Here is a 144,179-nt window from a genome sequence, read left to right as displayed (position 1 = left end):
TTTCTTGAGCTGCTCTCTCAAAACCACTCTTTCTTAAATCGCTTTCAAATAAACAGACCTCTACATCATTCTCTTGATATAGAGGGCTGCATTTTGAAGACAGGAAAATGGCAGTGATATTGATTTGTTGATGCACTGGAACTTTGCTACCACATACTCAGTATTCTTAGACTTCTGGACCATGATGGATTCCAGAATTATTGATACTTTTCATTTTATTTTAGCTATTCAAAATATAGCAACCACAGGAAGCCTACAGTAGCACAGGGTAACGTTAGAGATGGAACCTCTGAAATCATGCACTCTAATCCCTCAGTTCTGCAGTTGAAGAAATGGATCAAGAACATTAGTCATATCCTCAAAGATGCATGTCTGCAAAGCAGCAATAGCAATAGCTCAGGATTCATGTCCTCTAAGCAGCAATAAATGCATTTGAAACTTCTTGTTATGAATTCTTCTCCAGGGAGGAATGCAAAGGGTGGCCTTTGCTGACCCAAGATAAGCTTATGTTTATAATCTATTTTAAACCCTTAATAAAGGTTAATCATTCATGTGTTTTAAAATAATTCTCACGTTATAAAATTTAGAATCCATATAGGAGAGTGTAGAGAAAATAAAATATTTGCATTTCGATTAGCATTTACAAAAGCAGTGATTTGAAGGCTCAGAACACAAAAATATTATGTTCGTCAAGTTCTGTGTAGTTTTTCTCCTGCACACAAAAATCGTCACTGCTTATAGAAATCATCCTTGTTAGGCAGATATGTGTATTGTGTCTATTTTATGTATGTGCAAATGGAGGTTCAGAAATGTTAACTGGTTTGCCCAAGATTATACAACTGGTAGAATCATGTAACCACTCAGAGGCAGAGTTTAGGTTATTCTGTGTCTTAGCCTTTATCATGATCTCAACTTTGGCCTCTTGTAAAGAGAGAATTATTCAAAGAAATTATTGCCATTGAATTACTTGTATAATATGGCCACTGTGCTATTGTCAGTGCTGTGGTCTCAGTTAGATATTTGAAGGACTGTGCCCAGTTGAACACTGTCATGCATGGGCAGCTCCCATAGCCAAGTCATGGAGAACATCTCAAACCATACCTCATAGTGTTATGAACATCAGAAAACCTATATGGGGGCTTAGACATAGAAAATTCTATGGGATTCTCTTTTTCCGTTTATAATAGAGAAGTTGTAAGCAGCCCATTTCAAACTATGAAGAGTTCCCTTTTTAAAGAAACCAAGAGAGTACAATCAATTTTCTGGAAAGTAGGTGGTAAGGAGGACACCTGTTCTTCCCCCTGCTAAAGAAACATGTCTACATTTTCCACAAGGGAAATTTAGATTAGTGTAGGACTCACCATTTGTGTTTTGACTGCCATGAAGACGAATTTACAGAATCTGGCAGCACCACGGCTAGTGCATCAGCAGACTAAACTTGTCCTTAATGTTATTTTAATTCTTTGTCTGCAGTTCTGGGTGTCACCAGTGTTCCATTGAATGCACTGCCCTACCACCCTGGTATGAGTTTCTGTTGTACTCATAGACGTACAAAGCACAGATTTGTGTACAAAAGTAATGTGCAAAACTTCAACCCTACATCTCAACAACCACACTGTGTAAATCTCATACCCATTGCTAAGTGTATCCTCTCCCATGCTGATCCTTGAAATATTAGACATCTTACTCCCCTGGCTATATGTCCTTTTTGTCTTGGAAGCCTTTACCCAGTGTTCCTAACAGACCATATGAGAATATGATATAGCATACACAGAGTTAATAAAATTAGAAACCTTGGTCTTTTTATTCTCCCAAATACATAATCTCATTAGTTGAGTCTGATACTTTCCAGATGGCTAGCAAAAGAGCTGCACAAAAGATTATATAAAGTGATAGTGAATAAGGTTTTTACGGAGAGTGCTAGTCATCCTAGTAAAGTTGAAATAAATACTGATTAATAACTGAATGTAGGAGAAAACCTCACATTTGCCTTACAGTGCTAATATAAGGGAAATTGCTAATGTTTTCCACTTAAAATACCAGTTTGTATGTATTAATAAACGTATCGAGGAACTTTCCACTTAAATCGATGTAACTATGCTCTGTGTTTGGGGGGATAGCTCATAGTTTATCACTTTGTCATCATCCTCCAGGAACATTTAAGTTTTGAGAAAGTTGTTCATGTTTTAAAAAGACAATTTAGAAGTTGAAGATTTAGCTCAGTGGTAGAGCACTTGGCTCCAAGGGCAAGGCTCCAGGTTCTATTCCTATAACTGAATTTAAAGAGAGAGAGAAAGAGAAAGAGAGAGAGAAGGGAGAGAGAGAGAGAGAGACAGAGAGAGACAGAGAGAGACAGAGACACAGAGAATATCACACAAAAATATGTAAAGGATCTGAATATGGTAATGTGATTCAATAGCCTGAATATGCATGTATAAATCTGCCCCCCACACACACACATATACACACACACACACAAAAAAAAAAAAAAACCCAGTTTCTTTTCAAGCAGATAGGGCATTTTGATAAAAATTAACATGTGCTAGGGATACATAGTAAATTTTGATAAAATACAAAGAAATATTTGGATAAAATTAAAATAAATATGGGCCTGTGGTCTAGTTGTCCACTGTCTATTTTTTTTTTATAAATGAAACTTTATTAGAATAAAGCCATGAACTTCAATTTAACATTATGCATGGCTAATTTTGTACCACAACAGTGGGGCTGAATAGTTGAACAGAGATTGCAGGGCTTCCAAAGATGACAATGCTAACCACCTGGTACCTCCAGGAATGAAAGTTCATCTGAAAGTTATAACTGGAAAGTTTTACATTAAAGAAAGCATTCAAATAAAAACTAGTTTAAAAATTATAATAGAGATTGGCAAAAGTTGACAGCCAAGCCACAAGAAAATCCTATGGACTAGTGGTTATATATTGATATATTTCTAAGCTTTACTTGAAAGACTAATGTTAAATGATCTTGTTACAGATAATAAATAGATAAAAGAGGAAGGGAGGAACTTTCATGGACTTCAAGAGCTATTATAGTTTTTCCAGATAGAAATTTTGCAACGTGTTTAAAGAAGAAGATCCTGAAGAATGACGGTGAGTGGAGTAGATGAAAGACTGCTTCTTAAATGTTCTAAGTAACTAAAATGTATAAAATTGTTTATAAGTTTTAGGATTTTGAATAATTTTTAAGATGTACACACATAGTTTGAATTGAAGTGGCATAGATACAATTAAAAGTGATGTAATCATCAACATTATGAAGTGTCTATATTTTTTTGTGTAATAAATTTTGCAAAAGCCACAAGCCTGATAAAAATGCTTGCCAGGGTATTAGATTAAAAGATTGAGACATTGCAGATATAGCAAATTCAAATTGTGTAAAACGGAGACAATGTGAGGGGGACAAAATAGCAGGCCCAGAAAACTGAACTAAAGTGAAGATCAATCACATTAGTACCAAAGTCAACTGTAATTCAAAGTTTTTTACCAAAAATACAGACATTGCATAATGGTGATGATTATTGCGTCAAATATGAGACATAATCACTGAGAGTACTAAACAATTCACCATGTACATGGATTCAAACTAAAGTTTCAAAATAAATGAAGTAAAACAGATAGAGCTAGCATTAATAGGCCAACCAACAGTTCTAACCGGAGGCTTTTCATGCCTGTGAAATGACTGATAGAACGTGTGCATCCCTAACCCACAAACTGTCTTCAGCTGATAACCACTTGCAAGTGAAAACTTAGTTGTCTACAATGGAGTCTTACTGAGTTACAAACCACTCGTACGGAAAGGTCCCATGCCCAGCAGAAGGCGGCCAACACAAAACAAATTCAGTGGCATTTTTTGGAGGTTCTTTAACTCATAACACTTTGTTGGGAATTTTATTTATTTATTTGTTGTGGTAATATTGTGTTCCCCAATATATTGTGTACCCTAATAAACTTATCTGGGGTCAGAGAACAGAACAGCCACTAGATATAGAGGCCAGAAAATGGTGGCACACACACCTTTAATCTAGTTAATCTGTCTGGATCTCTGTGAGTTCAAAGCCACACTGGAAACAGCCAGGCATGGTGACTCACGCCTTTAATCCCAGGAAGTGATGGCAAGAAGGAGAAAGGTATATAAGGCGTGAAAACCAGGAACTAGGCTGGTTAAGCATTCAGGCTTTTGAGCAGCAGTTCAGCTGAGATCCATTTGGATAAGGACACAGAGGCTTCCAGTCTGAGGAAACAGGATCAGCTGAGGAATTGGCAAGGTGAGGTTAGCTGTGGCTGGTTCTGTTTCTCTGATCTTTCAGTGTTCACCCCAATACCTGGCTCCAGGTTTGTTATTATTTATAAGACCTTTTAAGATTCGTGCTACAATTTGTTTATTTATTTTTACCTTACAGATTCTCTGCGTATGTATATTTTGGTTTCTGATTTTGTTTTTTAACGGGCATTCTGTTTGCCAATATGAGTGTCTCTGTGTAGGTTGAATTTTTTCTTTGGATCTTTTCCTTCTATTTGTTTGTTTTATCCTATCAATGTTTTGTTGTTTTTATTTTATCTAATTTTATTTTTATTATTATTTTTGTATAGCTCTGTATATCCTAATGAGAGAGAAGAAGAAAGGGTGTGGATTCGGGTAGGTGGTGAAGTGAGGAGGATCTGGGAGGAGTTTAGGGAGGGGAACCAAAATCTGAATATACTGTATTTTAAAAATCCATTTTCAATAAGAAATAAAATAACTTTTGAAAGAATGTTAACATTAGAATAAAAAATTAATTTACTTATTAAAAAAAAAAAGTCAGCAACAAACCAGAAGAAATTAATGGCTCTATCAATGACAGGTAAGAATACAGCAACCCAACTATGCATGAGTATTTTCCAAGATAGAAGACACTGGACAAACAACAACATACTTCAAATAATGAAAAACAAACAGGTATGTTATTTGATTAGTCAAAAGGTATTTGTGAGAATGAAGATGTAGCTTAGTCGATAGAGTCCACTGAGCATGCCCAGAGGTCTAGGTTTGATTCCCATCTCCACATAAACCAGGAATAGGTAAATACTGTAATCCCAGCACTCAGAAGTCAGAGTCAGGAGAATCAGAAGTCCTAAGTCATCATTGGATGCACAGCAAGTTCAAAGCCAGTCTGGAAAACATGAGACTCTATCTTGAAAATAAATCTTAAATTCCACAACAATTGAAAATTAGATAACATTTAAGTAACCCATAGTTCAAGAAAATCACAATGAAAGTTATAAAATAGAATTGAATGAAAATGAAAGTATCATATAAAAATGTTGGCTATACCGAAAGAAAGTCTTTCAGGTAAATTTACAGGATCAAATATTTAATGAAGAGACCTTCACATCAATGTTTTAAGGTTGCATCACAAGGAAATAGGAAGGAAACAACCACTTAAACCTAAAATGTTACCTATAAAGGAAACTCATCTTAAATATCTATATATGGGAAATGGTCCAGAAGTTGAGAGCACTGACTTATCTTACAGAGGACCCAGGTTCAATTCCCAGGCCTACATGGTGAGTCACAACCAGCTGTAACTCCAGTCTCAGGGGATCCAATGCCTTCTTCTGACCTCCACAGGCACCGGGAATACATGTAGTACACAGACATACATGCAAGCAAAACACTCATACACATAAAAATAAATATTCCTAAAATCTCAAACTTTAAAAAACTCTATTTATTTACTTATTTGTCTTAGGTGGAGTCTTACTCTTTAGAACAGATAGAACTCATTGTATAGCTTCATATGAAACAGAAGACTACATGGACTATTCTGTTTAGAGAACATGGTGCTGGTGTAGATACAGTATGAATTAGCTAAAATATGGCTGACACTGGATGTTTGGAGAACCTCACAGCAAATAGTGATATAGTCTGTAACATAACTATTCTGGCCTAATTTCACCTGTATGTGGGTTTCTATGAATCTGGTCTTGAGTGAGGACAGCTCATCTTCTCCAGGCTGCCTGTGTGATCTGTCTTTAAGTGTGTAAGTCCTTCCATGCAATCTGTGTACCAAAACACATGAATGCTTATGTTCACCTGTGTGTGGTCCATGTATGCCAATGTGTATTTGGGTACTTCTTCCAGGGTCTCCCTGCCTGGTGGTTCATGTGGTAATGGATAGAGTATATCTTGTCTGCTCATGGTTCTCAAAATTTCTTCCACTTTCCTGCACCTCATCACCTCCTCCATCCCTAGCATCAGTTTGAATCCCACAAGGCTAGGTACCTGGCCTCAAGCTCTTGATCATCCTCCTGCTTCAGTCTCCCAAGTTCTGGGAACATGAGCATCAATTACTATATGATGAGAGTTTAGCTCAAGCAGTCAGTTAAGAAATTAATTTATATAATAAAATGAAATCAATGTATGCAAAGTAAATAATTAAAATGATTAAAGAAGCTTCCTTTTGTTTTTAAACAGTTGGACAAAAAAAGCATGTCATAGAGAAAAGTCAATTATAACACATCTTGTTTTATGTATTATTTAAAAACAAGGTCTATTTTTTCCAGTCATAAAGTGAGATCAGGACTAGGGGGAATCAAGAGTAACCTTATCCAGTCATGAAATTAAGCATAAAGTACGGAATGGAGAAAGATAGCATCTATGACAGGGTGGACACAATGAAAATCCATCTGTTTGAATTAATCACCCAACTCGTGGGAAAAAAATTTCTACAGAGTTAAATATGAATGAAGTACGTTGTGAGCAGCTATGATCTGACTGACTTGAACATACAAGCCAAGTGGAACCCCTAGCCATACGCTAAAGTCAGTGAGGTGTGTGATTTTAGCTCTTTAGCAGACATAAAGCTCCTGAGTTCTGCTTCTGTCCTCTGAACAGGAGATGTCTGCTACCTGGAATCTCACTACAAAGGGCAATGTGTAGGGTGCTGCCTGATAACAATACTCACTGGGGTGCTTCTACCTTAATGTACTGACACTGACACAGAAAGCAAGCACACCCTGAAGATAAGCTGACATCTACTTTTGAACATCATAATAGAACAATAAAAACTCCAGTTTGTAAAGAGGGAAAACTGCCACTGACTTAATGGTAGAAAAAAATAAACATATCTGGGAATGGAGAGAAGGGCTTAGTGGTTAAAAGAGTGTACTGATATTGCAGAGGACCCAAGTTCAATTCCAAACATCCATGTCACATAGCTCACAGCCACTTCTAACACCAGGCACTCTAACACCACTGGCCTCTGAGGGCAACGTACTGGTGTACACAGATCCCCACATAGACACAACAGACATATGCATAATTAAAAATAAAATATTTTACAAAACATAGCCAAGAGTTATGAGGCTAAGAGGATAAGAAATTGCAGGAGGTTAGAGAGGGAATGTCACTTTCATACAATATATGAGAATTATAGTCACTTAATTTGAAAATGAAACATAATGAGACTTTAAACCCAAAGGCAGTTATGACAAGATAAACCAATTATAGTCACTTGATCTTCCTGCAGTCCATGTGACCTCCACATTAATCTTATGCAACCTCTGGGATAAAAATGGGTTAGATTAGAGTGGGTTAAAATCTTTAATCATGGGACACTGATGTATGGCTGCTGGTCTCTCGCCAGTGCCTGGTGAAATCCAATTTCTTGTGAGTAGCAGGGGCTGAGGTGTGTTTCTCAGAACCAAGCGACATTGTGTGTACTGAGTCCCTAACATAGCCTTTCCTTCAGTTTTTATGCAAGTCACTAACGTAGCCTTTCCTTCGGTGTCTATGTAAGTTTCTAGTTCTGCAGTCATGCAGGACATTGACCAAACATAAAGCATGTCAGGCTCTCTGCAGTGTGGTGACCGGAAGCCAACAAGCGCATCAACTCAAAAGTTGACTGAAATGCTCTTAAGGAATAATACTCACTAACATATGCACTAGACATCCACCTAGAGGTGTCAGCTGTTGTGCTTCTGTTGGTAGCTTTGGGGTAGACTCCATAAAAAAAAATATCAAATAAAACAAACTTGTTCCTTTTCTCTCTTCTCTACCAGCTGTTAGTTAGATAATCCTTCAAAGTCAAGTCAATGATTTTCTCAACTCTCTTCAGAATTGTGCGTACCTAAGCAAGATATAGTCTGTCATGATGGGAAATCATGGTGGCAAGAACTTGAGTCATTAGCTGGTCACATTTGTCTGTAGTCAGGAAACAGAGAGCAAGCTGTTTTCTTGGCTAGCTAGCTTTCTTGTTTTTTATGCAGTTTTGGGACTTTAACCCCGGGAATAGTGCCACCACATTATGGGTGTACTTTCCCACCTCAGTGAACCTAATCTAAATGATCACTTACAGACATGGTCAGAGACTTGTTTCCTAGGTAATACTAGATCTTGTAAATGTGAAAATATTAACCATCACTGGACAAATACCATGTTCATGGACCTGTCTTTAAGCTCTTTTCAACACATTCTTCATGTTTGCTCTGTGTGAAATCTGGCTCTCCTTCCCAGTGTACTGAGCTACTTTCTCCTACACATGCATCATTTGCCTCTAGAACAGGATGTATCTTTGAATAATTCTATTTCTGTGTCATTTCAGATGATTCTTCTTTCCTCATGGAAAATAAAGGTATGAATTTCAAAATATTGAATCCACTATGTAAGCCAGGTCCCAATCATCTGTAAATGCCCCCATGGGTGACTAACTATTCTTTCAATATTTTAACTCCTGGCTCAGCATTATTTTCTTTAACATTGCTTATGTCTTGGTATAAGAAAACTTAAGAATAGGTACATAAGGAACTCTATATTCATTGACATATCTCTCCAGCTACCTTGACTGCAGCACAATTTTAGTGAGTCATTCATGGCCTTTCAATAAATCCCAATTAAAGCACTCCATTTCTCAGGCTTTATCATTTATATTTTGGGCTTCTTTATTATATGGACTATAACAATCCCAAAGGGGAAAAATATTCAAGAACTCTCTACAGTTGACATCATAAAAATTAAATAGATGATATTTCTAATGCAAAAGAGTTGTTTTGATATAAATATAAGGAAGAACACTTGTAAAAATATAAAATATGCAATATGCAGCTTTCAAATTCAATGGAATGGCAACAGAAACTCTAAAATAAACAAGACTTATAAAGACACTTCTTTACCCCATTTACTTGTAATTAATGATGGATAATATAACAGAAAAATAACTTGATAACATATAAAAGAAAAAAAAACACTAGTTCTGGGAAATAGGGTTTCAAAACATAGTTTCCAAAAGAGTTTCTGTAAGGTGAATATTAAGAGAGAGCATTCTAGAACATAGGGGGACATGTTAGACTTTCTAGGATACCCTCCATAGAAAAAAAAGGACAAAAACAAAAATGGAATTATAGATTGCTTGTGTATTTGCGGAAATACATGAAACTTATGCTATTAATCTGAACTACACAGATACACAAAATAAGGAACTTTAAAAGGGAATTATTAACTTGGTAGCTCTGCAGATTAGTAAAAATTATGCTGAAAAAAATAATCACAGCAACATGAGGCTACATGTCTGTTCAACAGATAATATTCACACTGATACAATGCAGTGTGCACATCCTGCTGTAGTCATCAACTTGGTACTAAGATTACTCTTAGAAAGATAAGCATACACTGACCAGGGAAGCAGACAGGCTGCCTATCTTCACCTCTCCATATTCTACTCCAAATTCAACCCCAGTCTCATCCCCAACTCTGTAGCAGACTACCTGCTGCAGCCTCCCCTTTCACCCTGCCCCCATCCCAAGGATCACACAGATGCTCACTTCCAACCACTCATCTCTTTAACACAGTCCCCAACTCCAGTAGGCATTCTCTGGGAACTGGCTATCCAAGTCTGCCAGAGAAGCAAGTAAGCTAGGTAGGTGAGCTTCAGATTTTCACCTTCCCTTCTCTCCTCCATATCCAACACCCCCACCCATTTAATTTCAGCTCTGTATCATACTATATGTGTGGCCTCTCCTCAGTCTCTGCCCTCATTTTCAGAGGATTAAGCAGATCCTGGTGGAACACCTTGCTCTCTTATCTCCTGTGGACCACCTCACAATCCCCCAAATCATCCCCATTCTAAGTGTCAGCTCCCAATACTTAGAAATACATTTTACCCAGAACTCCCAGTGGCCATACCTAACAGAATCACAGAAGAATTCCCTACAAGGAAACACACAGGCACCACACTATTCTAAGTTGGAGGAAGGAGAACAGGAATCAAGGAACAAAACAGCCAGCCACCAAAGACGAGAACAGATGTCAGTACCTAATATTATAACCATTTCAACCCCAGATGCTAGACACGAGTGTAAAAACAAAACCAACAACAGCCAGGACAATTTGCTCCCGCTAGAGTCCAGCAACCTTATCACAGTAGGCCCTGAGTATTGCAACATACCTGGAGCACAAGATAAAGACCTCAAAAAAAATCCTTTATGGATATGATAGAAGTTCTTAAAGAGGAAAGAAATCCTTTAAAGAAATCTTTGAAAACACAAACAAACAAGGGAAGGAAATGAATAAAAGAATGCAAGACCTGAAAGTGAAAATAGAATCAATGAAGAAAACCAAACTGAGGAAAATTTGGAAATGAAAAACTTAGAAATTCAAACAGGAACCTCAAAGGCATGCCTCACCAGCAGAAAATAAGAGATGAAAAGGGGAATCCCAGGCATTGAAGACAAGATAGAAGAATTTAATACCACTGTCAAAGAAAATGTTAAATTAAAAAAAAAATCCTGGTATTAAACATCCAGGAAATCTGGGACATTATGAAAAGAATAAATATAAGAATAATAAGAATAGAAGGAGACGAAATCAAGGATAAAAGCTCAGGAAATGCTTTCAACAAAATCATGGAAGTAAATGTCTCTCACCTATATAAGGAGATGCTTATCAAAGTACAAGAAACATACAGAACACCAAACAGACAAGGCCAGAAAAGAAATTCCACTCAGTACATAATAAACAAAACACTAAACATACAGAATAAAGGAAGAATAAGAAAAGTTTCAAGGGAAAAAGATCAAGTAATAAATAAAGGCAGACCTTTTAGAGTAGCACCTAATTTCTCAATAGAGACTCTAAAGCCAGAAGGGCATGGACAGCTGTTCACAAACTCTAAGACAGCACACATGCCAACCCAGACTACTATATCTAACAAAACTTCCAATCACAGTAGATGAGGGAAATAAGACATTAATAAAAAATATTTGAACAATATATCTACAAATACAGCCCTACAGAAGGCACCAGAAGGAAAACTCCAACTTAAAGAGGTTAACTACACCCAAGGAGGGGGACAAAGAATAAATAATTATAGGCCAGTAGATCAAAAGACAAGACAGGCAGACAGACAGACAGACACACACAAAAAAAAAATCAAATAATCAGAATAAACGAACACTATTCATTGACACATCTCAACATCAACTGACTCAGCTGACCAATAAAGAGACACAGCCTAACAGAATGGATGTGAAAACAGAATCCATCCTTCTGCTGCATCCAAGAAACATACTCTGACACCAAGGATAAATATCACCTCAGAATAAAAGTATGGAAAAGGATGTTCCAAGCAAATGGACCTAAGAATCATGCTGGTGTAGCCATTTTAATATCTGACACAATAGATCTTAAACCAAAACTAATCAGAAGAGATACAGCAGGACACTACACACCAATGTTGCTCAAATTTTTCCACCAAACACAAAGGAAAATTGCCCAAGTCATTTTACAAGGTCACAGTTACCCTGATACCCAAACCACATAAAGATCCAAAAAAAGAAAGAGAATTGCAGACCAATGTCCCTTGTTGCAAAAATTCTCAATAAACTGGTGTGATAGTGGCATAAACTTGTGGGAGTGATCAATCAATATCTAATTTGACTTAAACCCCACTCCACAAGATGGAACCCATATGAACACTTCTTGGGTAACAAAGAACTTGAGATTCAATAGCCCTTGGGCCTAGAGTGAAAGAAAATACTACTGTTCTACTGAAAGAACATAGCAATAAAATGACTCTTAATGACATTGAGCTATACTCATAAATCAGTGCCTTGCTCAGCCATCATCAGAGAAGCTTCCCCCTACAGCAAATGGGAAAGAGACCCACAATCAGACAATAGGCAGAGAGTGAGAGATACTAGAACACTCAGCCCTAAATGTGATGTCTCCATCAACTTTCTTCCCTTAGGGCTCAGGAAACAGTGTGGAAGAGGAAGCAGAAAGAGTGCAAAAGCCATAGGTGTGGAAGATACCAAAAACATCAAGGCCCTCTAAATAAGCATGATTGATGCACATGAACTCACAGAGACTGAGGCAGCACACAAAAGGGCTGCTTGGGATTGTACCACTGGGGACCGAGAGCAAAGAGGAGAAGTGGATGTATGTCCCCAACTTTAATCCACAATTATCGCCAATTGATAACCTCTTGCAAATGAAGATGCAGGTTTTGTCTGAGAGAGTCTCAATGGGGAAACAAACTACTCTTAAGGGTAGGTTGCATCCCCAACAGTAGGTGGCCAATAGAAAATGAGCTCAATGGCATCTTTGGAAGTTCCTTTCCTCATAATGTAGTGTCAGTATTTTTTTTTAATTTTCTTAATTTTTATTTTTATTTTATTGTATGCATATATTTTCCCTCTCTTTTTACCCTACAGTTCCTTTTGTATATATTATGGCTTTTAGTTTAATGTTTTTGTGGGATTCCTGAGTATGCAAATGAGTGGATCTCTGTGTCTATATCTGTTTCTTGTGCCTTTTCTTGGGCTCTTTTACTTCTGTTTATTTATTTATTTTTTCTCCTGTTTGGATGTATTTGGTTTTGTTTTGTCTCATCTTATTATATTAATTATATTATATTATGATGCCTTAGAAGCCTGTTTCTTTTCTAATGAGAGATAGAACCATGCTAGATTCACGGAGGAGGGTAGGAGGAGGAACTGGTACAAGTAGAGGGGAGGGAAGTGTAATCAGGACATACCATGTAAGAACAAAATCTATTTTCAATAAAAGAAAGAGAAAAAGCATCAAAGAGAAATAAGAGAACTAATAAATGAAATTAATAACACCTTTGAAAGATTAATTCAAGGAATAGCAAGGTACATTATTTACAAATAACAGGAAGAATCATGACTTCTGGAGAGGACTGAAGAGGGCCATGCTTTGGTGTGGGTCCTTTAGTGCTAATCTAACTTTGATAACTTTAATAAAAATGCACACTTATTGTAAAATACGTATATACACATCGTCATTACAAGCCACTTCAAATTCTTTTGAGCATCAGTACAATTATAAATAAACAAGGTGCTTTGCACATTCTTCCACCCACCATCAGTCATTGATTTGCTAGATAATGGTCCCAATTGTCTTGAAATGCATTTCTATAATGCTCTATCAGAGGGTTATCCAAAGCTTCTGGCTTATCTGATTCAGCATCAAGTCTTTCATAATAGAAACTGACCAACTGTGACAGCTTCCAAGCTAGGCTGGGTAGTAGCTCCCTCCATTTCAGTCCAATGGGTAATGTTATCATTCCGAGAGTTGGTTATATGTTTTCATTCTACTTCGCTAAAGCAGGTGTCACCCTTTGTCTTGACAGAATGGTCCATTTCTGCAAGATGGAGCATCCTGGAAACCGTCGTGATGGCTGGCCGAGAGTGGAGTCCATTGTCTTTTGCACCTAGTTTTTTCCCTTCAACTTTAGAAGCAAACCTCACTGAGGCACTGCCTTCCCAGTGGGCTGCTGATTCATTGCTGTGTTCCTGATGCTGACAGGCTCCTCCACGCAAACTTTGCCCCTTCAACACACCTCCCTTTTCTTCTTCCAGTTAGAGTATGAGTAAAATCACCATTTCTGGGAATCTGAGATGGCACCATACCAGCATGTAGAAACTAGATGACTCACATTAAAGACAAAACATGAAGTGGAAAACTGATCTCCTTTAGTCTGATGGCAGAATGGAGAAGTAGTTGTAGAAATTGTGTGGCCCACAAAGTTCAAAATCTTCTCTGGCCCTTTCAGAGCAGAATGTGTTGATGTGTGCTTGGTGCAATAGTAGGAGCCATCACAGTGTCTTCCTTTCTCCTGTTCACTCACAACCATAAACTGTACTCAGTTCAAGGCCAAGTTGTGTACTTGTCCCTGATACCTATTCCGTTACTTAAAAGATAAAAACACCTCCCACTGTATCTTCACTGAACAGATGTTGGAATTATCTTCATCTTGGTTATTTTTTCCATCATGCTGTGAAGTTTATCTACCCTGTTTGCATCTTGCTGTAAAGTTCACCTACCCCATTGATGCTTCTGACAATTTTTGTTGACATCAGAGCCCAGTTCCTTTGAATTCCCAACATGGACTGAAGACCAGTGACTCCACAGGAATCCTCCAAACCCTCAAGACCAGGCTGGAAGTGCTGAGCCTGATGGACTGAGCAGCTACCCATTTCTCTGCCTCTCCAGTCTGAAAACAGGCATCACTGAATTAACCAGTCAGTATTGTGTAAATCATCCTAATAAGTTTATATACATATATATGTGTGTGTGTGTGTGTGTGTGTGTGTGTGTGTGTGTGTGTGTATGTATTAGTCTATACATGTACATTGTATCAGTTTTATTTCTCTAGAGAATCCTGATTAATATATTGTAGATAAATTTCTAAATGGTCTTATTAAATAAAAAACATGGAGCCAAATATAAGAGTGAGAGCCTTCGAGAGATCAGGGAAATAGGGGAAGCCACCAGCCAACCTTACCTCACCAACTCTGCAGCTTCCAAATGCAAGTTACTTCCTGTGTACCCATGTGCATATGCCTTGCTGTTCTGCCATCTGATTTGCTCTTTCTGCCCAGTTACATCACTTCCTCCTCCTGTCCAGCTCTGTCACTTTCTGTCTGTCTGTACAGACCTACAGACCTCCATTGTTAACTAGTGTTGGAATTAAGGTGTGTGCCACCACACCTGGCTCTGTTTCCAGTGTGGCCTTGAACACACAGAGATCCTGCCTGCTGAGTGTTAGGATTAAAGGCATGTGCTTCCGTTCCTTGACTTCTTTGTTTACTTAAAATGGCTTGCTATTTCCTCTGATCTCCAGGCAAGCTTTATTCATTAAAGCACAAATAAAATATCACCACATTTCAGCACAAATAAAATATCACGACAATATATTATCATACTACGCTATTCCATTCCTTCTTGGTTGAGTTTCATTTTTTTTTTCTATTTTTTTTTTAACTTTCAAGGAAAGAGTTGTTTTTTTTTCTCTTCTAATATAACTGTTTAGTGATGTCATTTTCTCCTAGGCACTGGATTTGGCTCATCCCACTAACTTTGTATAATATGTTATTTATTGACTTTTAGTCAGATACAAAATTAAACCTGATTTCTCTTACAATTTTGTGTTTGAGAAGTCATTTAGGTGGGTGCTATATAGTTTGTATGATGGTTAACTTTCCATGTTTGTTTGGGTACAGTTTTATAAGGCATTGTCTGGTCAAACACTGATATATGTGTGGCTACACTGATGTTTTCGCATACAGTTACATGAAAGAAAACAAAATCCTTGCATAATATGAATGAACTTTACCCAGTTAGGTGAAATCTCCCAAATATCTCTGCTTCCAGATTTCACAGAGCGCTTCTGGTGGAATTTCATCCTTCAGATTCAAAACTGATATCACCTACATACCACCCATCATCATTCTGTCTCACATTGATTCTTTTCCTCTAGGGAATCTTGACTAAAACTGTGTTTAGAGGCTGGAAAGATGGACATGGTGGCACACACCTGTAATCCCAGTGATGGGTGGACAGATGCGGATGGATTCCCAGTTAGAGTCTGGGAAGTTGGACATGATGGCACATACCTGTTATCCTCGTGATGGGTGGGCAGATGCAGTTGTTTCCCAGGGCTCACTGCTCAGCCATAGAAGCCTTCTCAGAGCTCCAGAATAGTAAGATTTGGTCTTAGAAAATAAAATAGACAGTTCTTTAGAAATGACACCTGAAGTCTGACCTCCACACCAAATACATACATGTGTGCATGTTCTTCCTCATACATGAACAACCCACATATACAAAGATAAACAAATGAAAGAGAAAAAGTTTTCAAATATTTGCAAATAGTTAAAAGATCTTGCTATTTTGTGATATAACTAATTTGGTGTATTCAAGCAACATATTTTATGTGATTTGATTCCTTTTAAATTTAGTGAGCATTATTTCATTGCCAAGAATGACCTATGGGAATAAATGTTAAATGTGCAGTTAAAAATAGTGTATTCTACTATTTGGGGGTAGAATGTTCCAGAAATGCAACTTAGGTCAGTTGTTTGAAGTGTGTGGTTCAACTTTACTTATTTAGTACTCCTTTGATAAGTGCTGGGATTGCATCCATGGCTCTGAGCATGCCAGGCAGACACTGCACTGAGCCACATGTCAAGCCAGTCATATAAAATAGATAGGATGACCAGAGAGGCACAGGGATTTGTCCAACCTTCTCAGCCCTGGGATTTCAAGAGCTCAACACTATGACCCATGGAGCAGAGTCATCATCGTCTACTGACTGGGCTAACACTTCAACCCTTTGTGTTTGGTGGTTGTGAATTTGAACTGTCCACTTAGCCCTGATGGAATATACTTGTTTGTCACAGCTTCATTGTGGTAGTATTAAATCCATCATAACTTGGACATGAGTTCCTCACATCAGTTTCCTTTCATTTTCTTCTTCCAGCATTTGTATTGGCCAAAATTTACCTCTGCCTGCTGTAAGCTCCCACACACGAAGAACTCATATCCTCAGTAGGCTATGCTTTGTTCTGGAACAGAGTTTCATGGCAAGATAATGTACTGATGGTCAAACTGACTTGGTTTTCTGTTTGTTTTTGTTTTTGTTTTTCCCCTTTTAATAGGAAAAAAAGACTTTTCCCTACCTATACCTAAATAAACCCATCCAATAGAAGAGACAAACTGAGGTCCCTAATGCTTTTAGTAAACTATCGTCCACTTGAACATAGCTGTTAGGTTAATGACTAGTAGAGTTTGATCTGTTTTTACAAGCTCTTTTACAAGTTTAACTGACAAGTTTTCTTTTTACCTTTGGATGATACTAATCAACACTCATGCTTACCTATAGTGACCTTGTACTTTATTTGACATTTTGTGTGTTATCACAAATAATTAGTAGATGATCATTATGAGCATGCAACCTTTGTCATTTAATATTAAAACGTCTACATTCTGGAGTACTTAACATGTCACCTCTTTTGCATCTTAATGCAATCCACATGATGGTTATGGAAATCTTGGTTCAGACACTTGATAAATTAAATCATGTCCTCTGAAAAATGGATATAATCACTGGCAAGTACATGGCATATTTCAAGTAATGAATCATTGGACTCATTAATTATTATATGAAAAGACAATGAACTACATGAGTAAGTGAATAAATCATTTCAGCATCTTAGTAAATTAAGATGTAACTGAATGGCATATGTTGTATACTGGAGGCGATTCTAAGAAGGAAAATGTAACTTACTGTAGAAAAACATAAAATTTCATTGAAAGATGTACACTATGACCTGAATAAATGTTGAAACGCCCCATGTTTGGGTTTTACTTGACCCAATATCCTTAGACTATCAATCTTTTACCAACTTATATATTTCTTTATACACTGATATAGATAATGGAATCAAATTGCATGGGATGTATTTTGTGAGATAATTTTTTAATTGCACAAAACCAGAGAAACTACAGAGGAAAGAATAAATCCACAACAATTTTTAAGGAATTGGCTTATTAAGAAGAATTAACTAGATCTAGATAACAATTTGGAAAGACAAACAAGATGTATCTGACTGAGCACTTTATATTCACACCTATATATTCATACACCAATAATAGCACATTCCTCATTGAAAATGGATATGCATTTGGCTGCATCTGTTTATACTAGAGAAAACTTGGAAAGGTTATAGATCAAATTATCTTCAGCAATACATACTGATGATCTATATGGCAAGACTTGGTGAGATATTTAAATCACTACTTTATTAAATCCTTGGAAACATTTGCTGGCATTGCAGTGAGTGGCTGTTCCTATGATCTGGGATCAACTCGTGCCATAAAGGATGAAACAGCAAGCAAAGATACTTTCAAAATAACTTTCTTCCTTATTTGCCTTTCTTGAAAACTGTGAAGGGGAAATGTAGCTCAAAATCACACCCCCTATAATCCCGTATGCTCCACTTCCTCACACACAGACTATTCCTACAGCACTCCCTTCCTTGAACCTCTGCCAAACCCAAGCCCAAATGCACAAATCTTGGCCTTTTACTCATACTGACTACTCACACCATTCTGTATCACTCAAACCCAAAGAACCAATACTCCAAAAGTGTTTGAACCAAATGTAATACACTTGGGCCCATTTCCCCACTCAACAGTTTCATAGGAGATATATATTTCTCTCCCTTATTGAAGTTATGCTTCTCGAGTGATACTTGATGACCAGTGAGAATGTGCCTTCTACACATTGCATGTTTCAATGGCAATGTAAATGAGAGACAGTTTTAAAACATAATAGGCCACCTACCACTATGTTTTAACAATGCTTTGGGGGTCAAAGCGATGGCCACCTGCCCAGGGGTGACACCACCCACAATAGGCAGGGCCTTTCCACATCAATCGTTAATAAAGAATATGCCCCACAGATGTGTCTGCAGGCCAATGTAACGAAGCCCATTTTTCAAATGGGAATTATTCTTCCCATGTGATTCTAGTTACTGTCAAGCTAGCAAAATAAATAAATAAATAAATAACTAGCACAGGACTCTTCTCAGAAAATGCAAAATATCAGTTGTTTAAATATTTTAAAATTCTTTTATTACTTACAAAGAAATAGAAAACAAAACCAGTGCCGCCACTTCACCTATTACTTCAGGGAATGAAAAAAAAAATGTTTGAAAAACCATGTTGCCGGAGAAAGGTTGTACTTGACCATTGCCGGGGGACTGTCAATTGACATAAATATTTTGAAAACGATTTTAACACAAATTTCTCTACAGAAGGCAGAACCCCACACTGTCACCTTCAGCAGTCTGAACGCGTACTCCACAGGGACATCTACTCAGGGGAAGTCGGGATTCACAAGTTAGCCATAGTAAAGGAGTTCAGGATGAGCCAGTGTAAAGCAGGTTTGGAGTTTCTTAACAGAAGATCTTTACACAGGTTTAAGTATGACAGTTAGTAGAGAGGTAAGCACCCAGGAATGAGATATAGACTTCTCAAGAGAGAGACAGTACCAGATGCCATAGCAACAACTTCTGTGGCTTCTCAAGTTATGTACCAAAGGTTTGGAAACAGGGTTTTTAAAATCCACACCCCCTTTTATTTGGAAAAAAAAAAGAGATCAAAGGGCGATTCAGGAAGGGCCCTAGATAGAATTACAATCTAAGAAGGTGAAACTTTTGGTCCTAAAAGTTGCACAGGGAATGAAAACATGGCTTTTCTATAAATAGTTAAGATGTGACTTCTCTTTGGCATTGAGATTCCTAGAGAATGTAAGCCTCTAGCCAGGAAAGCACAGGGGCCATATACCTTCCCCCTGAGACTTCAAAGTCTAAATCTTCGATATCCTTTATCTTTTCTTACTTGACTTTCAGCTTTTCTTCTGAATTTGTGTCTTATTTGTCATTATTTCTGTGTGTCAGTCCTTCCTGCTAAAACATCACATCCTTTCCACTGTTCCACTGCCCTGTCAATTTCATCTGATCACTTGAGATCATGCATAGGTTTGTTTATACTGCCTATTGTTTTCATATTGCTTTCAATAGCCAGTACTTTTTATAGATATTATTTTAGTGTCAGAGAATGTTTAAAAACATTGACGGTAATAAGAGATCAAGGATGATGTCAACTTCTCCCAGAGATTTACATTTGTTCATCTGTCAGTCTGTTTGGGAGTTAGGTGTCTTTACTCCCCTTTGGAGTGAGGTTGGAAACTCATTTTCAGTTTTGGGGAGCAGTAACCAGCTGTCTGTTTTTTCTTGTTCCTTGTAATCCCTACTGAATGTCTGAGAGAAACTTCAAAGTCCTGCATCCTTTGCAAATTTTAATTAATCTTTATCTCTCTCCCTCCATAAGGTTGTTGGAAGTTCTACAAGGTTCCTCAGGCCCTCAGCTGGTTCACTATATGTGTGTGTGTATGTGTGTATACATATACATATACATATATATACATATATACATACACACACATATATGGAGAGAGGGAGAGGGGAGAGAGAGAGAGAGAGAGAGAGAGAGAGAGAGAGAGAGAGAGAGAGAGAGAGAGAGAGAGAGAGAGTTTTTAGTCAGGGCACATGTAACACAGGCTGGCCTCAAACTCACAATATAACCAAGAATTACCTCAAACTCCTTACAGGCATACACCATCACATTTAGTTTCTACGGTACTAGGGACTGAATCTAGTATCTCTTTCATACTAGAAAAGTATTCTACCAACTTTACCACATCTTCAGTCCCCAAAATACATATTTCCTAGGTACATGTTCTTATAATTATCCTCATATAATAGAAATAAATTCAGTGTCTCACTTATATGTGCTATAAAACTCATCTAAAAGTTCTACATATCAGAGGGCAAGGATTTCATACAGAATTAAAGTCAAGAGAATACAGAGCAATGAAAATTAGGAGACAAGTGTTATTCAAGAATATAGATTGAAAAAATACAGATGAGACTTATTTGTTGACAGATTCTGAGAAATTAGGTATGGAAAAGAAGCTGACAGTCAGTGGTGACTGTGGTTACTGAAATATTATTTATTGAGCCATTTCTATTTATTGCAAGTATGACAGCAATATGAAATTTGTAAGATAAATAAAACAGAAAGCCCATACCTAGACATGCAATCTATACAAATACAAGTTTCATTGCTTTATTATAAATGAGGTGGCATGAGTCGTTGAAGACATGAATTAAATAATTTAATCAAATAATGACCAATGATTAATTAATTTATTATTCATTAAATATCACTGCACCTCCTTTCTCCACCTTCTAAAAACTCTCTGATATTTCAAGAACCAGGTGGTCCCTCAGCTCTTCTCCAGTATCATTAAGGGAGACTGTTGATCAAAGCATTACAAAAAAGGATGGCAGGTACAGGACTCTATGATGGGAAAGGAAGGTGTTAGCAAAGTTTATTCTCCATAGAACACGGAAGTGCAAAGCTTAGTATTGACAAAACAATATTGATAACCCAAGTTTGCATAATATTGTCAACATATATATCTTCCCAAATGGAGAGTGATTTATTTGAAATTTTCGAGTTCATTTTTTTATTTTTATGCTAATACACAATCCATTTGGAAGTGATGAAGAGAATCCATTTTCCAAACATAAGCCAATTTTGTTTAATAAACATTTAATGACTCTACATACATTCAAATTTCAAATAGGTATAAGTATTAGCTAAACAATAGGGGTTGGGGTAACTCAGGGAAGAGAATGTGAAGAGTAGATGACAAAGGGTTCACCTGAAGTGTGTATTACGTGAGGGCTGGCTCTTAAGATGAGAAGGCTACCTAGCACTCAAGAGATCTTCCAGCTCTGGCATCAAAGTGCATCCCAATTACACTTCCATTTAGGAGATGAAACAGCTCTGTTTTATCTCTAATGAAAAACCTGCAGCCATTTTTCTAAGTGGACAATCCAAACCAAATTGCTTTTCTGCAGGTCGCAATTATGCTTCTTTTGTTTTGTCTACCGCCCCTCTGATAATAATTGAAGGTAAAAATCAGACTTTCAAAATCTGAGAACAGAAGTGCTCAACCATGAGTCCTCGGAACAGTTGAAGGAGCTTGTGGGTCTATTATGAGAGGGGAATTTTGAAGTCCTTGTTAATTTTTATGCTAATATTATTTAATCAGAAAAACTTTTAGATTTACCTTTCCAATTTATTTTAGACTTTCAGACTAAATACTTTAATATTAGTTTATCTACAGTCAATCAAATGTACATCAAAAATACTGAGCACATTTTTATTGATATTTAGAATTTCTGCTTTTACAGTTGAAGCAGATACACAGAATATATTTGTATATGTATATATATATATATATATATATATATATTTCATTTATATAACTAAAGACATGTTTTCCTACTCCTGTTTCCATTCTTAAATATCTCACAGTTTTAGCACTGTGCTAGATTATCTACAGATGCAAATTCGTGGTTTGAAGATGTTCTTCAAATTTCATGTCTTCAAGACTTAGCCTCAAAATCATTTTACTAGCCTTTGGATGTGAGGGGTCTGGGTGGTATCTATAGGAGTGTCTACATGATAGAATTAAAAGCTTTACCTAACATTCCAGGCAATGCTGATGTGAAGTGAATAAAGCCAATGTAAAAATGTCATCATACTTTCAAGGTTTGAAATTGTTATGTGCATTGCACTTTAGAATTAGCAATTTAGCACATTATTTTATTTCCAACCCATCTGACTAATTCAATAAAAGTTATGTTTTGTTTTTAGCAGCAGTTGCTGAATTTCTTATGTGGAATTGAAGTTGTGTTATTTTGATCTATTTTTCCCCTGATAGCAGCATGAATAAACCCTAATGCAGTACCCATAAGTCTTGGATTTGCTTTTAATGAAAAGAAAGGCAAATGTTCTAATTATTACCCAAATTTCAATTTGAGAAAATTTTAACAATACAGCATCAAAATTCTATCAAGAATTAAATTAATTATTAGAAATTAAAATAAGAAATCCCAAGTATTTTACAAATGCATATGAAACTAGATTAAGTGGAAACACAAATCTAAAACTTCTGGTTATTCTACTCAAGAGTTAGAATTCAAACATTGAGTAGAAACTGCTTTTCATTCATTAATGTAAAAACAACATAATAGCAGGGGGTTTTGTTGGTTTGTTTATGCTTTTGTTGTTTTAGTGCCTGGGTGACTACTTAGCTCCAAGCAAGCAATTTACAACATCCCTTCCAAGGTTCAGGGGACATTTCGGAAGAGTGGTCAGAAAGAATGTAAGAGCCAGAATATAGAGAGAAGGGCAGGTATAGGATATCTACTGGGCATTACAGAGTCAAAGCAATCACGAACTCTTAACAACTATGGGTGACTGTGTTGGGTCTGCACAAGAATGGGCCTTACTACATTCAAGCATGGATGAAGAGGGCTCCATGGGTGCTACCTCTCACTACTGGACTGTTGAATACTGAAAGACTATGGGAGATCACAGGGGTGTTGCCCTTTAGCTGTGTAACTACTGGTGAAGTAAGAGGCTCCATGGTTACGTAGATAGCTCCAACGAAACTCAGTTTTTCACCTAACAGATGGACAAGAAGATGAGGAAAGAACTTGTAGGGAGAAGGTAGAGCTGATAGGGAGAGAGGGAGGGAAAAGTGAAAGTAGACAGAATGTACTGTGTGTATGTTTGTGTGTGCGTGTGTGCATGTGTGTGTGTGTGTGTGTGTGTGTGTGTGTGTGTGTGTGAGAGAGAGAGAGAGAGAGAGAGAGAGAGAGAGAGAGAGAAAGACAGAGACAGAGAGAGAGAGAGAGAGAGAGAGAGAGAGCATGCTAAAATTTAATTCATAAAACATTCCTCAAACCGTTAGCTGCACTAATTCATCCCACAGACATGTTTGTATATCCCCAAATAACAAGGCGCTGTATCAGGTAAAGCAAATGAGATGTGATCGTTTTCCTGTGGGCTGCTTTCTGGATTCAGGGATGGGACACAGCAAGCTAGCACATACTAAGGCTACATAATCACACAGTTGTGATGAGAGCTAAGCAGAAAAGAAGCAACTCAGATAAGATGTTCAGGGTTACTTTCACTCAAACCAGGACTGTGCTTAATCACCAGGAAGTCAAGACCACTGTGGGCAGAGCAGACGGGCAAGGTAGGAGGTCAACTGAGATAATGCAGAAGACTCGCCAGGTTCTAATCACTTCGGAATTCCCTGAGTAGGCCCAGGGAAGCAGTTCGGACATTACTAGACATGCCCCCAAAGCAGTCTCTTCAGTTCTTTCCCTGGGTCCTCCCTAGTTCAACTTCCCTTTCACTGTTTTGTCCTGTAATCTATTCTGCTGGCAACCATCAAAGCCGATTTAGATTTCTATATTTGATCCTCTTTTTCCTTGTTGAAAAATCCCAGGCATGAATTCATGATCCTTCTGCCTCTGCCTCCTTCTATGAGTTCTATGAGCATGTGCCGCCACAACCAAAACGACACATTATCAGCGTCTTGCTCAAGTTATCTTCAGAGAAAGTTCTTCCTGCAGTGCTGTGGGATGGTCTGTATGTCAAATGTGTTGATGATTGGTCAATAAATAAATCACTGATTGGCAAGTGGTCAGGCAGGAAGTGTAGGCAGGACTAACAGAGGAGAACTGAGAGAACTGGAAGCTGGGTGAGAGAGACACTGCCAGCCGCCACCATGACAAGCCGCATGTGAAGATCCTGGTAAGCCACAAGCCACGTGGCAAGGTATAGATTTATAGAAATGGATTAATTTAAGCTGTAAGAACAGTTAGCAAGAAGCCTGCCACGGCCATACAGTTCGTAACCAATATAAGTCTCTGTGTTTACTTGGTTGGGTCTGAGTGGCTGTGGGACTGGCGGGTGAGAGAGATTTGCCCTGACTGTGGGACAGGCAGGAAAACTCTAGCTACAAATGGCGTCCAACGTGGTGGCAAGAGTTTCCACCTAAAAACTGAGAAAAAAAGATTCTAAAACGGAGCTAAAAACAGCTCCTAGTTGTCTCTTTCAAGCTAGCGGCAGCCTGCATGTTTGAGCTACTATGGCGGGTTCCTGGCATGTGTGCTCGACCTGCAGTATGGCGGGAATGAGGCCTCTGCAAGTGGCACATTAAGCTGTGTGGTGGATTTAGCCTTTGCTAGTACAAAACAAAACAAAACAAAAAAGAGGTTTCTGGGCTACACGCTGCTTTGATAGAAGCATAGACCCACTATTTCTGAGAGTTGATGGCTCCCAGAGCTGGCGGAAAACATACTACCGCCATGTTGGGAAGCTGAAGTGGGTGGAGCCAGCAGCCACAGCGCCAGAGCCATTTCAGGCTTAAAAGGCTGCAGTTTAAAGCAATAGGCTCAAGCTAATATAAAAAAATAAGCCACGTAAAGATGGCTACCACACAGAGAATCTGGATTATGTTCTCTTTGATATTCATAACTGAAGAAAAACATTTGATTACAAAAGCTGTTGAGTTATGCCAAAATGTATATTTTAAAGGTACCTTGACTTCAAAATTTGGATGTAAAGATATGTTGCTTTGGAAAGGAGGCTCTGCTTTTGTTTCCACAGAAAGCCAGAGGCTATGGATTTGTTCCAGATTAAGATACATCAGGTTTGACCAGCCAAGACCCCCTGAAAGGTCTCTGATGACACCATGGCCCAGATGATCCAATATCCAGAACCATTTCAAAGCAACTGGCTCAGACGATACACCCTCATGGACTACTCCATAATCCTAAAATATTCTTTGTGTCCCCATAAGATACAGCGCCCCCTTCCAGCAGGAAGTAGTAAGAGAAGCTACACCCAAATTCCCAAATATACCAAGCTGACTTTGGAGATGTGTAAAGGTTAAAACCTTCCTTTTTAAGAAAAGAAAAGGGAAGAGCTGTGGGATGGTCTGTATGTCAAATGTGTTGCTGATTGGTCAATAAATAAATCACTGATTGGCCAGTGGCCAGGCAGGAAGTATAGGTGGGACTAACAGAGGAGAACTGAGAGAACTGGAAGCTGGGTGAGAGAGACACTGCCAGCTGCCACCATGACAAGCCGCATGTGAAGATCCTGGTAAGCCACAAGCCACGTGGCAAGGTATAGATTTATAGAAATGGATTAATTTAAACTGTAAGAACAGTTAGCAAGAAGCCTGCCACGGCCATACAGTTTGTAACCAATATAAGTCTCTGTGTTTATTTGGTTGGGTCTAAGCGGCTGTGGGACTGGCGGGTGAGAGAGATTTGCCCTGACCGTGGGCCAGACAGGAAAACTCTAGCTACACTGCAGTAGATGGGAACAAATACAAATTCCCACCTCCACGACTGCATAACGCACAGAGAGTGAGTGACCTTACAATATCCAGTCCTAACTGAGATGTCTCCACCAAACTTCTCCCCTCAGGGCTCAGGGATAGGGCCTTCCAGGCACAGCAGGACTGACATATGAAGTCACAGACTGTGGTCACGTGCAAAGGGCCTGCACATGTCCAAGCCAGATGATGTCCCAGCACTGAGAGGGGGAAGCAGACACAAGCCCCCATCCCTAACCAAGAAGCTGTCTCCAACTGACAACCACTCACAAGGAACAATTAGTTTTTGTTTTTGTTTTCCCTATGGAGTCTCACTGGGCATACCAACCATACTCCACAGTAAACTGCCCTGCAGTAGACAACTAACTCAAAATGAATTCATGGTTATTTTTGTCTCATATTGCTTTGCTTGTCATTAAAAACAACAACAACAACAAAACATTACTGGTGTTTTGCTTATATATTATGTTTTTCGATTTTGTGTTCTTATGGATTTTCTTTATGTCTCTGCACGTGTTTGTGTTTCTGCCTTTTCTTTGTTTTTCTTTTTCTCTGTTTGTTTTGTTCTATTCTAGTTTGTTTTTCATTTGCCTGTTTGTTTACTAAAGAAAGATAGAAAGAAGGTACAGAGTCGAAAGTGTGAGTGAGTGGGGAGGATCTGGGAGGAGAAGAGGGAGGGGCATAGTGCTCAGAAAGTACTGCATGGAAAAAAAATCTATTTTCAAAACGAAACAATAAATTATTTTTAAAAATCCAAAGAGCATGAAACTGTCTAAACAGATAAAGTAGGTCAGGGGTTTTAAAGTTTCTGTGACTATTTATTTTTTATTTTGTATATAAAAATAAGAAAAAAAACCTGAAGCTTTTGGACAGCCAGTCTTAGGAGTCCATACAGGCCTCGCACACTCCATCCCACCTCACTGTCCCCCCTACACTCTCCCTCCCACACTCCATCCCCCTGATCATCCTCCTCAGTCTCCACAGTGAATATGAAGAATTTCAGCTCTCTGACTTCAAGCGTTTCTCTTACAGATTGTAACTGTTTCTATACGTACGATATTTTGTCTGCACGTGTATATGCATACTACCTGTGTGCCTGGTGTCTGCAGAGGTAAGAAGAGTGAATTGAATCCCCTAGAACTGGAATTAGAGATGGTTTTGAGCTACCATGTGGGTGCTGGACACCAAACCTAGGCCTTCTCCAAGAACAAGTGTTCTGAACTTCTGAGCCATCTCTCAAGCCTCTAGATTTCAAGTATTTTAACTTTTAATGACAAACTAATACTATGGTTGAGATAAATGTATACTATTATAATCAGTGATTTCAATTTTTTTCTGTTACATCAGAAAGCAGAAAGATCACCTATTACAGATGGATATGATAGTATCTTACTTAGCATGATGCCAAGAAACATGATCCTCCATTTCCTTATGTCCACATACAATTTAAAATATTATTTTTGATATGCACATTTGTGGGTCAATGTAGAAGGTAAAAAGTAAGCTGAGTATTCATCTCCCTTTGCTTCATGACTGCAGACACATTTGACCCCTGTCCTGTGACTTGCCCCCATGGTGATTAGACCCTTCCAATAGAAACGAGATAAACCGTTCCTTCCACTGCATTCCTTGAGTATTTTATCATGGCATGGAGAAAAAATCAGGAACACAAGGAGGAAAACAACAAATTAAATGTTGCTATCAGCTTGAGACACAGGAAATTATCTTTATAGGTTGCAAAATCTTTATTTTCTAGATAGGTTATAAGAAGATGGGAATAAAAGCATGTTTTATAAAAAGCAGAAAATAGCTCACAAATTTTCTGCTGTATTTTAGCAAAGAAAAATTCTAGTTTTGTGTCAGTATTTGATACTAAAGTATCCTTTAAAACCCCTATAAATGAACATCAAATCTTAGCTTTGACTATGAGAAATAAATTCATTTTCTCTAAGCCTTATACAAGCTTTTCTATCCATTCACTTTTGTTCCGTAGACCCTCTTTCTCCTTCTGGAACACCTATCATTTTACTTTGGACAAAATCAATCTTGTTCTGTAACAGAGAGACAATCCATATACCTTGTATAAATAATTTAGTGTGAATCTAAGGTTTGAGGTTAGCAAAAGACTTTGGAAACTTTTTCAAAACTGACATGATACCCACACAATATAATGATGGCTGCAATAAAGTTTTTGCCAAATAAGTTCACCTTTCAGTTTCTCAGAATACTATGAATATCCAAAGTTCAAAGTACCACAGAAGATAGATGTGGTCATGAGAAGAGGGAGATCTTAGGTTAGCCAGTTTGGGAGTATCATTTTCCTAAAGAGGTCACTGATGTTCTGAATTGTCTTTGATAAAGTTTATCTATTTAAAAACATCTTTTACATTTATTTATTTATTTCAAGTGTGGTTTCAGGGGGAGGTACTATGTGTATAACTGTCAGAGAGAGGGCAACTTACAGGAGTCGGGTTTTCTCCCTCTGCCATGTAGCCTCCAGGGATAAAACTCCAGGGTTCAGTCATAGAGGCAAGTACAGTTATCTATGGACCCATTGCACTATCCCAAAGTTGTAACCATTTTTTAAAGATGTTAAACTGAATCAGTGATATGATGGGTTATGTTGAATGAGGCCAATAGGGAGAAGAAGGATAGAACTTACAGAGCAGGGTTACCTATGGGATAATATAGTCATGACTGACAGTCAAGGGAACTCCTATGCACAAACTTTGAGTCTCAGGAAGCTTATAAAATGCCTCTAATTCCTAGATGGGAAGATCCTAGAAAATATTCATAAATAAAAAATTATATTGTTATAAATAATAAAAAGAAGCATTCTGCAACTGCAAAATGCCCCAAAACTAGGTTAGAGTATGCATGACTCACCACAATGGGTTTGATTTATCCAATCAGTGAAGGGCATGTAAGTGTGGGAAGTATGAATTCCATGATGAAGAGAGCTGATTCAGGGACAATTGGTAGGCCACCCAAAGCATGGTATTACTAATGTCAAATAAAAATATCAGGATTTAGTAAAGTGAAGAGTTTATTTCAAAGGATCATTGCAATGATATGGTGGGAGGTGAGGATCACAGCAATAATGAGAAGAGACAACTGGGTAGGAAGAACATTAAAACAGAAAGATCTGTAATATAGGAATTCAACTATTGGATAGTCTGCACAGGAAGTGGTCTGAAGGCAGATTTATTAATTTGAAGCTCAAAATCTCAAAGTACAGACTAGTAATTAATAACTTGTAGAAGTAATTGAAACTCTGAGTGAATGTTTTAATCAGAGGAGAATGTGTAAAGACAGAAGAGGATTATGGGAGCAGATGAAGACCTGAGTGATTGTATATTGTTGACATGGGCGTAGCCCTGTCAAATACCCCAATGCCTCAGACCCATGGAAGTGACAAAGCCTTCCTTGAGTGAGGCTAAGAGGAAGGGTAAAGCCTTCCTCTGGCCCAAATACAAGTGTTTAAGAATGATTGACCAGTGTCTGCAAGAACAAGCAACCACAGCTCCTTCTAGGTGACTACCACCTGAGACTGCTCCCATACAGGTGCCTCCCACTGAGATTAGTTAACTCCTCCTCCTTGTCTCATACATGATAAATGTGTGCAGCATGCATAACTAACACTCTGAGTTTCTGGGGTTTGTAGCAGTGTCCTCCATCAGAGCACAGCCCATCTAACCCAAGCTTTTCTGTATGTGTGCCTGCCATGTCTTCACTGTCTGTAGTTTTTTATTCCTACATATTCTAAGTAAGGTTACCAGGAGGGAGCTGTGCCATGGCAGAGGGTGAAAAATGAAATTCTGGGTGTCACTGACATTCAAGGAAAGGGTGAGAAGAAGAACAAAGAGCCTTAAAGAGAGCAACAAGGAGTAGCTAGAGAATGAAGACAGAATTCTATATCGGCATCCACAACTTCCAACTAAATAGGCTCTTTCAGGAAAAAAAAAAGAAGTGGGAATTTGTAGAATATGAATAATGAGTAAAATTGTGACACCAAACAGTAATGAAATTGTAATACAAATAAGAAATGAACTAAACTTTTAAAAATTAAAATAATAAAAACTCAGGATTATAAACCCAGAAACCCCATGGAAAAGAGCAGTGTGACTAGAAAATAGTACAGCCTTGCCCACAGCTGTGGTCCCAGATGCCTAAAGTCATTCTTTAGTCATTAGTGAATTTATGAACGAGCTGTTCCACCTTCACTGCATGTCATTCAGTAGACAATCTCTCACGGTTGCTACAAGTACACGGTACATGGAAACACTAAGACTGGGAATTTCAAGTGATTGAAGAAGAAAATCCTTTTCTGGTTGACAAAAATAGTTATTTGTAACTACCCAGGAATATGTTATGTTTGGACAAATTTGCTATGATGCTCCATAGTCTGTAGTTACATTGAGGAAGTCCTACCTCTCCTATAATGGATTTCACTTTTCTCATATGTTTCTGAAACCAACATTTATACAGTGCTCCTTGAAGAAATTTTCAATAATTATTTACTAAATAGTTCACAGAAAAGGCAATGTGAGCAATATCAGATTACTATGGAATAACTGAACAACCAACCCAAATTTTGCTTCATTAAAAAAAATAACAAACAACAAAAACTCAACACTCCAGACTTTTGTGTTGTTAAAGATGACATTACAACATAGACCTGTTTAATTTAACGTGTTTATCATATATTAATGCTTCCCAGATGGTGATATGTGTAACACAAATTTTAAATGGTCTTATTAATAAAAAACCCAGATATTGAGGTGAAAGCTGAAAGATCAGAGAAACAGAACAAGCCACAGCTAATATCACCTCGTCAACTCCTCAGCTAATCTTGTTTCCATGAATCCCCAGACTGAAAATCTCCAAGTCCTCACCCCTGAGGATCTCAGTTGAACTGCTTAAAAGCCTCTAGTTTCTGGTCCTCACACCTTATATACTTTTCTGCTTCCTGCCATCACTTCCTGGGATTAAAGGTGTGTGTCCTTCCTAAGCAAAGACATGAGATCTCAAGTCCTGGGATTAAAGATATGTGCTACCACTGCTTGCCTTTGTTTCTAGTGTGGCCTTGAACTCACAGACAGATCTCTGCCTCCTGAGTGTTAGGATTAAGGGTGTGTGCTACCACTGTCTGGCCTCTACATCTAATCTAGTGGCAGTTTTGTTCTCTGATCCTCAGGAAAGCTTTATTAGGGTACACAATATGTCAACCACAGATATGTTTTCCTGGTTTTAAGAGAAAGGACAGATCAACATTCCTATTTTGCCCTTTACTGTTCCTAATTCTTCTAACTAGGATACAGACTCAACAAAGTAAAGCAGTCATTATGAATCCTAGAAAAACGTAAGCCTTGTGCTACCGATGACCAAATAAGTAGCTAAAAGAATCATTGAAACTTGATCTGCCTAAGTTTTGGAATGTCTGACTTCTTTCCTAAAAGAATACTAAAAAAGTCCCAGTAATTACATGTTCCTTGCTAAAGCCAACTCTAGATACTATATAACAGTATAAACAATGTACTCCCAAGTAAAATTCTAACATCCCCATTCGATCCAAGTCAAGTGTTCATTGCTCTGCTCCAGTTAACATTATACCTTTGTAGGTGATCTCATTACCTCCTTCTACTGAAGATTTCTGAAAAAAATTTGTTCTTTATTTCCATGTCTTCACATGTCCTATCTCTTGTCCTCAAACTCATGCCCTGCCTCTAGCCCTCACTTACCTCACCTAAATGACCCGCTCTTGCCCTTCAAGTTTCGGTTTAGAGGCTATTTTTTTTCAAGATTCTCTCCAAGATCTCACTTATCAGAAATGAGACTTTTTCCAGGAGCTCTCTGAGTACCTTCTGCTTTACCATATAATGCAGATCACGTTATTATCATTATTATATTATTGATATATTGATAATATGATGATATTATATTATCATTATTTGTTTACCTGTCTAGAATGCATGTCCTGTGAGCACAATGTTTATGTATGTTTTCTTTCCATTGTATCCAAAATCAATATTTACACTGAATATGTAAGTGTATATTGAATACATGGACATGAAGTGTACATCAGGAATTAATAAATAGGCACACTTTGATATATCCATTTAAATACACAGTGCTGTCTTGGACAAAGTTTCTGTCTTTAAAGAACTCATTATTTCACTTCCAATACCCTGGAAGATCTTGTGAAATATTATTATGGAGAGAAGATACTTTGTAATTATATCTCTATTCATTTTCAGTGTTATCACTTTGTATCCCGTAATAATTTAGTTATTTCCAATGAGTCTCTAAATATTAAGCAATATAATGACCAAAAAGTGTAGACAAATTTCTAAACAGTCTTATTAAATAGGAAACACAGAGCCAATTACAGAGGTAATACCCAAAAAGATCAGAGAACCAGCGAAGAGCCACGACTACCGTATCTTACCACCTGGCCGCCTTTGCTTCCCCAGAGAGAGCTTCTTCCTGTGTAAGCTGTGTTTTTATTGCTTTTCTGTTCTGCTTTCTCATTGGTTCTAAGCCCAGCCACAAGACTTCCTCATCATTGCCTGTCTATACAGACCTCCAGGTCTCTATGGTTGGTACTGGAATTAAAGGCTCGTGTCACCACACTTGACTGTGGCCTTGACCACAGGGAGACTCTGCCTGCCATATGATCGGATTAAGGGTGTGTGCTACCACCGCCAGACATCTGCTTATGGCTCGCTATGTGACCTCTGATCGCCAGGCAAACTTTATTTATTAACATACAAATAAAATAATATTTCAGCACAATTAAAATATCACCACAAAAGAAGAAATCTATTTGGGGTAAGGCTTATGTGTAAATGTGCTGTAGTGTGTAAGTGGTTACCACAATAGGTTCAAATATAGGTAGACAGTCTTCCTCCTTTAGCCTTTGTCTTCTTGCCTCCTCAGTCTGTACAGATGTGTTCAGGCATTTCTTTAAAGAAATGATTTAGTGGAGTTGATAGCCTCTACAAACAAATCTCTTTAATTGCTTCACTAAAATTACCAGAGAAATACAATCCTTAAAACACATAGAAAAGGACAAAAACAAACAGTCATCTAGAAATCATCCAAATAAAGTTTAAAATATGCACATATGGCAAATGTATTATAGTTTAAGTAAAGTTTAGTGAATTTAAGATATATATATATATAGATATTCACACACATACACACACACATATTTATACACCACATATCTATGACAAATGGTACAAGTAAGTGTTTTGACTGATGAGAATATTTTATATCATGATTTGTGTTGTGGATATACAGCTTCATATAATTGTCAAAACTAATCACAATGTACATTTAAAAATTGTAGAATATATTGAATATGAGCAATATCCCACAAAGACTGATTTAAGCATAAAAAGCTATGATAGCTTCTATTTCCAGTAGTACTAGATTAGGTATACAAAATTGACTTCTCCACCTGAAAAACAAAGATAAATTAGGTACTCAAAATGTATAAGAAAAATATGTAGTGTGTGCATTTGAATTGAAGTCATGTGACAACCAAAAAGTATAGTACTTTAGCCTGTAGAAACAGGCAAGAAAAATGCATGAACTAGTTAATAGGGTCTACTATGAGAACACTGGTCATTTACCATAATAAACTGGGCTTCCATAGGGCTGAACATCTGGCATAAGTGTATCATAAAAGGAATTACCAAGATAGCTAATTCAAAATACCTATACATTTAGCATGTTCCAGGATGTAGAGAGCTTTGGGGTATAAAAAAAATAGAAATAACTTAATAAGACATGGATTGTTTATTTTTTCTATGCAACTATAGGATTTCTGATGTGGGTGCTTTCGGGCATGGTTAATTAAATTAAATCACTTAGTACCACTACTCTTGATCCATATATTTTCTTATTTTATGTCCACTAACTTCATAATGTCAACTTTGTTTTCAGAATATCTTCCTCCAGTCTCAAAATGGACTCAATGGCTCAGATGACATTTCAAGAATGGGCAACTTCTTGATCTTTATTCTCCTTCAGAGAAAGAAGTCTTACATGCAGGAAGACATGAGTCAACCTGTGTGTTTGAAAGTTGGAACATTACTTTCTTTAGAAAATACTAGATAACATAGTCATTTGATGGCAATAGAAAGGCTGGTCAACCAAAGCTAAGAAGACATTTTAAATTGGTCATTATGGTGAGTAATAATTAGAGGCAGACCAAGAAATACAATGGAATAAGCATCATCAGTGAGGTTGTCACTATAAAGTTATACGGACAACCATTTTCATGTAGAAGTGACTCTGTTTTTCCAGGAGCTCAGAGCTCCTCAGGATGAATACTGAGAAAATGAATGGGTTCTCAGGATGGAGAAAATCGAGGGATGCACAGAAGATAGGGGATGAGTGATAGAGTATTAAAATTCCCATAATGAAAAAATCAGACATGTAAATTGCATGGTGATAGATTAGAGAGAAGAAGGGAGGAGAGCCACATCTTGGGGGCCCAATGAGGGACAGATGATGATCTCAGAAGGAATATTGGTGAGAATAAAACTGAACGGTGCTGGGGATGGAGCTCACTGGTAGAGTGCTCATCTCAATTATAAGGCCCTTAGTTTCATACCCAGTACCAAAAGGAAAGAAGCTAGACCAATAGAAAACTGTGCTCAGAAAACAATTAACATAAACTTTTAAAAAATTAACATTCTAATTTTTTAAATAATGAAAATAGATTCCTCACTTATACAATACAAACCAGCACTGACCACAGTTTCTCCCTCCCTCCACTTCTCCTAGCTCCGCCCCCACCTCCCCTCTCCTCCAGATCCACTCCCCATCCATTTTACTTCAGAAAATAGCAGGTTTCCTGGAGACAGCAACCAAATCAGACAAAACAAGTTGCAATAAGACAAGCCAAAAGCGCTCATACTGAGGTTGGACAAGGCACCCAATAGAAGGAAAAGAGTCCCAAGAGCAGGCTGTTAGGAGTCCCATAAGAAGACTAAGCTGGCAGGGCGGTGGTGGCGCATGCCTTTAATCCCAGCACTCGGGAGGCAGAACCAGGCGGATCTCTGTGAGTTCGAGGCCAGCCTGGGCTACCAAGTGAGTTCCAGGAAAGGCGCAAAGCTACACAGAGAAACCCTGTCTCGAAAAACCAAAAAAAAAAAAAAAAAAAAGGAAGACTAAGCTAATAGCCATGACATACATGCAGAGGATCTGGTGCCGGCCCTTGTAGGCCCTATGCTTGCTGCTTCAGTCTCTGTGGGGCCATATGAGCTCTGCTTAGGTGATTCAGTGGGCTAGGTTCTCCTGGTGTTCTCCATCCTGTCTGACTCCTACAGTCTTTTGTCCTCCTCTTCTCTCAGTCCTGGAAGGAGGGACCCAATGGAGACTCTCTCTCTGCATAATGTCCAACTGTGCACCGACTCTGCTCCCATCTGATGCAGAAGGAAGGGTCTTTGATGACGACTGGGACAAGGCATCATTCTGTAGATATAGCAGAATATCATTAGGAATCATTTTATTGTTTATTGTTTTTTGTTTGTTTTGTTTTGTCTTGTTTTTTGTTTTTGTTTTTGTTTTTGTTTTCATTTTTGCCAGTGATGTTTGGTTCTATCCTAAGTCTCTGGGCCATCCAGTCTCTTGTTCCTGGCCACCCAGGCAGTGTAGGACATGGGCTCCCTCTCATGGCATGGGCCTCAAGTTAAACCAGACGTTAAAATTCCTTATAAATTAAGAAACATGAATGAGTTCTCCTTTAAATTTTATGAAAAATTCAAAATTATTTGATGCATTTGAGAAAAAGCCAAAATTGTCTTTGAACATGCACCTCCTCTCTGTCCTCTCTCTTTGCAAATCACAAGAGTTTGATGTCTATTTCATGTGCATTATATATATATAAAATATATTATATATAATAGTTGTTGTTCATGTACATTCTGAAACCCTAGTTTCACATGTTGTACTGTTTTCATTAATAATCACATCTGATTCTTGTTGCTGTATCTACTGGCTGTCTGTTTCTTTAACTAACTGCATCATTTTATTATGGGACTAGTTAGATGATTTTGTCTCTAAATTTAGTCATTTCATCATTGGAGAAAATGGTTCATTTATGCATCAGTAGTGCCTTGCTTTCTCAATCAAGATTGATTCAGTTCAAAAAATAAATAACTATGTGTATTGTAATCACACAGATAAAATAGAATTTGGGCTTAAAATTACTGGTAAGACTTGAAATAAAAGAACTCCATTAGGCTTTTCAGGAGTGTCTCTCAAAATAATTTTTTAAAAAAGTATCCAAATAAAACATATAATATGCAGAAATTAAAACAAAACAACAACAACAAGCCTCCCAATTAGCACCTAATGTGTAGGAATCGGGGATGGGTCCTGGGAGACTACTGCTGTGGGAAACATTCAAGCAGCCAAACTGCATTTCTGCTAGTTTGCTCAAGAAATGAGAAGAGGGCTAGAGAGATGGCTCTAGCTATTACGGCAGAGGACCCAGTCTCGATTCTCAGCCCCCACATAGAAGTTCATAACTGTCTGTAACTAAGGACCTGTAAATCTAATGCCCTCTCTGACATCTACGGGTACCACACATCTCAGCAGTTCACACAAATACATGCAGGCAGAAACACCAATACAAAATAAAATAAAAGTAAACAATCTTTAAAATAAATAAATAAATGAGTTGAAGGAGATGATGCCCCCATTTTTGCCTTCAAAATATAAATGAATGCATCATATTGACTAACACTAATTTGTTCCAGAACTCTAGCTGCAACAGTCTCCATCCAGCTTTACTTTCTAACTTTTAAGAAAATGAGATAAAATGATACTGAATTGAAAAAAATCTACCTCTACCATATCAAAAATCTCTGACCCTCATTTGAGTTATTTCCAGTTCTTTTCGGTTGCACAGATGTGGTAGGGGACATCACTCTATGTATCCATCTATTTATTTTGTGTTTCAAAAAAGTTTTACTAAATTACACTATATGAAAAGTATTTTGAAAGAGCAAGTTCACTTTTTCTTCTTTGGGTAAGGTTATAAACAAAAATTTAAATTTACTTTTGAAATTTCATCCGTATTTTGTATGTTTTTGAGAATTTGCACATATTTAAAATTCATCTATACTTTTGTGAGTTAAAAAACTAATTAATGTCTGAACTGTAATAAGATACATAACCCAGAGCTGGAGATAAGGAATTTAGAGGTCATCATGATGCCTAGATTAATTAAAAATAAAATTTGTCATATTTATCTGGAAGAAAGCAACAACTGTGGAGTTGAGGTTATAGGTCATGAGGAGGGTATTTGCCTAGTACGTCTGAGGATATGGATTCCATCTGCTGCGATGGAAAAGGAGGAAGAAAGGAAGGAAAGAGGGGAGGAAGGAAAAAGGAAAGGAAAGGAAAAAAGGGAAGAAGAGACAAAGAGAGAGGGAAAAAAGGAAAGAAGGAAGATTCAAAGAAAGGAAGAATTATGAACTTCACTACAATAGTCAGTAGTAAGAATAATAAGACAAGGAGTACTAACCAGAAGCGTAGAGAAGGAAACAAGTACATCACCAAGAACAGGCAATGCATGTTACATCTAAATGGCAGTAGCCACGGTGGGATGTGCATATGTGTGGTTACACAGCTCATAAATATTCTTTGGGATTTCAGGAATGACCGTGTGCCAAGTGACTGAGATTTTGTTAAATGCTTTGCCACATGAGTAAATGGTATTGTCTCAGATTTTCCTATATGAATTAAAATGATTGTGGGGTCTTTGTCTTCACAGTGTAAGAACTATCCAATGGCTAAATCAGATCACCAGGGTCATCACTATTATGCAATTTTGATGCAGTTATTCAAAAAAAAGAAACAAATTTATATTGTTTTCTTTTGGAAAAGAAAACATATAGGTTCTTCCTTAAAAGATCAAAACTATTCCATAAAAGTCTGTGGCAATATTTAGCTCCACGATAAGAACTACCATTTTCCCAGAAGAGTAAAGTTAAAGTCAAGGTTAAAAAATCTATGTATGTTGATTATTTATGAACATTCAACATTATCTCTGCTCTCCAAATATATTACCATTCACTGAGAATTTTTTTAGAAGATTCCAAAAAGTGGGACTTTTCATGTCCTTTTATGTCTTTCTTAGTTATTTATCTTTGATTACAATTGTTTTATTGGGTGATAAGAAGAAAGTTTGATGAAAGAACCTAACTGATATCTAAAGACTGTATCATTGCATACATTTTATTAGCGATCATTCAAATAAGATAAAACATTTTCATGATTTTTGCCCCAAAAGAGAGATCTTCCCACATTGTTGCCAAACTTCCTGGTCACCAATTTTTCAGTCGTGTTCCTACTAAGTCCTTGGACTATTTGAATAAAACAACTGGACATGGCATATGAGAAACTGTTTAATTCATATAATTCAGGTGTTTTCCCCTTCCTAGACAAGTGAACAACCAGATGCACTTCTTCTGTTCTATTCAGTCCTCTGTCAGATTAAATTAGGTGTATCTAACTAGCAGAGGAGGACCTCAGCAACTTCCTTCACTCAGACTATCATCCAAAGGATTGAGAACCTACAAGGTTGACATAAAATATTAACAATCCCTGTCGTTGGGCGATCCCTGTGTCTTTCTTGGGGAAAAGGAGAAATGGAATGAGATCTACATGAACAGCCTGGACATGAGTGGGGGTAGTGAAGGGCGAGGGTCGAGGGAAAGAGAGCTTGGGTGAGTGGGAGATCCCAGCTGAATCAACAACAGAGAGGGAGAACAAGGAATAGGAGACCATGGTAAATGAAGACCACATGAGAATAGGAAGAAACAAAGTGCTAGAGAGGCCCACAGAAATCCACAAAGATACCCCCACAACAGACTGCTGGCAATGGTCGAGAGACAGTCCGAACTGACCTACTCTGGTGATGGGATGGCCAAACACCCTAATTGTCGTGCTAGAAACCTCATCCAACTACTGAGGGATCTGGATGCAGAGATCCATGACTAGGCCCCAGGTAGATCTCTGGGAGTCCAATTAGCGAGAATGAGGAGGGTTTATATGAGCGAGAATTGTTGAGACCAAGGTCGGATAAAGCACAGAGACAAATAGCCAAACAAACGGAAACACATGAAATATGAACCAATGGCTGAGGGGTCACCAACTGGATCAGGCCCTCTGAGTGGGTGAGACAGTTGATTGGCCTGATCTGTTTGGGAGGCATCCAGGCAGTGGGACCGGGTCCTGTGCTCATTGCATGAGTTGGCTGTTTGAAACCTGGGGCCTATGCAGGGTCCCTTGGCTCGGCATGGGAGGAGGGGACTGGACCTACCTGGACTGAGTCCACCACGTTGATCTCAGTCTGTGGGGAAGGCTTTGCCCTGGAGGAGATTGGAATGGGGGGCGGGCTGGGGGGAAGGTGAGGGGGGCGGGAGGGGGGAGAACAAGGGAATCTGTGGCTGATATGTAGAGCTGAATTGTATTGCAAAATAAAAATTAAAAAAAATATATTAACAATCCCTAGTGTGCAATCACCTGGCTGTGATCTCTAATAATGGTGACTAAAGATTAGAGAACTTTGTTCTTGGTTTTATCAGACGAAGATTTTTGTTAAATGTTTTTCATCATAAATAAAATGTGATTTTTCTCAGATTTTCCTATATGGATTAAAATGATTATGGGGTCTTTGCCCTCACCATGTAGAACTATGAGTGAGCAGTGTATTCTTAGCCAGCTAGATGATCTATAGGACCATCCAGCTTTAGAACCTGGGCAAAAGAGTCTGCATGCCTAAAGCCTTGCATATTTAAATTTAGGAAGTTTTCTTCTTCCACAAATAGAATACACCAGTCCAGAAAAAGTGTTGGAATTTTTTTTAAAAGTGCTCTCTGTGGTGATATTGTATCCCCAAAAATACTGTGCTCCTTAATAAACTTATCTGGGGTCAGAGAACAGAACAGCCACTAGATATAGAGGCCAGAAAATGGTGGCACACACACCTTTAATCCTAGCATTCTGTGAATTCAAAGCCACACTGGAAACAGCCAGGCATGGTGACACACACCTTTAATCCCAGGAAGTGATGGCAGGAAGGAGAAAGGTATATAAGGTGTGAGGACCAGGAACTAGAACCTGGTTAAGCTTTTAGGCTTTTAGCAGCAGTTCGGCTGAGATTCATTCCGGATGAGGACACAGAGGCTTCCAGTTTGAGGAAACAGGATCAGCTGAGAAGTTCGCGAGGTCAGGTTAGCTGTGGCCTGTTCTGTCTCTCTGATCTTTCAGCATTCACCCCAATACCTGACTCTGGGTTTGCTTTTATTAATAAGACCTTTAACAATTTGTGCAACAGCTATTGTTAATGATTTAGTAGCAAAATGTTGCTTCTTATATGCTCTTATCTGCTTTGCTGGAAGAAGCCTAAATTACAGAGGGAAGAGGGTTTCCACCAGGGAACCCAACAATGACTCCATTGAATTGGGAATTAAGATTGCTTCATGCCTGCCTTGAACCAGCAGGAAAAGAAAGAAGTTACTGTGTTGAGTGCCGTGATTGATACCAATGAAAACTGCAGTAAACAATTAAAGAAAGGTTCTCCAGAGAATAGTAGTTGAGAACAGCAGAGCTCTAAAGTGGAGATACTTAGGCCATAGTAAACCACGGGCACATACAAAGAGCTATGGTCAAAGGAAGCTTCTAAAGATAAAAATGTGGGGGATTGCTTCAAACACATTGAAACGACAATCTTTGGGCACAACTGTTAATGACAGCAGCGCCACCAGTCAGAGGTTGATCAGAGTTGCCCAGCATGTCTTTGTTGAGTACTTTCTGTAGGCGGCTCTGCCAGCCTCTGCGCACACCAGTGGTTCTGGTCATCTTTTATGACAGTTGCTGTCATGTAACCAGAATCTCCTGGGATTGATTTCCTTTGATACTTAGGTATTTATTTTGTTAGAGTTGACACGGATGACTCAGTTTTGATTTCATTAACTTTCATCAACCAAGAGGAAACTAGACTTCTCCACAATATAAGTAAGGAGTAGAAAAATCATGTCTAGAAGAGAAAGGACTCCTTGGGGGATATATTCCTAATGTGTATTAAAGATGATTAAGGTCAATTATGATGAAGGGTTAATGGATAATTACAACAACTCAAAGCTCATAAGACTGCTAATAGTCTAGCTCACTCTGGAGTGAAGGCTTGGGTCACATACCGAGGTAAAATGACACAGCCAGCTGAGGTGCGTGCTTAAGGCAGAGAGAAGACAGAATAGAAAGTGACAGAGGTGTCAGAGGGTAATCATCAATATGAGCTGTGCCTACAGAACAGTGCCGGAAGTGTGGAATGAAAATAAAAACAGAAATGTGGGTAGTTTTCATAAATATTTATTCTTTTGTTATATACATATAATTATTGTATGCGACAAAAGAAAATATCTTGGCTTTCTTTCCTTTCTTATTTTTATTATGTGATGTATTGAACTTCATTGTGGTATTTGAGAATTAGTGATTTTTTTTACATCATATTATATGTACCCATGGATTTTTGTTATGGTTTGAGCAAGTGTCTCCCAAAGAAGCATATATTAAAGCTTTAGTCACCAATATGTCATGATGTTCTGACTTTCTACAAAAAGAACCAGAGCTTAAAAACTCTGAAACCTTGAATCAAAATAGACATTTCCTCCTCATAAGCTGATGAACTCTGGTATTTTCTCATGGTGGTACAAAGCTGCCTAACACATTTATCAATGAGAATAATCTTTGTAGGATTGTTGGTCCTTCTTTCCAGGAAGCCATCAGTACATTCACAGTTGTGTTTGGGTTAGCTATAGCATGTGAGGGGGAATCCCGACCCTTTTATTAGCTGTATGTGTGGATGAAGCATGGGCCATGCTACGGAGACACTGAAGATGTCATGAAGGAGAATCTCCAATTTTCTTCCACTCTCAGTTCTCTACTTTGACAAAAAACAAACAAACAAATAAACAGTAGGCTCCACTGCACATCAATTCAATTCAATTCTCTAGAAGCTATCAAGTGGATATTCTACAATTAATGCAACTGTGAAAAACCATTGGCTGGGCGATGGTGGCACATGCCTTTAATCTCAGCACTCGGGAGGCAGAGCCAGGCAGAACTCTGCGAGTTCGAGGCCAGCCTGGTCTACAGAGCGAGAGCTAGGACAGGCACCAAAACTACACAGAGAAACCCTGTCTCGAAAGAAAAAAAAAAAGAAAGAAAAACCGTCTACTCAGAATAGAGAGAGATCTCACAGGGTAAGGCCCCAGACCCACAATATTTCCCCTGTCTGCTCAGATGTCCATTGCAAAAAAATCCCTTTCTGATAACTCAAAACATTTGCGCAACTCATCTGCAAATTAGAAGTCCCCATGATTCTATCCTTGCTTTTGTCTGTTTGACAGAGTGGCTCACAGAAGTGAGGAAAACAGCTTATTTATTATTGATTTTTATAAAAGATACAACTTAGAAACAGCTAGGTGGAAGAAGTAAAAGGCCAAGGTATGTTGGGAACACTGATCATCATTGCCCCCTCCAGGACTGTCATATTCCCTGGCCCTCTCCATGTTCATCAATTCAAAAACTCCCTGAAGCTCATCCTTTTGGGTTTTTATACAGGATTCGCTATAGAGGCATAGTCAATTAAATCAGTATGCACTGGTAATTAAGTGGATCTCTTGGTACTCTTTCCTCCCTAGAGGTTGGGATGCATGGTTCAAAGCTCAGCCCACTAAACTAATTGTTGGTTCCCCTGGCAACCATACTTCATTCATGCAAAAATTATCTTACAAACTCAGGTATGGCTAAAAGGAGTTTGTGATGTGTGATAAAATATTGTCCTTTTGTCCTTACCACTCAACACTTTCCTAGAAGATTACAAAGAGTTTATCCTGAAGACCAAATATATATTTTTTAATCACAGTATCATAGGTGTCAAGTTGACAACAATGGCCTTTGGATAGATAATTTTGTTCATCAATTTTACTGGGCCATGAAGTCCTAGCTACCTGGTCAAACATTAGTCTAGGTATTTCAGGGAGTGTCTCTTGATGAACTTGACATTGAAAATGGTCACCTGAGTAAAGCAGACTACCCTCTCAAACGTGATGGAACTTGTACAAGCTGTTGAAGGCCTAAACAGAGCCACAGTCCACCATGGACCATAACATTCCAACTGGTGAAATCCTGAAATGCATGCTTTTCATAATGAAAACTGCATTTTTTCTAAAGTGTTAACTCTGTCTGGTATCAATGTAAGGGTCTAGAGTCTAAAGTCTTGTCTAGCTCAGAGATGGGTGAGAATCAAGGTATGAGTCATTCTGAAACAATGTCTTACTGAGTGCTGAACCTGTGAAATACAATACCTCCTGTGCTTCTAAACTACAGAGCGTGGTCGATCAGCACGAGAGCTGCCATTTCAAAATGGAGAAATAAGAAAGGAGAGAAATTTTCCACACACGTGAACAACAGGGCCAGCAGGATGAACCCTAAGGCTTGATGGAAATCTTTGACTGGATGTTCCAGGTCTCAGTCTCCTGGATCAGTCCAGTCCAGTCCTACTGGTTGCAGTCACGTGTTTGCTGTTCTCTCAAGCCATAATCATAGGCCATTGGTTGTACTAATCTGATGTCATGAAGTTGGTCCTCTTTACAAGGCCCCGATGGGTCTTGTCCTACTTAGGGCTTACCAATTTACTTTTTAGTAGCCCAATACACTGGTAGTTCTCTACCTGGATGCTAAGGTTCTCTGAGGCATCCTTGGCAATATAGGCACAATAGCCATACCCTAGAGTTTACTTGGGCACAAGCACTATCACTCTGCTAGAGTTGAACTTAGAATGAATACCAAGGGAGGCCACAGACTGTGAAGAAGAGGAACATCTGCAGCAAGATGGCAGCATGGGGAATGACCCTTCCTTTGGAGTAAGCCAGCCCTCAAGATCTTAACCTTGAGACTTATGGATGGAAACCTTCTACAGTGGCCTTGGAAAGTTTTCTGGGGTCATGCGGTTTATCCAGGACAGTAGATCTTTGTGGAGGTTGAGGTACCTGCCTTCAGCTCCTACCCAGAGTTCCTTAAGAGAAATGCTTTCCAGAGTGAGGGAAAAGTGAAAGATTTCTATAATCATTTCATACACATGGACCAATGTTCTTCATTCTATATGCTCTTTATTGTTGTGCTCTGTTTCTTCCATCTCTATTCCTCTCTACTTCTTTTTTCTTCTCCATCTTTATTCTTCTACTTATTACAAATTCCCAAAAATGCACACACACACACACACACACACACACACACACACACACACACATTAATAACTTGTTAGATTGTGAAAAGTTTCAGCTTATCTCTTACAGAGAAAGCTACAAGGGTACAAGGGAAGAAATTAAACCAATGAGAGATTTAAAGAGAAGGCAAATAATGTGTGTACTATTTTATGTGATTAATAATATCCAGACATGGTTAATCAGTTAACAGCCTTTTTCTGTTAATCACTTGAATCTCAGGACCTATATACATAGTTAGCCTACTGAGCCTAAAATCTTACATTAAACACTGGTGTAGAAATAAATACAAAATGTCAATAGTCCTTTTAATCATAGTGAGGAGGTGCTGGTGGGGGAAGCTTAGGGTAACATAAGTGCTATTGATCTCTTAGAGGACTAAGATATAACAAGGTTAGACACCTGCACTATCACTTCTAGTTCGCTATAATTCTTTTGAAGGTTTTTGATCCAACAAGGCCAAGCACCTGCAATTCTGCTCTATGAAAGCTCCACAGGGATACTTCCTTTGACCAATTTGCCTTGTCAGTGGCTAAGGATAGAGAACAAGACCTCTAAGTGTCCACAGTCCACATGGAACAACAAAGTTTTTAAGCATATTTTAGTATGTTTCTATTATATACAGTTAAATAAGAAGTCATCTTCTGGCCATCCATAGATATGTGTGCCCAATAGATGGAATATATACATGAGATAAACACACAAGCATTGGGAAAACACTCATAGCTGTTCTTAGGGAAGAAATGCAGTGGCACATGAGAAAAATTACAGATAGGAGCAACTAGTCATTAATAGTCAGTAACTCCACGGTCTTGTCAGGCAGGGCTCCCCATCAAAGAGTCTGGTGGGTTGACCTGCTGAAAACTAGTTGTCACCTGTTGTATACTCCCACGGCCTCTTGCTACCAGTATCTCTCAGTAGATCTTGTCTTTTGTCCAGGTTGATGACTGATTTCCCAGTATCTGGATGAAAAGCAGCTGGCTTCATTTGAGGCATATGTCCTAACTTGTCCACACTCTTCATATTTTTTCTGGAAGTATTTCTTATTTGTTTGTTTTTTTTTTTAAATAGGAAAGCTGAAATTTTCCTAAAATTTTGAGTTTTGCTTTCCTTTTATGTTAATTGTTCTAAGTCATCTTTCTTCCCACGCTCAAGGATAAACCATATGTGCCCTTCAATGCTTTCCTTAGATGTTACCCTTGCCAAACATTCAAGTTCATTGCTCATGGGATTTACAAAGCACCAGGATCTTGACATAATTCAGCCATTTTCTTGCTACTTTATAATACCATTTCCTCTACTTTCCAACAATATTTTCTCATTTCTAGCTGAGGCCTTGCACCACGATTGTATTTATTATATATGCATTCCTCCTCTCCTGAACCCTCACAACCTAATCACTTATAACAGTTCATTCACAGCAATCATCTTTCTTAACTTGAACTTCAAGACATCTCCAATGTCTGCCTCTTACCCAATTTCAAAGCTATTTCACATTTTTATTTATTTCTTCTAGCAGCAACCCTCCTTATGAGTAATAATTTTCAGGTTATTATAACAAAAATATCATGGACTATGTGGTTAATAAACAACAGAAATTTATCTTTCATGGTTCTAGAGTCCAAATCAAGGTGCTGGCAGACTGAGAATCTAACAACGGCCAATTTGTTAATTAATGAACAATCAAGAGAGGGCTCTTTTCAGAAATACAGACAGACATGTCTTTGCCTCTCCACAACACCAGGGTTTACTAAATAGCAATAAATTCAGGAGCATATCTTTTGTTGCCTTTAATTTATTAATTATTTTTAATTTAATTTTGTAAACACAACCATTGACAGTCACAGGCTCTTCTATTCCAATCTTAATTACTAGCATTAACTCTCAGATTGCATGTTACAATTCAGAAGATACATATGCACAGCACACAAACATATACACACATCCATATATATTACAGAATGGCTCTGAAAGGATTAAAAAAATTTCAGTGTTCAAAGAGGTAAGGCATACAACAGATGCAAATCCATGGAGAGTCAAGGGAATTGAAATCTTGAGAACAACATGCTGAATGGCAGAAGTCAGTCACTAAAGACTACAATTTACTTAATTCTTTTTATGTGAACAATGGGTAAATCTAGAGATTTAAAAATTACTTTAGTAGTTCTAGGGCCTGAGCCTTGGGGCACATGGGAGAGATCGATAATGTGGGCAAAGCTTTCCTTTGGGGAATGATTAATAAGTTCTACAGTTTAGTTTGTTGATGGCTGTACAACCAATGATTGTAAACGTGAGCATTTTAAGTACAAATTAAACCTCAATGGAGAAACTTTTTAAAAGAGAAAGGAATTATTGTTAGGCTCAATTTTATGAAGTGGTTCCTCTATGTCTAAGAGAGCCTTCCTTCAAGGCTATCATCAAAATGTAAAGCAATACCTTTCTCATCAAAACATTGCATAGGAATGATTTCTGCCAATTTTAAGTAAAGAAAATGTCTTCAAGGGCACTGTAGGTAAGTCTGACTCTGAATGAAATTCTGAGGTAGCAATGTTCTGACTAATGTTTTTGTCCTTGGAAAGACAATAAATACTTTAGAAACAATATCAAACTGTTATACAAATCAGTCCATTTATAGAAGTAATTGGGTAACATTTGTTGAACAATGACCAACTGTGGCTAGAAATCACCCTCCCTCCGAGTTTTCCATAACGTTAAATAAAGAAATTTATTAGTGTAATTATTAAGGCCACTCCACATAGTTAAAAGGAGATTTATTTAATGGCGTAACTTACAAATTAAGGGATAGGTAGGTCGAGGGGTCTGGGGAAGGTGTATCACAGTCCAGCAGTGTTCTCTGGAGCTCTGCTTGGTCCACCTCCACCATCCAGGGTCCCGGAACAGAGAGAGCGCCCGCCGATCCAGATCTCAGGTCCCCAGGCGCCTCCCTTGGCCCCATCTTGTAGGCGTGACAGTTGCCGAAGTCTCAATGGGGGTTGGAACTTCCAGATCAAAGCTGGAATGGCTACCCACTACAGAAATTTACTTCAAGTTCTGACTGATGACTATTCCCAATCTCTGTATTGGATGGCAGGGTTAAGACAGAAGTAGATTACTTAGGTCATGAAATTATAAGCATAGTCCACTTGTTGAGTTTTGCTAAGTAAAAGATGTTTAAAATCATGCTTATCATTTCACAGTGTTTTTATTTGATGCAGAAAAATGACAAAGCACTTGCAATTTCTAGTGTACTATAATACTAAGGAAAACATTTTGGAAAAACACAAACACATATTATAGTGAAAACTGAATTGCTTGGGACTCGAAATGCAATTACAGGGCAGCTGTGGCAGCCTGATACTACTACTTAAGTCAATAACGCTAGCAGTAAAAGCAATAAAACAATTAAGATTTAGATAGATACTTAGTTCCTGTATATTAGTTACTTTGATCTCCATAACCTTTGAAGTATCTATTATTAACTATCCCATCTTTGCTGATGAGAAAATTGAAGTTAATAATTTGAAATACATGCCTGAGTTTTCAAAGCTAGTAAGAAATTTCATGTAAAGAACTGTGTACTTTCAGATAATTGGGTAATAATCACAGCCTTGAGGTCATAGCCCCTGTATTAGCTTGTCTTTGCCTCATGTTAAGCACCTAGAATTAACTGCTTAAAGGTTACAACTGTCATTTGTGCTATTAAAAACATTTTTGACTCACTGCCTACTGAACACATAGTGAGATTGTACTTCATGGCCTTTTTCAGATTGAGTAGTGTCATGTGGTCGGTCCCGGCCAACAATTTGTAACCAAACCAACACCAATAATAGCAACAACAATAGTAATGATGTGTGTTTCTCCTGAGCCAAAAAAGAGAGATAGAAAACAAAACGCACGTTAGTGTGTGATGAGGGATACAGTGAAGATGTCACTCTCAATCTCATTAGTCTATCATGGGTCCGTCCATGTGTTCCGTCCAGATGAAGTCAGAGCAACTTAATGTATCTTTATGCGAATGGGACATAACGTACCTTCTTAGAACCCTGCAAGGTCCATGAGCACTCTTCACTAGGCCAGCCCACATTTCATTCTTTGTAATGTTCCGGCTATGGAATGTATGATGAGCTGATTTTTTTGCGTGTGAGCCCATGATGACCCCCTATGCTGTAAAATGTGCTTCTTGATCAGATGGAATGTTATATGCAATGCTTATATTGAGAGTGCTTAAGATGTTCTCCACACCCATTCATAGTGGTCTCAGCAGAAATATTAATGATGAGGAAAGCACATTTGTATCTGGAATATGTGCATTTTAATGAGAATGAATCTCTACCCAGTTCTGGAGAACAGAAGTTCAATGTAATGAGCCTGATGCCAGATAGGGGCACTGGCTTATGTCCCATATACCAAGCATGTTGCTACAAGGAGGGTGTCATTATTGGTCAGTGTTGTAGGCAGATCAGACATGCAAAAGTAGAACTAGGCAGGTCATCGGTGAAGGAATGCCTATATTATTGTGCATGAGCTCTGTCTTGGGAGAGTTATCCCGGAATGCATAATTCTGTCTACCTTATCAGTGAGTCACCTTTGCAATATGCACTCCTGTGGGATGTTTCACATTCCAAAATATCTTAGATCGTGGTCATTCTGGAAAGCCCATCCATAAAATTCCATTCCTTGACGATTCAACCCAATCATTTGCAACTAGCCATGAATTGATCTAGATTTATATTTCTAGGCTTTTCTCTCTAGAGAGAATATACAACCACATGTCATACTAGAAACTTTGCCTCCTAGGAGGGTTGGCCTTCATCACTGTCTTCAGATTTAAACCTACATGGAGCATCTATCCTTTTCTGCCCTCTTTCAGGTGATATTAGCCTATTACAAAGAATATCAATCACACTAATAGTCCAGGAAATAAAGGGACCAGACAGAGTTGGTACCTTCATTACTATACCACTGCTTAAAGTTTTGGGCCCTGTTAATTCAAAGGCTTGAGCACTAAGTAAGCATTCTTCTATTAAAGGATCCTGTAATAGTCTCTTATAATAGGAAGCAGGGATTTCAGGAGTCAAATGTAGCAGACACAGAGTGATGTACATAATGGGCAGACTTGTAGCTAGAGTTTTCCTGCCTGGCCCACAGTTAGGACAAATCTCTGTATACCGCCAGTCCCACAGCTGCTCAGACCCAACCAAGTAAACACAGAGACTTATATTGCTTACAAACTGTATGGGCATACCAGGCTTCTTGGTAACTGTTCTTATATCTTAAATTAATCCATTTCTATAAATCTATACCTTGCCATGTGGCTCATGGCTTACCAGCATCTTCACATGCTGCTTGTCATGGCGGGGGGCTGGCAGTGTCTCTGACTCAGCCTTCCACTTCCCAGAATTCCTCTCCTCCTTGTCCCGCCTATATTTCCTCCTGCCTGACTACTGGCCAATCAGTGTTTTATTTACTAACCAATCAGAGCAACACATTTGCCATACAGAACATCCCACAGCACAGACTTCAGAGGTTTCCCTCGTTTTCAGAGCTGGTAAGTCCTGGGTACCCAAGGCACAGTTGATTTGTATTTTGCATTTAGGTGAGGTTGAGTATAAGAGGAAAGGTGATTTGGCTGTTGGGTGGTGAACAGGGTGAATTAGAGTAGAATTTTCTTATTTTCTATTTTTGTCCTCCTCTTCATCTTCTTTATGACGAGGATCAATATGGTTTTTCTAGGTTTAGAAAATTCTCTGCCTTGGGAAATTTCATGACAGCTGGTGACTTAGGCAAAGCAAGAGACACAAAGAGATAGAACTGTGGGGACATTTTTATGACAATTGTAGGGATGTGCTCCAAAATAGCACAGTGCTGATGTCAGGGACATCTGTGTCTATAGCAACAAGTGAAGGTGGTTTGTTTTCTCAAAGTCAGCCAGCAGATCCAAAAGTATTTGCTCCAATGTACATGGCATATTCTGGGCTCTGCTCTGAGCTGTGTATCTGCTATTTGTTCTAACTGATCTGAGCCTGTTTCCTATGTTCTCGGGGGTAATTAGGTGACACACAGTATCATTAAGAGTTTCCTGGTTCAAAGTTTACAAATTGGAAACCTCAGACTTGTCTCCACAGTTACAATGAGATTAGAGAGGAAAACATAAAGTGTCTTATTAACTTGCATTCTTCGTGGAGCTCAGCAAAGAGCCATTTTGAATGAGCATGTCTGGTAAATGTGCTTTATTAATCTATTTCATGGTTCTCAACCTAAAAACTTACCATTTGTTTCCTAAGGAATACAAGACACATGTGTGAAACACACACACACACACACACACACACACACACACAATCTATATGATAAAAACAAGGAGAAATTGGAACGAGACTGTCATTTCACAAGTCTTACTGAAATTGATGGGACTATAGATAGTTCCTGGAAGAGGGGCAGAACAGAGTGTTTGCGGGACAGAAACCATAAGGCACAGAATCAAATTTGTCTGTTTAAGTGGCTAGTGACCAATCTACATGGGCCTTTCCTGAAACATACAGGAAGTCCACGAACAGTTAAAAGAGAATACATTGAAGAACTGTCTCATAATCAGAAATCAAAATATTTAAATTGGGAATTCCTTTTATCTATGTTTCCCCTCCCTATTTTTCAACCTGGGTTTCCCTGTGTTAAAATCAGCTGGCCTCAAACTGAGGTCCTCTTCCTCAGCCTAGCCGTGCTAAAATCCCAGGCATACACCACCACACCTGGCTCTTACAGGAACCTTCACTAACTCGCAAATTTTAAAGAAAGAAGAAAAAAGATGAGGCTGAGATGAACACATTTTTAAAAGTGAAGCTAGTTCTAACATATATCAATTTGCATTCAATTTTCCATTAATTTTGGGTCTCTAAGAAATAAGCACTGAAAAGCCATGAATAAAGGAGTCCTTTCAGCTTTGCACTGGCAGAAAGCTGGAGCCTGCAAGATTGTTTTTCTCCTTGCAATACCCAGGCCTGCCGGCGGACCTTGGCTCTTGGAAACATTCTTGCACATTAACTTCAGGAAGACTTCTAGGAGAAAGCTACATTAGAAAGTAGCTAAAAATAATTTTTCAGTCTCAGCTTCCTTGACTTGACAGTAAAACGACCACAAGGTCCAATCACTGGGTCAAAAAAAAATCAATCGAAAACCGGGAGGTTTTAGTGTCTTTAATTTTTGCATTAGTCTCTATAAAATCACAACCCAGGAAAAGGGTACTTTTAGGTACTGGAAATTAAGCTGGGTCAGCTGGTTGTGCATCCAGTTCCTGCCACCTCACTCACAAATCTGGGGGCCCTTAGCTGTGTCAGAGTGAGAAAGCCACCTCCGATGTTCAGGGTCTTCATTGCCCACTCTGGCGGGGGTTCCTAGCTTCGGGGATCTCAAGCCTGGCAGCGACCTGAGGCCAGGTCGGGGAATCACATTCCGCTCTGCCCGCCCTGGCTCCGCGCCTTGGTCTCCCGCAGTTCCGCGTCTGCGCAAGGCCGAGGGGCAGGAGCTGGGCCGGCCTGGGAGGTGCAGGGCGCCGCGGGAGCCAATGGGAGCGCAGGGGGGAGCCGGTCTGGCTGCGGCGGCCGGCGGGGCTCGCACTGCCGGGATGGACGGCGAGCGCCTGGCGTCGGGTGCCTCGGAGCTGGCGGTCGGTGAGAGCCCGCGGGGCGGCGCCCCGATCCCGGGTGGCAGCGGTTCCTGCAGCCTGCTGCAGGCCGACGTGCTGGATCTGGACGAGGACGAGGACGACTTGGAGGTGTTCAGTAAGGTGAGGGCAGGGGACGTTGCCGCGAATGTGGAGGGGGCGGCGCGTCCAGGGAAAGTTCCAGGGTGACTCAACTCCCTGCTGAATCCGAGCTGGAGAAGGTACACCCCGCCTGAACCAGCCGCTCCCTCCTCAGCACTTTGGCCTTCCCAGAGGCAGGGCCAAGGCTTCTGGAGTCTCAAAAGTTCTGATTTTTTTCCCCCTTACTCTTTCAATTTTTTTCCTTCCTTGACAGGGACATCCCGTATGTGGGCGGGTGGCCTGAAACTGCTTCTCCTCCAGGCTTCTTGACAATCCTGAAGTCTAGGAGAGCAATTGCTTTATTGCAGGAAAGTGATTTTTTGATTTACTGTTGTTACGTGTGAATGGGAGAGTTGAGTCACACCCTAAGAGAGTCTGGAATCCTGTGACCATTAGGAGTAGAAATCCTTTCATCAGAAAAAAAGCTTGGCCTCCACTACAGGAGGAGCTGGAGTTGTTTTTTATCTTTTTATCTATTTTTTTTTTTTGGCCGGGGGACCGGGGTGGGGTGGGGGTTGGAGGGTGGGCAGTTAACTATGGTCCACACCCCAGCTCCAGTCTGCATAGTTCCTTCTCATTTGCTTGGAAATTTAGCCTCAGAGGCGCTCCCTGGCTAGTATTATGCTTGGACAGAAATGGACTTATGGGCATTAGTGGTTGCTTTGGGTGCCTGTGGCCTGAAACTTGCACTTTCTGAAAGTTCCAAACAAAAATAGCTTTCATGTGGCACAGTCCTGTGTTTCTCAAAGGTGCCACTAATGGAAGCCTTGAGCTCAGTGGGAACATCCTATCAATGACTGGGGCGTCTGTGCAGTAGTTACATGTTACCTTTCGATGTTTAAACGGCCCACCTACCTAACAACCGTCAAACATAAGTTAGCAAGGAACCAGAACACTTGGACTCCAGTGCCGAGCTCACAAACTTCAGTCTGCACCCTCTAGAGCCTACGGAGTGCTCCACCCAGTTGCGTTCTCTGTAGACTTTGTATCACAGTTCTGTGTGCTTAGCTTTTCCATTTATTTAAACTATAAAATTGGGATTGTTTTATGCTTAGTTTCAATACTGCTTTAAAATTTATTTTATTTGTATTTATTTGCGTGTGTGTGTGTGTGCCCTGCTACACTGATGGCTACCAGAGCACTGCCTGCATTCTGTCTCCTCTCCTTCTATCTTGTGGGCTCTGGGGGATTGAACCCAGGTCCCCAGGCCCTGCAGCAAGCAACTCTCTCTACTGAGCCATCCAGTGACCCAGTACTCCCACCCCCAACCCCAACCCCATTACGCACATACTTTATGTTCAGATCAGTGTGGAAGTTCCAGAATTGAGGGAGAGGTGTTGGGATTGGAGCTTGTATATCAAAATCACCTGGAATTGCTGTGAACTCTCCAGGTAGCCTCTCCCCCTAGCTTCTGTCCCTTAGAATCCTTGTCTCAGGGAGTCCCAGTGGTCTGAGATGATTCTGAGATGGTCTGAGATGGAGGAGTTGTTCATTGGCTTGGGTCTGTGGGAATGCTGGGGATTGCTGGAGTTAGATGGTCTAGGTAAGAGGGGAAAGTCAGGTTGCAGCCCAGAGCCCTGTGAACGAGCATTCCTAGCAAACTGCCTCAAGCAGTAGCAGAATAAGGGAACTGCCAGGATTCCAGTCATTTGCTGAGATTTCCTTTTACAGGTTATTACTGGGAGTCATGCTCTCCTCATAATGATGTCCTTGTGGTTTTGTATTCTTTTAAAAAGAGGGGTTTCCAGAATTGTATGTTTCAGGCTTGTACACCTGCACCAACCCGACTTGCTGCTACGTAACTTCATGTACTTGTTGCCTAGGGAAAGTTAAGAACTATGTCCTTAGAAGTTGAAAAGTAAGTGTGTGATACTAGTTAAAGTTGAAAGAAAGTACCATGCTGAAAAAACATTTAGTTACTCCATGCTTATTCCAAGGGGTTAAAATTTTCAACTGTTAACCACAATTAGACAAACAAAATTATGAAAGACTTCACTGGAACCACTCTTTGCCATCTCCCTCTTCAGCCTCTCTGGAGCTTTACTGCTGTGCAGCCTACTCCCGGATGGGGTCTGCCCAGTGCTTGTGAAGCCAGCTCTCACTGCCCCTTACTCATGTAAGACTGGTGACATTCACACTTACAGTCACTTTTTCTCCTTAGACTGTTTGTGAATGTATAGCTGCTGTCCCTTCCAGAATTAATCAAAAGAATAAGAACTTTGACTGACATTTTCTCCCAGAAAAACATGTTTTCCCTCCTTCTAGGAAAAACATGCAATATCTGTTTCTTCCTATCATAGTCTTGAAGCCTAGATGGCAAGCTAAGACAAAGACTCAGTGGTAACATATACCAGGAGGAATGGAGAGAAAAAGAAAGTGGGGGGCATTGAGTTTTCAAAAATTTGCCAAGGAGTAATTGACCCGAAGTTTGAAACAACCGTTGGAAATGCAACAGGTGTTGATTTTAAAAAATAACAACAGGTGTTTGAAAAGAAAACAGAGAACATAACCAACAAGACAAGGACATAAAGTAAAAAGAAAAATATGCAAATGCCAGCAATCATGTTAAAAACTGTCTTGTAACTTGGCCACAAGGAAATGAAAGAGAAATACTAATGAAGAGGCCAATTCTCTGCTTTCTTTTGCATCCATAGACCTGTGCTATACGTGTGTGTGCGTTGTCTGCGAATTGATGGTTACATGTGTGTGTGCACAGGACCTGAGGTTGATATTAGGTGTCTTCCTTCTTCATTCTCCACCATGGACATTGAAACAAGGTTGATCACTGAGCCCAGAACTGGCATCTGGGTATTCAGCTTGCTTCAGTGAGTCCCTTTCTCTGTGTCCCATGTTAGAATTAATAGGCAGACCACTGCCAACCCAACCCAGCCCTTTTGGTTCTGAGGATCGGAGCTCTAGTACTCATGTTGTGTGGCAAGCACTTTACCTGAGGATCCACCAGGACAGTTCGAATTCTCCACTTTTAGGGGGAAAATTCACCAGTTTTGTGAAAATTATAGTACACATGAACGGTCCTTATTTTTCTTATACACCATCACATCTAGTGATTTTTGAGAAGTGTAGCTTCTACCTCCAAATACTATTAGGTAAATATGTTTTTAAACAATAATAGACCAGGGCTGGAGAGATGCCTCAGTTAAGAGCAGTTGGTGCTCTTGCAGAGGACCTGAGGTCAGTTCCTAGCATCCATGTCAGGTAGCTCACAACCACCTGTAACTCCAAGAGATCCTGGCTTCCATGGGCATTTCCACATATACACATACACATGAGCAGACACACATATATTCATATGAATTAAGAATAAAATAAGTCCTTAAAAATGGACCATAAAGAGGTTCTGAAAGATAAGGAATAGTTCTGTTTTTAATCTCTAGCAAAGCCATAGATGGATCATTTTGTGTTTTGTTTATAAACTTTGGAAAGAAAGAGATGATTAGTAGAAGCCAATATGTCTCATATGAATATGGAAAATTTAAGATTATTTATGATTAAATAGAAGTTTAGTAACAGATATTTTATTTTGAAGTTTTAAGTATGAAGGAAAACACATTCTCATAGAAGAGGTTATTTTTGAAAGATAATTGTTTTTTTTTCATTACTATTATGGAATCCCTAAAGCTGAATCACTTTATGAATAAAAGTTTACTGACCACAGGGTGCTAGAGGCTCAGGGACATGATATGATTATCAGCTCAGCTGTGGAGAAGGCCTCCTGTGAATGTCATCATATGGATGATGTACAGGGGAAGAAGAGAACTATCACATTATCAGACAGAAAGCCAGAGGGACCAGGAAAGTCCCCAGTCTTGATTTATATTAAAGAACCTCTTGAAAGAAGCAAGTCAGGGTTCTATGAGTACTCCTTTAAATATAAGGATGTCCCAGTAGATCCAATCTTCTGTGGGTTCCATGACCACCGCCCCCCTAGTAAGCACACACTGAAAAAAGTTCCTCAGACCATAGTAAAACCACAGCCACCAGCAAGTCTATCAAGCAGTTAGAAGATACTAGAATTACATACATGCATACATACATACAGAAATCTACATATTTCGTTTTTGTCTACCCAATCTTTGTTTTGTATTAGATGCTCTATTAGTCATCACCCTGATAAAAATCAGAATTTTCTTTAATACTTTAAATGAGATATTAATGCAGGAATTATTTATAGAATTTTTTGTCTATATTAAGGAACAGTAAAGCCCAGAGAAGCACATAAAGTCTGATAGTAATGAAAAGCCATTAGCATTGTTCGGCTCGAAAGGGATGAAGTATAGAAACTGTTCAAGGCTGGAGTTGTGGAGAAAGGGCCAAATGAACTTATAAAGCAATACAGCTACCGCCAGCAAGGTTGTAGCAAGGTAGGGAGACGACATGGAGCCTGCTTTCCCAGTTCCCCTTTACCTTCCTTGGATAGCATGAATATGCTCCCCACCACCACCAGGGAAGCTGCCAAGGTGACAGCATCATAGGGACAAGCCTTCTAACATAAGCTCATAGATGGATGGAGCCCGAGGTTGAAAATGAAGGATAACTTGATTAGACCATACATAGTACCAAAAGGTAGAGAGTGGCTTCAGATAAAGATAACCACTTTGTATTTCCGTTTTCACATGTTCATCTATGATGCAAAACCCACCATCCTTCTATCAAGCAATGGGATCTGTGCCTCTGTCCTGGAATCTGGAGGTGGGGAGGGTGTGGCCATCTTGACCAATATGGTAGGATGGAAATGGTGCTGCACAGTTCATAAAAGGGACCACAGTCCTCTTTGTCCAGTTGGCACTGTTTGCTTTCCAAAGCTATCCTGTCCGAAACACAGGCTAAGGCCTCCAGTTGGTAAGGTTACACTGAGGTCATTACAAGTGAAAATACACCCAAGGCATAATCTTAGTGGTTAGGACGAGAGACAACCTCCCTTGCCTGTATGTGAAATCCTGACTCCACTGATTAGAAAATTAGGAAATTGCAGGGCAGTGGTGGCGAACGTCTTTAATCCCAGCACTCAGGAGGCAGAGGCAGGTGGATCTCTGTGAGTTCAAGGCCGGACTGGACTACAGAGTGAGTTCCAGGAAAGGTGCAAAGCTTCTCTGGGGAAGATCATTTGATGGCAACCACTCAGATGAGAAGAAACAGTAAGTATGAGGATTAAATGAATGTCTCTTTTCCTAAGGCCTGCTTCTGTACTGTGGCTCAGAGAGATAAGAGGAGAAGGGAGGGGGAAAGGGAGGGAGGGGGAAAGGGAGGGAGAGAATGAGTGACCATAATAGAGCTCATTTAAGACTATTTCTGTCCCACCCACTGGAAATCCCACTCGGTGCAATCACGGCTCTCATATGTGAAGTGCTCTTGTATCTTCTTCCCTCAGTGAAGGATAGAAAGAAAAGGATGAAACCCCCAGGTTCTCTGGCTGAGTTAGCATATGTTATCACTTATAATATTAAAGGAAGAAACTTCAGACTAAGTTGCAAGAGAACTTTTTATAGGACTGTTTTATGGGTAAGCGTTTCATATGGATTTTGGTGCCTGGAAGATCAATACACACAAATGCCACAGAACTGCTGCATCGAAACAAAATGTCACTTTTCCAGGGTCACAAGGAGTGTTGACGATGCTATAACCTGAACTGTCTTGTGCCTCGTCTGAGGATGTTCCATCCTCCTTCTTTGACAGGGCTGTGGGGAGGCGTTGATAGACTGTGTCAGAAATGGCAAAGGAATGCTATCTCATCTCCAAAAGCAGATGTTGTATTAAGGTAGAGGCTGAGAAGTTGTTAAGGTTTAGTTGGGAACCAATGCCATCATCTTCTGTTGACCCTGGAGCTGACAAGTTTTTCTATACGGTGTGCGTGCATGCGTGCGTGCGTGCGTGCGTGCGTGCGTGCGTGCGTGTGTGTGTGTGTGTGTGTGTATGCATGTGTCCTGCTGAGGTTCTTCAGGTGACCATGACTGTGAAGAAAGCCTTTTGATGAAGCAAAGTACTTTAGCTCAGGAAAGACTTGGGTTTTATTCTTTACTCTTTGTAAAGAATCATTATGGTCTGGGTGGATTAAGTATTTGCAGTTTGACTGGCACAACCAGGAACACAGGGACAAAAATCAATCAAGTTTCACTCAGTTCCAAGTTGAGTTTTCTTGTTGTCATTTCTGAAGTGAGAAGGATTACATCGTGCCAGCCTGAGTCCTTTCACTGAAAATGTTAGTGCAAGCCAGATGACTAATGGTCTCACAGGAAAGCAGGGGGTGACTGTTGAACTGTCCCTTTTTACCAGTGAGAGGGGGTTACAATGGAATTTTTACATGCCAAATCAACTGGAGCAGCATTGGCAAAAAAAAAAAAAAAAAAAAAATCTTAAGTTGATAGTCCTCCCCAGTCCTTCAGTTTAATGCCCACGGTGAATAATAGCCTTCCATGCCCTAATTCTCAGGGTGTCTCTTTCCAAGCCTCTAATTTCTTTTTCAGGGAGGAAGGACTTGTTTTGGCTTACAGTTTAGGAGGAATGCAGTCTGTTAGGGTGGGAAGACATAATGGTGGGAGCATGGGGTGGCTGCTCTCATTGTGTCTGCAATCAGGAAGTGCAGACCAGTCTGTTCTCTATTCCATTAATTTTCCACCGTCTGTGTCATAGTTCCTGAGGCAGATAGGACACAGTACCCCATGTTTACCTTGCATTTACACACTACTCACTCCCCGTATCTGCCCGTATGTATGAAATGGCTCTGTCATTCTTTCATTCTCTTCTTTCCCTCCCATTTTCCATGTATGTGTGTATACATGTTTTTGCGTGTGTGTGTGTGTGTGTGTGTGTGTGTGTGTGTGTGTGTAAGTATGCACATGTTGTGTGTGCTTGGAGGCCCTAGGTTGATGCTGGGAGCCATCCTTGATTGTGTTTCCACCTTGTTCCTTGAGATAGGGTCTCTCAATCAAACCCGGAGCTCACTAATATGGCTGCTCTTGCTTGTCATTTTGCTTTGGGAATTACCTATCTCTGTTGGGATTACAGTTGGGTTTCCATGCCCACCCTGCGTGTGTGTGGGTTCTGGCATCTGAATTCCAGTTCTCTCACTTACAAGGCAAGTCTACTCAATCACTGAGCCATGCCTCAAGCCCGTTTTTATATTCCTGTCTTTAGAATCAGGGCTGCTTTGGACTCTCCCTGTCCCATCTAAGTAGTTACTTACATGGTATCCCCTAAGAATGATTGATAGAGCCTTAGGGTGTTTATTGGCCACATCTTCTGCCTGTCTTCTATTGAGTGTGCTTCCACACCTGGGTGGGTGGTGAGCTTTCTGGTCAAGGTTCTTGATCAGGACATGCATTAGTTTTGTTCTCTTCTCTACCCCTTTAACTCAGTGTCCTGGGGATGAATTGCGTATCTTAGGAGCTGTTTAAAATGCAGCATCATAGAACCCATTCCAGAAAGGATGACTCAGAATCACCTGGAACAGGATTCTCTAATGGTGATCTAGGTCCGTGTGCTTGCCACTCATGAGCTGACTCTAGTTTTTATTTCTGTATAATTATTATTGGAGCAACAAAAAAACATCCTTCTTGCTATTTATGATACAGCTTAGAACTACCGCCTGTCAGAGTTACTCTTCTTTCTATACATACAGTTAATTTCTTTCTGTTCTGTACTCTCTGTGTACTGTGTTGCATTGTGGAATATCAATAAATTCTGCCCTATAAATAGATAATTTTTCTTCTCTGTAAATCTTTTATTGCTCACTTGTTTCCAATAAGCTAAGGTCATTGAAGGTAGGAGAGTTAGACAATTAAATAGAGAATGTTTGGCATTTAGTATGCATTTGTATTAGCAAATAATATGGGCCTTGACATTTTTAAATTTATAAACCCAATTATTAACAGTAATTTGCTGATGATCTGGGTTTCAGTAAAGGTCGTTTGCATTATATTGTTCTTTCCAAGCCAGATACTAAAATAAGTAGAAAGAAAACAAATTAGTCTTAATCAGTGGTGAGTAATTATTGCCAGATGACAGAGAGCTGGGTTGAGCCTAGATCCTGGATAAAGTCCCCTCCTTGTGTTGTATGAGAAGAGACAAATGCAAGGTGTATAAATGGCAGGAGAATCATCAACAATCTCTCTGTTCTTGAGAAAGTAAGTCACTAACACCTGACTCAGAAAGCTTGGTTAGAAGGCTGGAAGGTGACTCTGGAGCGAAAGGAGGAAAGTGGTAAGGGAAGAATAGTTTGCAGAACTGAAGGCTGGGAAAGCACGTGCAGAAAATGGCAGAGACTTGTTTTTTGTTTTTTTGTTTCGTTTTGCTCTTTTGGGGGGGCTGCTACCCAGCTCCCAAATAAATCACACACCGAGGCTTATTCTTAATTATAAATGCCCGGCCTTGGCTTGGCTTGTTCTGTTTTGTTTTATGCCCGCTTTTCTTGAATTTAAATTATGTTCTTTACCTTTTGCCTCTGGGCTTTCTCCTTTTCTTACTTCTGTGTATCTTACTTTCACTCTTACTCTGTGGCTGGCTGTGATGCTGTTTGGCTGGTCCCGAGCATTCTCCTCTCCTTGTTCTCTTGCTCTTTCTTCTTTTTCCTCCCAGATTTCTCCTTCTATTTATTCTCTCTGCCTGCTAGCCCCACCCATCCTTTCTCCTGCCTTGCTATTGGCTATTCAGCTCTTTATTAGACCATCAGGTATTTTAGACAGGCAAAGTAACACACACAGCTTTACAGAGTTAAACAAAAGCAACAGTAAAAAGTGCAGCACATCTTCGCATCATTAAACAAGTCTTCTACAACATAAACAAATGTAACATACCTTAAAATAATATTCCACAACAGAGACCTTCACAGGCAAGGGGACAGCAGCTCCTTTAATGAAACAAAAGTGTTGGTCTGTTTCTATCTCCTTGCTCTACAACAGTGGAGAAGATTATTATATATATTTAGGTAAGCTGTCATCAACAGTGTTTAGATCCCAAAGTCTAAAAAGAATATCTTATTCTCTGGAGTTTTCTGTTTTTATCCTTGAGGGACTTACTGATGTCCCCTGGCACATCTCTGAAGTGACAGCCTATTTCAGTTTTCCAAGTGGCTAGGTGATTATGAGAAAACTCAGAATTTACCCCCTTCATGTGTTTGTTTATCTATACTCTGTACTCTCCAAAGAAGTTGCTAAAATAAAAAAAAAACATTAAGCATTGACATAATCTCTTGAGATATATATGTATTTTAAGGTTTCCCTACAAGTTGGTGAAGAATCATGTCATGAAAATAAGTTGCCTGTTTTAAACAGAATATTTGATTAACTTTGGTAGTGTATATATCAACCATAACAGACAACACAATGTTACTTGTAGTGTAGATTAAAAAAAAAGGAAAATAAGATTATTAGCAGGTGTATAAAAATCACTAGAACACAGCAAAATCAGAAAATTAAACCAGTAGTATTTAAAATTAAAAAGAATATTTTAATCAATTTATAATTTTAAGTTTTATTTACTTATTATTGAGAGAGAGAGAGAGAATGTGTGTGTGGGGGGGTGTAGAAGCCGTGGTAACCAGAAAAGGGCATCAGATCCCATGGGCTGTTGTAAGCTGTGAATATGAGTGCTGTGAACTGATTTTGGGTCCTCTGGATGAGCATTACATGCTCCTAACTGTTGAGCCATCTCTCTAGCTCCTTTATTTTTATTTTTTATTTTTATTTATTTATTTATTTATTTGTTTTTTTCAAGACAGGGTTTCTCTGTGTAGCTTTGCGCTTTTCCTAGAACTCACTTGGTAGCCCAGGCTGGCCTCGAACTCACAGAGATCCGCCTGCCTCTGCCTCCTGAGTGCTGGGATTAAAGGCGTGCGCCCCCACGCCTGGCTTAGCTCTTTTATTTTTAATGTTTACTTTGGGAAGTGCTAATACTTGATATATTTCCTCTTTCCTTTTAAAGGCCAACTTCATTGAGATGTATTTTACATACACTAAAATTCACTCATTGTTGTGAGGGAGATAATTTCTTAAGTCAATTAATTGTATGGTATAGTCAATGTAAACTGTTTTAGGACATTTTCATGTCCCCAATAAAATCTATCATAACATCCAGCCAAATCCATATACTAATTTAGTAGTTTTTTTTTTGTCTTCACAGATTTATTTCCTCAGATTATTTCTTATGCATAGAACCATATCCTATATGGAATTTTATATCTGACTTATTTGGGACATTTTTGTTTTGTTTTGTTTGAGACAGTGTCTTTTATTTATCTCAGGCTGGATCCATACTCTCAGTCTGTCTGTCTCCACCTCCTAAGTGCTGAGATTACAGTCCATGGCACCATGACTAATGTAATATTTCTGAAGTGCATTTTTTGTATGTTTGTTCATAATGCAAAATTATTTATTTTACTATCAATTTGAATTTTTGTTAGATTTTGCTTTGTTTGAGGCAAGGTCTTATGTAACCCAGCCTGACCTTGAATTCAGAATTCCTCTCCCTCTTCCTCCTTACTGCTAGAATCACAGGCCTGTAGCATGAGTCTTAAAAGTTCTTATTAATAAAATCAAACCTGGTGCCAGGTATTGGGGTGAATGCTGAATGATCAGAGAAGCAGAACAAGCCACAGCCACCTCACCTTGCCAATCCCTCAGCTGATCCTGTTTCCTCAGACTGGAAGCCTCTGAGTCCTCATCCAGAATGAATCTCAGCTGAATTGCTGCTCAAAAGCCTGAAAGCTTAACCAGCTAAAAGCTAAAAGGTGTGGTCTTCACACCTTATATTCCTTTCTGCTTTCTGCCATCACTCCCTGGGATTAAAGGCTCACTTTCTGGGATTAAAGGCGTGAGTCACCATGCTTGGCTGTATCCTTGAACACACAGAGATCCAGGTAGATCTCTTCCTCTGGAATGCTAGGATTAAAGGCATGTGCTACCACTGCCTATCCTCTATGTTTAATATTGTGGCTGTTCTGTTCTCTGACCCCAGATAAGTTTATAAGCGTGCACAATATTTCAGGGAACACAATACCACCACACAGGCCTGTGTTATCATCCTGGCCACATAGGTGTTTTTATTGTTATGATATAAATTGTAGTCCTTGTGTGTGTGTGTGTGTGTGTGTGTGTGTGTGTGTGTGTTTTAAGAAAGAAAACAGCTTCATTATTTAAAATGAAATCTGAACAATATAAGGTCTGTTTCAAATTAAAATGGAAACCTTGCTATTGTGACTTAAAAAAAATGTCAGATTCTTGGCTGATGAGTCTTCAGAATAAAAAACAAAGAAAGAAAGAATGCCAGTTGTTTTTCTTGTAGAAAGGTTGAGCTAGTCAAATGTGAATGTCCCTTTTAACTCTTTGGGCATCTTCTCTATTCACTAGGGTGTGCCATAGCTCAGCGATCTCAAGTCTCAGGGGTTTTCTTACAATAAACACTTATTTCTTGCTTGTGACCCTGTCTGTCAAGGCTGAACTGTGGTCCTCTGATAGCCTTTGAGTCAGCCACATAACTCCTCTTCATTTTGACTCCATTCTAAGGAAGTAACTGATAAGTGGGACATGCTGTTCTTGTGCCAGACGGAAAAGAACACGTACACTGATAGAAATGGGTAATGGTTCTGGAATCTTCTGTTCAGATACATCCCCTGTCCAAAGCAAGTCTCTGCTCAGCTCAGACCTCTTGATTGATCTTCCTTCCACAAAAGGGCATTGTGAATTGCCAGGCAGTTAACAGGTGGTATAGTCCTCTCATAGGATGAATCCTACTACCTCTAACTTTGGTCCTGTAGAAAACTTTTCGGCAGTTAGTACATTGGATCTTTTGAAGAAAGAAAACCAAATTTGGTTAGGTTTTGTTGTTGTTGTTGTTGTTTTGTTTTGTTTTGTTTTTTTCAAGACAGGGTTTCTCTGTGTAGTTTTGGTGCCTATCCTGGATCTCACTCCGTAGACCAGGCTGTCCTGGAACTCACAGAGATCTGCCTGGCTCTGCCTCCCGAGTGCTGGGATTAAAAGTGTGTACAAACACCACCGCCTGGCAGAAAACCAAATTTGTAATAAAGTGTTAAATGTTTTTAAAAAAGAAAATTTCCCATTAGGTAATACATCATGGAAGTGTAACTGCGTTGGTTTTATGATTGATTGCATCCAACTGTCCATTCATAGTCCCAGTAGGACCACACCGAAGACACAGCTACTCAGCATCGTGCAGCTATGTAACTGACACCTTGCTGTTGGATTTCAAGGGCACCTTTTTGTTCTGGAGTTCTCCCCTCACTCACAAAGACCTACAACACAAAGATACGACTATCTGGAAGTTTAACCCAGTATATTACAACTGTTTTTGTTGGTTATTCTTTCATCAAAAGCCATCATCCATCCATCCATCATCTCCAGTCTGCTCCTTCAGTGTTTTTTTGTTTTGTTTTGTTTTGTTTTGTTTTGTTTTGTTTTGTTTTGTTTTGTTTTGTTTTGTTTTGTTTTGCCTTGGGCTTAATCATCTCTTACTATATTTTTCCTGCCTCAGTGTTGTACACAGTGACTCTTCACAATGCCTCCTTAAAGCTCTCCCTCTCAAAGATAGCTTTACAGCACTCTTCCTTCCTGCTCCTTCACCCCTGGCCCCAGTGAGGCTCCTGCTTCACTAGAACCTACTCCTTTCTTCATGGATTCTTACTCCTGTTTTTGTCAGTTTTGTTTCCTGGTGTGTATGGGCAGGGTGTCACTAAGTACTTTAGGCTTGCCTTAAGCTCAGGCTGATCCTTCCAAGTGCTGGGATGACAGTTGTATGCAACCCTATCTAGTTTAAAAAGCTTAAAACAAAATCAACAAAGCTTGTCTTTGTATCACAGGGGAATAGTCTTGTTTTTGTAGGGTTCATTTGTTTACTGTTTATAAGCAAATTGATTATGTCCTTCCCACCCAACCAGATATTATAAAACTTTGTGAGAGCAGAAGCCCCCAGTCTTGGCCACTGTTGTTCCTTCAGCCCAGTACCAGGCACATAAAGGGTACTTGGTAACATTTGGTTGTCTTATTAGCTCTATAAATTTTAGTATGGCAATACAACATAAAATTTGGATGGCAGTTAAATCACATTTACCTACATCAGGTTGTTGATAGGATTAAGTAAAATATTATACACAATTATTGTTCACACTTAGGAGGCTTGGTGTTCACCATTGTGCTTAAGTTTGATGCTTTTTAGTTGTATAATCATTTACTTTAAATTTGTAATGAGATTATCTGAGGATCATACAAGCATATTTCTTTTTTTTAAATTCATTTTACATACCAACCACAGATCCCCTCTCATCCCTGCTCCCGCTTCCCCCACCACCACCACATTCCCCCCTTCCCGTCCCCCAACAGGGCAAGCTCTCCCATGGGGGGACAGCCAAGCCGAATACATTCAGTTGAGGCAGGACCAAGCCCTTCCCTGCTCTATCTGGGGTGGGCAAGGTGTCCAACCATAGGTAATGGGATCCAGAAAGCTGGCTCATGCACCAGGGTGTAGCTGGATCTCTTTGAGGGGCCCCTGGCAGTGTGAACAAGCATATTTCTATCGTTCTGCAGCTTGTGTTTTTTAAGAGTGTATATCATGGTAATGTCTTGATAGTCTAGGTGGAGAATGTGACTACTTAGTTCAGTATGGGATATAGCAAAATTTTCCATGCACTCAGAGGAGGCCCTCTGGTGATAAAATTTAGGATGAAGGGTACTTTTAATTTGAAATAAGGAGAACATATATTTCTCAGTTATTATTGAGAAAGATACCAAAAATCTATGAATGTTTCCTAAATGCCATACCTCATGCATAATTCCCTTTTTTGAATGAATCCTTATGTGTACTAGTTTACTTAGAATTACTAGGAAATGAAAACATTGAGTATGCCTATTTGAGTTGTCTGTTGGTTTTTCTAGTGTGTGTATAAGCACATACCAAGTCTCCCCAGAAATGATCTATAAATGTGTGATATCTAGGCCCTTTCCTTGGAAAATGTCTACCAAGGCCACCTCTTTGTTTAGGGGAGTGTTTTTAGTTTATTGTTATCAGGTTCCTTTTATCCATGACTGTTAAGAGAACAGCCCCTGGGACCCAGTTCTGCCTACACATTCTAGTCAAGTGTGCAGCATTGTGCAGCCGTGTGTCTGTGAGATCCATGCTGTCAACCTCTTTAGAAGTTCTGGTTAGAGAATTTGTCCTGGCTTAGTCTGTTTCCCGTTAGTCATCGCTGAATTCACAATCGGAAAGTTGGCTGATGCTTTCTGTGTGCATCCAATACCCCAGACTGGCTTTAAAAAGCCTGTTTCAGTAGGCCTGTGATCATGTGCAGACTTAGCATCGCTGGTGCAAATAGCTTTGAAACCATAGAGCAGTACTGGTTACTGAGGCACACATGTGGATGCTAGTCTTTAAAAAACAAAAACAAAAAACCTAATGTGTATTTGTAAATTCTGTGAGAAAACTACAAAGACAACTAGTAGAATTTTCCCCCCATTAATCAGGATGTCTTTATCATACTTACATGTACTATTTTTTTTGTAATTTTTAGGATGAGTTTTGTGTTGAGAATGTAACACAAAGTGACTGATCATATGCTAGTATAAATAATGCCATGGGTTCAATCTCATCACTGCAAAACATTTTTAAAAAATATGAATCTAATAGAATATTACATTGCATTTAAGATGAAGTTTACAGATCTGGTAGCTATGTATACAGTGTCTATAACATAAATAAGGGTAGACACAGTTGGACTCATTTTTGTAAATAAGGGTTTATTAGAAACAGGCTCACACATTCATTTATATATGGTCTGTAACCAATTTCACATTATAGTGGCCAAGTTGAAAATATTTTAACAGAGAACAGATAATCTAAGAATCCCCAAATATTTACTGTTTAGTCTGTTAGCACCTTCAAGCACACATTGCATATGTCATATTTATTATTTATTTATTATCTTCTCCTTGCTGCCTCTCCATGATTCAGGGTAAAATATGATTTTTCTGAGAGTTTCCAACTGATAACTTGAAGGTCAGAAAAGCCAAGTAACTTGATCAAATTCACAACTCTGGTCTAAACTTGGATTGAAATTAGCTCTGCCCAACTGGGTGGATTTGTTTTCTTTCTTTTAATGTACTATGTTAATTTTTTTATGTTGCTATGATATAATACCTGAGATAGATCAATTTATGGAGAAGAAAATCATGAATGTGGAGGCTGGCTATTCTGAGATCAGAAAGCCACATCTAGTGAGGGCATCTTGCTGCTTTCATTCATGATGGATATGGAAGACTGAGTTGACATGTGACCGCAGAATGCAGATGGCAAAGCGCTGAGTCCCTTCTTTTACCCCACTCTCTAGAGAACTATTGTAGCCCTGCGAGAACTACAGGAATCTATTGATAGAGCAGTGTGTGGACTGGTGTGATGGCTCAGCAGATGAACGACTTTGCTATTGGAGTCTGATGACGGAGTTCAATCCCCAGAGTTCACAGTGGACAGAGAGAACCGGCCCCTAAAAGTTGTTCCTTGACTTTCACATACAGGCTACGGTGTGTAGCCCCACCCCACAATAAGTACAACATTTTCAAAGAGTAGGGATGTTCATAGCCTTCCTACTGTGGGTTCCCAGGTGATAGATGACCTTTCTCAAAGACTGCAAATGAGAAATTAAACTTGAGGAAAGTCAGGATCTCACTGCCTTTCAATACCATCACACTGATAATTAAATCTCCCCCTGAGCTTGGGTAGAGACAAAGCATACTGTAATTATATAGCATGTTTTGTTTTGTTTTGTTTTCTCCAGGAAGGAAATTTGTGTCAAGTAAAATTATGCACAATTGTGTCAAGTAAAATTACGTCTTTGTTCTGAATGTTATTGTGGTGCACAGAGCCCAAGGGAATGCAACCGTATCCAAGGCAGCACTGGTCAGATATTAAAAGATAAAGGAAACTGAGGAATGGATAAATGAATTGTGGTATGTGCTTGCAAGGATGTATACACTACTGAGAAATGGAAATCATGTCAAACAAGATTAGCATGTTGTGTGCTCTGTTATAGAAAACGGCAGTGGTAGTGTTTCCTCCAATCACATCTTCAGCACTCTTCCTGGGTCCGTCTCCTTTATTTTTATTATTATTATTATTATTATAAGCAGGCAGATTGGAAGGATTTGTAAATCAAAACACAGCTGGCAAGCCTAAATTTAGGCCTATCAAGATGAGTGTCTCTCTTTACAACGGCTTCCCAAACTCCTTCCACTTGACGTTGCTTTTTTTTTTTTTTTAACCAGATGTCTCTTGGTGTGCATGTTTCTCCTGCCTCAGCAATTTTATTCGCATGGCCTTTTCATGCCAGTATTCTGATTTATCACACTTCTCACACTGATTTCTCTTCCCCCTCTACTTGTAAAAAGAAAATCGTTGTTTGCGCACAGATGGCGGATGCGATTTAGCATTATCAGAGCAATTCATGTTATATTCATGAGAGATCCCGAGTAGCTTGTTAGTGGGGGATATTAAGAAAGGACACCATGCGGAGGTCATGGCTCAACTGTGAATGTGTTTCTTTTGGTGTTTATCTTCGGGACATTCGATCATTGATAAGCCCTTCTGGATTTTAAATTTCAGTTGTGGATTTCATTTATTTCAGTTGTAGAGTTTGAAAACTGGGAGAGAGACAGAGACCTCTTCTAAGAATCATTACTAGAGTTGGGTATGAACCTATGGAATAGGAAAAGGATAGATCAAGGATGACTCTTTATCCTGAAGCTTTCGCTATGTACAAAGGCAGATGTAGAAACACCGTATTAGTTTGCTAGTGCTGCTATAACAAATTATCAACAGATTGGGCATGTAAACAACAAAAAATGGTGCATTCCCAGATCTGAAGGCCAATACTTCAGGAGTAAGGCTTCCTTCTTGGACTGTGAGGGTAAGACCTATCCCTTGCCTCTCACCTGGGCTTATTCATAGCTGTCTTTGTGTTTCTTCCTCTTTTTTCCCACTATATATGTTTCCTCATTTTACAAAATACCTTTTACAAAAATATCAGTTATATTAAATTAGCTGTCACTTTAATAAACTTATTTTATTTTTAAAGACTTATTTTTACTGTCTGTGTGGGGTTTTGTGTGTATGGGTTGATTGATGGGTGGAGGTGATGGGATGGTTCCCATGGAAGCCAGAGGTGTTGGATCTCCAGGGAGTTGTGAGCCACCGTATGTGGGTACTGGTGTCTGAACTTCTACAGGATCAGTACAGGCACTCTAGGCCAAATGAACTTACTTAAATAAAATTAGTTCTATAAAAACTCTGTCAGGGGTAGAGAGATCACTCAGCTGTTCAGTCTTCATTTGATTCCCAAAAAAAACCCATGTTTGCAAAAAAAAAAAAAAAAAAAGAAGAAGAAGAAAGAAAGAAAGAAAGAAAGAAAGAAAGAAAGAAAGAAAGAAAGAAAGAAAGAAAGAAAGAAAGAAAAGGCTAGATCTGGCTACATGCATAGAGCTAGGGGGATAAAGACAGATCAATACCTAGGTCCTGGTGCTCCCAGGGTAGTCAGCCTACCCTCCTTGGAGAGGTCTGACACAAAAGGAGATGTTGTCTAAAAGGAGGTAAATAGCTCCTGATGAATGATTCCTACTGTTGTCTGTACTCCATATAGTCACACCCTCAAACACATTTGTGCCCCACATAAGAGCATCCGCACACACATAAACATGCATGAACACACAGAGATGCTCTCACCAAATAAAGTTGCATTCAAAGATACGAGGTGTAGGTCTTCAACATAAGAGTTCGGAGGATTTGGGAGTGGCGGGGTGCATGATTAAACTGATAACAGAAACAGTTAAAGAACCAAGAATAACCACAGGGAAACCTGCATTTAACTTGTGGATGATTCTGCCATTCTAATATATTCATTTCAGAAGTTGCTTCAACATTCTTTCTAAAAGTGAGCGGACTGTTGCTTTGGAGTCAAGACAGACTGTAATGAATTTTAGCAATGCACTAAGCTTTCTTTATTATATATTCAGATCTTGGTTTTCTTGGTTTTGTGTTTGTGTGTGTTTTCATTGAATTGGCAGTGGAAAGGGTATTAAATATAATTCAAGAAGAGATTTTTTTTTCAATAGAGATCATGTCCCTTCTGCTGTCGTGTCTGGGAGAAAGAAATAAAAAAGCTGTTTTTCCAATGCTTCAAAGACTGTAAGATAATGTACATGTTTCAAAGTTGAGAGAGAAGGAAGGGGAAGAGGACAGGGAGGAAGAATGGTGGAGGGGAATCCTTTATTAGAGAAGAACATGTGTTAAGGATCCATTACCCAAACTCACCAACCACAAAAAGGTTAAATGGGTTAATTGTTCCTGTGTATCTTTTCAAACACCTATTTTTCTCATTTATGTCAAGGTGCATCTTTTAAGTAATGTCAACATATTTTTTTTTCATTTTTGTAGGGGAGAACAAGTCTAAAACACATTGGATCATTGGTTTTATTGCAGTTTTAAGAATATTTTTGAGGGAGTCATAATAATTTAAATCCTTCTACTGAAATCATCCATGTTGCTAAATTTTCAGCCTGTAATTTTCTTCCTTTGCTGGATATGGAAGCATATTTTTATTACACCACATTGTACTCAACAGAATTATGAGCCTTCGTAAACCAACCCAGATCCTTTCCACTCTACAAAAGGCTGCATTTTAAGCAGAGGAAATAGAACACAAAATTACGTAGTAGGTAAGAAGAAGTGGGTGGTGGTGAGCAGAGTGGGTGGGCACCAAGAAAGCTGTAGTGCAGGGCTGCATGCAGTGTCAGGGACATTTGCCTGCCAAATTAAAACTTGTCAGGTTAGAAAACTACTATTTCTAGTGGGTGGTTTGTGAGAGGTTTTTGTACATACCGTTGGAATATTTACTTGGGAACTCTAAATTCTGTTAGTGGCTTCTTAGGATTCTATTGTGTCCCATTCCATACTTTATTTTAGACAATTATCCTTTTTTGTTACCATACTTTAGAATTTTCTGTTTAGCCATGTAAACTTTGATGAGCTGAGAAAAGAACACTCGCCAAGTCCAACCCAATGTCTCTTGCCACATGGCCCTAGACAACTGTCTTAACTTACAATCGTGGTTTCTCGTTGCTTCTCAACATCAGCATTTACAGTGTTGACTCTAGCAATTTTAATATAATTCTTGGAGTATAAGACAAAATATATTGATTTTAGAATATTTGGAAAACATCACATAGAAAAAAATATAACCTGAGAACAACGTCTTTGTTAGAGAAGAACCTATGTTAAGGATCCATTTCTTCTCAAACCCACCAACCCCAAAAGATTAGACCGATCTTGGTTAAAACAACAGCATGACATGTCCCGAAGTTTGAGACACCTTATGTTAACTTCTTTCTCTTTTTTTCTGTATAGTTGCTAAGTTCATTCCCTATGCTCCTTTTTTTTTCTTTTCTTCTCCCCTTTGTTCCATTTTCCTTTCCCTTGTTGGACATATAACAAACATTGGAATCTAGTTGGGCACAGGTTTTATGAACTTTTTTTTTTTTCAGTAATGCACCATGAAATTTTTCCCAAGTATTACATTGGACTGTAAAGATGGCTCAGTGGTTAATAGTGTGTAGTGCTCTTGTAGAAGACCTAAGTTACTGTTCTCAACATCCACATCACATGGCTCACAACCACCTATTACTACAGCTCTGAGGGCATCTGACACCCTCTAAAGGCATCTGCAGGCCCCTGCACTCACATGCGCATATTCCTATACACACACACACACACACACACAACACATAATTCAAATAAAAATAAATGTTTAAGACATAATAAACATTGCTATGGTTCATTTTGATCATTTATTTTATTATGTCATCTGAATACAGTTTATTGCATCCTATCATAGAGGTAGAAATTATTTCATTAAATTTTGTTTCAGGGTATTTTTTGTTTTTGAATTTTGTGCATATGATTAACCTAACTAGCTATGAAATTGGCCCTTTATTACTTGGTTCAAATCATGCCTAAACGTTTACCCTTTCTATCAGTCTTTTCTGGGATGACAACAGCCTGCACCTTCTTATTATTAAGGGCTGATATCATCCTTGTCTCATCAATGATTGTGTCCCACGGGACACCTCTTCTGCTGTTTCAGCCAAGTGTCTTTTCTTGATGGACATTTGCAGATGGATGCTGCACCTCCCTGGCTTTTCTGTGAGTGCTGTGGATTCAAATCCTAGTTCTCACACTTGTTTGGCAAGTGTTTTATCAACGGGCTGTTTCCCAGACCCTAACTTCAGTTTGATGAGATATTTAAACAGTGTCTCAGATTTTAACTCAACTCCCAGCTCTGTGCCCAACTTCAGGTGCTTCCAATCTAGAGCCATTTTGGAGTAAGAATCAATTCCTCATAGTTCTAGAAGGTCAAGGTGCTGACTGGAGTAGTCATCTTGCGCTGACTACTCTGCTTCCACAATGGTATTTTTTTTCTGTGTCCTCACATGTAGAAAGAAAAAAATTGGAAGGAGGCTAGTTAGTGCCCCATCACCTTATGATAAGGTAGCTACAGCTACTTAACAAGACTTTACTTTTGTAACTCAATCCGGACTCTTAATACTATTGCATTAAGGAGTAAGTTTCAACTTGTATTTTAGAGATAATGCAAACATTCAAAGCAGTGGAAGCCTCAAGGGTTATATCTTTTTTCCTTCATCATTTTAAGGTGGAATTTGTGAGCAAACATAGATTAGAATAAATGTTTAAATGTCCATATAAAACTAAATACTTAGCATACATATTTACCTATGAATCCAGGAGTCCTTTTTGCTTTTGCCATATTTTATTGATATTGAAATTGAAAATTAATTATTTTGAAGTGAGTGTGTATGTGTGTGTGTTATATGTACATGTTTGTGTACATATATGTACATGTATGTGCGAATGAGTGTGCATTATGCGTGTGTGCATTTATGTGGGAGCCAGGAGTCAGCATTGGGTGGTTGGGTGCATTCCTTGATAGGTTTCCATCTTATTTTTCTGAGTGGGTCTCTCTCACGAACATGGAATTAATCTATTCAACTAGGATGGCTGGCAATGTGCCTCAGGGAATCACCTTTGTCTGCCTCCCTGGTCTTGGGATTATAGATGTGCACCATGACACCTGGCATTTATGTGGGCCCTGGTGATCTGAACTCAGGTCCCCATGCTAGTGTAGCTGGCCCATTCCAGACTGAACCTTATTGCCAGTATCTGATGTTCTCTTTATAAATGATTTATTCTTTAGGATGCTTCACTGATGGACATGAACTCCTTCAGCCCTATGATGCCAACATCCCCTTTGTCGATGATAAACCAAATCAAGTTTGAAGATGAACCAGATTTAAAGGATCTTTTCATTACAGTTGATGCACCTGAGAGTCATGTTACTACAATTGAAACTTTTATCACTTACAGGATCATAACCAAGGTAAATGCTGAGTGACCATTTTCTTGAATGTCACTGTGCTCTTTGAGTTTCTGAAAATGTCTTGGCCATACAGTTCAGTGTTACAGAATCAGGTGCATTGATTTTTTTCATGAAAGCTATTTTGGGTAAGATATTGTGTCTTACCTGCCCTTCATTTGGTTCCTATGGAATCTGATATTTGAATCAGCTTTATTAAGTGGTGTTTTTTAGTTGTTCTGCTAAGAATAAGGAGATTTTTTTTATCATAAAAATGATAATTAGCCTGGTATAGTTGGGCATGCTTGGAATCCCAGCACTTGGAGACTGAGGCAATACTGTAGTTTGAGGCCACATTGGCTATGTATAGAATTCAAGGACAGCCTGGGCTTCATGAGACACTATTTCAAAAGAAACATTCCAAATAAATAATAAGTAGATAGAGAAATAATAAATAAATAAATAAATAAATAAATAAATAAATAAATAAATGCCTTTGGAAAAGAAAAGTCTTGGGTTCCTAATAACGAGAGCAAATCATTAAAAACAGGACACGCGAAAGTTTATATTTTTTTTTTCTGAGAATTACAGGGTGTAATGCTATTTGTTTCTCAGAGAGGATCAAACCACAACTGTAGCTTGCATGTGAAATGCTTGTTCAACAACACAAGAGAAGTTGATTCAGAAACCATGTCTGCCATCCTTTACACAGCCACACAACATAAGCCCATCCCATCTTCATCCCAGCCCCTGCTCTACTCAGGTAGAGTGGTTTCTATGATGTGAATAGTACAAGTGCCTCTTGGTCTCATGAATATGAATATACTTTCCCATTTGTCTGATGTCTCCATCTCCTTAGATGGAAAGAGTAGTATTTGTTTTTCAAGATATCAGCTACCTAAGAAGGCTGCTCTAGCTGCCCAGTGCCACCCAGCTTTTCTCTGTTCTTTCCTACAATTCCAGAAGAACCCATAAAGAATGTAAAGTATCAAGTACAGAAAAGCAACTAAAAATGTATCCTCAATCTTTCTAAGCCTCATAGTTTTCAAAGCTAAAAACTCGAGATTTTGGTAGATGTTAGTTCTGTAATCGAACCTGGTTGGTCTGAGAATCGACTTAAGTGAAGTAATCAATGTAAAACACTTAGCCATGTACAGTAAGTGGTCAGTAACTGCTGTTTACCCATTAGTAAGTAGAAAAGCATATGAGGATTTGTATTTATTTCCAGGGAGTCTGAGCTTCTCAAGGAAGGTTTTAGTAATTCCAAACAGGTACTACTTACTTGATAATTTACTATTTTGTTGAATGAATGAGTAAAGTCTTCACATTTTTATGATCTCAAAATGGGTTCTAGCAAGACAGCAAGGAGTTGTTGAATCTAGACTTCTCTCCTTGCTATGTCTTGGGCATTTTAATCAACCTCTCTTTATCAGTTTTTTAATTTGTAAATAGGATAATGGCACCAACTTTGAAGATGTTTGTAGAAACCTGAATCAATTAACACAGGAATACTGCCCAGAGCGGACCTGAAGTTCTATGCTCTCACTGTGGCGACTATACACCTTCCCTGTCCTCAGCATCTCCAGGAAGAGGATCTCTGGAACAGCTATCTCCCTGTCATTTGCATTTCTCACAGATACCCTTTTTGAAGCACCCAGGAAATCTGATTCTGATCAATGACATACAATGCCTTATCCATATTTGTACTGTATTTTAATTTACTTCATTTAAATTAATTTAGTGTGTCAAGGGTAGGTAGGTATGAGTAGGCGTGCACATGGCACTGCACTCGTGTTAGAGGACAACTTGAGGTAGTTGGTTTTTTTTTTTCCTTCTACCATGGGAGTCCCTGGGATCCAACTCAGATTGTCTGGGTTGGTGGCAGGTGTCTTTACCTGCTGAGCCATCTTACTGTCTTTCTACATCATATTTAAATGGGCTGCTTTTTTTGTTTTGTTTTGTTTTGTTTTTGTTTTTCGAGACAGGGTTTCTCTGTGTAGCTTTGCGCCTTTTCCTGGAACTCACTTGGTAGCCCAGGCTGGCCTCGAACTCACAGAGATCCACCTGGCTCTGCCTCCCGAGTGCTGGGATTAAAGGCGTGCGCCACCACCGCCCGGCTTAAATGGGCTGCTTTTATAGTAGAAATAATAAAAATGACATTAGAATGTATGGTCCAGATGGCATCAATAGTGAGACTCTGTGTGAACAACGTTCTAACAACTGTCTACATTTCTTAATAACAATGATATTGGAATATATGAACTGGCTGGCATCAGTAGTGACTACATTGAGTAGGTAATGCATTAAACACTTAATCGAAGACAATTTAAGAAATTAGATATTATTTGCCCTCATTTCCTTCCATTGGAAACTGCAACTCAACAACTTTGCAAGAGTTGTGTAGCATAATAATTGGCAGAGTTGGATTTAAACATAAACCATTACTGTAATACATCTTTTTCCATTACGTTTCTACCTGTCTGTATATGGAAGTGGCAAACTGACTTTCACTTTATTGTAAACTACCTGACCTTTTCTACTTTTTATTACTTTTATCATGGTATGTAGAGTACACATATGTGCAATGAATACACATTATACATATATATATATATATATATATATATATATATATGTAAACATCTACTAGGTGGGCATTTGTTATCAAATCATTTCTTTGTTATTTACTTATTATCATTTATGCAATAGTTTATTTTATAGTTATCTTTATAATGTTAGTGTTATTCAGAATATTTCTCTTATTTATTAAGAGTCTATCTCTGGCCAGGCCATACATAATGGACAGAGATTTCTGCTTTCAAATTTTAGATGATGATGGAGGATATGATTGATGTTAATTAACTTACAGTTTATTTAATTTTAAATCTTATGAAGGAAAATACAAAGTTGTTACAAACATTGGACATTTATGGATGGCCTCTCTGAGAAAACGTTCATTTTAGATAGAATCTCTTGCCCAGGGTGGCCTGGAAATCACTAGATGGCTAGGATGACTGGAAGTTATGACCCTCTTGCCTCTACCTCCTGCATGCTGAGATTACATGTGCACCCCAGCCACCTGGTCTGTGCAGTGCTGAGTATCATACCTCATGCAAGCTAGGCAAGCTCTTACAAACTGAAATATATCCCAACTCCAGTTTTAGTTTTATAGTATTGCAATTCACACATACTAAAGTCTATAAGGTTATACACATATACATAGTCACTTGTACACACTGATACCACCATGCTTAGGATAATTTAAGAATTATCCAACCATAGAAGGGTAAGTGCCAGAACTCTCATGTTCAAGGCATCTGTTTCATGGGAAAAGGACTTTATTCTTGAGACTGACATCCTGAGGTGGCTGCTTAGATGAAATACTTTGTCTTTTTGACATGTAGAGATTACTTTCTAAGATAAATAACTGTGGTTTTTTTCTCCCATATTATCATCATGAAGACAAACATTGGAATGCCCGATAGTATGCAGGCAGTGGCCAATATCCTTCATTGATGAATTGAATATTCAGATTCATTTATTTCAAAAGCAGTTTTGTAAATCTTCTGATCTTAAAATGCCTGCTTACCCTGGATCGAAGGTCATTGTTTGTTGAGCAAATGTATTTTGGGGTGTGTTTCACATTGGTGCTCAATGTCAAGTGTCTGAGCTCTTTTGGTTACTGATGAAAATTTAACCACTATTTGTAGTATTGTTCCCATGGAAACATGCATTCTAGTCAGAAGCATTATTGATACGGGAAGCCATACTCTGTAGAACATGTATTCTTTCTAAGTTGGAGATCTGTCATCAAACCCAGTTAACCTTATAGTCTGGAAGCTTCTGTTTGTCTGTAAATGACCAACCATGACAGCTTTAGCTGGGATGGTGATTCTAAAGTCTACTATACAGAAAGTGGTCATTATCTAAACTCAAATGACTATAGCTGTTCTTCTTGTCATATTCCATCCAGGAGGGTGTATAAGGTCCTGTGATAGAAAGAAATGGAAGATTCTGCTGAGACCTTGAACGCATTTTCTGTTTTCTTCAGTTGTTGTTATATATTAGAAAATTCTTTTTTTTTTTTTTTTTTTTTTTTTTTTGGTTTTTTGAGACAGGGTTTCTCTGTGTAGCTTTGCGCCTTTCCTGGAACTCACTTTGGGGACCAGGCTGGCACACACAGAGATCCGCCTGCCTCTGCCTCCCGAGTGCTGGGATTAAAGGCGTGCGCCACCACCGCCCGGCTTAGAAAATTCTTTTAAGCCAGTGACAGAGTGATGGGGACAAAGTGATGGGGACAGAACTGAGTGATTCTTTGGTGTGATTTGTCATCTCCATGCTGGAGTTTACAACAGATTGTTTTCTGTTTACTAAAGAGTTGGCAGTGGCTGAGAACATAGACAGCTGAATGACATTTTCACCAGCCATTGCTTGAATGTATTTATTGTTATTAATAGTTACATCAGTTTATTATTTTGGAAGTTGTTCGCAAACCTGTTTATAGTGCCTTGGTGTTTAATCAGATGAGAGTGACTCTAATGTAGCTAGAAATTTCTCCGGTGCTGCTCAGTGCCATAGTCAGGGTGGATCTTTCCCACCCATGTCCTGCAACCACTTGGTCCCAAGTAAACACACAGAGACTTATATTATTTACAAACTGTATGGCCTATCAGTCAGGATTCTTGCTAGCCAGCTCTTATAACTTAGCTCAACCCATTTCTATTAATCTATGTGTTGCTGTGTGGCCATGGAGTTACCGGTCTGCTGGCATTTTGTTGCTCCTTTGACTGCAGGCTGGCGTCTCCCTGACTCCATCTTTCGTCATCTCTAGTTTGAATGTACCACCTAACCATTTTCTGCCCTGCCATAGGCCAATGCAGCTTTATTTATCAGCCAATTAAAGCAACACATAATTCACAGCATACTGAAAGACATCTCACAGTACTCTAATTCATGATATATGTGTATATATGCAAGTATGCATATATACATCCACATATCAGTCAGTGTGTATATATTGTTAAACATGTTTTTACTGGATTTAGATTTTCTGTTTTTGCTGTTTCCATATCATGTCATTTTGCAAAATAATTACATTTTTGAAGTGTTTTGTGAACGTTTAGATTCTTAGGCTTCTGCATTTGATGTATACCAACTTTTTCCAACTGCAAAGAGAACATTTAGTAAGATATACTGTATTATATTATAAACGTAGACTTTTAAGGATTGCATAGTTTTATGAGCTTATTAATGATTTCTAAATAATTAAAACTATACCCTATGACATAAACTGCTTAATTTTACAACTAGTTCACCAATGTGGGTTATTGTTATTTTCTGTGAGGGGGGATATATTTGCAATATTTTATTTCATCTTTACTCCTACAGGAAATCTCAACCTAAATATTACTGTATGTATTCTATATGCAAAAATCCAGTTAAGTGAGATATTGATATAAGTGGTTATTTTCTCATGAGAGGTGAGTATGAATTAGAGAAATACTACTTTTATTTTGGTCTGAAATTCAGTCAGTAGAAGTGAGGCTGATAGTGAACCCATGTCCTTGTCACATGAGTTGGCACAGATTTTTCGTTTACTAGAACAGAGAGCTTAATGTATTTGCTAAAATTTTAGGAGTTTAAGCATGTAGCTCAAAATAAAACTCCTTGAGAAATTATAGAAAAAAATCTTTTCACATTAAATATCCATTAATTACATTCTTCTTGAAAAAGTGGCAAAATCACTCTGCGAAATGTTAGAATTTTTACATACCAACAGCAAATTTTAGTGAAAGCAGTTCATTTGAACAGAGTCCAAGAGAACAGTCTTCTCAGTTATATTCGGGTTATTTTCCAGATTTTAAAAATAGAACTTTCCTCAAATTCTGAATTCTAATCATGTTAAGAAAAGAATAATGTTTGAAACCTACATTCCAAGCACACTTTCTAAGCGAGAAAGCCATGCCAGAGTAATAGTAGTTAAACCAGCCAGATGGTTGTTGGAACGCAGAGTTTTCAGTTTGGACTTCAAATTTAAGCGTGGTGTTTGCTTTCTTTCTGGAAAAACCGGAAAGTTCGCTTAATTTCATCTGCTGTACGAATAGATGACAAAAAGAAAAGAGAATACATGCAGGCTGACAAACACTGAATAATTAGGATTCAAGTTTTTTTGGAGACCCATTTTTTTTCTCATCATATCTAAAATAGAATTGAGCAAATGTCTTCTTCTGCCTCATACTGTATGGGCTGTTCTGTCTTCCTGCCTCCTTCAGACCTCTCGTGGGGAGTTTGATTCCAGTGAATTTGAAGTCAGGCGCCGTTATCAAGATTTCCTGTGGTTGAAGGGTAAACTGGAAGAAGCGCATCCCACACTCATTATTCCAGTGAGTTTCTGAGAGGTTGTGGTTGCTATTGTTTGGACTGTAGCCACTCCGTTTGCTTGAGTCTTTTAGACTGTCTAAAACATAATACCTTTAAATACACTAAAATTCATTTATATGAGGAACATTTACTTCTAAACCCTTTAGTCTAACTATAGTTGTGGGTTTTTTTTTTTTAACTCTTTGTAATATGGGCTGATGTTTTATTTTTCTATACTAGCTTTGTGGGTTTTTTTTAAAAAAAATGCATTACATTCATTTATTTATTGTGAGGGGGTAGCACATGTGTGTTGCTGTGCATGTGGAGGTCTCATAGCTACTTGCAGTACAGGGGTGGGGTGGGGTGTCTCCTTTCACCATGTGGATCACTAGAGACTGAACTCAGGTAGTCAGCCTGGTCAGCAAGTGTACTTACTCCTCGCTGAGTCATACCCCCAGCCCCTATTGTGGACTTTTAAAACTTAGTTTTATAAGAAATGATGAGGTATTCAACTGCTCTTCAGAATCCCTTTCAACCCTGTGTGACATGGTAGGTTTCTTTTTTTTTTTAATTCAGTTGTTATTTGTTGTGTGTGAGCACGAATGCACTTGTACGAAGATCAGACAATAGCTTGTAGAAGTCAGTTCTCTCTTTCTACCTTGTGGCTCCTGGGGATCAAACTCAGGTTGTCAGGCTTGACAGCAAGTGCCTTTACCTATGGGGCCAGCTCACTAGCTCTCAGATAGACTTTTCAAAAATCTGTTTTATTTTCTTTGTAGATTGGCACAGAAAGCAACAGCGTTCCTATAAGTGTTTGCCTGCATACTTAGCTTTGGCTGTTCCCCACTACTCATCTCTGGTGCCTGCCCCCACCACTCTGTGTCCATCTCCATCCCCTAGCTGTTTCTCTGTCGTGTACATGTGTTTTCAGGTAGTTATTGTGTTTGTTTTTGGTCTCAGCCATTGCCGGAAAAGTTTATCGTAAAAGGACTGGTGGAGCGTTTCAACGATGACTTCATCGAAACTCGCAGGAAAGCGTTGCATAAGTTTCTGAACAGGATCGCCGATCATCCAACTTTAACATTTAATGAAGATTTCAAGGTTTTCCTCACTGCACAAGCCTGGGTAAAAGGTTCTACTTTATATCCGTAAGACCCCTTAGTATCGGTGTATGTGGCAGACGGTCTGCTCCCTCTTTCTCGCCTTTCCACATTAGGCAAGGGTGTCCTTGAAGTGTGTTAGTCAGTTGTTTTAAAGAACACTGGGGTGACTTCTTTGTGTATAACCCTGGTGCCAAATCAAAATGGAAACGATAGAAACTTGCTGTCTTCCTCACATACACATATTCTCATGTCTCTTCATTTTTTTTTTTCAATGACAGGGTGCTCTTTGCATGTGTAATCAACACCGGTCATGAATGAGTATGTCATTCTCTGTGTGTATGTGCAGATGTATGCAAGGGTGTGTGTGTGTGTGTGTATGTGTTTATGGTATGCAAGTGTGTGTGTGGAGGGGGCGCACATTCATGCCAGAGCACATATCTGGAGGACAGAAAATAACCTTGAGTGTTAGTGCTGACTGAGATAAAGTATCCTTACTGTTTGTCACTATGTACCTCTGGCTAGCTGGCCCTCCCGCTCCAGGGCATTCTCTGTCTCTGCCTCTTATCTTACTGTAGGAGTACTGAGGTTAGAGAGACATTCCTCTGCAGCTGGCTTTACATGGATTCTAGAGATTCAGACTCAGGGCCTTATGATTACACAGCAGGTGCCTTACCCACCAAGCCATCTCCCTAGCTCCTTTGTACATCTTTTATTGATGTCATTTTGAGCAATAATGAGGCCAGAGTTCTTTTACCAAGGATAAAAATCATTATTAAGTTGTTGACTAGATAGATAATTGAGTGGATCAATAAATGGATGGATGATTAGATAAAAGCAGTCTCCTTATTTTTCCTTCAGTTATCTATGTTGGAGATGTTTTTAAATATTATTTTTAACATGCAGAAAATTGGTGTATATTATTATTTTTCTTTTTTATGAAATAATAACTCTGTAAGAAAGATAATAGATAGGCAGTGGTTCAGTAGCAATTACACACCAAAGTCATATTTTATATCTCTCAAGTGTTGCCAGAGTAGTAGAAGCCAGACCAAAGAGTGGTTCCTCTCAGTCATGACTCAGGGTCCTGTATCTGAGAGCCCTTTGTAGCTTATATGAAATGAACTGTGGCCTAACTCTAGAACCTTAGAATCAGTCAGAAACATTCCCCAGAGTCCAGCGTATGCGTAGCAGCTAGAACATGGTAAATCAGAACTGCAGTAACAGCTCAGTAGCTACAGTCTGTGCTGCTGATGATAAAGTATGTGTTCTTGGTGAAAACTGACACTCTTGGATGGATGGAGAGTCTCATCAGGGACGGTACCTGTTACTCTTTGGCCACAAATGTGTTTTCTGTAAAACTTTGGGGAAAGAAAACCTTTGGGAAGACAGACAATGTGTTATTCCATATTTGGGTAAATTGTATATTGCTCATAAATATATAAATCAGGAATTATTTTTATTTACAGTATATATATAATGTGCTTTGCTCCCGGGCAAAGCCATGTTTCTACAAATGCTGTAGCCCTCCTCAAAATCCATGAGGTTTGTTTTGTTGTTTGCTTAAGCACACTGTGTTTCTCAAGGGATGATTTTTATGGTCTGCATATCCTTTTATAGTCTGTCCTTTTTTTTTTTTTTGTAGCTCTCTCTCCCATGTTAACTCTGAAATAACTAGGTCCATGTCTTATTTAACAGCCTCCTCTGCAGATAGCCAATCGGTGGGGGTGGCATCCCAGTTTACCCATTCCAGTTGGTTGAAGAGCTGTGATCAGAAAATGTCTGCTTATAAACTAAGATGAGGACTTGAAGGAGGCAGAGTGTGTTCTGTGTAGCAGTGAACCCTCTACAATCAGATTGCTGTGATTCACACCCATGTCCTCCCATTGCTTAATTGCTTATACATCTTGAACTCGCTCTGCCTGTGCTCCTATTTTTTTTTTTTTTTGAAAATGAGGAAAACAGTAGAACCTATCACATGGGTTTATTCTCAGTTGTGCTTTTTAAGACCATGCATGTAACTACTGGAACACATCAAAACTCTCAATAAATGTCAGCTGTTATACTTGAAGAATTAATCAAGGTTTCCACCCTTTTCACTGTTAATGTGGGCCCTAAGGAATTGTCTCTGGACCATTTTTACATGGAATGTCTGTTCTAAAATATAGGTTGGGGAATGGAGAGACAACTCAGTGGTTAAGAGCACATGCTGTTTTTGCAGATGATCTGAGTTCGGTTCACAAGTGTCTGTAACTTCTGTCTCGGCATCTAACACTCTCTTTTGGCTTCTGAGGGCACTGCATGAATGTGGTACACATATACATGCAGGCAAATACACACGCATGAACATAAAATAAAAATAAAGCCCTCCCCAAAGAAATATAGGTTGCTTATGGCATCATGCTCTTCGTGCATATCTTCTTGATCACTGATCCCATTGTTTTATTTTAAAGATTTATGCTCTGGGAAAAGACTGTCCACCTGTTTGATGTGAGTGCTTTGAAATGGAATATTAGCCAGTAGACTGGAGTGTAGGAGGATGCTACCAAAAAAGAAATTCAGATGCTTTAAATGCACAGGCTTTAAAAGATACACACAGAAGTGTGTTGTTGTTTCTGTGTGCTTCAAATGCACAGGCTTTAAAAGATACACACAGAAGTGTGTTGTTGTTTCTGTGTTACTCTTCACTGCTGAGTGACTCACCACACTTTTTTCACTTTCTGTTTCTAGGAACTGTCTTCTTATAAGAAGCAAGGACCTGGCTTGCTGAGCAGGATGGGGCAGACAGTCAGAGCCGTGGCATCCTCCATGAGAGGAGTGAAGAACCGGCCAGATGAATTCATGGAAATGAATAACTTCATTGAAACATTTAGCCAGAAAATTAATTTAATAGATAAAATATCTCAGAGAATTTACAAGGAAGAAAGGGGTACGTGGGGTCACTGAAGACTGGTCATACAGATGTTCAGCTTCACTCTGGCTACTGTAGTGTGGTATGGTGACACTGTTAGGATTTTACCTAGAAATCATGGCTCATGCCCTGCCATCTATTGAAAATTTTTCAGAAACTGGGGACATGGCTCAGTCTTTAATGCTTGCCAAGGTCTGTTTGAATCAGCAACCCTAATGTAGAACTTGAAGCATATTATGGAGACTGCTGCCCCATGAGAGCCATAAGGGCCTCCACAAGCTTTGAACTTGCTTGTAAAGAGGTCGTTTAGTAGACTTGACTCTTTGTGAACGCAGCTCAATCCTGACAAGCTTTCTAAAGTGGAGCTCTTGTTTTCAGAACGAATGTTTCTGGCCCATACTGGAGACTTCTCACTATTTAAGATCAGGAGGGATTAGGAGAGGGGAAAACTTGATCAAACCCTACTGTATGAAAAACATTCATTTAAAAAAGAAGAAAAGATATGAAGCCTGCTTAACAGACCTGGAGGACAAGATTGCACACAAATTGACGGAGAGTCCTTTAGGAATTTCGGAGTCTAAGCTGTGCAGGGCATTCATTCATACCCACATTAGGAAACATTTGAGGGCAGTAACCAGCAGTCTCTCTTTGGATATTTTTCATTCAGCACTTAAAAAAAAAAAAAAAAAAAGATTGGTGTCCTTTTCTTTTCTGCTTCCCGATTTATTTGGCAGAATTTTATTGACCGCATATTGTCTTGTTTCTCTGCTGTGGACTAAAGAAGGGTTACAGCTGTACCTGCCCCAGACCTCACAGTGTACTTGATACATATATTACTAGTTGAATTCCAGGGGAACTTACTAAATGTTGGCATAGAGGTGTGGTTTGAACGCTGTGTAACTTTAAGAAGGCTCAGTAGTGAAAACAGCTGTCTAATGATAACCACCAATGAGCACACATACCAAGAACAGAACTGTTGACATTTTTGTTTTCTATTTTAGTGCTGTTACTCTTCAACAAAGATGAACCTAGACTCAGAAAAGAGAAGTTAAGGAGAACTTAGAGGAAAATCTTTATGCTCATGAGCTCACTCACATCTCTAGTGTTTTAAAACTTCTTGAATTCGCTTGATCATAGAAAAACAAAATGTGCTAGTAGTAGCTTCAAGTGGCAGAATAGGTTTCAGCGAATTATCCTGGGAGGAAAGAAGGTTAGATATAGAGAATATTGGGTTTATGGGAATTCCTCCAGAGTATAGGAAGGAGCCCTGCAGTTTTGCTTAGGCTAATGGGTAGTGATTACTATTGAAGACTGTATATAGTTAAAAAGAAAGGAAGAAAGATTTTGTTTAGGACCTCTTGGCTCTGATATACTTAGATATAATTTTATGATAAGTGGAAGTTTATAATAACTATGGTGGTTGTATGATATATTTCTCCAAGCCTGAACAGTGAAAAGGACATCTAATTTTGTTTATACCTAGATAGTAGCACTTCAAAAACTGTCTTGTCCATTCTAGGACAATTGGTTAGTTAATGAATAATAAGATAAGCATTTGCTTATATCGAAGTGTGAGAACTTGTATAGAATGAGACAAAGTCCTGTCATATTATCTATTATATAGGAATTTTGACAAGCAGTTATAGGGGCCAGAGAGATGGCTCAGCATTTAAGAGTGCTTACTACTCTACCAGAGGCTGTAGGCTCGCAACAGCCTGCAAATCTAGCCCCAGGGGCCCCAGCACCCTCTTCTGGTCTCTGTGGGTACCTGTACACATGTAGCATCTACTTACACAGTCAACCAAATGAATACAAATAAAAATAAATATAAAAAACCATAAATTGGCTGTCACTTTTTTGTTTTAGATTATTTTGATGAAATGAAAGAATATGGCCCCATTCATGTTCTGTGGTCAGCATCAGAAGAAGACCTGGTTGACACATTGAAAGGCATCGCCAGCTGCATTGACCAATGCTGTAAGGCCACCGAGAAGCGGATGTCTGGCCTGTCCGAGGCCTTGCTCCCTGTGGTCCATGAGTATGTCCTTTACAGTGAGATGCTAATGGTAAGTCCCTCTAACAAGAGTCTCTCTGCTGTTCTCTACTTGATTCTATCTCTGTGTTTCTACCACTCTTTCCTGTCCTAGTGGGATATTTGACAGGTAGATACCCAAGAGATATCTGTTCACTACATCCATGAATCAATGGCTGGAAGACCATGTAGGCAGAGATCGGAATCCTCAGTAGCAACACCAACAATTTGTATGATTGTCGTCAATCCAAAGCATCCTTGATCAAGATTTCCTTAAGGACCAGTCTTCTAACATTTAAGTGCTTTACGTTAAAACATTTCTTTTGTATGCTTTATAGATTTATCTCCTTGAGAGTTACTCTCCTGTATCATTTATGATTTTAAAATATATTTAAAATGTATTATGTATATTTTATGTAGAAAGTGATTGAGTGGGGTCTTGATAGCTGCTTTGCCTTTAGGCGGCTTCTGAAATGAAATCTTTCAAGTTAAAGTGTTCTCTTCTACCATTTGAAAAGCCTTTTCTTCTTTATATCCACATTTTACATTCCTCCTCCTCAGTTCAACTTAAGACTCCAGATACTTGCATTTGATAATGCTGTCTATAGTGCCAGTGATTTTGTCCTGTGTTACCCTGTGTTCTCAGTATGTTGTACAGTAAAGTGAGCTCCTTCTGGTGTCTAGTGTTTTAGGGAGAAGGTGGAGGATAACAGTGAGGGATATAAGTGTATATTCCAGTGTAGCCCTTCTGTTGATTGTATTTTTTTTCCTCTTTACTCTTTGAGGGGCCTACCACCCAACTTCCAAATAATCACATGGAGACTTATTCTTTCTTATGAATACCTGGCCCTAGCTTGGCTTATTTCTAGCCAGCTTTACTTAAGTTATCCTGTCTACTTTTTGTCTCTGGGTGTTTACCTTTCTCTATTTCTGTATATCTTTTCTGTCTTATTCCGTGTCTGGCTGGGTGGCTGGGTGGCTGGCCCCCAGCATCCTCCTCTCCTCCTTTTCTCACTGCTCCCTCTTATCTTTTTCTCCTTCTCTTTATTCTCTCTGGCTGGCAGCCCCCCCCATCCCTCCCCTGCATAACTATTGGCTCTTCAGCTCTTTATTAGACCAATCAGGTATTTTAGGCAGGCAAAATAACACAGCTTCACAGAGTTAAACAAATGCAACAAAAAAGAATGCAACATATCTTTGAATCATTAAACAAATATCCTATAGCATAAATGAATGTAACACTTCTTAAAATAATACTCCACAACAGTTCACAGTCAAGACCATGACTGATTTCTGATGCTATACACCCTTGATTTCTAGGAACCTTTTTAAAAAATTGTTTCTATCTTGGTAAGAAAAGGTAACATAGCCTTTTAAACATTAGGTATTTCTCTTGTTTATCATGTTTAGGCTTTCTTTGAAAGAGTCATGAGATCTTCTGTGAACTTTTCAGACTTTGATCTTACCTTTATTCTGGGAAGTCTTCCATAAACAATTACTCCTTGCTTATCAGAGAATCTCTGAGAAGTCTCTTCTTCCTCTTCTTCCTCTCCTTCCCTTTCCTCGACTGCTGCTCTTGGTTTTCTCTCATTATTTATCTCTTCATAATTCTTCAGGTAAATCTGATTTGTCTGTTTTTTTCTATCACTTAGGTAGTATTTATCTATCCCCATGTTAAGTCAAGATAGAAATCATAAAAGCAAATTCTTGTGTAATTAAAACTTTGATAAATCATAATAGCTGATAGAATGAATTATTATATAACTTCTCAATGATTGAATTATTTTATAGTCACCTATGAAATAATCAGTAGTTTTTATAGTACGTTTTTGCTTCTGTTTTATGTTGAGATCTTTTCATTTGTGTTAAAATAATCAATAGTAGTATCTTGATGAAAATAATGGTTAAAATTATATAATCTTATAAAGTATATATTTATATTTAAAATCTATTTATGAATGTGAAGCACAGTACAGAAGCAGACCTTAAGTATGTGGGACTTAACTATAGTACAAATCATTTGGATTAGAGGGAAAAGAGGATGTCTTAGTTAGGGTTTCTATTGCTGTAGAGATTCTCCATGATCATAGCAACTCTTATAAAGGAAAACATTTAATTGGGTGTAGCATACAGTTTCAGAGGTTTAGTTCATTATCATCATAGCGGTACATAGCTTTATGCAGGCAGATATAGGGCTGGAGAAGGAGCTGTGAGTTCTACATCTTGATCTGTAGGCAGCAGAAGTCTGTGTCCCATTGGCCCAACTTGAGCTTATAAGACCACACAGCGTACCTCCACAGTGACACACTTCCTCCAACAAGGCCACACCTGCTCCACAAGGCCACACCTCCTAATAGTGCCACTTCCTATGGGCAAAGCATTCAAACATATGAGACTTTGGGGAGGGGGCATACCTATTCAAACCTCTACAGAGGGATCTTGATATTAAGCAAAGTAAATTTTATAAAGGCATTTGTGATAATTAGTTTGAATTTTCTGTTGTTTTTGTTGAAATTAAGAAAAATGTTAATCTCTTTTTAAATATTTTTGTGTCTTATTTAACATATCTTTATTATGCATAATTGGCTTCATTATAAAATCTTCATACATGCATGTATTTTTATCATATTCACATCCTTATTATGCATAATTGGCTTCATTATGACATCTTCATACATGCATATATTTTCATCATATTCACATCCTCATTGCCCTCTCTTGTCCCCCTTCCACTCCAGATGATACTTTTTCTTCCCAACTTCTACTTTCATGCCTTGTTTATTGGTTGGTTAGTTGGGTGATTGATTGGTTGATTGATTGATTTGACCCACTAAATTTCAGTGGGTTCCTTACTAGAACAAGGGGTGGTGGTTATGGGAACATGAGCAACTTATTAATGGTAACACCACCAAAGAAAATTTCTCTCCTTTTTCTAACAACTATTAACCGCCTATAGATCCTCATAGACAAATGGGGCCTCATTAACTCTAGCAGCTCTTAACTGCCCATAAATTATCAGAGAGAGTTAATTCTACTCAGGGAGAAGCCTAATTCAATATGCCTCTGGACACATATTTAACCCAGTGTCTCCTAGTTCTCATTGAAATGCTTCAGAGCCATGTTATTTGACTTCCATGCACCTTACCAAGTCTAGATGCTTCTCTCTGTAGAATGTCTATCATGTACTACACCTCGTCTGTCACTGGTGGAGTTGTTCACTTACCCAGAGTCAATTTTTATATTCTCTTAATTTACATTGTTAAGCCCATGGAAAGATGACTACAAGGAACAAGTCCTCATGCCTATGAAGTTGAAGTCTAAGTCTTGTGAGAAAATTGAGTTCCCTAAGGAAAGGCAATGTGAAAGACAAGGAAAATATATTAAAGGTGTAGATGGATCCTACATTTCCACTGATTTGCAAGGGTGTTTTAAGTTTAAGAGCATTGAAACATGAAGTTATAATTATTCAGGAAGTCAAGACTGGGCTATCAGTTAACCGAAGAAGCCATGATTTCTCATCAAAGCTTGGCTAATGGATGAATATTTATACATTTTGAGCTACAGTGAAATTGTTAAGATGTGAATGCGTGTTCCAGCTGTTTGATTTGTGTTGTAATTGGTGGTTTGATTAACTGTCCTTTTTGGGTCAAATGAGATACTCCAATGATTATAGATATTTCCAGGTTAGTGACCCAGGTGTCCCCTCAGATGCACCAGTATATGACAAAACATGTGTTTTGGTTGCTCTCATTGACCTTTATTGCTTATTTGTTCTGGTCTCTGGTCTCTTTGAAGAATTTGCCATCAAATATTCAGCTTGCATGTAATGCTTAAACTGATAAAATGTGCATTGGGAAACCTAATAAAACATTTATAAAATAATTTTAAATACTTCATTACAGTTAAGATTTTAAAGAGTACGGAAAACTACTCTATAAAAATATTGTAGACTCAAATGACTGATTACATAAGAAATATATTCCCCATGATTATTTATATTTTAAAATATAAATAGTTGTTATGGGCAAAGATTATTACAGCAAACCCCAACTTGATTTATACTTTTCTTTTGATATGAAGGGTGTTATGAAAAGAAGAGATCAGATACAAACAGAACTGGATTCCAAAGTTGAAGCTTTGACCTACAAAAAAGCCGATACTGATTTGGTATGTTTTTAAATTTACTGATAAAATCATTTAGAAGTCACTATCTAAAAACTGAATCAAGGATGTAGAGCTTTGTTACATGGTTGCTTCTAAGTATTCAACAAATAATACTCAAGGTTCTTCTAAAAATTGCTAACATACTGTTCTGTAAGTTTTCAAGCTTAGCAGTCATGTTTTCCTGCCTTTGTGACTTACATTGACTTGGGCTGTAAGGAAATACAGAACTATATTTTCAAAAGGTGTAAAAAGTACTTAACAGCATTTCAGGTCAGTACTCAGTGGAAAAAAAATGGACACTTTGCAAGTGTCTTGGAAAATTAATTCCTGTTTTAAGTTTAATCCCTTCCTTTATAATATGGGAAATTTCACTTGTGAAATTGTACATGGTGACGAATTCCTTTGTTTTGCCATCATGGGGAAACCTCATTACCAATACTCAGTTTTGATCAATGTTTTTTCATACTACCTGTCCTTTTTCTTTCTTTCTTTCTTTCTTTCTTTCTTTCTTTCTTTCTTTCTTTCTTTCTTTCTTTCTTTCTTTCTTTCTTTCTTTTTTGCTGGAGTACTCTATAGTAATTGAATTTCTGACATTACGTCATTGTGTTCACAGCATTTTAATATTTATATTTTGTTGCATTTGAGTATTTTCAGCACATTATTACCAGAGTAGAATTCCGATTTGTACCTTCATGACTGAGGAAGACTTGGGAGGGTTTGCCTAAGTCTTTGCTGTTTCACACAGTAGTTTGTGTTTCAACACAGTAGTGTTTGAGTGGGTGCTGTTGTCTGTGGTGGTCCATACTGCTTCACAGTGAAAACATACAAAGGGGATCTGACTTATCTACATGAACTTATATTGGATGTTCCATGAAGAATACCTTTATAGTTTAAACAAATACTTAGATTGGCACTGAATAGGTGTTGAGTATACATGGTCAAATTGGTGGTGAGGGAATCCTTGAAACCCCCTGTGAAACTGTAATATTGTACCATCCTCAACCTGACCTGGTAGTGGGTTTGATCCCTTCTCCTTGCTTTAATCATTTTATAACGTAAAATTTTATTTCCTATTTCCTTCAACATCTCCTATGTCCTCCCTAACTCCTCCCCTGCTTTGCCTCCTCTCCAGCTTTCCATGTTCATGATGGAAACACTTTAAGGGCAAGAATTGGTGGTTTGTTCACTGAGTATTACCAGCCTTGTACTAGGAAGATTATGCTAGTCACTCACTAGATATTTAGTGAAAGAATAAAAATCTTGGTGACTGCTCTGATCCACAAGAACTTACTAAAGTCTAAAATCTAGAGATCTTTACAAACCCAGTTTGAAAAACACTGACACATCATTAAAATCTGACTGGGAACTTTAGTCTTATTTCTTGATTCTATATAGAGTTTCCAAACTGAAACTGTTGTCTTGGTGGTGTGTAAGTGGGGACTGGTGGACTACAGGGGACAGAGCTGGAGAGAGGAATCCATCAAAGAGGATGATGGGAAATGCACAAATGGAGGAGCTTAGTGATCAAAGGAAGAGTTAGATAGATTTGTCTTTACATCATAATGAAGGAAAAAGGAAATAAACATAAAATTAACCTTTTCCCTACAGGTTTGTATTTGTGTCTATGTTATTCTCTTTAGAGTCTACTGGAAGGGAAAAAAATAATATCATTTGAAAATTAGGATTTTTTTTCTATTTGTTAAATTATTTTAACAACCATTAAGACTAGTGCTTAGACAAAATTTTCTACTTGAGTAAATACTATAGACTTTAAAATTTTCAGAAAATAACATGATTTACAAAGGCAGCATTTGTTCAGGATGGCCCTCCCTCCTACATTATGGTTTTCTTTTAATTTAAGTTGTTTAATTAATTTATTTATTTGTGTGTGTGTTTGATGCCCACTGTATTTAATTCCCTCATAGTTGTTATAAAATCGGGAAAATTTAACTATTCCATTATGTCCTATAACATTTGAAATTAAGGTTTGAAGCAGTTGTATTTAGTGGAAGCATTACAAGTTTTTTTTTTAATTGATGTCTATTCATTGACAGGTTTTAAAATTTTACTTTATTACTATCAATACAGATCTGTCTAGTTCAATGATTTGTAAAATTTCCCATTTACATTTGCAAATATTGTGTTTACATGTCCTTTCGCTCATCACATAGATATGTCCAACCACAGTCATGCGTTTTATGCAAACTAAAATCCCCATGTGCCATGATGCATTGTCAGCAACCTTCCAGAATCACCCACAAATGAATCTGTGATGATTGGTCACTGGACAACCAAAAAGATGCTGCTTGGAAATATGCCGGATGGGTGTCACCATGGAAACCTGCCCTTGTGAGGTCCTTCTAAGGAGCAGGCCTTTGCAGTCACCATGGCGACCCTGGCAGCGAACTGAATATAGCAATCTGCCTGGTTGTTTACCATGGCAACTGAGACAGGGCCACTTTGGAGACGGCCCTGGGGCCATTTCTATGGAGACCTCCTGAGGCTGCCTTCAGAGGCTTTATCAAACCCACTTCAGGGCGGGATGCCACATGCAAAGCCAATAAGCAACAATAAGCAACTTGTAATGAGATGCTAGATGAAATGAAGCTGCTACCAAGTATTCAAAAATTAGAAGGATAAAAATGACTGCATAGAAAGACAGCAGCAGAGTATCACTCAGATGTCAGCTGAATACATCAGGTGACCTTTAACTGGGTTGGGTGATATGTAATACAAGGCTCTAGTCTTTTTTACATTACTTGTAACTGTATATTGGGGCTAACTAATAATGGCACTATGGCCACGTTTACTCCTCACATAGATATACCCACCACAGGCAAGTTTTTATGCAATCTAAGACTGTGTTTGATAGTGAATTCTTGAACCTACTACCCAGCTTATTGCAAAGTGGCTGCTTTTTAGAGTTTGTAATTTGGACTTCCTATCTCAAAGCAGCAAATGAATGGTTTCAAAATGACCTGTGCTTCCCAAAGGCAGAATACTCATTTCAAAGTCAAGTTGGCTGTTTATTGAAAGGTTTGTTATTTATGCTTTGGAATTAGACTTACAGACAAATCTTAGAGGACAAATTTTCTAACTTCTTTTAGCTTCTCTTTACACCATTTTTTTTTTGCAGAAATTATTAGCACCTTTGTAATAGCCCTGTTTAAATATTGAATGATACAATGCTAGTAAGTTGCTTACATTATAGCACACACACACACACACACACACACACACACACACACACACACTAGTTGTTAGCTGCTATTATTTTGATGCTATGGAGAAGTGATATTTGTGTTAGGTCCTGTATAATGACAAATACATTGCTCATTGACATGTAGGGAGAATATATTATGCAAAATGGATATTATTAAAAGTGGTATAAGTTCAAAAGGCATGCCAAGTTGAGAATCTAGATGGATATGTGGAGTGAAGGGTCCAGAGAACTGAGTGAGTGTAGCTAACAGAAGAATGGAAGCAGTTGAGCAGGGAGCCTTTCTCATCAGATAAAGAAAGGAAACTCCATATTTTGGGCATTGTAAATGTAGTGAGATCTTGAACTGAAGAGGTAACAGTGGGTTGCAGAGCAGGGTTAATGGGAGACAGGTAGGTGAAGAACAGGTAGGATGAGAAGCTGCACTAACCTGGTCATTTCTAGCTGGTGACAGGCAAATGATGGCTGTCAACACTGAGAAATAAAATAAGTAAAGAAGAAGAAACTTAGAAATGTACCACTTCAAATCACAATACGGTAACATTTTGAGCAGAGATATTCAACAAAATTCTGACCAAATTTTGTTAAGTACCTCCTGTGGGAGTGTCTGTTCCAGGCAGGAGAAGAACAAGAAGGAAGGTCAAGATCATAGGTCCTCATGAATCTTACATGTTAGAAGGTGGAGGGAAAAAACCAAGTAATTACTCACTTAAAAATTATTCTTGGTGATGTGAAGAAGTAGAGTGAATCATATTTGGAGTGTCTTTGGTAGGGAGACCTCTTTGTTAGTTGGTGGATTGTACACAGTGAGAAGATTATGGAAGTTAAGAAAGATTCTGGGAGCTGAGTGAATGGAAGGAAGTAATTTACATGAATTAGGTAGGTAGGGGAAGGCTCTGGGAAAAGTGAATGTAAGGGGGAATATGAAGAAATCAGATTTGGATATGTAAAATTGATGTGTGTATCGGTATCAAAGTAGATACATTTAGTAGTGACTTATACAGAGAACCAGAAGCCCCATGGGGAGGGGAGGGGAGCAGCTAGAGGTAGTATTGAGATAGCATTTAAAGATTCATAGCAAAAGGCTGGCATTCGAAGCCCTAGGATTAGGTGAGGTTACTAAAGGGAGAGAAACTAGTGAAGAAAGAAATCCTGGCCTTGGCTTTGACATATTCCACCATTAAGAGGTCAATGATAATGGGACAGTCAAAGAATGAATAGCTAGTGAGAGGGAAGAGAGGAAATTTATATAGCTTGACTTCTGGTAGGTAATTCAATGGGTGAGCGAAATAAACAAATCTAATTAGGGCCATTCAGCACTCGACCAGTTTTCCATTTAGGAAACATCTATTCAAAAAGTTGGATAGAGAATCGTGAATGTGAATATAGGTAGAACATTTTGGGATGCTCTGGGTTGTGTTATGTACTCTAATGGAGAATGTCTTCAAGGAAGTAGAGACTTCACATTGGTAGTAAAAGAATGAGAGGGTAAGAAAGACTGATATTATGAGAAGCGAAGATGTGTGGAAGCTAATGTACTTTGCAGTTTGGTTAAGTTTTCAGTCAGAGCTTCTGTTTGAAAATGCTTATTCACTTCCCCACCCAACTGTAAAATAAATAAAGTTCATCTGTGGTGCTAAATATGGCTGCATATCTTTTTTATTTTTATTTTTATTTTGGAATGAATGATTTATGGTTTTTCACTCAATGCAGCATTCGGATATAAATGAATATGAATACATTTGACATTTAGCAATATGTGCATAGACTGAAATTTGGATCTAGATATAATGCCATAGCTGTTTAGTACTATATTTATGTGAGCAAAAAAAAATACATTTTCATAAGATCATTATAATATGAATTTGCATATAGCCATTTTCAGTAGCTCCAAGCAGATACCAAATTAATTCAGGCTGGTACTTGATCTGTATGATTTGCTATTTTTGAAACAATGTTTTACTCTCATCCTCAAATGGTGGTTATTAATTTCCAAATGTTCTTAGTGGTGTGCTAAATCTGCACAGAGAAAGATTGCCTTCTCTCTGATTCTAGGAAGCCAAGGAGATAAGAATATTAATGTAGTAAGCTGTTACCCTGACAGGAGCAAGAAAAGCTGCACCTTTTTGGTATTTGCTGGCTCACCTCTCCTCTCTAACCATCCAATTGTTACTATTTTCTATATGCCTTATTCCTAATATGATGTGCATGCATGTTTTTCTCTCTCTTTGTGTGCATGTGTGTGTGTATCTGTATAGTATGGATGTATTGTATGTATATATGTATGTTCCCATGTGTATAGAGAAAGGAGCTTGATGATGGGTGTCTTTTGTGATTCATCTTTACCTTCTATACCAAGGCAGAGTCTCTTACTGAACCAATAACTTGCCATTCTAGCTAACCAGCTTGCTTTTAAGATCACCCATCTCTGTCTTCCTACTGCTGGCATTATAAGTAGGCTGCTACTCTATCCCATCCCCCAGCATTCATGTAGATGGTGGGTTCTGAACTCTGCTCTTCATACTTGAGTGGGAAATAGCCTTATATACTGAGCCATATTCTCAGCCTGATTTCCTCTCTTTTTGTCTGTTCTCTTATTGGTGTATTTCTCAACAGATCTACATGCAACATGTACATATGCTCACATAATCACAAAACATATGACTGTCCACTGGGAGGGCAGGAGATTTTCTCCTTGTATATTTATTTTTGTCAGTTTATCCTAAATGGTATCCCATAAACTTTCTTCTAGGATTTGGGGTCAGTATTATAAAAAGAAATTATATGATCAATTATATAATCACAGAGTGGGGATATGACTTCCAGAATTGATTTATTCCAGCTACCATACATCCCATGGTTCAGAGACATGAAAAACTAGGGCTCATCACAAAGTAATAGTAAGAATAGTAAACAGAATAGTAAGAATTCTAGATCAAAATAAAAACTACTAAGTGTAACTCCTCCTATACAAATAGGGTAGCAGCGTCTTGATTCACATATACGTAGCTGAGTGGGGATATGGATGGCGGAGAGTGATGCTGTAACAAAGAGGTCCTCATCAGCCCTCTCCCAGAAGAATGTGCCGGGAGATGCCATGAATTCCTTTCATTTCAATGTTCTTTTGCTAGACTCGCATTCAACAGTTCATTGGCTTGACTTGTAGTAAATTATATATCCTATTTATAGAAACTTGTAAAAGACAGTTTTAGAGAAAACCCTAATGAATATTTGATGAAGGATAATGAAAGTTGTCCACCAACAGGAGGCTGTGGAGTCTGGAATTGCTACATGGGTGTTTTCTTCTTAGCCCTTTATCTTTGTGCTTCTAGCACTTCGGATACAGCAATCCCTGAAAAGAGTTTTAAGCTAAGGTCTTAATTCTAGTCCCAGGATTGCATGTGCTCGTCGAGAACCTAGCATTTTCTGGCAGCGGTCATGGACTGACTTTGCAGTTTGGGGCAAGTTTCTTACACTCACTTGTAGTTTCCTCAGCTACAAGGGATGTGAGTGAAGAGTGTCTTCCTAGGGTCCTCTCAAGCCATCTTATTAAAACCTTTAGCCTAGTGCTGAACCTAAGTTGGCTTGTAAATTGGAAAACATATTAGAAGAACTTTTTTTTTTTGGTGTGTGCATTGTGCTTTTCATTCTTCTGCATCAAAACATGGAGAGTGGTAGCTGCATGCTTGCTTGTTAGAGTTTCATAGTGTTCCAAAAGAATAGAAGAAGAAGGGGCCTGAAGTGATACAACACAAGGCTCAGTGATACAACACTTGCCCGGCACCAATGTTTTAACTGATTTTTTTTTTTTAAGGGAGGGAGGCAGACTTCAAAGTACTAAACTGTATTTCCTCAGTTTCCAGCTAGGCACACTAGCCCGTGGAAGGGTACTGTAATGACTAATTTTATGCATCTGGATTTAGGCAGACTATTCGGACGTTGTGCTTGGGGTCGTGGATATTGTTTTAGCTAAGCCACTTTTGGTCTTATGTCATCAATGTACAATAAAGGCCATTTGAAGGTGTGTCACAATTTTGCCTCTGCTTAGCATTGGCAGCACTGAGCATTTTATCACTTTCCTGAGGACCCATGAGAAAGTTTTCATTCCCTCATGGCAGCGGTAGTTGTGCTTCCTGTCTTTCGAGTGGTGTCTTCAGTTTTCTCACATCTTGACTTTACCACCTGAACTCTTCTCAACCCATGTGTTATATTAGTTGCCAGAATGGCGATCAATCCATTCGGATCTACTGCTGTCTGGCACATGTTTCCTTTACAGGTGGGATGGCTACAAGGTCAGCTTTATCTAGTCTTATTTCCATGCTTAATTTCTTTTGCACTATTGTCTTTGTGAAAAAGATTTTCATTTATGTATGTGTGGGTAGGTGCTTCAGAGGCCAGAAGAGAGCATTAGATTCCTGGAGCAGGAGTTACACATGATTGCTCTTGTGGATGCTGGGAACTGAACTTGGATCCCCTGCAAGAGCAGCAAGTGCTGTGAATAGTTGAGCCATTCCTCCAGCTCCTGTACTTCTCTTTCTCCTCTTACTGTTTTTAACCCAGTAGAGAACAGTTTCAGGAATCATGCTAAATCCAACAAGGAGCATCTGAAAAACAAATGAACAAGAACTAGAGGTTAAACTCCATGTCATCTACAAGACCAATCATTTTATACACCATATCCATGACCAAGTTTTTGTTTTTTAAGTTATTTCTTTGGGAATGCACAGACATAGGCATTCCTTTTGCAAATACAAACTTAAGCCCTGAATGACTCCTGTCACTTTGGCCCAAATACTCATCAGCAGATACTTGAGGGGGGAAAAAAAAAAGTACTTCTAAAATATTGCCAATGAAATTATGTATGGCAGTAACTGTTCATTACTTTGGGCACGGAGGGGAGGACCTGATAGTGTTGATTGACAGTGGCCTCTGTGTATTTGTGGTGGGAGAGTCAGGAAGGGGTGAAGGCCAGCACAGATTGGAGATCTTTGTTACCCCTCATTTTCCAATGGAAGGTCTCAAGCTCTGCCTTTCTCCAGAACCCATTCCCTTCCCTGTCTTCACTGCAGTAGGAAAAGTAACAGATGGACAAGTAAAAAGAGTAGTTTAAAATTCTAGCCTTATTTTTTTTTCAGTATTTAAAACAACCTTCTATGTCTGGTATTTGGATTTGTGATTTTCTTTGTGGGGTCCTCCTGCCATGAGTATAATAGTTTAAACAGCTGGCCTATGCAGACACTCAACAGAGATTCAATTTCTTTTTAATTTAAACATTTTGTTAATAAAAAATGTGCCCTGAGGGTCTGTCTTACATATCTCTTTCACTTCCAGCTCTGCTTGGACACTCAATAAATATTTGATTATGCTTAGAGCAATAACACACAAGGAGCCAGGAGCCTGCAGAGGGCTTTGATTCACTCGTCCTTAACTTGTAACCTTAATTAGACATTAGCCATTCTTTATCTGCGAACACCCAGAAATAATGTTTCCTCTAAAGAAAGTTTATTTTTTAAATATTCACTTTTACATCTAGAATTTTGGATAGTAAACATTTGCTAAGTTTACAGTGCAAATGAATTAAATACTAAATAATAATATCCTAAAATACATCTTTTAAAGTATGACCAACTTTATTATTTATTAGTATTGATTTTTTTTTTTTTAAAAAAAAGGAAGTCAAGTTGAGCATGGCAGTATATGCCTGCGGACAGCTCTGGTGCGTCTAGGACACGAAGCATGTAAGTTCAAATCCAGATCGAGCTTCATGTGATGAGATCTTAACTCAAAGGAAGGACAAGTTGTTGAAAGCTTTTGTTTGTTTCCTAGATAGTTATTTTTATAGTAAGTGCATTTTGATTTGTTATGAGTCTTCAGGCGTTGGGTAGTAAGCTTTTGTTTCTACAGAAACCTTTGTGAACTGGAAAGCCAACTGGGGAGCACAGGATATTTATTGATAGATGTGGGGGGGGGGCAGTGTGGAATTCTCTGTCTATTCTAGGTCCCTGTCCTAGGAGATCTACCTATGCTCTCTGGTCCCATATGCTATACCTATTCTCTGCAGTTCTATGGATTGTAGCTTGGTTTTTATTGACTTAAGAGATAATATCCACATAGAAACAAATACATATCATATTTGTCTTTCTGGGTCTGGGTTACCTCTCTCAGAATGATTTTTTTTTTAGTACCATCAGTTTACCTCCAAATTTCATTCTTATTAGTGATTGAATAATATCCCATTGTATAAATGTACCACATTTTCTTTATCCTTTCTTTACCCACCTAGTTTGTTCCTAATTTCTGGCTGTTACGAATAGAACAACAGTGAGCATGACTGAACAGTGTTTCTGTGGTAGGATGAAGGATCCTTGGGGTGTATGCCCAAGAGTGGATCTTGAGGGAGTTTGAGTCCCATCTTCCTGAGGTATTGCCACATTGATTTCCATACTTAAGGTTAATTTTGATTGAATATTTGAGCTACTCCGAATTGCATCTGCCTAAAATTTGTGGGTTTTGGTTAAATATCTGTGTACATGTTTAGCTGTCTCAGTCACTTGTATCTGTTTTCAGATGACCATCTAGATTTGCCAAAGCAGTTTATGGCCTAGTAATATTTCCCCTAGTGATTTGTGATGCTGCCTATGAAATATATCTGAGTTTTGTTTTATATTCAGTTCTTTTGTGTAAGTGTGGTGTGTGTGTGTGTGAGAGCGTGTGTGTGAGTGCATGCGCATGTGTGTGGAGATCAGTGATAAACTTCAGATTTCATTTTTCAGAAGCCATCTACCTAGATTGTTTGAGAGAGTCTCTCACTGAACGCCAAGGCTCCCTGATTTGGCTGGGTTGCCTGGCCTTTGAGCTCCAGGGATATACTAACCCAATGATGGCATCACAAAAGTGCACCACCAAGTCTGGATTTGAAAAGGTTTTTTTCTAGCAAGAACTTTTTCCTATTTCCTCAGCTATCTGCTTTATATGCAATTCCTTGATCTCTGGGCTGCTGAGCCAGTGGTAAACAGCTAGGTAACTAACTATTCCTGTGAATGACCTCATAATTGTTTGAATGTAGACTACTTACTAGAGTTTGGTTTAAACTGATGTCTCTTTGAAAATATTATACTGTCATGCAGACTGAGATAATTAAGATACCCGATAATATCAGAGGCTTTTTAGGAAGCAAACAAAAGCCATGATCTTTAAGGATACCCTTGGGAGAGAATCCCATCTTACAAATCTGCACATATAAACTATTGAATATAGGTGGTCATGACCTTCGAGAGCTGTGCTATCCAGTATGGTATACAAGAAACAGGTGCTGTTTACATAAAATTTGAGTAAACTAAAATGAAATACCAAACTTAGATTCCTCACTTTCACCATCGGTATTGCCATAGCCACGTGTGGCTATTGCTAGCACATTGGGTAGTTCAGAGTAGAGCATTGCTCCCTGGAGAGCAGCACTTCTCAACCTCTGGGTCGCGTCTCCTTTGGGATGCAAACAACCCTTTCACAGGGGCCACATATCAGAAATCCTGCATGTCGGATAGTTACATTATGATCCGTAACAGTAGCTAAAATCACAGTTGTGAAGTAGCAATGAAAATAATTTTATGGTTGGAGGTCACCATGCATGAGGAATTGAGAGAAAGGGTCACAGCGTTAGGAAGAGTGAAAACCACTGCTGTGGAGTACCAAATGGGCTAGCTCCATTTTAGAGTGTGCTATAATTTAAACAACTGTTTTTAATCATAGAGGAGAAGTCATTTCTCTTGGAACATTAGCTCTGATAGTGATTCAAATAGAGGTGGCGACTGTCTAAAAAAACATCAGGGGAATTTCCTTAATTAAAGTATAAAATATTATGGCAATCACCAGATTCCTTTTTTGGATCACATGCGAGGTTGGTTTCCTATAACTCTGACAAAATCCCCGAGTTAACTAATGTATAAGAAGGAGTGGTTTGTTTGGGAGGGGAGGGTCACAGTTTTAGAGCTTTCAATCAGAGGTCAGTTGGCCTTATTATTTTATTTTGGGACATCTGGTGAGTCGTTACATCATTACATGTGGCACAGCGTGCTGCTTGCCTCAAGTGGCAGGGAAGTAGCACGAGGAAGAGATGGGCATCCCACAGTCCACTTTCGGCCCCATCTCCAGTGATGTATACCTCCTATTAGCTCCCCGCCTCTTAAGGATTCTACTGATTTTCTATAATGGAGACTAAGCATTCAATGTATGGGCCTTTGGGAAACACATCCAGACCTGTCACATGCACTTATATCACCTAAATACTTTTTACCATACCATCCAACACATGTACATTTTAAAGGTATATTTTTATACCTATATTTCTGTTTGTGTATTCAGTCTCTTTCATAAACAGTGAATGTAATGATACTAAAATTTCTGACTGAGTTAAATGGAAATGGAAAAGCCTTCAAACAGCACTATGAGATATCCCATATATACACCCTCAATTTTCTCTGTCTCCATGTGGAGCTTTCTGATTAGAGAGAGGTTTGGGTCAGAGGTTAGAGAACCCGAGGTCTAGGCAGAAGCTGATTCCTGTTAAAGGCTTTCAAAAATGGCCTACAGGAAGCCTTAGGAAGGAAAGAGTACTCCTTATCCCCATGCTTATTTGCTGTGTTTGCCTGTGAAGAAAATTCAAGGGGATCTCTTTGTTTCCTAGAATGGTGCTATTTAAGTAATTGGCTTTCTGCGCCCACAGTGTACCAAGAAGCCATAATTACTATTTGAAGGATGCTAATGCTCTTGGAGGCACTGGCTTCAACCATGATTCATCAACAGCATTTGTGGGTGTTTCCTGTCTTAGGTTGTCATTTTAGAGAAGCCATTGTGTACTACTGAACGAGTTACATTTGGATAATAAATTTGCAGTGGATTTCAAGGAGAGAGGTTTCTACATTTTGAGAAATGTGTGAATTATGAAGTATGTTGAGAAAGGTACTACTTAGCAATCACGTGTGTGCCTGAGCAGCATTGTATAATCAAGCGTTTAATTTCTTCAGACACATCTTACCTCTCTTATGAATCAGAAAATAATACAATTTTATTGTTAAGAGCCCTCTTCTCTCTCCCCTGCAATTTAATTAGTGCTTGTTAAGGAGAGGTAGCTGTCAGATCGGAATTTAATTTTTGAGTTTTCTATTGTCTTCTGATAGAGTGGCAATCTAAATCTTTTTATTTAGGTATGTTATTTTCAAGAACTTTTCCAAATGATAATTTCCTCAGCTTGTCTTATTGTGAAGAGAAAGTTTTAACATTTGAATAAATTGAATGGCTGCGCTTTTACTTTTCCATAAAAGGAAATAATGGAGAAGTCATTTAAAAAAGAAAACAGAGATATTATCATTAAGCATAATAATTCTTGAATTATATTATTTTCCTTAAAATTTTGGTGATCTGTGCCTTTATGGATAGGGTCATTCACATTTTAAGTTTTTAGGATAATTTCCAGTATTAGAAAAAAAAAATTCCTTAGAGAAATAATGGAAACACACATCAAACATTTCACTCTTTCTAAGATTATTCATTCAGTCTTCAGATTCCTTAAACTCTCACGTGACAGAAGGGAGGCAGTGGAGTAACTGTGTAACAGACCCTGTGTACTGTGGTGGAGTAACTATGTAACAGACCCTGTGTACTGCGGTGGAGTAACTATGTAACAGACCCTGTGTACTGCGGTGGAGTGACTATGTAACAGACTCTGTGTACTGCGCTTGGAGACAGGGAAAGCAAACTGAGGCCAAGCAGTCCTCAGCCGAGCAGAGGACAAGCTGTCTCCTCCGGAAGTTTACATAGCCTGGAGGTTTTGTGCCGTGCTTGTCCATGAATTGTAAGACTGTCACAAGCATGGTGAGAGAAGCTGGCTTCTTTACTCACATATTCCCCCAAACTGTAAATAAGTCCATTTTCCTTGACCAATTACTGTTCTAATTCCTTTGGGAATATAGGGAAACTAAGGCTGTGGGCTGTGCCCTAAGTCTATGCCCACATAGCACTGAACATAGTGGTAGAAAGACATGTGGTCTCATGGCAGAGCTCACGTTCAGATAGGAAGGTACAAATGCTGGTTTGATTGAATGTTAAGTGTTGCAGGACATAGACTGGATGTAAAATGGTTCATCCAAGACCCATCATAATAGAAAAAGATTTACTGAGTAAACTGCAAGGCAGTGGGCAGGGCTAAAACAGAAGAACCTCCTGAGATAATACAGTGGGGCATGGTGCTTTGTAGTTGGAAGCCGCCCTCCTTTTTGTCGGAGTTTCTATTGTTCATTCCTGGAATGCAAATTAGGGTGATTCTGATTAGCTGATGTGTGGCTGTGGGAGGGCACTAACCCTCTTACTGGTCTCTGTTAATATGATTGGCTGTGCTCATTCATGTCATTTCTCTGCTCAAAGTTTGGCTGGAATGAAGCAGTTGTCTTCTTCAGTGGTGTTATTAGGTGTGATTCTTGAACCATGCTCATACCATGGAAAGTCCTTTGTATGTTTGTTTGTTTTTCAATCATGCCTCCTACATTAAAGAAACAAACACTGAACAAAGATGGGAAAAACAATAACACCATGCTGAAATCAAAGCTGTTCTGCAAAGGATCGTGTGAGGACTTAATTAAGCAGAATTGAAGAACTTCTAAGGTTTAAAATTGAGTCATTGATTGCATTCTTTATTTATATCTCCTTTTCTATCATTCTATTTTATTTAAATTTGTTTTTTCTCAAAGATATTTTATATCTTTAATCAGCTGTACTTTTAGTAGTTTATAGTTTTGTAATTACCATAAATTTTTACTTTAAAACATTGTATTTCCTAACATTATTTTGGTAAAAAGTAAACACGTGTAGCATACTTTTGCTTATTTATCTTTATTCATCTGTCTTCTAAGTAGTTTTAAATTTTAGCGATTTATTGACTGTGATTTATTTTTTGGTGTGGAAATTTCTATCACTAATACATATCAGTTATTCTATCTAATTTATTCAATAATGATACCTTGCATTTACCTTTTCATTTGTACCAATCTGGCAAAAAGCATGGTGATGTTATTGTCAACAGTAAACTCTTGTGTTGTTCTTGATTCTAAAGTAAATGCTTTCAAACTCCTTTCATTCATAATGATATTTACTCTATGTCTTAGTTACTTTTCTATTGCTATGATAAGACACCATGACCAAAACAACTTATTTGGAGCTTATAGTTTTGGAGGGTTAGAGTCCTCGATCATCATGAATGAACCTGGTAGCAGGCCGGCAGACACGGCATTGGGAGCAAGAGCTGAGAGCTCATATCTTGATGCAACAAGTTCCAGGAAGAGAAAGAGAGAGATGACAGAGACAGAGACACAGAGGCAGAGAGACAGAGAGGCAGAGAGAGAATGGTGCCAGTCTTTGCAACCTCAAAGCCCAGCCTCTTCAACAAGACCAAAACTCCCTAATCCTTCCCAATTAGTTCTACCAACTAGGGACCAAGTATTTAAATATATGATTTTATTGGGGCCATTATCATTCAAAATACACTATAATATTTTTCATATATATTGTGTATTTTAATTTTTTTTGAGATTGTAGGCAATTATATCATTTCCCCCTTCCCTCCCCTCCCTCCAAATCTTCCCATGTACCTCTCCTTGCTATCTTACAAACTCATGGCCTCTTTTTTTGTTAATTGCTACATACAATTATGTATGTAGACATCTCTCTCTCTCTCTCTCTCTCTCTCTCTCTCTCTCTCTCTCTCTCTCTCTCTCTCTCTCTGCAGTATATGTATAGATATATCCCTAAGCACAACCTACTCTGTTACTTATATGTATGTTTTCAGGGCTGGCCATTTGCTTTTGGATAAGCATAGACTGTCTCCCATTTTCAACATCCCTTTGTTACTTGTAGTTCTTTGTGTAGATTTGAAGCCTCGGGGGCTTTTGCCATCCTTGTTAGACATCCTTGTCTGTAAAGGCAGTGATGAGGTGAGAATAAGGTATGTTTACTTGTAATGTTGGACATTGTAATATCAGGAATCAGTGTTTTAGAGGATCGATGATTAATGGATTAATAGTCAACAACAGCAGTTCTCTCTTTGAGAAGCAAGTATAATCTCCCTTACATTACATTACATCTCAACTACAGTTTCCCCTCCCTCCTCACCTCCCACTCCTCTCCACCTCCCTTCTCCCCCAGATCCACTCCTCTTCCATTTCCCTTCAGAAAAGAGCAGGCTTCCAAGAGATAACAACCAAACACAACAAAACAAGATACAATAAGACAATCCAAAAGCCCTCATATCCAGGCTGAACAAGGAAACCCACTAGGAGGAAAAGAGTCCCAAGAGTGGAAATGAGTCTTATTATGTTTTTAGCAATGATTGAAGCTTTAGCACAAATACTGAAGAAAGTTGGCCAAATATTTGCTATCTTTCTAGCAATCCCATGGAAGTAAACTGTAGGGAAGGCCACCTCTCTCTCTCTATGTCTCTCTCCCCCTCCCTGTGTGTGTTTGTGTGTGTGCACTCATGCATGTGAGTATGTGCATGTGCAAATATGTGATGAGCATGCTACCACACACATATATACATGTGTAGTAAAAGAACAACTTGAGGAAATAGGTTCTCTCTTTCTACCACATCCTTATCTATCTGTCTATCTTCTGTCATTCTATCTGTTTATCTATCTATCTATTTCTCTGTGTGTGTGCACGCATGCACACATCCTACCATGCTCATGTCTACATGTGTTGTTCAAAGGACAACTTAATGGAATAGGTTCCTCTTTCTACCACGTGGTTCATAAGCAGTGAGCTTAGGTCATTGGGCTCAGCAGCAAGTGCTTTCCAGAGGAGCCATCTCACTAGCCCATCTACTCATATTTCTATAACAAATATTTTGACAGATACTGTTGGCAGTCATGGCAATTAACTCCTCTAGAATTATCATGCTGGAGTATATATAAATTATTTATTAAGTATATAGCTCAGCAAACACATTTTCTTCTGACACATGTTTTAATGTGGTATATAGTTCAAAGTCTTTATTTTATCAAAACAGCTTAATTTCTATCATGTTAAGTATCTGGAATGCATCCCCCCAATAAACCTTAGGCACACCAGTATCTAATGCTAGCTTAACATTTCTTAGATGTTCTCTGGCTTCACTCATTTGTTTATCTGACTATGTAATTTAATAGTGTGTGTGCACGGTGTATGTGTTCATGTATGCAGGTGCATGTGCCTGGGTACAGAGACTGGAAGGTAACTTAGGATGTCTTGCTCTTGCTCTATTACTCTCTTTAGGGTCTCTCTTTGAAACAGCAAGCCCAGCACCCTTGCAGTCTCTGCCCCCTACAGCATAAGCCACACTTTATGGCCACACCCTACTTTTTAATGTGTGTTCTGGGATCTGAACTCCAGCCTTGAGCTCTTGCAGCAAGTGCTCCTATCCACTGAACCACCTCTCCAGCCTTGAGAGCTCTGGTTTCGACGTTTCACATGAGTGCCTCCACTTAAACCAGGATGTCCACAGAAGAAAATAACTGAAGCGAAAGGGCAAAGGGAAGCGTTCGTCTTGCTTTCTAGAGTGAAAATATGAGTGAAAAACTGTGTGTGCTGGCCCGCTTTCCAACAGTCTTCCAGAAACTTCTATCCGTAGTCATGTGGCCTGTTTGCCTTCGGACTGTGGTGAGACAGAACATCATGGCCTGGGGAGGGCTGCTCAGTTTATGACAATGGAGAAGGAAGGGGAGAAAGTGTGGGACAGAGGTCCCCACATCTGCTTCAAGAGCATGTGCTCATTGACTTAACTTCTCATTAGTCTCCTACCACAAGCTTCCACCACGTCCTAGTGTCACTGGAACTGGTGGCAGCCTTAACTCACAGGTCTTTGGGGGAGGGTTCAGATCTAAATGACAGCTGTTCTATAAGGGAGAGGCATGTCTTCAGAGTGAAGCTGTGTGTCTCCTGCTCCACCATGCAGAGCCCTTCTCTCAGTGGTTCCCATGTAGTTTTACCCCTTTTCCGTAGCTCTGTTATTTTACCACTTAAATACTTAGCTCCGTTTACGTACAATCAAGATGCCAGTTCAAACAGCCTGTCACTAGCCAGCTTGACGAAACTACCAAAATTAGTACCCAGAGTTAGTTTGGAAATTTCAAGCTGTAAATGTCATCTTGAGGCGTCTGATCTTGAGTTCTCCTGCCTTCCCAACATTGACATTTAACATCCTCTTATAAATGAATGGATCTTAATATCTCTACAATACTGTGACTCCCAGATGAGAGGGCCAGTTTGGGAGAATGACCGCAATACTACCATTTCCTTGTTTCCTACCCCATCCCATCTGCCCTTCCATTTCACATTCTAAGCAACTTGAACTTTTTTTCCTGGTGCCTGTATCTAAACTCCCCTACTTCTGCCTTCCAGCATTCAGTCTCCACCTTCCCTGGTATCACGAGAATCTGTTTGGGAAGCTATTTCAGAAACTCTTCCCTTAAAACCCAAACACCCTCAGCAATCTTAAGATTTCACAACCACCCACCTGCCCATCCACCTCTCTCTCCTGCTCCTATTCTAGATCCCAACAATAGAGAGCCACCTGCAGTTTTTCCAAAACTCCAAAACAAGCGTGCTTCTGGGAATCTTTATTTACCATCCACTTCCCATGAAATGTTCCTCACGTGCTCTTTAACCAGTTGCTCTGTATTTCTCCCATCAGCAGGAGTTCGTGAGGACTACTCCTTCTACTCCCTATCGTTTAGTACCTGATAGAGACTAGATGGGTGCTGAGTGAATACTGGAGGGTGAGTGAGTGAGTGCAAGCCAGACCTTCCTTGTTCTTTTTCTTGATGATGTCCTGAGCTCTGATTCCTCTCCACTGTTTTCCTGTCTTCTCTCCTTTTTTCCTATCTCTTTTAGTCCCCTCTCCCCCACCTCACTCTGTCTCATCTACTCAAAACAGCCATCCATGTTCTCGACAAAGCGTCCAGTATTGACCCCTGTAGAATCCATTTAATACCCAGACACTTCTACCTTCCAGTCTGTAGACCACGTTCCCACCGCATTTCTTACCTTTCTTCTCGCCCACTCCAAATATCATCTCTCCCTTCTTTGTCTCACTGTAGCATAATGTGGGTGCTCATGCTGTAACCTCACCTAGGTGTAAGGCCTAGTGAATAGAGTCAAAATAACTCCTGCCCCACAACCAGAATTAATCTTTTACCCTGCATCTGTATATTCCTTAAGATACTTCCTCCTAAATGATAGATGCATTATGGTCTTCCTTTTACTCATAGCTTTCGGCTTTTGCTTTATTTTGCATATTTGTATCTTTATAGATGCCAATCTCCTTGATAAAGAGAGCTGAATGAGTTCACCCTTCAAAGTCCTGGGCAAGCTAGGCCAGTACGTGGGTGGTCACACTCAGTGGGCACAGAGAGAACACATGCATGGCAGATTTCGATTTGAAATCCTGTTACGTCACGAGTCACGGTAGTCTTTGTTAGTCCTTTCTCCCAGGTTCCGATCTTCTAATAGAAAGAAAAGAAAACCTAATTTACAGTATGTTTATGTAGATCAAATGTGGTAATATATGCAACGCATATAATTTAAACCAATAGCAACTGGCAGAAATGAATTAAGTATCCATTATTGCCATTGTCACTATTGCTATAGGTATGTACGATCTGAAGGTGATTTTGGTTCATCTTCTAGTATTAATGAGCTTCTTTTAAATGTATGGCTAATTTCTAACTGAATAAAACTAAAGCTAGAAGCTACCCATTAGCTTTACTATTAAATGGAAACCTTTTCCCATTACCTTCAAGTGTTTTATTAGTAATTTTTTTTTTTTTTTGGTCTTAGAACATTTTTCTGGTAATTGCTTGCTTTATCAAGTTTCACCTGACAGAGGCCAAACTGCTGCAAGTGTTTGTGAACAGAAAAATTAGGAAAATGTTCAGTCCTCTCCACCCAGTCCTTTTCCACACTATTTTACAATCCCCAATATGAATCGAATTCCAAATGGTTACAGTTAGCAGAGCCAGCCATTTGTTAGTGCCCAATACACTGGAACACTGGAGGCGCTGTCGTGGCCTGGCAGGTTTCTAACACATCTTATTTTCATGCATTTGTTAATTTTTATTGAATGTCTATGTTCTGTCAGAACCCAGACAGATGGCAGACTCAAAAATACCTGACCATTGTAACAAAGCTAGTAATAAGGGGTTGGGATTGTAGCTAGGTTGGTGGGGTACTTGCCTAGAATGCACAAAGACCTGGCTTAGAGCCTTGGAACTGTATATACCAGGTGTGAGCATGCAGGAAGGCAGTGAAGGCTGACTAGGTTCAATGTCAGCCTCTGCTTTTTACTGAGTTTGAGGGCAGTCTCAGAAAAGAAGTAAGAAATTGAAGTCTCCTGAGTAACTTAGGAGAAGAGCATCTAGTTAAGTTATGCTTTCATGGAGCATTAAATGAAATAATGCAGACCATTCTTTTCATTGGGTGTCTTGTGCTTCTTTTGTTTCTTTGAATTAACATCCCCAGAAAATGATTCACTGTTGAGAAATTTTCTCATTTTTTCTTTTTCCAAATGAAATAATGAACTCATCAACAACAACAAAAAGCAGCAACAAAACCATCAAGAATTGGTCATAGTTATTTGAGGCATAGGTATCATCCTTCACACTGGGAAAGACAAAGTTAGAAACAGCACTAGTGATCCAAGTAAGGCCCAGATTTTGACAGAAGAATGACACATCGCCGGAGACCAAAGTACCAGAGGAGGAAAGGATGCCTGTGTCTGTTGTAACAGCTAATGCTAATGGTGTGATGTTCTTGGTCATGATGATCAAGGCCAACCATTTACTAGGCAAATTGTCAGACACTATGTAATTCAGTGTTTTGCATTTCATGTATTTCAATAAATCCTATGAAGTGAGTGCTATTATTTTTATGTTTGTTTTATGGATGGAGGAGCCAGGACTTGAACAAATAGCCTTACATTATCAGATACTCAACCTGAAGTTGAACCCACTCTCAACAGCTAGTCCTAATGCTGCACTGATAGATTACTGACTTGGTCCCAGAGGTCCAAGCAGGGACTGTATCAGCCCCTGGACAGAGCTGGACCGTCATCAATCTGACCTTGTTTGAAGGGCTTTAACACAGCTCCCTTACAGAGTGACAGAAGACAATTTTGCTGTAAATTGCTTATAGCAGTGGTAGCACTTAACTGTCACAGAAAGGGGAGGAAGATAAGATGTAAGGGTAAAGTACTCAACAATTCTCGCTCATATAAACCCTCCTCATTCTCGCTAATTGGACTCCCAGAGATCCACCTGGGGCCTAGTCATGGATCTCTGCATTGATCTCAGTCTGTGGGGAAGGCTTTGCCCTGGAGAAGATGGGAATGGGGGGGCGGGCTGGGGAGAAGGTGAGGGGGGTGGTAGGGGGGAGAACAAGGGAATCCGTGGCTGATATGTAGAACTGAATTGTATTACAAAATAAACAAATAAAATAAAATAAAAAAAGAGTAAAGTACTGTGTTTCCTGAAGCTGGTTTCTGGAGAATCTCCATGCCAGCCATCTCATGCCCATGTGTTGTACTGTAGACTAGAAAGCTAAGCAGAGGAGGGTATTATCACAGTTGGTGGGTGGACCTTGGACCCTATATATTTGTTTAATATCTGTATGGCTCTGCAGCTGGGAAGACTCGCCAGCAACTCAGAGGAGTAAGACTAACAGCCTCAAAGCCCTTTTTAGCAGGTATCTATCCTGCTTGAGTTTGATCTTTTAATAGCTTTGCCTCAGGTTTAGCTCTTAGTACCCATTCCCTATGATTAGTAGCCATTCGGTTAACACTCTGCTAAACATATTCCCTACATTTAACTAAATAACGACCTAAAAAAAATATAGAGGCTCATAAAGTGACTAGTGACATCATTGAGCTAGTTCTGCCTAACAAAGCAAACACGGAAACAATACACCATGAACCTTCCACTAAAGTAAATCTGCCATTGGGAATATAGGACTATATACATGCCCACACATAGTAGCAGTTCATGTATATAAAATCTGTTCTTGGAAACATAAAGTATAAAATTACAAACATAGAGGTAAAATTTGATATTAAGGGAAAAAGTTAATTCAAGCATCAGTAAAAAATGTATTTTATTGACTTTAAGACATTTCCACATTGTAATTTCTTTGAAATAAGAAATGCTTCTTAAATGATGGCCCTTTATAAATCCAACCAACCACAAATGATGCCTGAGTATAGTGTCCCTTTTAAAACATGAAAGAGGTGGTGTCATTAACATGAGAGAGATATCATTTCTGTTCATCTCTCCTGACTTTGCTGTGGTTCTGCAAACTCCCGAGCCTTTCCATGGACTGTATAACTATGAGATCTTCTTTCTGCTGCTGCTTTTACCTCCTCTCGAAGGACAAGGACTTCCTCTACTTTGTTCAGTCACTCCAGCCTCTTGTTGAATCTGCCAGCCATGTGTCCATCTCCAGGTCCACGTCTTACCCATGCCCTCTGATAAGACAGCTTTGACCGAGAGGACCCCATGTCTCACTCTCAAATATCGGATCTCAATTGTAGTGGTATTTTCTTACTTAGGTTTCCTTTGGCCATTTTATCTAAAATTTCAGTAGCCTACCATTTTCTCTCCGGTGTTAGTCTTCATTTTCTACTTTAGCTTTTATACTAGCTGATGCTTCATATTTTATTTATTTCGCTTATAGTTTGTCTCTCCCCAGGAGAAAATAAACTCTAGGAAAAGCGAAAAGTTTTGTCTAATATCTTCACTGCTGAGTCTTCTAGTCCCAGAGGCATGCCTGGCACAGACAGGACACTTAATAAATTATTCTGAGTTTATTAACAAACCATACATATGTAAAAATATGTCTCAATGTGCTTAATATAAAGACTAAATCAATGTCATCATGCTCCAAGTTTGGTAGGGACAAGGAAGAAAAATGTAAAGATTGCGGTAAGCCTGTTTAATAGAGGATGGAATGGAGGTCAGACATCTTGAGATTATAAACTTGCTTGTGTGTCCAGTGTGCTAGATATTTTTATGTCAACTTGACACATGCTAGAGTTATCTGAAAGGAGGGCACCTCAATTGGTAAAGTTTATTCATAAGCTCCAGTTGTAGAATATTAGTGATTGATGGGGGAGGGCCCAACCCATTATGGGTGATGCCAACCCTGGGCTGGTGGACCTAGTTTTCTAAAAGAAAGCAGGCTGAGTAAGCCATGGTGAGCAAACCAGTAAGCAGCACCCCTCCATGGCCTCTGCACCAGCTCCTGCCTCCAGGTTCCTACGCTGAGGCTTGAGTCCCAGTCCTGACTTCCTTCAGTGATGAACTACAGTGTGGCATTGTAAGCCAAATAAAACCTTTCCTCCTCCAACTTGCTTTTTGTTTACAATGTTTCATTACAGAAACAGTAACCCCAAACTAAGACATCCAGTTACCTAAGTAAAACTGTGTAAGTTAATCCCCGAAGTCTGCATATTTGGAAACATAATCTCTGTGGCTATGCATGTAGTTAATTTAGCGTCTGGTTAAAAATAATTAAAAATTTCAAGCCAGAACTGAAAAGGTAAAGTGAAGGAAGAAGCCCCGTATCTTTTAACATAAATGAAAGTATTATTACCATTAATGATAGTGATCATGAGAGTATGAGTATAATTCTTTTTCAGAAGTGTGCTATTCAGTTTTCTTTGTTTTGTAAAGAGTGAAATTGAAGCACCAGGTTTGAGATCTTATCCAAACTGCTCATGTGGCAGACCTTAGAACTATTCAACAGTGTCTACTGAATGCAGTGCACTTTCCAATTTTAACTACCATGCATGGTCATTTCTGATGACTTTCCCACCCCAAACAGCAGCTGTTTTGTTTTTTTTTGATTTTTTTTTTTTTTTTTTTTACTTTCTTAATGTAATGGTCAGTCTACGTGGACTCAGTGAATTCTCCACGGGGTGAGACCACACACATGGACTTACCTTTCTCTGTGGCATGCTTCAGCTTACAGAAGACATCGGAAAACTTGAAGACAAAGTGGAATGTGCTAACAATGCCCTGAAAGCAGACTGGGAAAGATGGAAGCAGAACATGCGAAATGATCTCAAGTCAGCGTTTACAGACACAGCCGAGGAGAACATCCGCTACTACGAACAGGTAAGCCATGCTTCCTGGTGAAATGGGACGCTCTTGACTGTCTACCTGCCCCGTTGAAAGAGTCAAGGGAAGAGTCACCTCCACAATCCAAAGCCTCCTTGGTGACTTCCTGCTGGCTTGCCCCCACACACACACACACCCCATTGATTATTCTGGAAGGATTTGCATTCCTCAAGAGGGTGGAATGTTCCTGATCCTTTGCTTAGTTTTCTCCTTTCTGTGTCTGTCTCATAAAGAACTTACAAAGGAAGAAAAGGGGCAGATGTTAGGAGTACAAAATCAGTCCAGGCTGCTCCTGACGCCTTTGCTTGTGCTATCCCATAGCTAAAAAAGCAACGTGGGAAAAGCAACTGATCTATGCATCTATCTATGCCAGAGTGACAGGTATTTAGGGGAAGGTGTGGTGGTGCTTAGTTGGCATTTTTATTTTTGAATAATCCTTTTTAATTTTGCAACTAACTGTTCCTCAAAGAAGTTACTTTCTCAAATGAATTTCATAATGTTATCACTTTTCCACTCCCACATGGTCTAAACATACTTTCCTGGAAGACTATTTAAAATTTAGGTCTCTACCATTACCTCTAACAAAAACAACAAGTGTATGTAGGTTAAGAAATTTATGCTATATACCTGCAATAATTATCATTTTTAAAGTACTTTAAATTTAAAAGTTATCTCTTTTGAAAGATGAACTAATATGGACATTTTCATAAAATGAGAATTAAATGAGCACTTACTGTCAACCAAACATTATCCAGGAACCCCAAGAGCCAGCATAGCCCAGTCCTTTTCTCATGGAGTTAGAGTTAATATAGGAAACAGTTAAAACAAGGGATCCTAAAAGTTGCAATGCATGTTCTAGAACAGAAAGTCATTGCAGGGAGATCCCTAATATAAGGATGGGATGATCCTCAGAGCATAGGTTGAAGCTGAGATCTGAAAGTTGAACAAGACACCTCCACATGAAGATGTGAGAAATCAAGGTACAGGTTCCAAAACCCGTGAACAAAAATGTAGAAGTGAGAGACATATTCAGATCGTTTGTCTGTGTTGGTGGAAGTAAAGATAATGTTGAGTTAAAGATGAGTATGTTGTAAGTTTAGTCTCCTCATTCTTTCTAAGGAGGCCATTGTGTTTTTATCTAATGATATACATCATCTCTCTCCTTATTATTGATCTGGTGTACATACCCTTTAAGCAATTCAAATATCTGAAAATGTCTGTAAACCTCAGGTTTGAATGATATAAAGTATTTAGCCTTAATAAATTTTTTTATCCACATAAGGCATCAGCATCACAACTGTTTAAGTCTGTAGTGTTCATGACTTCTTCTTTGTGTTCCAACCTGGGCATATTTACGTTAAGGACTCTTAGTGACAATCTGCTGAGATAGTGCATCTGAGCATGCCTTGTGGAGTTGGACAAGTGCTCAGCAGTTAGGAGCATGTCCTTTTCTTGCAGAGAACATGAGTTCAGCCCCCAGTACCCATGTCAGGCCACTCACAACTGCCTGTGGCTCCACCTCCAGGACATCCAATGCCCCTCTTCTGGCTGCATGAGTACACACACACACACACACACACACACACACACACACACACAGAGGCATATAATTAAAAATAGAAATAATTTTAAAAAAAAAAAGAAAATGCCTTGAAAGTGACAATATGTAATAAAAATGATTACTATTGTGAAGCATAAATATATTAAGATATTAAATATGACAAATACAACTAACTTTTTAAAGGTAAAGTCTGCTGAATTTTCCAAGTTTGGGTTTTCTTTTGTTTGTTGGCTTCCATTTTGAGACAGGGTCTCACTGTGTAGCATTATTTGGGAGAATTACTGGGTTTTGTTAGGATAACTTAAAAAGACCCTGCTCAGGATATCTGTTGTCATTTCCTCAGTGGCAACGTTTAACATATCTGGCACATCAGTCTACCACTGTGGGAAAAGGAAGTTGGCGTCCTGAAATAATCAAGAAGTCTTAATTAGTAGAAAAGCTGTGAAGGCCTAAAGATCAGCCGTGTGTTATTATCTGTTAACTTCAGACTGTCTCAGATATATGGAGAAATGAAGTATTTCATGATCTTTTCATCCCGTTTAATTTAATCACATTCTCACAGAAATACCTTTTTCTTCAGCATTCACATTGATAAATCCCCAAAGGGTCTGTTCCTATTGAAGAAGATAAAATGGAGTTCACACATCAGCCTTTGGATTTACTTATGTGAAGGGAGATGATCTCAGCTTGTATGACTTCAAATTTAAATATCAAATCGACAGAGGGAAATGAGATTATACATCTGTGGAGTGGGTCTGAGTAGGACTGTAGTGATCGCCATTCTGAAATATCACACCTACATTCATAAATTTGTGAGAGACATTTGACTCTGGCCCAGTAGTGGATACATAAAATGATATTCCATTATTTTCTACATGAAGCCACACCCAGCTTGGCTAGTACAGGCATGCATCTGTTTGCTTCAGGGCTCTGTTCTGCACAATGTGTCTGCAGGCAATCTCACTGCTCTGAGAACACTGAAGTGTGTAAACACAAACTAAGATGACAGGGGCACCACTAGGAGGTGGAGTATTGTGGGAATGCCATCCAGGTGGGCACTCTGTCCTTGACTGAAGCAATGTGAAACAGGACATGATTGTACAGCAGCATCTACAGGAAATCTTGCTAATGTGGTAATGTGACAGGGATGTTGAAACAGTACAATATGGCATGTGGAAATACAGAGAGTGGATGGTTTTCACTGTTCCCCTCTAGTTAAAAAAAGACCTTGTGTTTGGTTGCTCTCAATGCTTATTATAGAGGTGGAGCACGTTTCAGAAGCCTTTGATCCTGGAGAGAAACAATGGGTTAGAAGAGTGCATTCTTTGGAAAGCGTTAGTTTAGTATCAGTGAATCTACTTAGCCTTCCTATCTCCTCTTACACATGAGCTTTGGGGACTTTGTGGCAGTGCAGTTAGTTTCAAGGTAGCTTTGGAATGGCTCTGGGTTTGGCCGGAACTAGAAAACAGAACAATGACCTTTCGTGTGGGAAAGTAGTCTAGGGACATCACTGTTTGTTACTAAGGAGTCTACAAGCAGCCCTGATTTCCTTCACCATTCTGTTGAAGTCCCCTTTGTCATCAGAATGCCTTTCTTTTCTTGTCTCTAGTACATCAAGGGCAGCCTGACAGTAATGAAAAGAATAGGGAATTCACCAGAGGTGCCTGAAGTTGTGCGGAGGAGTGGAGTTAGTGAAGGGATCTGAGTTCCAGAACAGCTGTAGCTCATGGCACTCTTCATACACGTCCAGGCTTCCCACAGCTGAGGACTGCAATGGTCAGCCGGGCTCTAAGTGTCACAGGAAACATCTCCCTTGGCTTTCTCTTTAACCCCACCTCTATACCATCCCTCCCAAGCTCCCAGCAATGGAAACTTTTAATGGTGGTTTTTGTCAAATTAAACAGGTGATAATTAAGTGATAATGAACAAATACACTTTATTCCTTTGCAAAGTTTGTTTTAGTATTACTAGTCGGTATATAAAAATCATTGTTTTATAGCCTATTGTTCTAGTTAAAAGGAAAAAGAAAAATGCATACTTACTGAAAACAAACACATACAAATTAAATAGTTATCCTACTGTAAAGAAGAAATAAAGGTTCATAACCCTATTTCCTACAGAAAAGTAGATTTGAATATAATTATAGAAAAATATTGCTAGCATAAGATTATCATACTAATTAAAAATGTTGATATGGCCCTTTCTTAAAGTGCCCACAGGAAATACATTATTTATTTTAGGCCTTAATAATTAAAATGAATATATTTGTTTTTTCATATTTTTCAGTTGTTTTTCATTAATTTTCAATATAGTCATAATTTTCATGTAACGTATTTATAAATCATCATGGGATTTGATAATTCTTTTTTTTTTTTTTTTTTAATTATTCTTTTTTTTTTTTTTAATTTTTATTTTGCAATACAATTCAGTTCTACATATCAGCCACAGATTCCCTTGTTCTCCCCCCTCCCGCCCCCCTCACCTTCCCCCCAGCCCGCCCCCCATTCCAATCTCCTCCAGGGCAAAGCCTTCCCCACAGACTGAGATCAACCTGGTGGACTCAGTCCAGGTAGGTCCAGTCCCCTCCTCCCATGCTGAGCCAAGGGACCCTGCATAGGCCCCAGGTTTCAAACAGCCAACTCATGCAATGAGCACAGGACCCGGTCCCACTGCCTGGATGCCTCCCAAACAGATCAGGCCAATCAACTGTCTCACCCACTCAGAGGGCCTGATCCAGTTGGTGACCCCTCAGCCATTGGTTCATATTTCATGTGTTTCCGTCTGGACAGGAGTGGGGGTAGTGAAGGGCGAGGGTCGAGGGAAAGAGAGCTTGGGTGAGTGGGAGATCCCAGCTGGATCAAAAACAGAGAGGGAGAACAAGGAATAGGAGACCATGGTAAATGAAGACCACATGAGAATAGGAAGAAACAAAGTGCTAGAGAGGCCCACAGAAATCCACAAAGATACCCCCACAACAGACTGCTGGCAATGGTCGAGCGACAATCCGAACTGACCTACTCTGGTGATGGGATGGCCAAACACCCTAATTGTCGTGCTAGAAACCTCATCCAACTACTGATGGACCTGGAGGCAGAGATCCATGACTAGGCCCCAGGTGGATCTCTGGGAGTCCAATTAGCGAGAATGAGGAGGGTTTATATGAGAGAGAATTGTTGAGACCAAGGTCGGATAAAGCACAGAGACAAATAGCCAAACAAACGGAAACACATGAAATATGATAATTCTTTATACTTAAAATTTGGTAATCTTTTTTTCTGTCATAAATAATACTATTAAGCTTGCTATGCTGGCACATGGATGTGAGGGGACAGACAAGGAACAAGTACTTGTGAATAAGGACTGAGAGAGCCTGGATGCCAGCATGGACTTGGATATGCTGATATGTGCCACAGATATATATGTCACTAGAGAGCCATGTGTCCATTTTGCTAGGGGCAAGGGAACCTGTTTCACAATTTCCTGAGGTATGCTATCTTTAATCTAACAGCCAGAAATCCTTCTAGAGTCCAGCTTAAATGGAGCCTAGACTCAATACTGGACCAAATCAGTGGACCTGCCCTTTTGGGGAGAAAGGGTATATTTACCCTTTGGACCTTGCATCATACAACTGCAGTCCAAACTATTTGCAAGGCTGGGACAGAAATATTTAAGCACTTGTTTAATAATAATAATAAACTCTTAAGATAATTATGAGCATTAGCTGTTTAAATTTGGGTAGTATGAATTTTAAATAACCAGAGCACTGGTTACTGCATTTCAAATGCAGGCAGGAAACCAGAGGCAGAGCAGTAGGGTATGTGACAATTAGAAGTAAGGACAATGGAAATGAAAATTGACAAAGAAAATCCTATATAAGGAAAGTCATTATTTTATATACTAACTTTAAAATAAATAAAAAAGAAATGACTCTACTATTATCAGTTATGAGTAGCCCACATTTATAATCACTAGATTATCATATCTTATTTTAGAATGTCATTTTCCTCGTGTCAAATGATTTACTTAAGATCCCATTATTGCCCAGTATGGTGGCCAGCACCTTTGAATCTGAAGTAGGGGATCATCTGAGTGAAGAAAGGGAACAAGACAGAGCAGGGCAGGGGACATATAGTGAACAGCTGTGGAGAGGGGACAGAACAGAACAAAGTACAATGGCACATATGTACAAAAATGTTATAATGAAACCATCCCAGTCCTTTGTATACTGACTTGAAAATCAATAACAAAAAAGATTCTGTTATCAAAGCCATGTGGTAAGCACTGTGGTAGAGCCAATTTTAAGCTCAAATCTTGCTCATACACTTAAAGTTTGGGTTGGAAGAATAACAGGCGTATTCACTTGACTGATACAGCTTTACAGTTGTTTTTTTTAAGACAGCATCTTGCTATGTAGTCCAGGATGGCTCAGAACTTACTCTGTAGCCTAAGTTGTCCTCAGAATTATGGCAATCCTCCTGCCTCAACCTCAAGTAATAGAATCACAGGCAGGCACCACTACAGCTGTGCTAATATTTTTAATGGGTGTTTACTTAAATTTGTTCTATTCAGTTGAACTGTAATGGACAGACCTGGAGAAGGAATCTGCTCTCAGTGGACACCACAAATATTTGGGTCCACATGGACATATAGGAAGTAGGAAAGCATTTATGATAAAATATGTTTTCTGGGAGGTAAATGAAAATAGAAAAAAAAATGTTTTGACAAGGGCACGTCTATCACCAAATAAGTACTGCTGCTGAAGTTTTTCTAATATCCAAACCTAGTTTTTTATGAGTCATGTAAAACTTACACACAAAAAAAAATTTAATTAGGTTTCATAGCAGGCCTACAAATTAAATAATATACAGATGGGCTCCAAGGGTCCTGAATGCTCTTCAAGCGTAGTTTTCTTTTCCATTTTCATTTCTGGAAGGCATCCCTTCTTACATTGGGAAAATGGGAAACGCCAAAGGGTTGCTTTAACATCGGCCTTACACTACAGACTGGACACATTTTTCTGATGTGGGGAAAAATGCTGAAAAACACCCTGGTCCAAGTTAGGATAACTCTCAAGAATTCTGAATATACAAGGGTAAAAATATGTTGATTATAATTATGAAATTGCTACCTAGGAAAGAATCTGATCTAGATACCTGTCAAATTTCATCCTTTTGGAAGCTGGGGAAAAAAAATCAGAACAAATTACTTTAGTGAAAGGAGCAAGGAAAGCAATCTCACAGAATTTAATTCTGACGAGCAAAGGAGGACTGTCATCTGCCGTTAACCTAAGGATAAAGTGCTTTCCAAATCCAGAAGGAGAAACCAGAGGAAGGAAACTAGACATTTTCATGTTCCCTAGAATTTAGCAAAGTGGCTTGAAAAATTATAGAAAAGTTAGTTACACTTTCAAAGTCAAAGACCTCGAAAGAGACTGTGACTTAAGAGAGTGGGAAGTTCTAAAGTGTGACTGTGGATCATAGGAAGAATCAGATGCGGTTGCACCATGGACTGTGGACCATGAAAAGGAGGGTGAAAGCAGAATACATTTAAGGATGAGTCCAGAAAAGAATGGGGAGTATCAGGGGTCACATTTCAAGAGAGGAGGAGGAGGAGTTGAGAAATTTCCAAACAGTACCAGAGTCGAGTATGTGGAGCTTCTTCGGACTATGGAAAATGAAGGCCTAATTTGTTATTAAAATTATGACAAGGAATCTCTGATGGAGACTGCCATAGAAAGAGGAAATGGCCGCTTGGCTTCTGTTCCGCTTCTGCGCTTTCCATCAAGAAGAAGGAAAATGGAAATAGAATGGATTTGCCCATCAAAAGACAAAACAAAACAAAAACAAAAGATGGTATATTTGAAGAGATTAAATAAAAACTATCCATTCCACAGAAAGAGAAGGCTGGGTATATTGTTTTCTTCCTGAGTACTATGAGAGCCCTTTACTGGCTGGAAAGCAGAGTTACAACCTCAACTGAAGCCCTTAATTCCAAACTTACTCTTAGGGGGAAGATTGATGGGTCTTCCCCTAACCACCCCTTGTTTCCTTCCTAGATGACTATGAGTATTAACTCCAGAAACTGAGAACCGCTGCCACCTGTTCCCAGTTAATGCCCTCTGCCATTTGGATGAGTAGCATACACTCAATTCTCGGTATAAATCACCTTGGAAAGGCAAGGGTGGACATGGCAGAAACTTTACTCGTGTAGAGATTTTTCCTGTGATTTTGAGCCTAAAGAATGCAGGCAGTGTTTGCAATTTCTTTTAAAATCTTGGGACAGAGGTTTTGTAGATGACCTATATTGGATCATTAAGTGTCTTTATATGTAGGCTCTCTCAGGCTGAATTTGAGTCAACAGGCACCTTCTTTATTCCTGTTATTACTGTTAAAATGAAGTCGAGCTGTAGGGAGTGTAGGAGGCCGTGGGTGAGTGAAGTCCTGAGTGAATGGGTATTGTTGACATGGGCTTGACCCTCAGCATCATGGAAGTGCCAACACCTTCCCCAGGTGAAACTCACAGGGATGGCAAAGCTTTCCTGGTGATAGAGCAGGAGCACTGAGTTCCAGCAGGTGGCCAGTGTGTACAAAAACTAGCAACTGCTGCATCTTTCCCAGGTATTTGCTGCCTACAGAGACCTCTTGCTGAGACTAATTAACCCTTTCCCTTCGCTGTACATAATAAACATGCAAAGATTCCAAGAGGCTATGGTAGTAGATGCCACTCCATCAGAGTGCACACACCTGACCTGATGTCAGCTTTTCTATATGTGTGTCTGTGTGTCTGTCCTTTCTTCATTCCCTCACTGCCCCTAGTCAGGGTTCCGGGACCAAGCTGCAGGATTGCAGCATAGCTGAGCTAGAAGATTCTAGAATGATCTAGAACTAGCAATTTGGAATCCATATTAGAGTGTTTTTTTGTTTGGTTGGTTGGTTTTTTGTTTGGTTGGGGTTTTTGTGCCTTGTTTGTTTGTTTGTTTGTTTGTTTGTTTTTACTAGCATAACTCCTAACAGTTACTAATATGTGACATATATCTTTGGGCCCAGGAAGACAAATTTTTGAATAGTATCAAAAACAATTGCTCAAGAAAACAGCTTTCAGTGTTCAGTGTCTTAGTCATTGGACAGACTGTCTCAGAACTTCATTATGCCCCATAGGATTGAAGAGTGCCCTGGTGTGTGTGTGTGTGTGTGTGTGTGTGTGTGTGTGTGTGTGTGTGTGTTGTGCACACATGTGTGTATGTGTGTGTATGGTATGCACACGTGTGTGTGTGTGTGTGTGTGTGTGTGTGTGGTGTGCACACGTGTGTATGTGTTTGGAAAGGGTGGGAAGATACTATAAAGCCAACATACCTATTTAGGTGGTTCAGAGCCTTAGAAATGAATTCAACCTAGCCACTTTTATGCCAGTTAAAATGTTTTAATCCATTATGTCCCTGTACCCTCATTATTTTCTCTCTTAGCCACTGGAAAACACCTACTGGAAGCCAAAACATCTGGATTAGGAAATGTAGACTCAGTCTAGTGTTTTTGTATGGACCATCCAATTTACTTAAGTGTGGTTGTCTTTATCAAATGGGAAAAAGCTACTTCTTGCCATCTCAGTGCCCTGTGATGGCCATCTATTGAATATCTAGGAGCTTTCTTCTATTTCTTTTAGAAAGATCAGCATTACTCATTGTTTAATAATTAACTCCGTCATCCCTCTCATCTTTTATACCATCTATATCATGGAAAATTATTTTTCTGGTGAGCAATAAGTTCTTATTTCAAATAAAACCAGAAGGCGTACAATAAGAATGAATGAAGCAAGAGAATAGAAAATACAATGACGTTTTATGACCTTGGGATGTTAAAAAATTCTTTTTTACTGTCTGAGAAGGAGCTTCATAATTGACTATAGATCCCAATTTTCAGTGGATGATTCGTTTTTATTTTTAACTATTTTGGGCTGCTCAGTGGAGGCCATTACAGTATTCGACTCTCCATTCACCACAAGGAATATGATAGAGGAATATCATGGAACAAAACTTCCATAGACAACAGGAAATTGCCTTATCAGGTGGGAAAACGGTCACTAGAAGTTTTGAATAAACAAAGAAGCAAGAATTATAAACTGAACTCAAAGAAATCTACATTTAATATTGAAGGATGGCTAGGTGTGGTGGCACAAGCCTATGATTACAGTACTTTGGGAGAATGAAGCAGAAAAACCAGCATGACTCTGAGGCCAGCCTGTCTTACATGATATGTTCCAGGCTAGGTTGAGTTATAAAGTGAAATTCTATCTAAAAATTAACAAAAAGTAAGTAATGATAATTTCTATCCAAATTAGACATTCCAAGTTATAGTCAAAATCATTGTTCTACATAACTATGCCATTTTTATTATGTCTCATATAATTAGTAAACATTTATGGTATTTTGGAGGTTTTTGCTGTTTCAAATTTATATTAAAATGGTCTCATCACTACTTTATGGCCTGTAATGTATTATTTCTCAATTTTCCATGCTAATGAAAATGAATTTATGTGTACAATAGAGGGAAAGCATGGGCATCTGCCTCTTCCCATCCTTAAAACTAGGGATGTTTTCTAAAGCTAAGTTATTTAGAGATTTCATAGGAAGAGATTAGAAAGGAATAAATGTTTATCCATACAGAGGATATATACAGGATATATTTTAAAGAAGGGAGTTTACTAATGAAAAATTTAGAATTGGATGTCAGCATGCTGCTAGCTGATTTTAAAATCCTAATCATACTCTGTTGGTGTTCATTAAGCTCATATATCAGTGGAAGGTGATAATCTCCTCCCATGCCTGTGTCCCCACTACACACATGCACATGCACACACACATACACACGAAGGTACGCACATACACATATATGCACACACACACGCACATACACACATATGCATGCATGCACACATCCATGTATACATGCAGGCAGGCATTCACACAAACACCATAAACTTTTAGGAGAATGAAAGAAGAAGACATGGGAAATGCTTTATAATACCAAAATACTATAGTTGTGCTTTGATCAATTGTATGATGAAAGAAAGATAAATGTGTTCAGTGTAATTATCTTTAGGTTCAATAGATGGTTAAACAAATTGAGCTTGAAAACATAAGCTTGAAATGCCTATATTTAAGCTGATGAGCCCCGTCAATTGGCTGGTTGTATCCAAAGCAACAGTAGAATGTAGAATGTAAAGAGTGCATGAATGGGAACAATATGAATGCAAATTCAGGCCCTTGGATTAGTTTATCCCACAAAGATTATTAACATATTAGACCTCTCAACACCCCAGTAGCCCATGTGTAACAGTAAGAGAAGTGGAATGAGTGATACCTGCAGCACCTTCTGTCTTTATCCGATTGGGAGTTAGAGATCCATAGACTACTATGGAATAATAAATAAGTGGGCCACAAGATGGCGTCTGTAGCTAATGAGTCTTTTTACTTTACCCCTTGCAGTGGTTAAGCTGAACATACAGCTTACATTGTAATTGTAGAAAGGTAGCATGCACCTCCTGGGATTCTACAGTTAGGATACTTCTAAAATTAACACTTGGCAGATAATTCCCAGAATCTGGATTCATACTTCTACAGAAGTAAGGCTCCCTTCCCCTCTCCGTTTCTTGTCTTCCTTTTTTTCTTTTTCTTTTTCTTGTTTTTTTTTTTTCTTTTTTGTCAGCACTGGGGACTGAATCCAGAGCCTTTCATATGCTACGCAAATGTTCTACCACTGAGCAACATATTCAGAATATTCGCATTTTTTATTTTGGAACAGAGACTCACTGGCTTGCCTAGCCTGCCCTTGAACTCACTCTGTAGTCCATACTTGCTTTGAAGTTGCAATCCACCTGCCTCAGATTCCCAACTAGGTGATATTACAGTCTTGTATCACCAGGCCTGACTAGCATGTCTCCTAAACTACTAATTTTACTTGATCCTAAAACTACAATATGGAAAACAGACTTCAAAGCTGTTAAATGAATTAATGAAATACACCTGACTCAGTGTCTACCAGGTGGTAAGTACTGAGTGCATGTAGGCTAACAGTAGTAGCAGCAGATATGGAGAAGATTGAAAAGATTCCTCGTGAGCCTGTGGATCTTACTTTTGGAAACTGTACGATGGTAATTATCTTGCAGATACCAAATACTTGAGGGAATGTTTAAATTTTTATGATCACCATATTTCATAATGGCTCTAGGCAAGCAGAACTAGACGAAATTGTAAATCGTATGTAATTTCATTTGCCAACTTCTTGTCAGCCACAGTCGGCCTCTGAAACCTTCCATTTTAGTGGAAACCCATTTATTTTATATGTCGATGAGTAAGCCAAGCGAAGCAGAGAGTCGTAGTAGACCTTCTCACACCCCACAAGGTGACACAGTACAATACCAGCTCCTAAACGTAGACACTTCCATGGAAAGCTGTTGTGTCTATGGGAACATTGCTGTCACCACTGACTCTTTAGAAACCCTGATCACATCTGTTCATGGGACTATTATGCACTTGGGAACTGAGGAGACATTTGCCTGTTCTGGTAGCAAAATGTCATCACCATCTCTGCTGAAGCACCAAGAGGATTCCTTTCAAAAGTCAAAGTTACTTTTGGAATTGAAGCTTAGTTTTCCTAGCATCTCATCTTCGTGTATTTGAGAAGGTTTGAAGTGAATATGTAGAAACGGGGTATGTTTTCTGTGGTATGTGTCCACAGGTCTGGCTCCTTTGCCCAGCTTCAGGCTCTCAGACATCTCTACTCTCAGAGAGTTGTTTGCCCTCTGGCTACAGGACAGAGCCACCTGGAGAGAATGCTGGATTTTCAGTTAGAGAAGATTCGTGGTGAACCTCCTTTTCAGTTCCGCTGCATCCTGGCTAACACACATCCACCACCTTACTTAGCCTTCCATGGGGTGAATCATTCATTGTGCTCTTGTGGGAAGAAACAGTACATATTCTGTGAATTAGCTTTTTGTTTGTTTGGTTTTGGTTTTTGTTGTTTTGTTTTGTTTTTTAGGTTTGGTTCTGTTTTTTGCTTGTTTGTTTGTTTTGTTTTTTTCGAGACAGGGTTTCTCTGTGTGTAGCTCTACCTGTACTAGAATTCACTAGAATTCCAGGCTGGCTGGAACTCACGGAGATCCACCTGCGTCTACCTCCTTCCAGAGTGCTGGGATTAAAGGCATGCCCCCTCTCCCTTCCTCCCTGCTTGTTTTGTTTTTTAAAATGTTTATTGTGTGTGTGTGTGAAGGTGTGCACATATTGTGGCATACCCACCTTAGGCTCTGGGCATCCAACTCGGGTCACCTGGCTAGCATGGCAAGCACCTTAACTCTCTGAGCCATGTAGCCTCCAAATTCATTCTCATAACTAAAATAGGATTGTCTGAGTCCATCAGAAGATCATTACATAAAATAAAATGTGGAAAATGGTGACACAGTATTCAAATGAAAGTAGAGCCCTGTAGTTGGAGTCCCATGGTTGCCTAAGAAACTAAACTTGATCAGGCTGGCTGATACTGCAGACTAGGCCGGTGAGGATGCCTGCGATTAATAACACTTTTAAATTTATTTTTGCCCTTACTCTGATTTATAGAAATACTAGCTTCATTGATAGTAATGATTTTTTAAAAAAAAGTAAATGCTTAATTACAATTCAAGGCCAAATAGATAGAAACACCTTATTTAAAAAGCTAAATTAAAAGCAAGTATATCTAGATTTTGAGATTTTGGTGACTTTATCCTTAATGGTTTTCAACTGTGAAAATGCTGAGCACAGTAGATGTGCACTGTCCTAAGCTGATAACTGTGTTGTGTGGACTGTCCATTGCTCGAGGTCTTGCTGAGGTTCTCTGGTTTAAAACAAAGCAAGGAAGAGTAACTAGAAATGAACAGTGTTAGATGTCAGCTTTCCAAGCTTTTATTACATTTATTTATGTGTCTAGTGTTTGACTGTGTACATGTGTGTGGGCATACATGCTGTAGCCGGCATGTGGAGGTCAGTGGACAGACAGCTTGCAGGAGTTGGTTATTTCCTTCTACCAGGTAGATCTAAGGCAGCACTTCTCAACCTGTGGGTCCTGACCCCTTTGGCAACCCTCTGTCTCCAAAATTTACATTATGATCCATAACAGTAGCAAAAGTACAGTTATGAAGTAGCAACAAAAATAATTTTATGGTCAGGGGTCATGAAGAACTGTATTAAAGGGTCATGGCATTAGGAAGATTGAGAACCACTGATCTAGGGAATAAACTCAGTTCGACAGGCTTAGCAGCAAGCACCTTTACCAGCTGAGCCATCTTGCTCCCTTTTTATTGCTTTTAAAAAGAGATAGAGAGTAGCATGATATATGTGCCAGTTATCAGATAACTCAAGTGAACATTACCCCCACATGAATGGGAAGGAGCAGTTACTAAAAACATTTATTCACAGGAAAACAGCTGACACAGAGATTCCAAAAGAGGGCCAGCAAGATGACTCAGCACAGAAGAGCACTTGCCACCAAGCCAGGACCCATGTGGTGTAAAGAGAAAACCAGTTCCCACAAGTTTTCCTGTGCCCTCTGTTATTTATTAGGCGGCGGTGTTTACTGTGCAAGAAAAGCTAGGAGATACAACAAAACACACTGTAAGAGTTTATTAGGAAAGGGAACAGAAGGGGGTGCTTAGGCCTATGGGAATGATCACAATGATCATGCAGGAAGAGGGGGGAGGGGTATGTGGGACCCACTTTTTTGGATTCCCCTGCACATGCGCATATGTGTTTTCATAGCTGTGCCAGATATGTGCATAGATTACATGATCACGCTGGGGCAAATTACGTGATCACCCAGAGCACGGATTATGTAGGATGTAAGGCCCTGGGATGACTAAGCAGCTTGCCAGCTCCTGTGAGGTCATGGGGGAGTGGCTAGGAATTCTATCACCCTCCAAACACATGATGTCTCATGTGCACCAAACACTGACACACACAGTTAAACAGTTCAATTAATAAGTGTAATAAAAACAATTTAGAAGAATTTTAAAAGTCCCTAAAGAGACTGAGTGGCATCGTGAGTTACGTAGTTCAAAATCAAATCCTTAACTTTAACAGACCCAAAATGTTCATTGAACATAAACCTGAGTAGAAATGGGGCCAGAGGACAGAAGGACAAAACTTCGCGTTTAGAAACTACACAGCAACAGAAAACAGGAAACTAGTTTACAAGAAAAAGGGTAGTACAGCTTTTATGTCGACCCACATGTTGGCTTTGGTTTTCAATGTGTTCCTTCTGTGTAGCCCTCTGTATTCACTGAGCATTAGCTGAGTGCCCAGTGTATCTAGACTCCATCATCTTCAAAGGGTGTGTCTACTACTGGAAGTAGAGCATGGTCATGAGATAGATGAGAATCAGCTTCCATATACACAGAATTCATACACATCCTTTTCCTAAAATCTGGTCACCCTGATACCTCCTGTATTTTCTTGCCCACTTCTCCTCCCCAAATAGTCCTTCTTCCACTATGTAAAAGAGAGACATCTTGTCATGTTTGCCAATGGCATATTAAATGTACCCTGGTGGTGATGTCAGAGATCTGTCATTCTCCACATATTAATAAATAAATATTAGCTATGGTCCCCAGATTATTTATAATGCTTTAAATGTACCTAGGTTATGTGAGCCTTAATTTCCTCACTTGTAAATTAGAATTTTGATAGTAATTGTACACTAAAAAAAAAAAAACTATATGATGTATAAAAGAACCATTGTGATGCCTACTGTGTATGCGTAACAATGTATCCAGTGTTGATTATATGTTATTCTATAGAAGTTGTTCTGTGATTTCCAGTAAACAAAATGCATAACATCTTTTCTCTGCTCCCAGTTGGAGGATGGTGAGGAAATTACTCAATAACTAATGTCTCTTTACCATGTTTCAATAGCCTTAGTACTTTATAAATGAATGTTGGTTCACCATACGAACTGGCATAGATGGTGGCTAGCATGTCACAGCCTTTATTAAACTAGCTTAGTTGAAGTACAATATGACAGTGAAAAAAGAGAGAATTTGGTTGAGGACCTGTAGCTGGAGTTTTTTCCAGTCCCGCTCAGACCCAAATAAACACACAGAGACTTATATTACTTATAAACTGTGTGGCCATGGCAGGCTTCTTGCTATCTAGTTCTTATATCTTAAATTAATCCATTTCTATTAATCTATATATTGCCACGTGGCTTGTGGCTTACCAGTACTTTACTCTTGCTTCTCATGGCAGAGGCTGGTAGCATCTCCTGACTCAGCCTTCCACTTCCTAGAATTCTCCTCTCTCCTTATCCTGCCTACACGATACTTCCTGCCTAGCTATTGGCCAATCAGTGTTTTATTTATCAATCAATCAGAGCAACACCTTGCCAATCAGTGTTTTATTTATCAATCAATCAGAGCAACACCTTCACAGCATACAGAAAGATCAATATCCACAGCAAGGACCAGTGTCGTTCTTGGTACCATTCAGAGTCTTTATTTGATGTGAATTCTAAACAAAGAAAGCTGCTTGGAATTTCATTGTGACTTTTACCTGGGGGATGGTCAGTTTATTTAAGAGGTAGTTGGGCTGAGTTGTCAAAAAAGATATGCTATTTATCTGAAAGCAGTAAATGCTTTGGATGGTCCAGCAGGGTTAATAGCTGCTGGTTATGGGTGACCTCTCAGAGGAGGGGCAAGAGTTCCACCAAAAGGTTTGCAGGAAAAGTGGCTCTCCCAGCCTGTGTGCTAGGTTGTGGGTCAGACTTCTCATTGTGTTCTTCTGTCATTTTTTACTTACGTTTGGTGAAGCAGACCTGAAACTGAGTTTACATCGGGAAGAAAGAACATATTCTTAAATAACCAATATTTATTGCATATCTGCATAAGAGGTAAACTCTAGGGTTTTTTTTACAGATTTTCTTTCTCAATATATAGAATTCTCATCTATTCTTGGTTTGCTGAAAATTGTTGTCTTAATTGGGAATAGATGACTTTGAAATTTGACAAATGTTCTTCAGAATCTGTTGAGATGATTCTGTGCTTATGTGGACATTGATTTTGAGAGTTAATCAAACCTTCATTTCATGAATAAAATCTATTTGCATATTACATATAAATCTTTGATGAGATTTGTGACTTCTCTTTGCTATTTTTTTTTTTAGAATTTTTGTGTCTGTTTTTCTGATTAAAATCAGTCTAGTTTTCTTCTACAGTGTCTCTAACTTGAGTGAGCTAGAAAGCTCTCCTATGTCTTCCATTCTGTTTGTATTTGTACAGAACTGGTATGATGTCTTTAAACATTTCATGGAATTCACCACTGAATTATTTGCAGGGTGAAAATTAACTTTCAGTTTGAATTCCTTTGGGTTATCTTTTTTTCTCTTGCAGTTGCTTTGGTGATTTTTGCCTTTTGAGTAATTGGCCATTGTTACATTTCATCTGGATTTGAAGGGCCAAGTCACAAAGCTTTTACTGTTGCCTTCTTGAAGTCAGAGGGATCTGAGCTGATGTTGCCCTTTCATCCCTCACTCCTGATAACTCTTCTCATATTTCCCTTGTCCTTGTCACAGTGTGGGGGATCGAACCTAGGACCTTGTGCATGCTAGGCAAGTGTTGTACTAAATTCTATAACCCTGTACCATCTTCCTTTTTCATGTTCAGTAAGGTACTTTAACAGTATTACTAATCTTCTCAATGATTCGACATTGTTTTTCCTGTTGTCTTTTATGGATTCCTACTCTGCTTCACCCACACAAACATACACATGAACATACATGCACATACTGATGCTTACTTTGGCTTTAATGTGTTTGCTGTCAGCTATTTTGCTCTTGCTTTTTGGATTTTTAAAGTAGAAATTAAATGCATTGATTGGAAATCTTTTCTTCTTCTCTAATGTAGGCAATTAGAATTTCTCAGTTTGCTCCCTTAGTGGTATTTAGTGGTATGTAGAAGTTTTTGATATATTGTGATTTCTTTTTCATTCAGTTAAAATACTTCATTATTTCACTTTTGGTTTCCTCTGTGGTCCAGGGTTATTTAAAATTCTCCTATTTAGATTGCAAATACTTGGGGGGAGGGGCTTTCTTGGGTGTTTCTAATTAAATTCCACAGTATTCAGAGATCATAATTCATGTGGCTTGAATCTTGTATGTATAAATATTATTTGGGACCGGGTCTAATTCAGTAGCCTAGACTGGCCTGAAACTCACTATGCAGCCCAGACAAAGATACTAACAAATTGCAGTTCTCAAGCCTCGGTCTCCTGTGTGTTGGAATTACAGGCATGTGCCACCACACTAGCCTATTGAGACTTCTCATGTTCCAGAATGTAGTGCATAAAAGATGTGTTTTCTGGTTTTGTTCTTTAGATATGCATTAGGCTAAGTTGATTGATGATGTGCTTCAAATTTTTGTCAATGTTTTTCCCTCCACATGTTAAACATAAGAGGACCTCAAAACAAATCATAAATATGTTTGCTGTTCTCCTTGTATTGCTCTGTTTTTGTTTAATGGATCTTGAATTTCCAGATTTACTGCTGTAATAGATCATCCTTATCTTGATAAGGATCTTTTTTCTGAAGTCTTTAATACTAATGCAGTATTATTATTTTTCTTTTGACATGTGTTTTGTGCGTGCGCGTGCGCACACACACACACACACATCATTTTTCATTTTGCCATTATTTTTTAAATACTTAAAAGACATTTATATAAAGTACAGGTGAGTCTTAGTTTTCTGTTCACAATTTATCCCCTTTATTGAGATGTGTACTTTATAGACATTTAAATTGACTATTGACAGGATTAAGTTTGAGTGTGTTGCCTTCCTGTTATTTTTTATTCATCTCATTATTTCCCTTTTCTTTCTGGCTTTGGGGGATTAATAGACACTTTTATATGATTTATTTTTCCCCCTGTTGTTGGTGTACTATGTGTATTTCTTTGTTCCATAATTTTAATGGTGTTTAACCATTAAATATTGAGTCTCACCACCCAGTCCCAGCATATAATAAGTTAACAGATAGCTCTCTCAGAACTCTCGTGCTAGGCAGTGTGTATGAATTGTATGCAGTGTTACAAACATACATGCCTCATACCTAATGTTATGAAATCCTAAGGCACCTAAACCTGTTTACATCATCACCAGGTCTAGATGCCAGTGTGCACCTTTTCAGGTCCAAGTGAGTAAATCTCAGCTCTCTTTTCTCTTCTGTCAGTGGGATAGCAATGGATTGCTTTAGCAAGCTCTTCTTTCAGCCTTTGATAGGTTTTCCTCTTATTTGGCAATTGTAGCTCTCATTAAGAATTAGAATACCAGGCTGGGAAGATGGTTCAATTGGTAAAGAGCTTGCTGCACAAGCATGCACACCCAAGACAGCCCACATAAAAAGCCTGGAGCAGAGACACACATCTGCCATCCCAGTGCTAGACAGGTGGAGAATGAAGAATCTATGGTGTCTGCTGGCCAGATAGTCAAACCAAATTAGTGAAGGCCATGTTCAATGAGAGATCCTGTCTCAAAAAGCAATATAGGGAGCAATTAAAGAAGACAGCCAATGGCCTCTGTGGAAACACAATGAAAATGTCTACATCCATGTAAAATGTACACAACACACACACACACACACACACACACACACACACACACACACACACGAGGGGGGGATTAAAATATCTAAGAAATGACAGATACTCCCAAGCTGACAGGGCAAGTAGGGCAGATTGCTGTGGGAATGTGTGTACTGGGATGCATTGTTAATCATTTCAATACTGACCAACAACTACAGCTGATCCCTCTCATGGTGTTTCTGTTACACAGTGCCTTGCTACATGGGAATCATTCCTCGCATCACAGACTGACCTCCCCTTGGAAGAAGACTCTGAAGATAAAATTTAATCCTGTCAAAGACTCCTGTTTGATCTTTAAGAGACAGCGTGTATCAACCAAAGTTGTTTTTTTCTGGAATGGCTGTGCCCTTTGTAGAGTGGATGACAATTGATTTCGCACTGTCTGGAAAACCAACAACTTAAAAACTCAGGTATTCCAGGTCATCAACGTGAATTTGTGATATAAACATATCTATCTAGATATATAGGTCTATTATATGATGTATATGCTATAGATCTATAGATCCGTTATATGGATAGATATTTATCTATGTCTATATGGATAGAAAGATCTAGTGTAATTTTAATTTTGTTCTTAAATTTATGTGCTATTAATTACCTATAGAGGTTTTTTTCTTACATATTTGACTGTGGAACATTACATTTTTCAATATGTTGTAAAGACTTGGTTTTAATAAAATCTTTCATAAGAAATTGGTGTCTATGATGTATTCTTTTTCTGTCAGAGGTCACACCTCTGAAACAGTTTATAACTTTAATTCAATATCCATTATCAAGGATATTATGCATACACTTTAATGCCACCATAATCTACTTTGATATTAAGAATTTGAAATAAATGTACAAAATGGTTGAATATTAATAACAATTGCTTAAAATTTTGTTAAAAATTAAGTAGTTGTTTTCAACAATATAAGATTTTTACAAAGTAGGCTTAAATTATTATTTGTCTTATTATTTAGAAATCTTCATAGAATCTCATTCACACTAACAAATGGATTAATTTTTTTGACAATTTTCTGCATATCTTTACAACTCACAGCCAGCTTTTATTTTTTTTAAGCATGTAGCATCTTGAGTCTACCTATTACAAGGCCATGCTGTGGGTGCTTCTGGTCCACAGTGATGAAGAATGTTTAGTGTCCTTTGCAGTAGCACATGGCCTCTTTCAGAAATGGCTTGCTAAAGCATAGGTTTCCTTCACTTTCCTCAAAGCAATTAGCTTTTTATAAAACAAACAAACAAACAAAACAAAACAAATTAAATAAAAACAGACCGTGGTTTGAGTGGAGTACATACCAATAACTATTACATGGAATCAATGAAAGTCACACTATATTTTGAAAACAGCTGTTACTATAAAACCTTTCTAACTTATACAATTGCTTGGAGGCAGGAAGTCCAGTTCTTTCTAAAGAGTCCACTCCCTCTTTTCATTTCAGTTTCCTGGAGAAAAACTAAAAACATGTTACCTTAACCGACTAATCAATCAGAACAGAAGACTTGAGACAGAGTCTCACTCTGCCATCCTGGCTGGCCTAGGACTTGCTATGTAGGTTAGGCTGTCTAAATTTACAGAGATAAACCTGCCTCTTCCTTCCAAGTACCATGTCATTCCATCGGCAGAATGTTCGTCTTCCATTCATTCACCAAGCCCAGGTGCAATCACTAGCCCCACATAAGCTGGTGATGTGGCACAAGCCTGTTATCCTAGTACTTAAGGTGGAGGCAGGGGAATCAAGACTTTCTTTGAAGGAAACATTCGGCTCCATAGCAAGTTTGAAACTAGCCTTTGTTACATGAGACTCTGTTTTAAAAAAAACTCTCTCTGTCTCTGTCTCTGTCTCTGTCTCTCTGTCTGTCTCTCTCCCTCTCTGTCTCTCTCCCTCTATCTCTCTGTCTCTGTCTCTCTCTCTCTTTCTCTCTCTCTCTCTCTCTCTCTCTCTCTCTCTCTCTCTCTCTCTCTCTCACACACACACACACACACACACACACACACACACACACACACACACACAAACTTACTATCTATGGAGGAGACAAGGCCAGGGCAGGGAGGGTAGCTGTGAAGTTTTACATCTAACTTGGAAACACTGTTCAGTCTGTTCTGTTCACAGATGCAGAATCTCATGATCATTACTTATATTTCTCCTTCTTTTTTTTTATTTATTTACTTTGGTTTTTTAAGACAAGGTCTCAGTTTGCAGCTCAGGATGGTCTGGAACACAGAATTGACTAAATAGGAAACATTATTTGGTGTATTTTTCCAAAAGCAGATAAACACAAAGATATATCCCAATATATCCCCACACAAATGAATTTTATACAGAAAAATCATGACTTAATATCTATTCCTCGAATGAACACATGCACACACAAATAGGCCTTCTTGTACCAACCAAGACTTCCTTGAAGGTAAGTTTTTGTCACTCTGGAACCTGGAATGTGTTTAGGATGTCACATATTCAATAAATGACTTAATTCAAAAATCTCTTTATTGAAAATCCACTATTGCTTGTTTTGAATATTGTTTAACTTTTCATATGTTATAGGTTAATCTATGCTTTAATCAAAACCTGTTGATTGATTTTTTTTAATGCTGTCTGGGTTAGTTTTCTCATGTCTTTCTCTAATTTTGTGTTTTTCTTTGGTTGGTTGATTGGTTTGGCTTTTGGAAACAGGGTTTCTCTGTGTAACTCTGGTTGTCCAGAACTCACTCTGTAGACCAGGTTGGCCTTGAACTCAGAGACCCCCTTGCCTCTGCCTCCTGAGTGCTGAGAATAAAGGTGTGTGCCACCACTGCCTGGCTTTTGCTTTCAGTTCTTATTACATTTGAGAAAAGGACAAATCAAACTAAAAAAGGGAGAGAATTAATCCATTCATGTACCCAAGAGGAACTGGACAAAACTGGTTCTGAGCACCCTGTTTTACCTCTGTCTTTATCCTCATGTCTCTGAGGAGCTGAGGATAAAGCAATTGGCTGGTACCATTGCTTCTCCTTTCCATGAGGCTAAATCTGGGATTCTCAGCTGGGAGCCATTTTGATCCTCAGAGGATAGCCAGCAGAGCACAGATATATTTTTGGCGGTCACACTGTGGGGAGGAGAGTGCTCTTGGCACCAAATAGGCTGAGGCCAGAGATGTTGTTAAATGCCCTGGACTACCCAGGATAGCCTTTGATAGTGAGGAGTCAGCTCACAGAAAATGTGAGTAGAGCTGAGGGTCAGAATCTTGGCTGAAAGTGGAGCAATGGCTCATTGCTTACTGGTTCCCACTTTGCACAGAGAAAGAAAGAGAGTGTCCCTTCCAATTTCAAGTCAGCTGAAAATCTCCAGGGAAAAACTAGTTTGGGGGAAATAGCCAAGTCCCTTGTCACCTCCCTGTCCATGCCTGCCACAGGCCATTTCTTGTGCATAGGAACCAAGGCCAGTTCATCCTTCTAACCAAATACAGCAGATAAGGATGTTATAGCCAAATAAAAATGGTCCAGGTTTGTCAGGCCTCATGACAAATGCTCATCATCCAAAAGAAAGGGCATCATTGCCCACAAGAAAGAAGAATCTTGGTCCTGGAGCAAAGGCTCAGCACTTACTGCTCTTACTGAAGGCTACAGTAGTTTCCCAGCACAACAACCTGTGAGTCCAGTCCAGGGGATCTGACACCCTCTTTTTGCCACTGAAGCCACTAGAAACACACCAGATACACATGCATAGACTCGGGAAAATACTCAGACACATAAAATAAAAAAAAAAAAAAAAACAGAAAAAAGGGTAAAGTAATTCCATCACATGTCCATAATACAATTTTAAATGAACATGATCCATGTAGAATTGCATTACATTTACTTAATTAACACTGTTCTGATGCCTGAAGTTCTTCAGCAAACAAGGACTAATGTAAAAATGGCTCTTCAGAGAACATGGATGAGAGATTACAAGTGTAAATAAGCCATTAGTGCAGTACCTATAATTACACAGAAAGTCAGTCATAATTTTCTTGGCTAAGAAATAGCACAAGAGTGTGAAATTAGAGCTGTTAGTGTGCTCATCTATATTAAGAATAACCTTTACATTAGATTTGATTGAACATGAGTTTAGTATGCAAAATGCATTCCTATACTAACTACTGAAATGAGATTCCATTGAGACACATCCCTGTGGAGAAGATAATGAATGATAAGGCTGTGATCTTCTCTTTAACAAATAGGTTGAGCTGTGATTATGTTACCATGAAAGGAATAAAGAGGCCTGGCTGCATTCACCATTCCCTAAAGATCAAGTTCAAGCTACTATTTACAGAAGGTTCAAAGTCATGAAATTTTCTGTGGTTAGAGATTTCTTTTTCTGGTTGTCTTAAGCCAGGTTAGTGCCTAAGAGTTTAATGGCATTTGAACACCTTCAAGTTAGTGTCCACACACCTGTAACATGAATCCTTTAATGCATCAATCAATTGCTGAATCCCATAGTCATGTGATGCTTTGACCCCTTTTACAATGCATCTCTTCATTCAGGCGATATGAGACAGAGAGGGGCTCTGTTTTGGACTTTAGAAGTAATTGGTTTTAATACATCTGAAATGAAACCTTCACAAATACAACATTACACAGAAATACATTCATGGATAAAGCAGTAGTATTGTCATCATTTATATCCTTCTATGTGACTATTTGCAAAGGACAATGTGGCATTTTCTTTTGCTTTATTTTTAAGCAGTTTTCATCATATTTCTTTTCCTTCTGAGGATAAAGGGGGCAACCAAGGATTTCTGGCAAGTGGAGAGTCCCAAGAGCCATGCTGGTATGGCCTCCAAAATACCTGTCCACAGTACCATCCCTCAGCTGGCCTGGAGGGCTGAGCTCAGGAAGAGCTATTTGGCTTTTGTCTTTACACTGATCTGCTTAGTTGGGTCATTCTAAGATCCTGGTGTTTAAAAGCCAGGACCTCATATTATTTCTACCAATGTTTAACAGATTATAAAATCTCCAAGGGTAAGTGATCCCTGCCTACCTCTCTCATCTCACTCCTTGCACATCCTCCAGCATCACCCCAGTGTAGAGGCCTCTCCCTATCACACTCCTTCGAAGGCTTTCTGACATTGACTAGTGGTTAGCTAACCACAATGTTCTGACTCATTTCACCCAGGCAGAGTTTTCCATGGTCCAACACACAGTGAGGAAAATTAAGGATAATGTACCATGGTATTCATATAGCCAAGCCTAACTGTATTGAAATTTTTCCCTTTAAACTCCTTAGATACACCGATTCTAGAATCCAGTGGGAACTGTTGTGGTATCTTTACCTGGAAAAACCAAAAGTAAATGTTTATAGGACCACTTTGACAAGACCACAGGTTGCTCATTATTTGGTCAGTTTCTATGATTGTTTCTATGAAGGCGTGTACCAGTGAGTTTAACACTGATGCTTAAAATGACAGCAGTAAAACAGATTGTCCTCCCTTGTTTATGTGGCCATCATCAAATCTGCCAAAGACCAAATAAGCTACAACACTTAAGTAAGTGCAGAATCCTCCCATCTACCTGTCAGCAAATGGATGCATTGGCTTCTTTTTTTTCTTTCTTTCTGTCTTTGCACTTGGACTATTAGCTTTTGACAGATCTCTAGACTGCCAGCCATGACCCCATCTATATTGTCTACTTTCCTGGGAGCTAATTCCATATAAGTCCCTTTCTTTTCCCAAATCTTCCCACATTTTCCCTTTATTTATTTTTCTTCCTTTGTTCTTTATTTTCTTGCTTTTTTTTTCTTTTTTTTTTTTTTGCATTTAGACAAGGAAGGTTTCGTTATGTTCAAGGCTAGCCTAGAACTCTGCCTGCCTCCCAATCTCCTGAGTTCAGCAACTATGGGTGCCTGCCTCTATGCCTGACAATGACATTTATTTCAAAAAGTTCAGAATCTACACTCTACCCTCCTTAATCTAGTCTATTCTACTTTCAGGTATTGTTTTTATTTTGGGCCCATGTGAACTTAAACTTGTAAAATCAGGGATTTTCGTCATCTGTCTGGTTCACAGCCTCATTCTGAAGGTTCTGGGTGCCTCTAATGTCTGTAAGAAGAATCAGGAGAAACTGAAGAGGACAAGGTGGAAGGAACTATTTTGGTGAGTGTTTCAACCTTCTGTTCTGAGAGCAATGGACTACTTTCAGATAAGAGGTATATCCTCTTCAGATATCCGGAGCCTATCAGAAGTGTGAATGAAGTGGAAATTGTAGGGACAGTACTCAATTTCTGTAGTCGTGTCTGTCCATGCATGCCTTGTGCATGTCATTCAGGCTGCTGGTGGCTTTCTTACATGTTATCATTCCAGCCTCCTGTCACCATTGAAACATAGGTAGCCATCATGATCTGTCATTTCTGAGAACAAAAGAACTCAAAAAGATTACTTTTGTCCAAGTTGACCAAATTGGCAGAGAATGGATCAGAAAAAGCAAATCTTCTTGCAACTTTCACCTTCCCTTCACTATTGGTCCTCAAATGTTGACACGTATCAAAGTTACCTGGGTGTCTTATTGGTGTTCGGATTCTGATTTAGTTCTTCTGAGTGAAATATTTGTAACAACCCTCCAGGGGATACTGATGCTTCCTGTCCAAAGACAAATGTTAAATAGTGATATGATATCATAGGTGGGAAAGAATGCCCTAAGAATATACACTAACAGATGCATATGAAATCTGTATTTAAATGTGATTTACAGTCATGTTTTGACTAATGTTCTGGTATTTCATTCATAGTTCTGTGACCATATGAATGTAACAAATTTCCTGCTTTTTGTTATGTTGTTGTTTTATTTTGAGGTAGGGTCTCACATAGCCCAGGATGGCCTTAAACTCACCATGTAGCCCAGGATTAGCTTGAATCCCTGATCCTCCTGCCTCTACCTTTCAGGTTCTGAGATTATGGACATTAGCCACTATGTCCATTTTATGGAGTACTGGGGATTTAACCCAGAGCTTCATGCATACTGGACAAGCACTCTACCAACTGAGCTATATTCACATTGATTTTCCATTATCTATGTTATAAAAAGACTACTAATAATTGGACATGGTGTTGTATACAACATGTAGAAGCCTATACATAGTAACAACACAGCTTAAACATTTTAAAAACAATGTAATATGAAGATATAGTTCATTCTTAGGAAAACCCACCTAATATGACACAGGCATCTTCTGAAATGGGGAAATCAAGTAGACTGCTTCATATTCCAAAATGGAAATGTATCACTGCTGCGTAATGATACATCCATAGCTACGTAACTCATCTGTGGAGGTGGCTCAGTGAATAAGAGCACTTGTATGAGTTGACTTTGAATCCCCAATACCCATTTTAAAAATGTTTTGGGTGTGATTTTGTACTGTGTGGGTGGTGTGTGTGGGTGTGCGTGTACCATGGAGTGTATATGGAGGTTGAAGGACACCGTTTGGGAGTCAGTTCTCTCCTTCCTTCCAACAAGCACCCCAAGGATCACACTCAGGTGGGCAAGTTGTCATGGCAACTGCTTTCATCTACTGAGCCATCTCGGTTCAGAATTAACTATTTACTTTGACCTACAAAAACTAGTATTAAGTTCTACATCAACTTCCCCTTGTTAACTACTAAATATTTTCATTCCCTCAGTGAATGGACTCTGAGATAAGGCAAATGAATGGTTATCTTTATCAAGGTATAGTGTAGTAAAAAAACAGATTTAAACCAGTCTACAATCCCAGCATTCTGGAAACTGAGAAGGAAGAATCATGTATTCTTGATGAGTCTGAGCTATGGAATGAGACTCTGTTTTGGTAAACAAACAAACAAACAAATGGTTCCAGATGTGATGTGCTTTCATGTATCCACATATATAGATATGTGTGATATATACATACATACATACGTATCCACACACAAAAAAGTATTTAAGTTCACTTATATGTACATATGTACATGAGTGTGTAGCACATATACATGTGTGGTATATATAAATGTGCATAGTAATTAGTGGGAAACTATGAGTTAAGATTTAGTACAACAAATAATCCAACTGTATGCTTATCTCCGATTTTGTTTAATTTCCCATTGCTGTGATAAAATCATATAACAAAAGTAACTTAAGGGAGAAAGAGTTTATTTTAGCTCACAGTTCCCATCATAGCGTAGAATTCATAGAGTCAGTTACTTGAAATAACAAATACTACATTCACAGTGAAGAGCAGAGAGGAATGAATGAATGCACACATGTGTGGTCAGCTCACTTTCTCTACTCTAATGTAGTTCAGGATCCCTTGCCTAGGGAACTGTGCCTCCTATAGTAGGTAGGCAGTTCTTCCCAGCTCAATTAATACAATTAATGTAAGATAATTACCCACAGACATGTCCATAGGCCAACCTGATCTAGATAATGAGATCCTTTCCAGGTGATTCTGTGTTGTGTCAAATTAACTGAAACTAATCATCCATACTCCTACTTTAGCATTGATCACAATTCCTCCAGGCTTCAAAATGTAGTTAAGTTATTCTTCATATGCTTATTAGTTTGCTGCGCTAAGATGAACAACTATTTATGTTTGCATACTTATATGATTATTTAAGGCTATAATTAAATATGCTCAAAAGAAAATTTGTACTACCCACAGTTCTAATTTATATTCTCTTAATGTAAGTCATGGAGAGTAAAGTGATTGTACTTTTTAAACTTTAAAACATGACAGGGAAATCTTTCCAAAGATCAAGAGAGCAATGGTTTCTTACTTTTAGGAGAATCATACCAAAACATGCCATTTAATAAATAATCAGAGCTTGTTCCATAAGACATTTGATAATTATGCACCAAGATTTTCTTCTCTTCCTTGAAGTATTGTGGTGACTGGTTTTAAGATTAAAGTGTCATTTGTCTTAAGGGATTTCCTTGAACAATCTGGAATTCCAAATCTCCAGAAGCACTTCACATTAAAATATCACCATTCATGCATCCAATCATTCAATTATTCATTAGTTCCACAAATATCCTTCCACTAATAGGTTCTAGGAATTGTCATCAATGCTGCTGGAGACAGTAACGGTTAATGAAGCAGCCAAGCACAACCTCGGCAAAGCCAAAAATCTAATGAGGAATAGACATCTAGCAATATGTAATGAATGCAACTCAATTAATGTGTTAATTAGTCCCTACAGTTGCCTTTTTAAAGTATCAAGAATGGGCTGGCTTAAGACAACAATCACATAGCAACTGGAGTGCAGAAGTGCAGAAGCATGAGATCAAAGCTCATGGAAAAATACGCCCTGCTAATGACTCTGCAGAGGGGTCCCATGCCCTCTTCTCAATTCTAGGACTTCGTGTGTGATGCTCATCATTCTTTGGCTGATAGGTGCATCTCTTCAGCACGTAACCTTCTTTCTATGCGTCTTCACACCATCCTTCCTCTCTACGTCTCTTTTGTTTCTAAATTTCCCAGTAACAAGAGCACTGGTAATCCTGTATGAGTCTCCTTGTAAGGACCCCAGTCAACTTGATTACTTGCTGAAATAAATCCATCCCCAGGCATTAGAGGTTAGGACTTCAGCATATCTTTGTTTAGAGGGACACGATTTGCTCTGTAACAGTGCAACGTAACTACATCACCAGGTGTTTGTTTTGAGTTCAGCAGGGCCAATGAAAGTAATCTGAAGCATCTACTAAAAACTAAGTGAATGGGGAAGGACTACTGATGAACCACAGAGTAAGAACCAAGGGACCAGGAGAAAAAGAGAAGGGCTGGAAAAGACTGAAACACTACATGCAAAAGTTCTGTAGTAGGGAAAATATTGATGTGCAGAAAAGAGAAAAACAAAGTCAGGGCCAGGGTGATGAATTAGGAAGCAGTAAAACAAGATGAACTGTTAGGTCTTGCTAGACTTCATTTAGGAATTGTGAGTAATTAGCAAAACTCAGCTAAAGATAATATGTTTACAAAGGATTAATCAGTATGGATTTTATTACTGAAAAAAAAAAGCATGGCATAGAGCATGGTTCTCAACTTGTGGGCCACAACCCATGTGGGGAGTCAAATGACCCTTTCACAGGAGTTGCCTAAGACTATCAGAAAACACAGATCTTTGCATTACAATTCATAACAGTAGCAAAATTACAGTTATGAAGTAGCAACAAAAATAAGTTTGTGTTTGTCAGTCACCACAACACAAGGCGCTGCATTAAAGGATCACAGCTTTAGGATGATTGGAAGTGTGTCCGACTCCATAATGGACAGTCCAGAGATGCCATTCCCCAGTCCTGTGGGTCAGCTGCACATCTAAAGGCTGAATATTACGGTATGTCTATATGCTTGTGCCCAGACTTCATAGGTAGCTCAGCTTGCCAGCGGAGGAATCTACCGATTCTTTCACCCATTTTTCAGTTCATTAAAATTGTCATTGGAGCCACTTAGCTTTGCTTTCATAAATGGTTTAAACAGACCACAGAGTGATAGACAGAAGAGAAACACTTGTTCTTTCCTCTTTCTCTTAATTTTCCTTTTTCGTGTCTTTCTCTTGCTGTGGAATGCACATATATATTTCTACCCTCTTGTAAAGCATCCTGTCTAAATGAAGCCAAATTCCAACATGACAAGAAAGGGTAAATAATGTTTAAAAGCAATAAGGATTTTTTTTTGAGGGCGAACTTTTTGTTTAATTATTATATCACAAAAACATAAAGAACTCAGGATGGCTTGATGGCATAATTTGCATTCTTTGGTGAACTGTAAAGTGCTAAAATAGAAAATGCAATGAAAGAACTGTAATTATCCACTTCCAAACTTTAAGATTGAACTTAATAGCTGCATTTTCTTTTTTCCCAGAAGATTTTGCTCGGATTTCTTTTCTAGAAGGTGAGATTCTCTGAAATTTCCTTCAGAAATATGTGATGACAATCACCACACGCTCTACTTAGAAGTTAGGATTTTTCTCTTCCCAAGCAAAGAGATTACAATACTAAAAGATCTTTTGGTGACTAATTCAGTCTTAGAGAGTAAAAAATAAAATAAAATTCCCCTAAAACAAGTGAATATTATAATCCTCCCCATCTGAGAAACCCATGGCGTCAGTCATGACACAGAGTTCTAAATGCTGCAGAGAGCAGTGGAGTAAAGCCAGTTCAGGTCCTGCATTTTCAAAGAACTTGTTTGCAGGGTCGAAGCCAGGCTTTCCTGCTGGTGCCCCGTAGAGTAACACAACATTTTGTTCTCTCCATTTCTCAGAGATTGCTTTAAATGTTCTCTGTCACTCTCTTGGAAGTCCAAATGAGTTTTCCACAAAAGGC

The 144,179-nt window shown here is 38.8% G+C and overlaps 1 protein-coding gene across 1 annotated transcript; it reads left to right on the top strand.

Moving 5' to 3' along the window:
* Positions 1-52,048: 52,048 nt before the first annotated feature.
* Snx7 (sorting nexin 7) lies at positions 52,049-133,579 on the top strand. Its single transcript, XM_059266161.1, has 9 exons — positions 52,049-52,243; positions 73,536-73,718; positions 79,967-80,077; positions 81,015-81,179; positions 83,885-84,083; positions 85,932-86,131; positions 90,178-90,264; positions 113,518-113,670; positions 133,077-133,579. The coding sequence occupies exons 1-9, from the start codon at positions 52,082-52,084 to the stop codon at positions 133,152-133,154; spliced, it is 1,338 nt and encodes a 445-aa protein (XP_059122144.1). The 5' UTR covers positions 52,049-52,081; the 3' UTR covers positions 133,155-133,579.
* The last annotated feature ends 10,600 nt before the right edge of the window (positions 133,580-144,179 follow it).

The sequence above is a fragment of the Peromyscus eremicus genome, chromosome 6 (genome assembly GCF_949786415.1).
Source record: "Peromyscus eremicus chromosome 6, PerEre_H2_v1, whole genome shotgun sequence".
Lineage (NCBI taxonomy): Eukaryota > Metazoa > Chordata > Mammalia > Rodentia > Cricetidae > Peromyscus > Peromyscus eremicus.
This window is presented reverse-complemented; position numbering and strand designations above follow the sequence as displayed.

Bases quoted from the DNA above. Each gene is read 5' to 3' on its own strand.
- Snx7 (XM_059266161.1), top strand. From the start codon at position 52,082: ATGGACGGCGAGCGCCTGGCGTCGGGTGCCTCGGAGCTGGCGGTCGGT. The intron at 80,078-81,014 runs GTGAGTTTCTGA...TTTTGGTCTCAG, and splicing joins ATCCCACACTCATTATTCCA to CCATTGCCGGAAAAGTTTAT. The intron at 84,084-85,931 runs GTACGTGGGGTC...TTTTTGTTTTAG, and splicing joins AATTTACAAGGAAGAAAGGG to ATTATTTTGATGAAATGAAA.